The 144,179-nt window shown below is 33.9% G+C and overlaps 4 protein-coding genes and 1 non-coding gene across 7 annotated transcripts in view; 1 reads left to right on the top strand and 4 right to left on the bottom strand.

Moving 5' to 3' along the window:
• Positions 1-62,097: 62,097 nt before the first annotated feature.
• Trnas-gcu (transfer RNA serine (anticodon GCU)) lies at positions 62,098-62,179 on the bottom strand. Its single transcript has one exon. It is a non-coding gene; the product is annotated as a tRNA-Ser (tRNA).
• A 3,450-nt stretch (positions 62,180-65,629) lies between these two features.
• Positions 65,630-66,580, bottom strand: LOC126773402 (phosphate carrier protein, mitochondrial-like). The gene has a single exon (XM_050494344.1). It carries the CDS (start codon positions 66,578-66,580, stop codon positions 65,630-65,632), a length of 951 nt encoding a protein of 316 aa, XP_050350301.1.
• A 288-nt stretch (positions 66,581-66,868) lies between these two features.
• LOC126773321 (fibrillin-2-like) lies at positions 66,869-118,210 on the bottom strand. Of its 3 annotated transcripts, none has more exons than XM_050494149.1 (52): positions 118,058-118,210; positions 92,942-93,096; positions 90,395-90,477; positions 90,046-90,162; positions 89,592-89,696; positions 89,409-89,516; positions 89,087-89,265; positions 88,502-88,663; positions 88,190-88,277; positions 87,950-88,105; positions 87,627-87,804; positions 87,317-87,454; positions 87,013-87,129; positions 86,483-86,699; positions 86,047-86,257; positions 85,852-85,956; positions 85,496-85,755; positions 85,046-85,229; positions 84,291-84,398; positions 83,651-83,820; positions 83,422-83,554; positions 82,767-82,928; positions 82,294-82,622; positions 82,046-82,196; positions 81,811-81,963; positions 81,536-81,716; positions 81,048-81,240; positions 80,401-80,574; positions 80,052-80,218; positions 79,532-79,671; positions 79,041-79,157; positions 78,817-78,963; positions 78,561-78,677; positions 78,347-78,450; positions 78,003-78,264; positions 77,552-77,876; positions 77,038-77,271; positions 76,718-76,887; positions 76,304-76,505; positions 75,895-76,014; positions 75,469-75,626; positions 74,901-75,241; positions 74,476-74,695; positions 74,137-74,310; positions 73,902-74,010; positions 73,522-73,767; positions 70,105-70,391; positions 69,748-69,954; positions 69,426-69,580; positions 68,774-69,013; positions 68,562-68,652; positions 66,869-68,375 (listed from the first exon to the last, which is right to left on the bottom strand). In XM_050494149.1, exons 2-52 carry the CDS (start codon positions 93,079-93,081, stop codon positions 68,008-68,010), a joined length of 9,003 nt encoding a protein of 3,000 aa, XP_050350106.1. In that variant the 5' UTR covers positions 93,082-93,096; positions 118,058-118,210; the 3' UTR covers positions 66,869-68,007. The 3 variants fall into 3 exon arrangements, with proteins under 3 accessions (XP_050350106.1, XP_050350105.1, XP_050350107.1); XM_050494148.1 differs by having other exon boundaries at positions 118,136-118,153; XM_050494150.1 differs by having other exon boundaries at positions 85,115-85,229; positions 118,136-118,153.
• Positions 118,211-139,104: 20,894 nt separating this feature from the next.
• LOC126773368 (snRNA-activating protein complex subunit 3) lies at positions 139,105-143,643 on the bottom strand. The gene is made up of 6 exons (XM_050494288.1): positions 142,919-143,643; positions 141,894-142,113; positions 141,441-141,545; positions 140,954-141,106; positions 140,326-140,511; positions 139,105-139,792 (listed from the first exon to the last, which is right to left on the bottom strand). The coding sequence occupies exons 1-6, from the start codon at positions 143,368-143,370 to the stop codon at positions 139,478-139,480; spliced, it is 1,431 nt and encodes a 476-aa protein (XP_050350245.1). The 5' UTR covers positions 143,371-143,643; the 3' UTR covers positions 139,105-139,477.
• Positions 143,644-143,911: 268 nt separating this feature from the next.
• The window catches only part of LOC126773449 (immediate early response 3-interacting protein 1), an 838-nt gene continuing 570 nt past the window's right edge, over positions 143,912-144,179 (top strand). The window contains exon 1 of the mRNA XM_050494407.1: positions 143,912-144,121. Coding sequence (XP_050350364.1) covers positions 144,034-144,121 — 88 coding nt within the window. The 5' untranslated portion in view covers positions 143,912-144,033. The remainder of the gene's footprint in view (positions 144,122-144,179) is intronic.

Here is a 144,179-nt window from a genome sequence, read left to right as displayed (position 1 = left end):
TTCTTATAAACTTTTTTTAGAATTAAATTATAAGTTGCACTTAAATGCTATTCTACTAAAAATCGAAAGTCAGTGTAAATAGTGGCTATTTGAGTTTGGATTTCAATTAAAATATAAAAAATCAAATACTTCCAAATCAGGTTAATTATGAGAGATAGTTTCAGTAACTTGTTCAAAAGTAAATAAGGAAAATTGTTATTATAAAGTCAGCTTTAGTAACTTATTTTTAGGTAATTTTTTAGAAATTCCTTCAAAATTAAAGTTTTCCTTTCTTTGAATGATTTAAACTAATGAGAGAGAAAGATAGAAAACATTACGAGGATTTGTACTAAGAGCAGAGATACTGTATCCTTAAAAGTAGAATAAAAGTTTTATACTGTTATTTTATTGCATTATAAAGATACAAAAGTATGAACTTACAGGAAAAATTTAAGCAATTTGAATAAACTTTGAGGCAAAAGTTTTTAAAGACATGCTGTTTTGAACAATTTCACTGAAGTGAATTTTATTTTAGTACCAATTTTAGATGCGTGTGTTTTTTATTTATGTTTATAATTTCTCTAAAATGGCTAAAACGATTTATCGATTTACTAGACTATCATCATGTATATATGTTTTATTTCCCAAATTTTAATCACATAATAATGGTTTTGAATTGAAATAAATTATTATATTTAATTTTTTTGTACAAATATTTTTTCTAGCTATATGTAATTTATATGTTTAACAGAAAACAATTAATTAACAATGTTTGATTAATTGATGATTGAACAATTGTTTTCTGTTACTCTTATGTCATCTGTTATTTATTTGTTGTGCAATAAATTATTAAATAAATTAAATACTTTCTAGATTATACCATTTGGGATTTAAAAAAATATATATAATTTAAACCTATTTTTAAACCCTTCTGTCTTTTTTTCTGTTGGTAGATTATTTTTATATGCCTCAAAGTAAGTTGTATCAAAACATCAGTCTGTTAATTTCAAATTTCTAGTTAAATTCTTGTTTCAATGGACCTCTAGTAAGAACAAAGCAGATCTAATTTGACTTAACACCACAAATTCCTCCAATATATTATTGGCTGTCGGTAGTTAGCCAAAAGTATGATGAGAGTTTTGCACTATAAATACCGACGCAGGCAGCTGAGAAGACATTTGTGTTTTTCATTCTTTTTTTTTAAATGCAGAATGAATTGTTTCTGTTATTATTGTTTTCAATGCTAGTGTAGTCAAGGCTTTGTGTGTGCCCGTCTGGGTGGGTACCACCCAATCATCAGCCATTCTGCAGCAATACTTAGTATTGTTGCGTTCCTGTTTGAAAGTGAGCCAGTGTAACTACAGACATAACATCTCAGTTCCCAAGGTTGGTGACGCATTGGCAATGTAACGAAAGGTTATTATTTCTTACATCGCCAATATCTATAGGCGGTGGAGACCACTTACCATCAGCTGTCCCATTTGTTCGTCCGCCTGCCTATAACATAAAAAAATAGTAGAATTAAATAAAATGTGATAATTAAATGTTTCTCGATAATGTTTTTTTTTTAATTGAAATTTCACTTCTGAACTAACAATATACATATTTACCCTAACTTTGCGATATCGTTCTCCTTGATAGAAAAGTATTTGTTGACAAACTTACAAACTTAGTTATAGTTTATATGATTGCCAAATACGAACCAGCGACCATGTAAAGATACTTTATTTATACACTAGGCCATCTAACCTCAATGTCGTATTTATTCTTAGAATTTCAACGTAACATAAATTACTTTGCATCTTGAACACAGCATGTCGGAGCAAAACTGCTAACTCCTGTTTTATAACTTGTAGTTTGTATCTTACCTCGCCACAACTTGAACCATGTTACAAGCTTACAGTTTTTAACAACGCGGTAGAGAATTACAATTTTTTAACTTCAAACTGCACTCTACTCCTGTTTTAAATCAAACTAGCAGATTGATTGTTTTGTGACGTTTATACAATATAATTATAAGTTTATTTCATAATTTAAAACGATATCTTATAAATAAACAAAATAGTCCTCGACTCGTACAATGATCACATAACGATGGTGTCAAGTACATGACAATACATACAACATCAATGATACACACGATACAACTTGAATGAAGTGAAACTTCAAATTGCTAGTTAATGAAATGTCTTTTAATAAAGAAAATATCTAGTTATTATTATAATTAGAAAGCAACGCAGCACGAACGGTATTATATATCGCGTATATTATATGCTTCGTTGCTTTCGCACACACAAGGGAGTAGAGATATTATTTTGTCATTGCGAGATCTAATAAGAATAACATCATATGACATCCATATCGAAATCAATATCATTGTCATATCGAGAAATTTCGTAACAAAATTTTTAATTTAAATTATATTTATAAAAAAACCCCTCACTAAAAAGATAAAGGTATAAAAACGTATTAATAAACATATTAGTTTCATTTGAATTATTTATATTAATGACTAAATACACACAGATTAAAAAAAGATACTGTACAAATCATAATCGCGTCGAATTGTAGCAAGAATGTTAGTAGCATTTCCTCGTTAAAACGCAATTTCAATTATTAAAATGAAAAATGACCCATCCCCACTGTCACTAGCCGAAGTTATAAGAGGCTTGATGTTTGTTTTACTTTGTGACTTTTTCGCACTGTTAACTGCGATGACCAGTGATTGGAACACGTGAATCTTATATGATGATTGCGGTTTCGAATCGAGGCAAGCTCAACTGAATATTCATGTGCTTAATTTGCGTTGACAATTCATCTAAAGCTTAGCGTGTTTGACGATAATCTGCCATATTTGGCACAAAACGCATTGGAAAAACGTGGTGGAATAAACTCCAAACCTATTGCTCAAAAAAAGAGGAGGCCTTAAGCCTAGCATTTTACTTTTACTTGTACTATTAGTAAGACCTCAAAATTTTTGTTTTGTTTTTTATTTACCAGCACAATGTTATCATATCAATTATTTAATTAACTTTTATAAAATAAATGAGATGTCTACACTATACTCTACATTACAATCACCTTTTAAGAAAATATTACAATTTAAAAAAAGTGAAACGTCTTTATTTAAAAGTGAATTGTTCGGTTGAACAGGTAAAGAGATTTAATTTCCTGTTTTGAAACGAGTAAGGTGAAGAGAATTCAATTTATTTTTTTTTCATTTTAACGAGCCAACTTTATTACGGATTTCTTATTTTCGTTTTATATTTTATTGTTACATAATCTCGGGTTTAACTATGGCTTTTAAATTAACAAACAATTGTTTAAATTAAGTGGTTTGAACATTATTTAAAAATTTAATTAAATGAATAAAGAATTTTATTCCATTCGAAATAAATGTAAATAGATAATTTGTACAGATTTCCCATATTCCCACAAGTAATTTAACCGGACGTACTACACGGCAACTGTGATCTTAATCAGTTGAATATAACGATGGACATTTACTAAGACACATCCGATATTAGAATCTTGAAATGTATAGAAGCTATGAAATTGAAATGTTGTATTGCATGTTAATTATATATATAATTGTACAACACGTGACCAACACATCAATTATCGGAATTGCATTATCGGAAATTAATGTATCATCAGTGGCAATTTGACTATAAAAAAACATTGTTAAATAAATCTAATAACGTATTTACTTCACAATATACTATTATGAATGAAATTAGTCACGTGTCGTATATCGTAGTTGCTAAACAAGAAATATTTAACAGTCAAAACACGCGAATAAATACTAATATCCATGTTAATATGTATATATGCTACTATTGGTAAAAGACGTCCCCCCACGAAATGCATCCCCTCTTAAAGAGAGTTGATGCTGATTCCGCTTCACTGCGGGTAGCAGATATACATGTGACAAAAGTACAACACGTCGCGGCTTTCTTCACTACCAAATAATAGTTGAATTATAAACATATGTACATATTTAACAAAAAGCCGAGATAGTCCAGTGGTAAGAACGTGTGAAACTTAACCGATGATCGTGGGTTCAAGCCCGGGCAATGCTTAATTTGTGATTATAATTCATCTCGTGCTTAACGGTGAAGGAAAACATCGTGAGGAAACCTACATTTGTCTAATTTCATTGAAATTCTGTCACATGTATATTCCACGAACCCGCAATGGAGCAGCGTGGTGGAATAAGCTCCAAAAACCTTCTCCTCAAAAAGGGAGAGGAGGTCTTAGCCCAGCAGTGCAACATTTACAGGCTGTTATTGTTATATATTTAACATGTCAACAACACAGTGGCACTTGAACAAAATTAAACCCATGACATTGAATATAAATTTACATGTTCTCTCTACAGATCTATATCAGCTCACTGAACGTAAACATTAGTATTTCTTCATAAACCCTTCCCTAAAATAAGAAAGTGCCATCGTCAGAAAAGACATATAATTCTTTTATAACGCGTCATCTACTATTTCCTTTGGTTCCATCGTCAAATCAGCTCCACAATACATATATTTTTTAATATTTACATTCAAATTACGTATTCAAAGCGATGATGAGGTTAACTCGGTTCGCACAGAGCTTTTCTAGGAACGTTCTAAGGCGTTGTGTTTCTCTAGCACGTTGAGTGCGAGATCAGCAATCCATATATTAAACACTTTTGCGACTTGCATGCATTAATTAAGGTATGCAATTCATTAATTATATATTTTTTTATGTTTTAATGTATATAGATTACATTTAATAATGATGTAAAATTAGTTGTAGATATTTTATTTGATTGCATTTATTTTATGATCCAAAAACAGTTTATCCTATAGTGACATATCAAGGAGAGTTCTTGAAGTCACTTGAAGTATACAAAATAAATAAAAATACTCATTTAAGTGATCGATACGACTATTAATTGGTTTCCTAGATTTGTGTACAAACTGACTTTGTTAGTTACATACAACGTCAGGTAATATGAAGGGTTTAAAAAATATGACAATGTATATTACTCTTTTTCATGTGAAATATTTACTGGTATGCCTTGGATAAGACCGACCCTTATCCCATGACGGCAGACAACCTGATACTCTTGTACACCGCCTACTACTCTCTTATACGTTTGGTATACGCGCCACACATACAAGGGAGTTGTATGTGTGGCGCGTATACCAAACATTCCGTTACTTTTCCATGTGAGTTTGTGTAGTGCACACGCAGCAACAATAATAATTATTTTACTACCGAAAATCCATGTTTTTATTTATTTTACTACATATTCATTTTCTATAATTATAACTTTATTCATTTTTATTAATTTTTAAAAAAAAAATCTTCAATAATCCTTAATTTCTATGTTTCCATTCTGCCAGATGTACTTTGACGGCAACATTTTATTAAATATATATATATATATATGTTAAGTAAAACACTGGAGTGTAAAATAAATGCCCTAAGGAAGAACAAGAAACTAATTGTGTGTATATATTACGTAGTAATTCCAGTTACTCGCATTTAAATGAATGTTTCGCGTTGTTTCTAATGAGAATCTTTCGACGGAAACATTTAAGTATTTCTTAATAAATAGGTTACGGAATATTATTATTTTGTGAAAAACGTAAAGAAAAATAAAAAATGTATAAGTTACTGTTATTCTTATAAAGTTAAAGTGAATTTGTGTCAATATTTGTTAATCAATCAAACTCTTATGAAAATCGTTATGTAAATAAAGAATGTCGGTCAGACGATACGTTCATTTAATTAATTTTAATTGAATAAAATATGGCCGAAAAATATAACTTAAATTAAACTTTGAAAAGCACATGAATTACAACTAAAGTATACTTATAAAAATAGGCTGTGGCAGATAGAGAGGGAAGTAGTATGTCACATGACAGCAAGTGCAAGACGAAAAATGTTTATTATTACCTGGCTTTCTGTAATAATTTATTTCTAGAAAATTTTAAAATTAAAACATACGCTTACGTATATACAAAATATACATATGTATCAAAACCAAACTCATTCCAGGTTGTCAAAAACAAAGACAGATAGACAACATTTCCCATAATCCCGGTATATCTTTACAAGAGCGTCCACCGTCACGCAGGACGCGGGAGATGGCTATTCATCAGCGTACCAGACCCGCGCGTGACTCGAATAATCATACCACTAAGATGGGATGATAGATATGACAGTTTAGCAACTACAAGCCAACAATGTTTAGGCAAAAGAATCAACATTTATAAGCATAAAGGTTTTTATAAGTTTCAACTCATGAAACTATGTTATACTATAGCTCAGAACGCTTATTCACCTAAGAACAAAATTAACAATTACAACGTTTGTACAAATGATTATCCGAAGCTTTTCTATAAGAATAAACTCGAAACTTAGCAAAGAATATGACCATGAAATATCAGAAATTTATAATAAATTTTACATTAAGATTATAACATTTAGATACGCTATTTTGATGCGTATATCTTACATTTCACGAGTAGATACAAAGTGAGTACTTGCCGAATAGCTTTGCCGATAATTATTGTTGATTCTTCATGGTACTGATGACCTCTGGTACTGATTTCGGCCACGGCGGTTAATCTCAAAACACTTAAGCCAACTGCGCAGGACATACTATAGTCTCACTGTTATATTATATTATAGTATCACTCTCTAAATCCAATAGGACGGCAATTTGACACGACCGGAAAGAGTTCAGGCGCAGGACAGTGTACACGTCCAACTTCCAGGCTCCGGGATGCTACTAAGAACCTTCGACAGAAAAACCCAATAAAGTTTTATTGGCCCGATCTGGGGTTTGAACCAAGGATTTGCGGGTTTATACCTAGCCACTAGATCAACGAAGCAGTCCCTTATTTATCAATTCTGTATCATTCGCCCATCTGCATTTACAAAATACAAGCCAAATAACTAGTCTTTTCCAAGATACACATCATACATATCACAAGTTTCATTATTGATATTTAAATTAAAAAAATAAGATATTTATTTTCGAAAACAATTTTAATTATTACATAGTTACATAAGTACCACTTTTTAAAGAAGTTCTTATTATCAAACAAAAGGCAATTGTAATATGGAACAAAGCTTTGAAATAATAAAAAAACATACAGTTTTAAATATAACAGAACTATTTAAATTCGTCTGTCTATAAAACGACTTAATAACAAAATATAAAGACGTATCGTCACAAGAAACAAAGCCACAGAACCTTTATCTCTGAACAATATAAGTGTATCTTCGGGAAATAAAACTCATATTTGAACATCTGGCGCTGCCTCAATATCTTAGGGAGCGGGTTCTGTACCGAATACTGCATGTTTTTTCCCTTTTTCCAATTTGTTGGGGCGTGCTCGGAGCTCTACGTATTTATTATTATTTGTTTTCAATTGCAAAGTAATCTACGGCCTGCGCAGCTGCCTCAATGAGACTTGGTTTTTGTCGAGAGTGGAAAATATTAAAAAGTTACAGAACGCCAATCTATTGGTTGCGTCTTTGTTCGTCGCCTCCGAAAACTGTATCGGCAGGATTGTCGCTAGCGCTGTCAGTGACGCTTATTTTTAATGGCTATTCTTTAGAGCTTCTTATATAAAACTTGACATAAATATTGTGATCGTTTTCTTTAAAGTCTATGTCTATATTTATTTTTGTTTTCGTATCGTGTCGAAATTGGACTTAGCATTTCGCTTTACGTAATTAATCTCTCCATGGAAGTTGTTTTAGAGTTTGAAATGAAATTATTACGTGATGGGAAATTTTTAAAAGCGAATTTTTAGTCGAAAGTTCCTGTATATAAAAGCTTAAAAAAAACTGTAACAAAAAGACACTGGATCACTGACCCTTCAAATTGGAACACGACAATAATAAGTATTGCTATTTTTGCTGCTTAATGGTAGAATGTCTGACGTACCTACCCAGGTGGGCTTGCACAAAGCCCTACCACTAAGAGTTTTGACCATCGACACCATCATCACCCAAATAGTTGTAATAAAACGCTCATCAAAACAAATAATAATGAAGACGTTCTAAGTGTAACTTTAGAAGTAAAAAAAAACAAACAGTAAAGATAGTCTAAAAATATTTTGGAGTTTAAATAAACGTTTTATTACTGTAAGAGTGGATTCGCAGGCGCCAGTTAGTGCAGTATTAACATAAAATATCTTAGTAGTAAATAGTTTAAGGTGCTTTTAACTTTTCTGAACTGTAGGGAGTCTAACGTTCAAACAGGACGGTAATTCAAAAGTTATCACAGCCTTACAAGTTTCCGCTCCCTACTTGAAACTTGTGTAGAATAAAATTGTATGAAAATCTTTGACAGAATCTGTACGAGATAAAGCTTTAGTGCGGGATTGGTGAGAGAATATTAATTCAAATATTTGCAGTTTTCCTTAAAGCCGTAGATGAATCAAAAACTAAGTAATAGAAAATAAATTCCCTCACACGGGTTACACTTCACAATCATTACGTAATTACGGCGGCAAGTTTTTACCAAGTATAAGTAAATAGTTTGTCATTTATCATATGACTTAATAAATTCTACGAAAACAACTAATTTCCAAAATTTTACGAAAGCTTTACGAATCAGTTATTGTACAATGACAAATATATAAGCTATAAAATACTCATAAAAATATAATTTTAATATGAAGTCGTTTTACTTCCAAGTAATTCTCCGATAGTTTCTTGTTGAAGTGACATCGAAGTGAGTGGTGGGATTTATAGCGGTCGTAAAACTGAAAACTGACGCAGAAAATAGACGAGACAGTCTAAAGATAAACTAAGTATTATTAAACGTTTATTTAATAATTACAGGAAGTATGAGGTTAACAAAACAAATAAATTATTAAAATATTAATTTTTTTTTAGGAATAGTAAATGATTATAACGAAATATTATACACCATTGTTGCCCGGTAGATATTGTAGAGTCCAATAACTCCACCTGATGGTAAGTGGTAGTAGAGTCCAAACGCGACGACGGCCAGTACAGACGGGAAAAACGTTCTGCACTAGCCGCCTTCGCCTTGCCGGCCCGCAAGATGCCTCTTCACGCCTCGTTTGAAGGAACCCGGGTTGTAAGAGGAGGGGAACACGTGATGTAATTTAATGTGATTTAATCTAATTTTATTTTATATATTTGATTTAGTCTAATTTAATATAATTTAATATGATTGATTGTTTTGATTAGTGTGAATTTGAATTGATTTGATTTAATTCAGATTTGTATTATTGTAATTTTTGTCTTTTTACTATTTATTTGTATTTATGATCCCTGTTTGGTCGAAATAAATTATTTTATTATTATTATTATTATTATTAAGAGGTATATATGTAAAACTTTTATCATAGCTTACAGTTACAGGCCAAACGTTATACTGTATAACTATATATGTATACAGATTTTATATTGTTTTATATATTTTATTGCGTCACGTTGATTAGAGTGAAAAAAATCTTTCACTCTTATCAAGGCATACAGGTTATCTGTATTTGTGTGTGGTTGACTAAATTTAATTTGGAAATCGACCTATCGATATGGTTTAAAAAACAGTACCCCGCTGTGTCAGTGTATGTAAATGCCTTAATTTCAAGCACCACTGTATGGATTTTCATTCCGTTATTACAAACAGACCGACTGATTCTCAAGGAAAATGAATTATTTATGAATATTTTAACTAACTTTATTATAATAAGTTGATAACATTAACGTGCTTGAGACCTCCCATGGCGTTTTTTTAAGGCAATATCGGATACCCATATACATCGGCGATGTAAGAAATATTGACATCGCCAATGCGCCACCAACCTTGGGAACGAAGATGTTATATCCGTTTTGCCTGTGGTTACACTGGCTCACTCACCCTTCAAACCGGAACGCAACAATACTACTAGTAAATATTGCTGTTTAGCGGTAGAATATTTGATAAAGAAAAAAAACTATAAGAAAACAAAGTATTATGAAATCGTACATCGCAAACTATTTTAAAGAAAACCTCAAGACACTATCATTTTATCTCAACCCGTGCAAAGCGCGGGTCACTAGTTATTATATAAATTAATAATTATGCTGGATAAATATTATTAGTATTTCTCAGCGTGATGAATACTTTGACGATTAAACTGATTGTAGCTTTATATAGAACTAACTAAAAGTTTGAATGAATGACTGAAATGAATATTGTATAATAATTAAGATGAGAAATTAATATACTAAGTACAAATACACTGTAAGAACGATCGCTATTCTGAAAGCAATAAAGGAATTTTTTTTCACAGGCTTAAAATATATTTTTAATTTAAATGTTTTTAGATTTATTTTTATATTCTGCCTTAAGTGGTAATTTACTTTTATACAAATCCAAAGGACTTAAATAAAAATGAAGCTTTACCTTTAATTAAATTACGTAACACGACGGTTCAAAAGTGCTCGTTACTTGAATGAAGTATATTTTGATTTTATTTTATATTTAGTAAAATCGTTTGTAACTAATCCTAACTAATATTATAACTACGAATATGTTTGGAAATTTGTGATTATAATTCATCTCGTACTTGACGGTGAAGGAAAACATCGTGAGGAAACCTGCATGTGTCTAATGCTTATAATCATATGATATTTCATCAACAACATCTTAGTTCCCACGGTTGGGGACGCATTGGTGATGTAAGCGATGGCAACATTTCTTACAATGCCAATGTCAATGGGCGTGGCCCATATGTTCGTCCGACTTCCTATTATATATAAAAAAACACATTTCATTGACATGTTTGATTCTCTGACATGACATTTCATGACAATTTCATTTTACATACACGTTTTCAGGGATACATAATAAAGCATAGGCTACCTACCACTTGCTCACATGTGAGCGGAAACTACTTGTCACTGTACCTAATATTGTCGTAAATTAAAAAAAATATTTTTCCATGTCTAATGTTTGCAATGTCTGTCGTAACGAAGCATTCACTTCGTCAGCCGCCCATTGTTGCCTTCACTAAAATTCTCTTATTAATGCGTGTATTAAACTTAGGGGATCAGATGAAACAACAGTTTAATCAATTATATTCAGGTTAGCTGAGCTTTTGATAACATATAAGAACATAAAAATGAATCAAATAGGTAATAAAAGAAAAAATAGATCAAATTCTATGATTATTTTAAAATAATGACGTTTGCTTGATAAATTTAAACAAGACTTGCGACAAGAAATGCGCAGGACATATTTAGTAAGCGTGTACGCAAAGAAAAGTGCATATCTAACATGACTGAAAAATAATCAAGAACAGGGCGAACGACTTTGAGTGCTTAGAGAGGCTTCTGCTTGAAATTTCTCGATGGAAAACCCAATAATTATTTATTGGCCCGACCCGGGCTTAAACCCAGCATCAACGTCTTTAAAACCAGGATCAACAGCCTTATAAGTTAGACACCAGATTAACAGGGCAATCAGTTTCTGTATATACACTTGTTGGTTATCCTGGGGCATCTGGGGCCCCGGATCATTTAAATAAGACAGTATACTGCGGTGCTGTTGTTAACAATTCTACAATATATGTAGACTTAGTACCAAAAAAATTAATGTTTCTCTGACAAAAATAGAAAAAAACAATTTGGAAAGAATTTTAATTGAGCTTAAACTATAATTTGAAATAACGACTTGAAAATACTAAAATATCTAATAGTAAAAGTCCTCCAGACCGATTTCGGCCATGGCAGCCAATCTCAAGAGATATTAGCCAACTGCACAGGACATATTATAGTTCAGAAGTGTGTGTGCAAGCACTTTCTATTCCCCTACTCTCATAATCCGATGGGACGACAATCGAACCCGACCGGTAAGAGTTCAGGAGCGCAAGACCAACGGATTTACGTGCTTTTCGAGGCACAGGGGTGTTCACACTTCCAACTTCCAGACTCCAGGCTGCTACTTAGAATATTCGGCAGAAAATTTCAATAACATTTTATTGGCCCGACCTGGGATTTGAACCCAGGACCACCGGGTCTGCAGCCTTACATGTAGCCACTAGACCAACTTGGGAGTCATATCTAATAATAACACTTCTTAAACATAAATACAAGAATTAATTAAAATACAGCATCGCTGCTGCAACCAATGTTCAATACAACTGATGTCCTACAATATCAGTACACAATTTCTTTATACTCACGTACCGCATCGTAGATGTGTTGGTAGCTACGGTACAAAATTTGCACACCTGCTAAAAACAATTTTCCGGTACGCGGGCACACTCCTATACGCACTGTATATATTTTTATTTCTGACAACAGCTTACGAGTGAAATAAAACAGTGAAACTCGAATCGGAGGTGAATTAATGGAATTTCGTTTATGAATACACAAATTTATGTAAGAAGAACATTTTTTCGTAATAGAAGATTTTGTTGAAATTACTTATGCCTTCGGGCTGAGTAACACAAGAAACGGTGGCTGCTTTTTATTATATTCAGACTAAATTGGGGAGAAAAGGTTTCTGAAGAGATTATTGTAACAGGCGGTATATAAATATTTATATATGAGTATATGAATCAACTTAATGCGGTATCCACACCAGCGAAACGGCGCGAACGCGAATATGGATGATTGCCTGTTTTTTCACCGTGTTTTCCAATCCGAATTAGTATTTGTGCCCATGTCTTAAGGTTTGAACGTAGCGTTAATGGGCAAAGTGCTTATTTTTATATATTTTTTTATAATAACGCTGTTATAGTAATTAAAGACTCATAGCATCAATATTTATCGGCCCATATTAGTTGAGTGCATGAAGTAAGATGGACGAAAGCCATTAATAGTTGCCAGTGAGGAAGGACCAAGAAACCAATAACATAGTATAACTTTAATTCTAGTACTTTTTAGTCATAACAGAAGTAATTTGTAAGTAAAATAATAACAATGAAAGTAATTACTAATAATAATACTATATTCTTCTTAATTAAATTGTAAATTTTATGTTAGGGGGACAATAGTAATAGTCCAATGGTAAGCCCTAAGACCCTTAAAGATTGAATCTGTGATTTTCACTTTGTATACCACTGAGCTATTGATTATAAATGTAATGTAAAAAAACACTGCTTTAAATTCGTAAAAGTAATACAGCAGTGACGTCACTGATTGTATTAATATCATCATCGTTCCTTTGGTCTGACTGTTATGAGAGTGATATTAGCGATTGGGCGAAATTCCAAATTGGCTTCTCTGTTTTATCGCTCTGCAATCGACGCCATTTTGAATTTTCGGTTACTACTTGGCTTTATTATAATTGCTGATCTATTTTAGATATTGCTACGGTTAAACCATAAAGAGTTTTTTTTACTAATTTAGAAGTGCGTTCTAAATTTGACATACTTTAACAATCAATTTATGAATGAATGTCCCACTGCTGGGCTAAAGGCCTCTTCTCCTCTTTTTGAGAAGAAGGTTTGGAGCTTATTCTATCACGCTGCTCCAATGTGGGTGGGTGGAATACACATGTGGCAGAATTTCCTTCACCGTGAAGCACGAGATGAATTATAAACACAAATTAAGCACATGAAAATTCAGTGGTGCTTGCCCAGGTTTGAACCCACAATCATCGGTTAAGATTCACGCGTTCTTACCATTGGGCCATCTCAGCTTGTTTTAGATAATATATGTTAACATATTTTATTTTACATATAAGCAATATATTCAGTTTATGTATTGTAATAACTGTACAATTACATGGATAGAATGTAGATTCTGAAGAATAATTAAAATAAGCTGTTTGGTTCTGGAAATATATAATACATGATATATGTATATATATATGATATATCATTTCAAGGTGCGGTTGTCGTAAAAGTCAATTAAGTATTTTTTCTCAACCGCAACCATCAATCGAGCACGTCAGTGCCTTAACCAGCCATAAGGTATATCATTTCATTAATTCCATTCCAAAAACGTTCCTAAAAAGAGTTAGTAGTAAAATGCTCCACTACGCTAATCCAGTCATTCCACCCTCCAATCTGGCAAAATTTTCTTCTGATCTAGAAGTTGCCTCACGATATTTTTCTTCTCCGCCAAGCACAAGGTGAACTATAAACATTAAAAGTCAGTACTTCCTCGGATTCGAACCTGCAATCGGTGGTTAATATATATGTGTTTGAGCCACTCGGTCATCTCTGCTCGGTAGGGTTGGCCGCTTGCCGTCGGATTCTGCCAAATCCTTTTCTCACAGCTTATACATTGATATCCACATGAATAGGAAAAAGGTAATAAAGTCTTACTTTATCGACGAGTATATTAAACCGTAATTTTTTTAATTGAATAATTCATGGTGTTTGCCTAAAAACCCGCAATTTTATAATTAGATCTATTGTACTTTAGTTTAGTTATTTTTGACAAATATTGAATTGTTGTTGAGTAATTTTTACAAATTGTGTTAAATTATATATATTTTACTAAATATATTCTCGATTAATTGTACGAAATAATGTATTAAAGTGTAGGTAAAATCAATATAAACGTAGGCAGAAAGAACTATACTTGAAGTTAAGCTTTAAGCCATAATACAGAGCAACAGTCGATAGCTTACGAGCTGTCTTTGTCATTACAAATTTTTAAACATTTGTTAACTGAAGCACACGGTTGAATCGTATCAACAAAATATTATGCTAAATGACAGTACAGTACATGAACAAGATAGTGAATTTATGAAAAATACTATTAGAGTGCTAAGATGTATTATTTATAGAAGACAAGTTATCGACCGTCTTCGCCCGCGTGTAAGGAGTTGCTATTAGGTTTCACGATGACCAGTTGAAAGTTGACGTAAACGCGTAACAAACACTAAATTAAACTTACTTGCTTTCGCTCTTATAATAATTACTTAGGGAATTAAATTAATAAGGACATACAAAGCCAGTAGGCAAAAAATTAACAAGGGTTTCTTACTGCTTACATTGTATAAGATATTAGCTATTATTTACATTATCTTTTATCATACATATTAGGAATTGTTAATATTTCTTACAGCCGTAACACCCCATGAATGTCCCACTGCTGGGCTAAAGGCCTCCTCTCAATTTTTTGAGGAGAATTTTAGAGCTTATTGGTGAAAATATATGTGGCAGAATTCAGTGAAATTATACACATGCAGGTTTCCTCATGATGTTTTCCTTCACCGTAAAGCACGAGATGAATTATAATTACAAATTAAGTACATGAAAATTCAGTGGCGCTTGCCCGGGTTTGAACCCACGATCATCGGTTAAGATTCACGCCTTCTTACCACTGGGCGCGCTCTTACATCATTAATGTCTAAAGACCCAATTGCACGTCCGCCCACCTATCTCACAAAAATAAAATATTTTAAGATATGAAAACTCAATCCAAAAGAATCTAATCAGGTATTGTATCCTGTAGCTGCCTTCTTTCTAACTTTTAGTCGCGGCGATAAGTTCGTTCCGTGTAAACATATAGACTAAAAAGGTCTTGTAACTTGTACGTTTTTCACTATAAAATCGACTAACTTTCTAATAAACTCTCATTTAACAATTCCTTCTTAAAACTTACTACTTTAAGGCTCCCCGTGCAAAATTATATGCTTCGTCTAGAAGCTCTGCTATCCGTTGTATGTCGGTCTGTAAAGTTAGCGTTTCATTAAAGATTATATTTACTGAGTGCAATAGAGTTGTGCCGTATGCACATTCCTTTATGTAATTGATACCCTTCCATATTGTTAGAAATATGTCAAAACTATAAAAAGTACGTAAAATTATCTATGACCTCATTTTGATATCTTTCATAAGTTAGCAGTCATACAATCGGCCTAAGGTGTGAGAATAGTATATAGGTGTATGAACAAAGACTAAAGATTAATATAAAAATAATATACATATTTGAAACAACATTAAACTCAATATGTTTTAATAGTCTTAAAATTGTGATCATTCGTTCAGAAGCACAGCCAGTAAATATACGCATTATGCTATTGATCTGCAGTTTATTTTATTACCCCAAGTAAGATATAGAGTTATTTGTAAATTGATAAATGTAGCAGTATACAGATAAGTGTAGTAAGTAATGTAATGATGAAGGAACTCAAAACAGAACACGATTGTGAAATGTCAGAAAGCTGTAAGGCATTGACTATACTAATTATAACATTTACAAGCCACACAAATTAAAGAAGTGACATCATAATTCCGTTATTAACATCACAACAACGAGTTCTTACAGAATAGCACTACTCTATGAAATACTAAATTTACTTGTGAAAAGCGATACATACCCCTACTCGTTAATTAGGGTTAAATTATTTTTAACCCCATACATAAGAAAGAGGTAACAATATTTAACCTCCTTTTGAATTACTTAAATATTGGACTCGTGTACAGTAGATTCAGGGCCAATCGAATTTAATGCCATGTCTTTTCTATTTTCATAATTTTAATAATAATAATAATGTCCTCCAGACCGATATCAGCCACGGCGGCCAATCTCTAGAGGGATTAGCCAACTACGCAGGAGATATTATAGTGCACAAGTGTGTGCGTGAACACAAGTGCACTCTATATTCCCTTACTCTCATAATCCGATGTGACGGCAATCCGGCACAACCGGAAAGAGTTCAGGCGCAGGACCAACGGCTTTACGTGCATTCCGTGGTACGGGAGTGTATACACTTTTACCTGCCAGACTCCGGGCTGCTACTCAGAATTTTCTGACAGAAAAACCCAAAAACTTTTTATTGGCCCGACCTGGGAATTGAACCCAGAACCTCCAGGTCTGCGGCCTTACATCAAGCCACTAGACCAACGAGACAAATTAATAATATATTATATAGATAAATTCCAATAACTTACCTATATTTATTACAAATATTGTAAATTGAATACTAATCAAAGTAAAAAATAATTAAATCGAATCTAACTACAAGCATAAGGGACGTATTGACGAGGTAAGAGATGGTTATTATTTCTTACTTCGCCAATGTCTATGGGCGATAATGACGACTTACCATTAGGTGGCTCATTTACTCGTCCACTTGCCTATATCCTAAAAAAAATCCAACCTTTGCTTTAAATATCGTATATTTCACAACGGGAAGTAACTAAAGTAGTATGTACCTTATGTATTAAGTCAGTTTATAAGATATTACAAATTTCGTCCATATTAGCCCAGATTTCGTTGCGTGATTGAGTACCAAACTTCCAAAAATACAAACTTTCACATTTGTAATATTAGTAGAATTATAACACTTAATTATCAATAATAATTAAGAACTGATTCAAATAAATACGTAAGAATTAGAGCCAGTGTTAGTAATTTAGTCGTTAAATGTCCAACAGCTACAATTTTCTTGCCATTTGTTTATTTATTTTATTTCTTCAAAAATATACTAAGGTTATCTTAAAAAGCCGATATTAATTTAATCAAAATATATAGTTACATGCTATTAAAATATAAGCCTACCCGCTTCAGTTTAATTCAGTTTGTGAGCATTTATTAATCAAGTCAAGAATTCTCAGGTAATCTTTTATTTAAAAAATAATGATTTTGTATCATATCTCATTTCTTGTATTCTTTGTCAATATAAACTTAATGTACAGCCATTCTCAATAGAAACTATCCAACTGCACAGGAACTATTAAAGTGCACAAGTGTGGGTGCAAACACAAGTGTGCTGTATCAAACAGAGAGAGGAGTTGTGTTGCACTCATTTGGATTGTCTAATGGCTGCCGTGGCCGGAATTGGAACATCATCCATCATAACATAATTTTAAATGAACATGACCTTAAATGAATTAAATTGAAAGAGTTTCAAAAAAAATTAAACTCCATATATTTATATATATATAAACCAAGGATTAACCCAGAACGTCCAGGAAATATAGACGAATAACTCTAATATGTTTAAAACAAAGGTAATACAAAACGTGCCAGTTAAAACCACAATTAAACGCAACAAATATATAAGAAGATAGCGTGGTCTAATCAAGGAGTTAGAGCTATTTTTCAGCTCGTGCAAGGATTCAGCGCAGAATTAGAGCTGGGAGAAGCTTAGTGTCGCGTATTGCTTTTAGTGTTTCTAACTAGTTTCCTTGGATTTTCGACGAGAATTTAAGGCGTAAATGTAAAGTATTTGTCGTTTCCTTTTAAAAAGTAAACATCCATTTAAATAAATAAACATATGAATTTCCCAGTTTTTAATATTTATACTAACGTGTTTTATGATTATAAAGAAAAAAAAAGTTCTGATAAAGATGGCGACACGTTTTTTTAGATCAAATTATTGCAATATATCAAAAAGTTTTACAATAAATAAGTACCGTAACAGCCTGTGAATGTCCCACTGCTGGGCTAAAGGCCTCCTCTCCTCTTTTTGAGGAGAAGGTATTGGAGCTTATTCCACCACGCTGCTCCAATGCGGGTTGGTGGAATACACATGTGGCAGATTTCAGTGAAATTAGACAAATGCAGGTTTCCTCACGATGTTTTCCTTCACCGTAAAGCACGAGATGAATTATTATCACAAAAAATAAATAAGTAATAATATGAAAATAATTAAAACATTATTCTAAAGAATAAAATACTCCAATTAAGTCATATTCAAGCGAACTCCTCTGTGAAATGTAACAAATCTAAGTGGTTGGATTTCACAAAATTTTCCCCTTTCTGAGGCCTCCTTGAAACCGCTTCTAATTCTGTTATAATGAGAGAACTTTTTCCATTCCTTTTTGGTTACTTTACGCAGAAACTTCTTTTGTGAATTTTTCTGAGTTTTATTTTTGCGTTCGCTAGTCGACAGCCCGAGGCCAGCAGGATGGCTTTATACCGTTGCAATTTAAACGAATCCATATTTTCTGGTAACAGCATAACAGGATGTAACAACAACATGTTCCACGGAACGTTAGTAACAGAATACCTATATACCTACCATCAGCTTACATTTTATTCACATGAAACCTAGCAATATATTCTCTATTGTTGATATTTCAAGAAACATCATCAAAATATTTATATTAAGCTACAATACTGTTTGTATTGTATAATTAGATTCAGATCCGACAACGAAATGTAAAACTTGCTGCAAATAAGTTTTTAACAATTATTATTACAAAAAAGCGTTTAAATCTGTATCACAACAAATACAATTTAATGTTCTTATTTTACTGCCACGAACACCATAAGTATGCATGTATATTGAAGTGTTTTAAATATCAGTCACAATAACTGACCCACATATACTAACAAATGAAGTTAAATAAAAGCTTGTTAAATACAGAACATTAATTCAATGTTACATATTGGTGTGACACGAGGCCATTAACAAAATCCACGATAATCTATTATTTGTTAGTACGACTTGTTTGGCCGGAATTATTACCATCAATCATTTTAACGCGCAGTCGGTTAACTTATTCAATCATTTATAATTACCAAACGAAATAACTTCGAAATCGACGTTCCGCAGTTAACTAACAATGACAATCAGAGTTTTAATATTTAAAATATTTCCTCTAATAAATACATATTTTTATTAAAGTTAAATCACATTTATGGAGTACGTACATAGTAGTAGGCAACTCCATATTGCGTTTGTACAAACGCAATATGGAGTTGCCTTGATAGCATAGATAGTGCTGTTGTCACGAGTATGTTAATCGGATAACCTCTTTAGTCCACTAACATTCCTATCAGACTGCAGAACCAGAGGTCCATTAACTAATAAAATTTTATTGAGTTTCTTTTTTACCAGATCTCACAGGCAACCCGGAGTTAAGGAATCGTCTAAAATATCACGCAAGGCCGTTGTTAATCTTGCTCCCAGTCTCGCTCAGGTCGAATAGGTTTGCTCTCCGATCGGAAAATGATTGTGAAGAAGCAGAATGTTTGTATCCACACTTGTGTACTACAATATCTCCAGTGCTAACGCTTAGATTTAATTGGCAATCCTGACTCTTCTAAATTCGGTCAGGATGACTTCCATTTAATGATAATTTGTCTATTACTTTACCAATTGGCACCATAAAATACTTTATGCTATAAATTAAAATTTTAATAAAATTTAATAAGTCACCATTACTTATATCATATATATTATTATCAGCGGGTTTTTTTATATCATAGAGAAAGGTCACTAAGAGCAACAAATATTCAAAGAAATAAAAGAATAATAGGAAAAATGCTAAGTCATGGTAAAAGCCATCAATGGTCCAATGATCATAGATATTATAAAAGGAAGCAGTCATTCCTTAAACAAGCAATGCGCTACCAATTGTAATTGTGACCTGGGTTTTAATTACAGCAACTCAACTCGTTCATTCGCCATACGGAAACAAAACAATACAAAGAGCTGTCGGTTTGTATCACAATATCTAGTAGCACGAACTATGCTCGATTACCAGTAAGCGACCGTACCACGAATGTACGTTCTAAATAAAATTTAAAAAAACGACAACGTTATATACTGTTATGCTTTGTACCGTGTATTTTTTGTATAATAAAAATCCGCAGACATTTTACATTCGCGAATTAATTATGAAAACAAGTTTATGGTAAAAAAATATTGAAACATACAAGATTTTTAATTTAATTTTTCAAGAACAGTTTTAATAATTATAAATAAATATTATATCAATATTTTTTATTAGCAATCAATGTAAATAATAAGTTTTTTTTTTTTTCGGGGTATCTCGGTAAAATATTTAAAACTGGCGATAGTATCACGTTTACGAAAGTTCTACTTGACGTGAATTAATATTGATTTTTTAATCTTACAAGAATATATTTACGCTCCATTTTTAGAATAGAGGTTGTGATCCGAACACGTTGCAAATTGTATTACTTTAAATAAATAAAAAATATGGAAATAGGTATTTTGTATCGTGTGCAGTCATGGAGTGTATTAAATTGAAATTGTCATTCACACGAGTGACGTGTCTGCCGTGGATTTTCATTGACAAGAACTTTAAGTGCTGTGTGAATCAATGCTCCGTAGGGTTGAACTTCAATACACTCTCATAGAATTTCTGAAGTTTTTTAGATTATTCAAATTCGGTTATTGGCTACTATAAGTTTAAATAAATATTTAAATACGTTTGTTGAAGTGGTCGAGGTTGTTACATTTCATATATAATTAGATACTAAAGTAAGAAGTTTACAAGTTACATGTTTTTTGATTCAGTCATTTAAAATGAAATGTTTTGTCAGGTCTTTTATTTTCCTAAAACATCCTAAAGTGCATCGTATTCACGTCCTTGTCAAAAGAATATAAATAAATAATAAACTTACAACTAAAATCTACCTCTTTAAAAAATATAAAAAATATCCACAATTAGATGAAATTAATCGACAAAATAATAAAATTGACCTGACGACTTACTTTTTTTGATAAAAAATATTACTTATTTTCAAAGTAATAGCAAACGTTTACAGCCGAAGTATTCGGAGGATCTTATGATTAATTGAGCTAAAGAAGTTTCTCCACTATTATTTTGTTTCCCGATTCATACATATAATAAAATCTTACAACTTTATATCGACAGTCCGCGTAGCCTCGTTTTATTATATGCACAATTGACAACCCTGTGATTATCATTCGTATGCTTTTAAGACTGTTTTACATGTTTTCACGCTTGCTTTAGAATTACAACATGACGTCTAGATTCGTCTTTTTCATTGTATCTTTACACTAACCAACATTCATTTTATTATTTTTCAGTAAGATATAAAAAAAAATATGGAACAATAATTATAAAGTAAGAGCTTGTAAACGTTCCACAACTGGACAAAGGTACCTTTATTTTTTTTTCTCACAGTGGAAACCTTCAGAAAGGTACTCCAGGTCCCATAGGGATGGAACCGGGTTATGTAGGATTCAGACAAAGGTACCTTATCCTATAAAGGAGAAGGTTCGGAATTTATTCCACCATGCTGTCGGATTGGTTGTTGCGGTAAAATTTCACGTGCGGGTTTCCTCACATTGTTGCCACCGAGTTCGACATGAACTATAAATACAAATGTGCTTTCTTGGATTGAAACCAAAACGGAAAACGATTACGACTCTAAAACTACTTCCAAATCTTCATACAGTAAGACAAAATCCTAAACATGCATAATTTTAAGTTTTTTTTAATTAAAAACGTAATATTGACCAAAAAATAGTGTAACACAGAGGGCGAGCGCCTGATTAAGGGATGTCCCAAGACAATTCAAGTTTCGGTGCTCGTCTCTCCTTTTCAACTTTTGTAACAACTTTTTTTGTACTTTTTGTTAATTTTGTTCATGTTCCCACCGGTAATGTTGTCGCATAACATTTGTAATATGATAAATATATGGTACGAGATTTGTTATCATAAAATGAAGAAGAACATAATATGTATGTATTTAATCGTAATAAATCCTTTCCTGGATAATTTTATTCCGGAGAATTAAAATGGTCCCAAAGTAAAAAGTAATTAGCTGTACTAAGCCACGTATAAATAACTTTAATTCCAACTCTTATTACTTCTTATTTCTTATTATTTAACTTAGGTACATTATTTACCTCACAATGACCTTTCACACAGGACGATTGAGCGGAGTTCACACAACTTAGTTTTTCAGGAACTTTTGCTGTAACGTGACGTACTTTAAGATGTATCGCCAATGAAATTCAAGCTATACGTTTGAGGTTATAAAAGTCTATTTCTTTTGTATTTACCTTAAGGGGCTTATTGTTTGAGCCGGTCCCAAAGGACGCGTAGGATCAGCCCGTCACGTAATACGAAGCGAATATAATATTCATATCTCTTCGAAATAACCTTTGATATGCTATTTTCCTTTATCTAAACATGTTTGGAAATTAGTTACATTTATGTATTATTTATCACTTTAATAATTACACTACAGGAATAGTAACTATTCGGAAAAAATATTCGACACCAATATATATATATTCGAATATAAATTAAATTGATCATACTAATAATAATATTATACTATTAATTCTATTTTCGTCACTGTTTGATAATTATATATTAAGCATGTGGCGTTAATTATAAATTACAATATATACATATATTAAGGATATTTATGTATGTATTATTTGTTACGTACATATATACCAAACTTTAATGAACATATTATAAGCTATCCACAAGTGAGTTTACACCAACATTGTTAAATATTACTAAAATATTATGTTCAGTGTTATATTTATTTTATCATTAAAATCACAACGAATGCTCTTGACGGAGATTAAAAGTTATATCTTAGACCTAGAGTTATAAATGAAATCCTCTACGGCGAAACTTTCTCTAGACAAGATGATGAGCGCTTGGACGTAATTCAAAATGTCTTACACTCTTTCTTTAAACCAATTTTCTGTTTTTAATAAGATAATAATTTAACGAATTATGATTGTAAATTATAAACACGCGCGGATTTCGAACAAAAGACATTAATCTTCATTATATTTTTCGCATAAAAGTCTCGTTAGCTTATTTGTTTAAAAATACAATTAAATTTATGCTTATTTGTTTAAAAATACAATCAAAATTTTTGTGTCAACCATAAATTACAATTTAAAGATTAGTGTTCCTGTATATTAAAAGATGAAAATATTAATTTAATTTTTGTAACAAGTTTGAGCCTGATCGAACCTGTGACCGTTTTCAAGCCTTCAATTTCAAGGCCTTACCAATAATAGTCGTCCTGTAAAACCTATTTTAACCACTAAAATTTTCCGTAACAGCCTGTGAATGTCCCACTGCTGAGCTGAAGGCCTCCTCTTCCTTTTTGACGAGAAGGTTTGGAGCTTATTCCACTACACTGCTCCAGTACGGGTTGGTGGAATACACATGTGGCAGAATTTCAGTAAAATTAGACACATACAGGTTTCCACACGACAAAGCACAAGCACGAGATGAATTATAATCACAAATTAACCACATGAAAATTCAGTCGTGCTTGCCCAGGTTTGAACCCACGATTATTATTATTATCATTCATTGGTTAAGATTCACGCATTCTTACCACTGGGCCATCTCGGCTTTCAATGAACCACTAAAAACTAAAATATACTAAATCACTAAAATCAATTTTTTTTTTCATTATATTGCAGTATTTGAACGTAAGCATTTTAATCTCATTTATGTGTTTACATAGCAGGTTATATTTGAAAATAGGCCATTCATTACCACCCAGAAATACATTAAGGGCTATAAAAACCATTGGGCCAATATTCCAAGGATATCGAAATTTCATTAAAGCGATAAAGGTCAGGGGCAAAGCCCGGCAAGTTTCAATGAAATAATTTGTCGACGTAAACAATGTGCACAGTATAAGTAAGTACTATAAATCTTGACAAATCATGAAAAAGACCGGTACTTATGTATGTGTTCTTAACTAGAAGGTTAGGAATTCATCACACCTCGCTGCTCGCGGGTTGGTGGTTATAGTTCTAGAAGATTTACTTCCGAAACCTGTAGGTTTCTTCATGATGTCTTCTTTCACCGCCGAGCAGGACATTAATTTGAACCTCATATTGAGCACATAACATAATACTTAATGCTATTAATAATACCATTAGCGCCATTTATATTTAATATGTTCCAACTCTTAATAATTATTAAAAGAAACGTTGAGCATTTTGTCCCTGCAAACATACTATACAGAAACACATATGTAGTATAATGATGTTAAAACTAATAATAATTGTACCTACCACGATGAATCTACGAGTATACTAGAACTGATTTTCGATCTTCGTTTCTGCTCGAAACAAAACAAATATTCTCTTTCATTATGGTAATTAAGTGATCCCTTTTACGCACGAAGAGACATAATTAGACTGTAAGCGAAGATCTATTTGATACATGTGTGTATACAATGAACAATATAGTTACTACATAGATACTAAAGCACATAAGCATTGAATACTCTATAATAGTTATTATATAATTATTAATTAATAATATATACTTTGACTCATTGAACTAATTTCGTACTATTTCGTGTACAACGAATTCGTATAAAACATAAATAATATAAATAAATATAGATTATTTTCTAAGAACATAATCACAAGATACAACAAGTTCTAAATAAAATATTGCAATTCATAATGATAAAATAACTCAGATAATTTCATAAAGAATTTAACACGAATATACAATTCTAACGAAAGCTACGTTCGTTTGAATTCAGCAAAGGCTTATTTTAAAATAAATTGCAATATTAAAGAAATAAACATCTGCGTAATATTAAAACCAATTAAAAATTCCATGCATGCACACTGACTGCGTGATGGGAGCGCCGAATATGTATGAGCGGTGAGCATTGAATATCTTTGTTTCAGCCGGATTTTTACATGTATGATAAAGAAGTCTATGTATTGCATATAAGTATTTCATGTAGTTTTTCTTTTGGATTTTTTGTAATATTTTATTACTACTTCGAAGTTATCAAACTGACTTCGGGTTCCAACTGATTTCTCGACAAAAAAAATCCAACACATTTTACTGGCCCGACCGAGTGCTCGAACCTATTCTCGCATGCATATCTGTTAGCCACTAAACCAACGAGACAGAAAATACTAATATTTATCTAATATTAGGATTTTTGAAAATTACATTTATAACTAACTAAATAAAATACTTAAAACAATTCAGTTTTAGTACGACCATTTTGACTGTTTTATATAAAACTTGGTTCTTACAATGAGCGTCCTTACAAGTTAAAAGTATAAGTATGAAGCAATTTTGCTTAAAACTTGATAAGTTTAGAGGTTTATTATTAAAGTTTTGCTGTTAAATGCTTAATTAATATTAAAATGGTTGCTATATCATAATTTAATAAATTGTATCTTACCGCGATAATTCCTAAGAGTTTTAGTTAATGAAAGAACGATAAATAAAAAATGGAATACAAATTATACTTATCTTAAAAATATTCGTATTAATAATCGTTGTGAGCGTTTATTTCTTCTTAAAGGCTTAGACTAACTTTGTCTAATGACTTTGTGTTTCGTGTCTATTTATAACACATACATAACACTCATATTACTAGTGTTAAGAGATACAATATGTTATTAATTCATATCAATAGATGGCGCTGATTAATTTGGTGATGTTTCTTAATCACTATGACTACATCATTTTTGATCAAAATGTATGCTTAAATTATTATCAATGTCCTTAAAAATATCGGTAAATTCGTTGCGTTTCTGAGGTCAAGTATTACCACACGGGAAAAAATATATTTATATTGATAAAATCTATAAGCCATGTTTAATTCAGTGGAAGTGCATTTCCACTTCCACTGAATTTTCATGTGCTTAATTTGTGATTATAATTCATCTCGTGCTTTACGGTGAAGGAAAACATCGTGAGGAAACCTGCATGTGTCTAATTTCACTGAAATTCTGCCACATGTGAATTCTACCAACCCGCATTGGAGCAGCGTGGTGGAATAAGCTCCAAACCTTCTCCTCAAAAAGAGGAGAGGAGGCCTTTAGCCCAGCAGTGGGACATTCACAGGCTGTTACGGATTACGGATAAGCCATGTGCTATTCACTCTAAAATATATCTAGATATGTCTAGCTAGTTTTTACAATTATGATAGTGCTAGTTTCTGCCCACGACATCGCTCGCGTTTGAGGGTCGACACTTCGACGGAGTTAGGTACCCTATATCCTTTTCTGTACCAAATTCTGTATCTGTATGCAAATTTAAAGTGTAACAAATAAAGAAAAACTCACTTTCACGTTTATTATTATTATTTAGGGTTATACCAAAATCCTTATATCCGACATATAACCCGTATTCACAGGGGTTGGTATAATTATCCCTTACGTAACATTAGACATTAAAATTGTTTAGTGAAGGTAACACGGTAAACTTCTATAAAGAATCCGTTCAAAATTCCTAATTAAAATTATATATAATTTAAATTAAGTCCTTAATGAAGTATTGTTATTACATTTTTTTTGGGTTTCGTACCTCCGGTGACAAATACGATTGTCTTAGTCAATTAACTCTGGTGTCCTATCTCCTTTTAGTAAGTGAACTGACGTACTTTAATTTGTTTACTTTACTTTATTTGATTTGCTCGTGTTTCATATTGATAACGCCTAAAGTTCAAACCGACACGAATGAATTTTGACTAAATTTATTAAAGTTAATTAAAGTCCTACGTCGTTGCGTTTTTAAGTTATATAGTTGTAAAAATAAAAAGAGTACTAAATTATTTGCATATAAGCCTTTAAAGCTGATAGTCAAAGTCATCCTGTAAACAAAGAAAATACGTGAGGCAGACATCTAGGACTACACATTGTCGCGGGACGTAGTTAAGAAAATGTAACAAAATAAGCTCTAATAAGAAATTTGCTCATGTTTCTAGTAGCGTTCGTTCGATTTCTCATGACTCCTGAAAATCGAAACAATATACTAATTTTGATTATATTCAAATCGATTCACCAAAAAAAATCGAAAAATGAAATTTTGAAATCGCTCTTATCGATCGCTTATGTAACATTAATTATTATTATTATCATTTTTAGATGTATGTACATCTACAATTTCAAAAATATATTCCATTGGTCTGCGTTTAAAATATCGGAGGACTTAATTTCATCGATTTTATTCGTTTTTATACGTAAGTAAAGTAAACATCTCTCAAAGGAGCAGACGTAAGCAAATTATGTAACATACCTTTTTTAACATATATAAAACGCTCTAAATTTAAAACACCGAGTTACCGTAGCAGCAGACGCGGGCATTGATTTTTCTTATGGTACTATAAATAACGCCTACCACATATGTAACACATAAAGTTTTTTTCACCAGCTTCTTAGTCATTTCATTTAATAATAATAACAATTATTTATTTATTCAAATAACAGAGACTCAATTATCAAATTACAGAAATAAAACGGTTTTATGTTAACAAAAATAATAAAAGAAATGTAAATAGTGAAATAAACATTACCTAATATCTACTACTACATTACGATCCAGCCAAAACTTTACAGCAGCGATTTATAACAGTACAATCTAGTCTGCTTGCGATCATGTGTAGTTTTGTTATTTTGTTGGAGATGGCCCGCACCCTGTATACCAAGGATCCACTCCTTTTTTACATTAATGCATTAATTGTAACAATTCTATCCAAACTATCTGCAATTATTGATTAAGGGGATTGATTAATATTTCATATAAATAGCATATATTTTATTTATTTTATTTTTTCCCCATATTTCATCGATTCTGTTACAATTTATAAATAAGTATGACGTTCTGTTAAGTGGTAACTGTCTTTTTTATATTTTTACCTACCATAATACTATATTCCTAACATCGTGCTCACGGCATACATCGGTCTCACCCGAGTCAAATCAAATACCTTTATTCAACTTTGAGCCATTATACTTACTTATATTACAAGAGCCCAGATGGCCTAGTGGTTAGAACGCGTGAATCTTAACCGATGATCGTGGGTCAAGCACTACTGAATATTCACGTGCTTAATTTGTGTTTATAATTCATCTCGTGCTTGGCGGTGAAGAAAAAACATCGTGAGGAAACCTGCATGTGTCAAATTTCATTGAAATTCTGCCACATGTGTCTTCTACCAACCCGCGTTGGAGCAGCGTGGTAGAATAAGCTCAAAACCTTCTCCTCAAAATGGAAAGGAAGCCTTAGCCCAGCAGTGGGACATTAACAGGCTGTTACTGTACTTACTTATTGATTGTCAAAAGAAACTACCACCGGTTCCGGAAAGAAATACCCTGACCTGAGAAGAACCGGCGAAGGAACTCAACTCAAGGAACTAAGGCGTGTTAATATGTATTTCTCATCACATTACTTACATCAAGATGTTAGAATACGAATTTCACTTAACGAACGACTTTATTGTATACGAAGATTAATTATCAAATAAATGTATTGATGGATTGTTACCATTAACTTAATGAGTAATATATTGAACCTGAATAAGTCTAGACTATAGATTGATGAGAAAAACAGATTTCAGACCTGATAATGTATTTTCTTCGGAGGTCCATCAAGGTACAGATTTCAATACAAAAAATACCTTTTCAACATTTATAAATAAATGTGACGTAAATTATTTTTATTTTATATTATAAACAATAAACACGATATAAAAATATTAAAATTAAAATTTTAAGGTGTAAATATTTTTTTTTTTTAAAACGAGTTTTTTCTTCTTCTTATTTTTTAAAACCCGCAATAACTGTTCAATCATTACACACATACACATATATACATTTTAATTTTGACAAAGGACTCTCTTTGAATTTAATTTCCTCATCAAAAATTTAACAACTGTAAAGTAACAGACCTACCAACAAAACGATAACTATAATGAAAGTATTTTTATTCTATTCATTTTCACTACATTGAAGTCGAAACTTTGAGACCCTTTAATATATTTATAATAAAAACAAATTTATACCTTATGTCTGAGTATATAAAGTTTATTTTAAACAAATCAATTAGTTTCGTCAATGTACGATTTTCGTAGCGTCGTGAACAAGACAATTTGAACTAATACCGAGACTTAGGTTTAGATTTATAGTGTCAGAAGTGTATCTAGAGCCGGGACGGTTAATTGTGATGCAACCAAGAAGTATGGTGGCACGAAAGCTGGAACCAACACTTAAAATCCAGTTGCGAGCGAAGATACCATTTAGCTTGAAATAATTGCTTCTTAAGACAGTTAAATATTGCCTCGAATTTACTTGCTCTTTGTCAGTAAAAGTCAGTTCCTATGTTATCACCGCTTATTTATTTGCATTTTATGTTTACTGTTTTTTCATTTCAAAAACACAAATCATTTTTAAAATGTTATTTATTTTTATAAAGAAAAACAACCACTTATACACGGTATACTCGGATAACGCGCCTGAGGCGTTCTGCCAATTAAACATTTGGATCCAAGAGGCTTATAGCAACGAAATTCTAAATACACGACGTATTCTCGTATATTCAATTTTAACTGTAGGTGTCGTGATCTCACAAAAAACGATACAAGTTAAGGTATAAATCTTATTAATGATTGATGGATTATAACTAATAAATAATGATTAGAAGTACAAGCCCATTCCCGCGAATATAACGACGAATATACTCAAGCAGTGTTAACACTAATATTAGTTAACTATTCCAATGCTAATACAATATGCTTATAAACCGTTGATCACGGGTTCAAATACCGTTTGGAATATGTTATCATCACATGGTATATGGTATGTTATCATATTATATCATTCTTTACTAAAAGCCTACATACCAAGTGTCATTAAACTCCACTCAAAAAATCTCAGTCCAATAATTTGATAAATCTTTTCAACAATTATTCGTACTAACGCGGCTCCTTGGCGATTTTATTAGAGCTGTGAAATAAATTTCATTGAAGCTAATTTAGGCTCTAAATCGGCCATGTTAAGGACTCACGTAGTGAAACATTTGTTGGGACGTCCGACCATATCTCCTCGACCGCAGGTATTCTGCATTAAACCTTGGCTGGCAGGTAGGACCGCTTAGATTAAACATTGGATGCGTCCTCGTCTCACACCGAATGCTGCCGTTACTTTAAACTAAAACCACATTAATGCAAGCTGTGTACGCTTGTTATAGATATGCATGTCATATGATGGCTTATTCTAATTATTACAATGTTTTAATATGCATATTGTAAAAATACGTTACATATAAATAAATAAAATAATCAGCAATCAAATACCAAATCATTAATTCGATTATAACTAAAAATATATTGCAATATTTTTTTACATACATCGTGGCTGTCATTTTTAAGCAATTTCGGCATGGTTTCATGTACAAAACGTACACTACTCGGACGTTTACTTGATTTAACCATACTAGGATGCTTATGACACTTTCGAACAATACACTAATACACATACAAACATTAATCACTTAAATTGTTACAAGTCCTGGATCTACATTATGCATATTGACGTTAGCCCTAACGAAATTAAGGTAACAAAAACATAGCGAATAATAAAAAATAGCTATACATTTTAAGAATTTCAAGCATTTCTGCTTCACATTAAAGCTATTATCAGCTTTATAGACTTTATTATTTATTAGAAGTTCCTTCTACCAATCTTATGTGGTTTGTTAAAATCAATAATTGAGTAGCTGAGTTCTTAGGTCTATAGTATGTTTTTTTTTTCTTTATTTAATTTAGGGACTTTTGTCCTACACAGGCACGTCAGTCCCATTGTTCTTTCTATATTTTGTAACATCACTTATTATTTATTGCTATTAAATAAAATTCCAAGGGCATCCTAGCAAATTCTGATAAAGGATCTGATAGAATGCTCTGAACTAATCCGACATCGAACAAACATACTTTTAAATTATTTAAGAGTAACTTCCTCTGATTCTGTGTCTTGACACATTCCACACTTCAATACGTCCACACCTATCACAATTAGGAGAATCAATTTTTTTCATAAAGAAAAACCAAAGCTTTTTGATGGGATGGCCAGATCTCAGACGATGAGCTGTAATAATATAAAACCTCTTTATTTTATATCTGTTAAACCAAGGTATGTGAGGAGGCTCACTTTGAATTGTAGGTCTATATTATGTTGCATATACAAATTGTGTATTTATATAATCTCGATACTCAAATCTCCGAAGTAAAGTCTTAGCAGCGGTGTAATAGAGTGACTTCACAAATCTCAACTTTAAGCACGGGTCATTCCTCCTCGTCACTTGAAATTTAATCAGACCTCTCTCTAACCTCTTTGCTTAACCTCTCCCGTTATGTTGCTGTCCGAATTGAATATTCTTGATAGCACTCAATTATAGATAGTATGGAATGCATATCGCTTGCTATGTATCTTCTGCTATCTCGAGCTGTGTCCAATTTCCGCCCGACATGCTCGGGATTACGACTCGAGATGTTGACTTTAAATGGCATGTGGCTTGCATTGTTGTCTTAAATCTAACAGGCATACATTAATTCTTAATATCTTTAAGAATAGATGTGAAAATGCATTTGAAGCGAATATTGCTATAGAGAGAATATTCGTATCAAAATATTTAAGTAAAATATTTTACTTATTTTTAAACATTAATAAACGCCTTTTGTTTCACGCTTTATATCTAAATAGATGATTTATGAAGTAAGAATATAAATTACGGTTATTTTGGCACACAGGGAGAAATAGTATAGTGTGGTCTTCTTCTTGCCATTGCACCTCTCCACTATTAAAAGTTGGCCGTCATATCGACACATAATGAACTGTCCTTTGTCAAACGAAAAAGTTGGACAACGCCCCAGTCCATTCCCAGATGTCTCTAAGCCATGACATTTTTCTTCTAAGCTACAGTATGATAACTGTGTACGTTTAACTGATTGGACTCAGTCGAGGCCTCTTATGCTTTTGTAATGTAGTCGACATTACTCCAATGCGAGTTAATGGATATCAATATTTATTTTGGCACGTACAAACTCCAGTATTGCTACATATACTTTAATAGCATATACACCGAGCTTTCAAGTTTAGAAAATCATTTCGTCCGTTTTCTTCAAGAATTAAATAAGAATAACCTAATCAAATAATTTTAAATCCACCAAATATAACCCGAATAAGTCGCTTATCATATAACTACATTAAGCAATCAAAACTCAAGTGGAGGTCGAATCAGTAAGGCTGATAGGCAACAACTTTTGCCACTTTAATTTTTCTATCGCCAAATTAAGCTAATTTAGCTATCCTCATCAGACATATTATTCTTCCAATGAAATTGTAGGCGTAGTTCTTCTAGTTCTTAAGACTTTGTAAATGTTTTTGTATCAAATATTATACTTGTTTGTATATTGCAATATACAAACAAGTTAATAAAAATTAAGAAAAGGTAAATAATATTCGCACTATTGCACTATTTAACAGATTGTTGTTAACATATAAGCTATAAGTAATAAGAAAATTCATTCCATTTTGAACCAGTCCTTAATATAATTTCACACTTGAGACGGTTCTACAAATATTAGCCATGTCAAATTATCTTTACCGTCTGCCTTTAATCTGATAATATTAAAAAATAGTATTCATTACAATAAAGCGTTCATAATATTATATTTTTAAATGAATAGCTTTTAATATTTTTTCATACAAAATTATTAGGTACGAAATGTATATTCATCTTTAATAAATGAAATAGAATTACCTACCCTTATAAATTGTACGAACTACTTGACCGATTTACTACGAAAAATGGAACATCAAAGTCAAACACCGTAATGAAAAATGTATTAAATATTTCAATTTAGTCTGAAGAAAATTTATTTTGGTACATCTAATATATCAGTAAAGCATCATTCTGTAAATCGTATATTTTATGAAGTAGATATCATTATTACATATTATCGATACGGAAACAGTCCCAAAGAGTATTTAAATACTTACCTCAATGTGCAAATTTCTCGCAAAATTTATATCAATTCTCGACCCTAACAATTCAAAAAAAACGATTCCTTTAGCCCTTATTCGTATGCCTGACAATCTAATTACTTGTCTCACCTGACTCTTGAATCTTTAGCTTTAAATGGCAAAGTGATAAAGTCTCCGCACAATTGACAATTGACCTGAAAGCAACTTATTGGCTTTCACAGCTGTACTTTTTTTATTTTGCTTTAACACCGAAGATCCTTTGTCTCAAAAAAGCACCGTCTCACTCTTACCGTATCGAAAAGAAAAGGATATGTGTAAGACATTTATCGCCGGGAAAGAAATTAAAGTCGCGCCGAATCGAACGGTTTTATCTACGTGTCGATAGCGGTCACAAATTATGTGCTTCCTTCCAAGTTAAGCTACAGCTTTTCTAAAGAGAAACTATGCGTTAATTTCAACGTTCATATTACCATTATTAATATTAGTGAATTAATGTTACTGGTGAATACTATAATAATAGAGAGACAATAATAGTTAAAACGATACAATTATAAGGTATTTTAATTTTTTTAGTTGAATGGCTTTGTGCATATTCGTCTAGGTTCCAATCGCAAAAAAATAAAGACCTATTTAAGCTTCAGTATCATAAAATAAATGATTTGGTCTGGATTAAAAAATGGCTGAATCATAATGATTGTCAAACTCCTAAAGTGAAAGCAGTTCCAAGAAATTAATTGCATTAAATAATTTAATAAGTGAACTCAGACGAATATACATATATGCGAAATCAGTGACTTTAGAAACGGTTTAGCCAACGTTTTAGAAAACTTTCTATGTAATAATACAGTCCGATAAACTTACAAATTTGCAATGTTAACCATTTAGACGAACTGAAGCTTAAACTTGATAATATACAATCAAAAATCAATCTAATACTTCAGTAAATAGGATTGTTTTTTCGTCGATTGATTATGTTTCTTTAGATAAATGAATTTCTACTCATTGACGATCAATCGAGCCAACGTTATCTCTGTTTTGCCGCCTTATCTAAGGGCGTAACAATGTCTATGGGGGATTTATGGCGGCCTGCTCGATAGCCGTGAGTTAGGTTTCTTACTTGTGTGGAATAGAACTGCACGCTTAGCGAGTTTCTATTACTGTTTTTGTTCTTACAATAATACATTTTATGAACTTTTGTTATGGAAACCATTTAGAATATAACTTCTTTATTTCATAACCATTATTACAAAAATATAATAATAAAAAAGTTGATATGGCGCTCCGATTCTGTATGGAGATAGTAAAGATGTTAAGATTATTGCTTTGAAATGATAGCGAAAAATTATATATGGTTTAACATAAAAAAGACCCACAGAGCTTCTTTCGACAGTTTTTCTCAGATTGGGTATTTGTTTTCTAGTTTTTACTTTGACTATCAACAAGTAAGATTGATACATCTATATTTAATACATTTTGAGTTTGAATATGACTCTTTATTTAAAAACCACGTCCAATTTAATTTAAGTTTAAATAGTTTTAAAGCAAACTATAAAGTAATAAAAACAGGATACATCAATATAATTTACTTTACTATGTAAAGTTGTGATTTAGGCAATTAATCACATTCTTATGACAGGACAGTTCATATTAAATTTTTCATGGAAGCTAGTTATATCCCCGAAAAAAGAGGTACTAGCCTAATTAATAATTTTCCCATTTTTTAAAAAACAATATTTTTTTTATTTTTTATATTATACGTAGTCGGACGAGCATATGGGCCACATGATGGCAAGTGGTCACCAACGCCCACGCAACGCATAGACATTGGCATTGTAAGAAATGTTAACCATCTCTTACATCACCAATCCGCCACCAACCTGGGAACTAAGATGTTAAGTCCCTTGCGCCTGTAATTACACTGGCTTACTCACCCTTTAAACCGGAACACAACAATACCAAGTACTGCTGTTTTGCGGTAGAATATCTGATGAATGGGTGGTACCTACCCAGACGAGCTTGCACAAAGCTTTACCACCAGTAAAACAGACGCGAAATTTCAATTAACTGTTCCATAGAGAAGTGATGAAATCTTACAAAATATATATTTGAAAATTAATCATCTCCAAATTAAGGTTTCGTTTAGTTAACAATGGCAATTAATTAGAACCGATAGATACATAATCCCATTACTACGGGATCTTTTCACTGCAATAACGCTGCTGGTGCTATTGTTGGCGTTTTTATTTGTCGGATGAAACTACAAAATCATTTTTTACCGTTGGATATCAATTTGCATTTTACCTTTGATTACCTTACTTATTTTACCTTTTAGATATTTTTTATCGTTACGACATTATCTGCAGTTTTATAGTCAATATAAAACTTATATATATGATTGTATTTACCTAGGGTAAATACAATTATATATATAAGTATATATATATATATAGGTAAGCCCTACTGCACTTATATATCCTACTGGTGGTAGGGCTTTGTGTAAGCTCGTCTGGGTAGGTACCACCCACTCATCAGATATTCTACCGCAAAACTGCAATACTTGATATTGTTGTGTTCCGGTTTGAAGGGTGAGTGAGCCAGTGTAATTACAGGCACAAGGGACATAAAATCTTAGTTCCCAAGGTGCGAAGACCACTTACCATCAGGTGACCCATATGCTCGTCCACCTTCCTATTCTATAAAAAAAAAAAACCTAAATACATCCAGTATTTTTCATGCAAATGTTAACATCAATTCAATGATTATATTATTAATCAACTATCTGACCGATACACATTAATCCCTCAAGCTAAATGGTTTTTATATGTCCTATAAAAAATGTTGTTCGTCCGCTGAACAACATAGCATGAGTCCCATGACTTTACTTACTGAAGTTCCACGACTTTTAGCTCATACATAAACGAATACAATCCCAACAATAGATAATGGAAAATCATATCACATAGCCTATCACTTCGTCTATTCAAGTATGTCATTTATTTTCATGTTTATACTCCATATTTTTTTAAACAAAGTTAGTTATTTAATTCGCAAATAATTATTGTATTTGTACAAAGCATCCTTACAACTTTGAATGTTAAAACCTACCATAAACTCATACAGTAGCTTAGTGAAGTTATTATAAATATCGATCGTTCTTCTCTTAATTCGGAAATATACTTTTTAATGCCTTTAAAAATACGGCATATATAAGGCATTGCATCGTAAAATTGACTACTACTCTATCGTCAATCCTCTTCGGCTACCATCCCGATTCTACGCGACGTCATTATTAATACAGTACTATCCTTTGACTTATTTTGGTAGTGAATACCGTCAACTCCTTTCGTCGCCACTGTTTGTAGTAATAAGCTCTATTCTACTCTGCGGGACCCGCAATTGTTGTTATTTAAATGAATATATTATATCAGATATTTTATAAATATTTTTTTAATAATATAAAAAACCGTGGGTAGTTGAAAAAATAAAAACTCGTAATTTGTATTGTAATTGAGGTAGTAACAATCGCTATCACTCGAGACACACGGCATTGTATAAATTAATTTACTACTCGCTCGTCTTTGTCGCGTTGCAGTGCGGAGCCATTACCAGCAAGGCTCGTGTTAGCAATAAATTATTCCGAATTACGGAGATGCTGTTTTAAAATTTATGCCTCAATAACGTTGGCTAAAATTCGAAATATGTTTTATGGACGTATTCAGTAGCACTTTTGAATTGTCCGGGCCCTGATTGGATAACTTTTATTTTAAGGGTTCTGTACAATCATGTAAAACTTCAGTTCTAACTAGTTTTATGATCATTTCAAGTTCGATATTGCAAAAAAAATAGCCCATACTTTCTAATCAAAAATTTAATATAATTTATAGTCAAATTACTGAATGTTAGATATGAGAGTAAGTTTTTAAAATTAGAATATCATGTTCTCGCTCGCGTTCATCAAAGAAATAAAAAAGTGTAAGGTTATAACTTTAAGAAGATTTAAAACATAGCATAATAATATCTTTGTACGGAACACGTGCAACTCCCACTCGCACTTGGTGCTTATATTCACCACAGCGTCGTTACATTCATAGCAGTCTTCCAAGAGTTATAGACTTTATGACGTCAACATAATCTAATGTAACGACGGAATGTCAAGGCAATGTAATAGACGGAAGTTGGTAAACTATATAAAACTCGGTCTTAACATTTTAGGTTCGCGAATTTATTTAATATGGTGCTATATTGACTTAAATATGCTCAGGCCGTCGTCGTCATCTTTAGCCTAAAATAATGATAGTACGGTTCAAATTTATTATTATCAATATAAATTTATGATTAAATTAAAAAGGTGGTTTTTACTTTATATTGTTCATATTATTTCCCATATAGTTAACATGAAATATTTCAACTTTTGATCAATCAATAGCCAATCGTTGTCCACTGCTGAACATAGGCCTCTCCCAAGGTGCGCCAAAGCTCCCTGTCCTCCGCCTTCCGCATCCAGTTGGTGCCCGCCACCTTCTTAAGGTCGTCGGTCCACCTGGCTGGAGGGCGCCCTACGCTGCGCTTGCCGATTCGCGGTCTCCACTCTAGGACTCGTCTGCTCCAACGGCCATCGGTCCTACGACATACGTGACCAGCCCACTGCCACTTCAGCCTGCTAATTTTGCAAGCTATGTCGGTGACTCCGGTTCTTTTCCGGATAATCTCATTTCTGATCTTATCCTTCAAAGATACTCCGAGCATAGCTCGCTCCATAGCACGCTAAGCGACTTTGAATTTGTGGACTAGTCCCGCAGTTAGTGTCCACGTTTCGGCACCGTATGTTATGGCAGGTAAGACGCATTGGTTGAAGACTTTCGTCTTCAAACATTGCGGTATAGACGACTTGAGGACTTGACGAAGGTTGCCAAATGCTGCCCATCCCAAGCGAATTCTTCGATCGGCTTCCTTCTCGAAGTTGTTCCTACCGACTTGTATTATCTGTCCTAGGTAGGTATATTCACTAACAACTTCGAGAGGTTTCCCCTCGACGTATATCGGTCCCGGCACGACATGCCTATTGAACATGACCTTGGTCTTGTCCAAGTTTATACCGAGACCGACACACCGGGAAGACTCGCCTAGGCTACGCAGCATTCCGGTGAGTTGTTCCAGCGAATCTGCTATGATGACGATATCGTCGGCAAATCGAAGGTGTGAGATGTACTCGCCGTTTACATTGACTCCATACCTAGTCCAATCCAGCGTTTTGAAAACGTCTTCCAACGCGTTGGTGAACAGTTTCGGGGATATTACGTCCCCCTGTCTCACCCCTCTGCGCAGTTGGATCGCCTTCGTCTTACAGTCCTGGATGTGGACAGTCATTGTAGTGGCGTTGTACAGACATCTCAGTACCTCGATATATCTCCAATCGATATGACATCTCTGCAATGAGTCGAGCACTGCCCAGGTTTCGATGGAGTCGAAGGCTTTCTCGTAGTCCACAAATGCCATACACAGCGGCTGATTGTACTCTTCGATCTTCTGCACAATCTGCCGAACAGTATGGATGTGGTCCACGGTGCTGTAGCCTGATCGAAAGCCGGCTTGCTCTGGGGGCTGGAACTCGTCAAGTCGTCTGGCGAGACGGTTCGTGACGACTCTTGAGAACAGCTTATACACGTGACTCAGGAGGGAGATTGGTCTGTAGTTTTTCAAGAGGGTTTTATCACCTTTCTTGAAAAACAGTACCACCTCACTCCCGCTCCACGTTTCCGGGGTCTTGCCATGTTGGATGACGGAATTAAAGAGGCTTGCTAGCTCTTTCAGGACCGGAGTCCCGCCTGCCTTAAGCAACTCTGTTGTGATTCCGTCATCTCCCGGAGCTTTGTTGTTTTTAAGCTGTTCTAGAGCCGCCCTAATCTCTCCTTGGTCAACGACCGGGAGCTCCTCGGAGTAATGGCGCATAAGAGGGGCGCGCTGGTCATCAATACTGATTCCCACGGGTTTATCCGATCTTGAAGAGAACAACTGCCCATAAAACCTCTCTACTTCTCCGACAATCTCAGGTCTAGAGGTAACGACCCCACCATTTTCAGTTTTAAGTTTTGTCAGACGCGGCCTCCCAAACTTGCGAGCGAACACTTTCGATCCCCGATTTTGCTCAATCGCAGCCTTGATGGCACGGGTATTGGAGCGTCGTCGATCGCGTCGCGTCAGCGTTTTTATTGTTCGGTTTAAGGCCTTATCTGACAAAAACGATGGTAGTTCTCGTCGTTTTCTCATGAGCTCGAGTGTCTCAGCAGAGAATTTTGGTGCGTTGTCTCTTCTCTGTGGCGGAAAACATTTGCGGGATGTGTTTTGCAGTATTTTGACCAGCGTGTCGTTTCTCTCATCGATACTGCTTATGGTTTCCAACGCGGTGAATTGAGTTTTGAAGTTCCATTTGGAACTTTTCGGAGCCTTGAGCAGCTTGGAGCATGGTAGGTCGGAGAGTAGACCTCATCATTCTCGATCTTTCGGCTTTTAAGTTGATTTTTAGAGTGCCTCGAACCAAGCGGTGATCACTTCCGGTATTAAACCTGTTGATCACTGAAACATCTCTAAATATGTGCCTTTTATTCGAAATGATAAAGTCTATCTCGTTCCTTGTCACGTTATCGGGGCTTCGCCAGGTCCACCTCCTCTGAGGCTTCTTTTGAAAGAAAGAATTCATCAAAAAAAGCCCCTGCGCTTCGAGAAAGTTTACCAGCATTTGACCCCTGTGATTTCTGCAGCCCAAGCCGTAAGGTCGGACTTTCGATTCACCGCTATCTTGTACTCCCACTTTAGCATTAAAGTCTCCCATAACAACATTGTAGTGGGCCTTCGAGGTGTCGTTGAGGGCCTTTGCGATGTCCTCGTACATCGCTTCGACCACATCATCAGAGTATATCGAAGGTGGCGCATATACCTGTACGACCTTCAGGGAGTACCTGTCGGAAAGTTTTAGGACGAAGGTACGCTACCCGGTTCGACACACTACTGATTTCCACAATGCTGCTAATGAGATCCTTTTTGACTAGAAAACCGACACCACCCTGGGAGAGGTTATCACCTTCGCGGAAGTAGAGTAAGTTACCGGACTCTAAAGTTATCGTGTCCTCCCCCTGTCTTCGGACTTCAGATAACCCCAGTATATGCCAGTTTATATGACTTAACTCTACTTCTAATTCGGCGAGGTGATGGTCCAGCCTCATCGAGCGTCCATTATACGTTGTCATGTGCAGTCGTTTTATACGGTAGCCTGCCGTGAACCGGTGATTCTTAGCACCCCCTGCCCTGCCGATACCGCGACAGCTACCGCTACTTTGATCGGGCCTAGCGGGCTTGCCGGTAACTGGGGGCCTTTTTTTTGGGCGCATCTGCCATTAAGGGAGGGGTTTGCCCATACTCGCCGCGCTGGGCAGGCGTGTTAGCGAGCGCAGTAGGGGGGTAAGATGTTTATGGGAGAGGGGACGCTGCTGCCCATCCCCCCTCTTCCCCGTCCCTCAGTCGCCTCTTACGACACCCACGGGATGAGATTGGGGGAGTACTATTCTAAGCCGGTACTCCACGGCAAACTTTTGATCAAACATCTATAATTGACGCGCCTTCATAGGAAGACCAACTCGTATGCGGTGATGGCAAACGGCATAACTCTTATGATGTCATGCCCACTCACCGCTATTATTATTTTTTATAATAAGAAAAATATAAATATTTTAAAGACACGTATTGGAAATATGCAAGAAATTATAATATTTTTACAACTACTACTGTTACTTTCTATCAATAAAAAGTATGTTATTAAATAACGTATAGTTAAAATTACCCCACTATACATTCCTCGTGGTTTGTTTTTCATAATATAATGGCAGCGATACAAGTTTTTGTTTGTTTTATGGCTCGATTAGACCAGCATATTTTTGAAACAAATTCAAACGTTATATGTTCGAACATTTTTGTTCAATGCAAAATAGAAGATACAAGTTTTAATTTGAGAATCAAATCTGTAATGTAAAATAAATCCGTAAAATTAACATTTACGTTTTATTTTTGTAATTATATGTGTATTTTTAGAAGAAATACAGAGACCGCCTGTTAATTTTCTATAATTAGGAAAAACTTAAATTTCGTAAAATTTTTGTTTTTACGATTACTACGAATTTGTAATTTAAAAACTTTTCTAAGTCTGATATTAGTAATGCCAATAACTAAGCACAAACTTTTTCTTTTATCTCGTGCGTCCCCTTCCCGTTTATCCTACATCCATAAAGTCATGTCTGTACTCGTTCAGGTCAAGTTTTTTTTTATGACGAGACGAGCCTCCTGATGGTAAGTGGTTACCAACACCTATAGACATTGGCATTGTAATACCACCAACCTTGGGAATTAAGATGTTATGTCCTTTGTGCCTGTAATTACACTAGCTCACTTACCCTCAAACGAGAACACCCCAATACCAAGTACTGCTGTTTAAATAATATGATAAGATAATAAATATGATAATAATCCGTTTTTTTAGTACCAATGGTCATTTATTGAGGTAATTATTAAGCACTTGTTAGAGGAAACTCGTTCATATTAAGAGCAACTAAATAATAGATTTGTGTGCTGAAAGAAAGAAATTCTGAAATTTTATGGGGAAAGTAGAATTATTTTTTAGGAAAGAAATTATATGAACTGGTATACTATAGTATAGTTTAGATCGAAGACGCTCCAATTATTGAACGAGTCATCAGACACGCAGATTGCTATTGGTAATATTTTACGGTTAACAGTACATTACAGTAAATACAGCTTCAATCAACAGCCAATCGTTGTCCACTGCTGAACATAGGCCTCTCCCAAGGTGCGCCAAAGCTCCCTGTCCTCCGCCTTCCGCATCCAGATGGTGCCCGCCATCTTCTTAAGGTCGTCGGTCCACCTGGCTGGAGGGTGCCCTACGCTGCGCTTGCCGATTCGCGGTCTCCACTCTAGGACTCGTCTGCTCCAACGGCTATCGGTCCTACGACATACGTGACCAGCCCACTGCCACTTCAGCCTGCTAATTTTGCAAGCTATGTCGATGACTCCGGTTCTTTTCCGGATAATCTCATTTCTGATCTTATCCTTCAAAGATACTCCAAGCATAGCTCGCTCCATAGTACGCTGTGCGACTTTGAATTTGTGGACTAATCCCGCAGTTAGTGTCCAAGTTTCGGCACCGTATCTCATGGCAGGTAAGACGCATTGGTTGAAGAATTTCGTCTCCAAACATTGCGGTATAGACGACTTGAGGACTTGACGAAGGTTGCCAAATGCTGCCCATCCCAAGCGAATTCTTCGATCGGCTTCCTTCTCGAAGTTGTTCCTACCGACTTGTATTATCTGTCCTAGGTAGGTATATTTACTAACAACTTCGAGAGGTTTTCCCTCGACGTATATCGGTCCCGGCACGACATGCCTATTGAACATGACTTTGGTCTTGTCCAAGTTTATACCGAGACCGACACATCGGGAAGACTCGCCTAGGCTACGCAGCATTTCGGTGAATTGTTCCAGCGACTCTGCTATGATGACGATATCGTCGGCAAATCGAAGGTGTGAGATGTACTCGCCGTTTACATTGACTCCATAAATAGTCCAATCCAGCGTCTTGAAAACGTCTTCCAACGCGTTGGTGAACAGTTTCGGGGATATTACATCCCCCTGTCTCAACCCTCTGCGCAGTTGGATCGCCTTCATCTTACAGTCCTGGATGTGGACAGTCATTGTAGCGGCGTTGTACAGACATCTCAATACCTCAATATATATCCAGTAGTGAACAGTTTCGGGGATATTACATCCCCCTGTCTCACCCCTATGCGCAGTTGGATCACCTTCGTCTTACAGTCCTGGATGTGGACAGTCATTGTAGCGGCGTTGTACCTCAGTACCTCGATTTATCCCCAGTCGATATGACATCTCTGCAATGAGTCGAGCACTGCCCAGGTTTCGATGGAGTCGAAGGCTTTCTCGTAGTCCACAAATGCCATACACAGCGGCTGATTGTACTCTTCGGTCTTCTGCGCAATCTGCCAAACAGTATGGATGTGGTCCACGGTGTTGTAGCCTGATCGAAAGCCGGCTTGCTCTGGGGGCTGGAACTCGTCAAGTCGTCTGGCGAGACGGTTCGTGACGTCTCTTGAGAACAGCTTATACACGTGACTCAGGAGGGAGATTGGCCTGTAGTTTTTCAAGAGGGTTTCATTATCACCTTTCTTGAAAAACAGTACCACCTCACTCCCGCTCCACGTTTCCGGGGTCTTACCATGTTGGATGACGGAATTAAAGAGGCTTGCTAGCTACATACAGCTTAGTAAGTAAAAATTCATATTTAATATTGCTTTTACATAGAGTAAAATTTTACCGAGCCGTTGTCCATGTGAAAACACAATTGTAAAAAAAATATATTTTTATACAAAAATAATAGGAATTTTTATCTAGATTTTTTTTATGAATTTATAAATTATATTATATACCTACAAACGTGTCCATAAAATCAACAAAGCCAATATAATCTGTTTTAAACTCGCTACAGCGGCACGTACTCAGTAACTTACGTAAAAGTTTAGAATAAAAAATGTACAAAATCTAAAATATTTTTACAATAAAAATTTCACAGCCTATGAAAATATTAAGTTATGAAAATAAAATAAAGTAAACATTTTGAGAAGTTATACGACTCAAATGAAAATCGAGCTCTTAACACATTTGTTATGTGAACTGAAAAAAAAAAATAAGAAGTATATTTGAATTATACTTTAGGAATTTTTTTTTAAAATATTTTAAATTTGTTATATAATAATATCTTTGCACTGATAATATTTGTATAGTATCGATATATTATATAATATCGATAATGAGAATTGAGCCCTAAAACAAAAAAAATTTAATACCTATTTCGCTTAAAAAAAAGATTTCACAAGCCACAAAGTATGTAATATAACTTTACTTTTTATTGAACTTTTAATGTGAATTCGGCATAATTAAGCTGGGAATAGAAAGTAGTAGTAGTTGTAAAAATATTATTATTTCTTGCATATTTTCAATTAACTGATAAAACACAATTAAATTTAAAACTCGAAACTCATTTCAGTCAAAACTTTCCATTCGTTAACGCGGCGAGTTTGAAAACTTTCAGATTTATTCATACAACTCGATTTGAATTAACGCTAATTTCTGTGCATATAATTGGGGAAATTAATGTTTTATCATAAAGTAAAAATTTTGAGTAACTGCTATCCAGTAAATATATTTGTGAAGAATTGTTGGTTGAAATTGATAATTGGTGTTTTGTGGTTGTAAAAATAAGCTTCTGAATGTTTGAGAGAAAGAGAAAGAGACGGTACCGTAACAGCCTGTGAATGTCCTACTGCTGGGCTAAAGGCCTCCTCTCCCTTTATTTGAGGAGAAGGTTAAGGTTTGGAGCTTATTCCACCACGCTGCTCCAATGCGGGTTGGTGGAATACACATGTGGCAGAATTTCAATGAAATTAGACACATGCAGGTTTCCTCACGATGTTTTGCTTCACCGTAAAGCAAGAGATGAATTATAATCACAAATTAAGCACATGAAAATTTCGTGGTGCTTGCCCGGGTTTAAACCCACGATCATCGGTTAAGAGTCACGCGTTCTTACCACTGGGCCATCTCGGCTTATTCGTTACTAATAAATGATAATAATAATTTTATCGTACTTACACCGTTAATTTTATCACGGAACTGTCATACTTATTAAATTCAGAACATACATCTTAAATTTCAGAATAATTTACCATGAAAATAAACCATATAAGTTATATATATATTTTTTTTTTTTTTTTTTTTAATGTTATAGGCGGACGAGCAAATGGGACCCCTGGTGGTGGTAGAATTGCTCCTTAATAAACAGATCAGATTTTAAAGCAAATTATTATCAACATATCTTTAACAAATTATATACTTTAATAAAATCCTTTTTTTTCATATTCTTTCTCGTGTGTATATATAAAAACATTAATATCGAGAGTATTTTTAACAAACCTAAATACACAGGTAACTCCTGTATACAAAATATCTTTTAAGTATCGACAAGTTGAAACTCTTTTCGAGTTCTATTGCGAAACGTTCAAAAACCTCCATTCATTTCGAAAGTAGTTATTTCATTAATCTTTTTCCGGACGAAAAACCAATTTAGGTCTTAAGTTTTACAACGGAAAGTTTGAAGAGAGCGGAATAAAATTGGGTAGCCATTTTTAATTACTTTACTACACGATTGATGTTTAAAGAAACCTCAAGTTTTAAAGTAAATATATGTATAATGTTCTCCAATGTTTATTACTTTTTTCACGCTGGAAAAACGCATTACGTGTTACCCCCACGGGAACGGTGGGAGGTATGTGGGGCACGTAGGTGTCCAGTGCGTTGAATGCGCCCCGAACATCGGAATACCCACTAAAAAACCAGCGGTACCCTTCCGTTTTAATGAGGAACGCAAGGGGATCGCTTCCACCTGCTACCGTGACGCTAATGTTTAGTACTTGGTGTGCGAAAAATCTTGTTGTGCGAAAAATAACTGGCTAGATCCATTCCATCCATTTTGCTACGTATTACTTCAACTTCAAACTAAGTAACTTGCGCTGAAAAAAATAAAAATCATGTTTAAGACATAATCATACGCACTATTTACGTATTTACAACTAAATATTTAAAAGATAATTAACACGATGTCCCGGATACGTTTTACCAACACCTAGGTAGCTTGTCGAGCCAATAAAATGTTTTTTAGTTTATATGTCAAAATATACTTAGTTACAACCCGCAGTTTCTAATTTGGTAGAGTTTACATTTGCGTACAAAAAGTACATTGCTGTTGGTCCTGCACCGATGCTCTCTTAAGCTCGCCTGAAACTGCGCCTAATAGACCGAAACCTTTCGGTCTATTAGGCGCAGTTTCAGGCGTTTCAGATTTGCCGTCCTATCAGATTATTAGAGTGAGGAAATAGACACTATACTTGTGATCCCACACTTTATTCTATAATAAATGTATAATGAGGAGATGGCTAGTCTCCTTTATGAATACCCCTGGTCGAAATTAGCCAATAAGACATCGTTGATGTAAATAAGATTTTTAACATTTTATCAAATGCGCATTAATTTCACAACACAAATAAACACATTCTGATTTAAATCTTGTTTTCTGTCAGCAGTACCATATTACACTACAGCAGCCATACTGATATAGAAGACAACTGTTTCCGTAAAATATTGATTTATATAAAATATCCTATTGCGATTTAAATTAAATTAAATTTTTATAGTGTGAGAGGAATAATAATAAATATGTTAAATCATAATGTTAGGCTATATTTTAAGGTTATAAATAAATAATCCTTAGAGTTCATTTAAAAAGATAAAGTCAAACGTCTCAAAATAAAATTATGATGTAATATAATCTGCCTACATTAAAAAACCGTTTCGTTTCATACTTTTAAATATAATATAAGCCTCTGCAAGCTAGCAAGACCTCAACCTCTTGCTCCTGACTTCCATCCGCTCTTATTGGATTGCTATAATATCGGGCTATTTGATTGAAAGAATAGAGAGCACACACTAGTGCACTTTAATGTCTTCCATGCAGTAGTTCCATTAGACTTCGTCGCCGTCTCGTCATCGACGACTTGTTCTTAAGACATACAAGATTTAAAAAAACGTTTAAGGATATGCATTCATACATTAAAACGGAAATCACTCTAACGAAACAAGTTTTCAAAGAAGAAATTTCTCACAACTTTCACATCCGAAAAATGTAGTTATTATTTTTTATTACGAGTATATCACAATATTTTTCAAAAGAAATAAGTTAATATATTATGTAACATCCTTTCTTCAATAATATCATAACTCATATTTTCCTTCCCTAACATAACATCATCTAATAAAATTGATTTACATAACATATATTATTTTTGAGCCGAGATGGCCCAGTGGTAAGAACGCGGGAATCTTAACCGATGATCGTGGGTTCAAACCCGGGCAAGCACCAATGAATTTTCATGTGCTTAATTTGTGATTATAATTCATCTCGTGCTATACGGTGAAGGAAAACATCGTGAGGAAATCTGCATGTGTCTAATTTCACTGAAATTCTCACACACATGTGTATTCCACCAACCCGCATTGGAGCAGCGTGGGGGAATAAGCTCCATACCTTCTTCTCAACAAGGCCCAGCAGTGGAACATTCATAGGCTGTTACAGTATATTATTTTTAATATAAAATTTGCCTATGACAAGCAATGCATTATTCACTTAACGAAATCTTCAGAACTTTTTTTGTCCACAAGAATGTTTGCAGCTTTTCTAGCCACGATCGATCAACCACCATAATAAAATTAAAGCTGTTCCCAAATTAAGTAAAGACTCGATTGATTGATGGTGACGTTGCGTTATTTATTATTTTACGTAACAAAACATAGACAATTTACGTAAAAAATCTACCTACGCAAGTCATTTCTGCTGAAAAGTCAGTCACATTGTTTCGGATCAATAATAGCTGGCTAAAAAGGTTTATTTTTATGTTTTTTAAATGATTGGTATATATTACGGAAAAATGGTTACATATTTTAAAAATATCTTTTGCTGTTCCTGTTTATTTTTAGATTGACTTTTTCAATCATGAATATATAATAATAGTACCAACTACAACTAGTAGTCTAAACTTTTGCGAGTATATAAGTATATATGTATATGTGGTGTGGTGTCGTAAGTATATAACTGGTGGTAGGGCTTTGTGCAAGCTCGTCTGGGTAGGTACCACCCACTCATCAGATATTCTACCGCAAAACAGCAATACTTGATATTGTTGTGTTCCGGTTTGAAGGGTGAGTGAGCCAGTGTAATTACAGGCACAAGGGACATAAAATCTTAGTTCCCAAGGTTGGTGGCGCATTGGATATGTAAGCGATGGTTGACATTTCTTACAATGCCAATGTCTAAGAGCGTTGGTGACCACTTACCATCAGGTGGCCCATATGCTCGTCCGCCTTCCTTTACTATAAAAAAAAAAAAAAATATATGTATATGTTTTCTGGTGGTAGGGTTTTGTGCTAGGTCGTCCGAGTAGGTACCACCCACTCATCAGATATTCTACCGCAAAACAGAAATACTTTGTATTGTTGTGTTCTGGTTTGAAGGGTGAGTGAGGCAGTGTAATTACAGGTACAAGATACATAACATCTTAGTTCCCAAGGCTGGTGGCGCATTGGCGATGTAAGCGATGGTTAACATTTCTTACATTGCCAATGTCTATGAGCGTTGGTGACCACTAACGGTCAGGTGACCTATTTGCTCGTCCGCCTACCTATAATATAAAAAAAAATGTAGATACATGGACACATAAGCGGCTTTTTCGTTTATTCAAAATATTTACGGTAAATTACTTATATTGTTAGTATTTGTAATTTTATTATGTTCCCAACATTGCAGAAAGTTTCTGTACCATCAAAGTAATAGAGTGGTGGTGCGAGAATCATATCGGATAATTGTTTACAAAATATTTAAAAAGGTGTCACAACGAATTATGATATTCTATATGAAAATTAATGAAGGTAGTATTAATAAAACTACCCTTTACATCTGCGTAATTTAAGGCTTTTTTTCATTAATAAAAAAATGACCGATTTTTTTTATTAATAAAGACAGTCTTAATGTTTTATCATCAACATTTACATTAAATTTTTTATTGTATTTTATAATAATATCACCGGAAAAAACAATTCAAACCAAGATTTTCTAAAGTTTTTCTTAGTCTTTTTTATTTTATTTTTTATATGGCAGAAATTAACTTGATCAATAAATTTAAATCGTTACTTCAAATTAATTCTCTTTAAATATATGTAAACAACTCCATTAGGGGTTCATCTTAAACCAAAACCAGATAACATTATCATTGTTTGTTTATCATATCGGTCATTAACAGTTCTCTTGACTAATGAAGTCAAACTAATCACGTGTTAAATCGTTCCCGCATCCTATACTTCTCTATTTCTCAATATTTATAACCAAACATAATCTTAAAACGACAACAATAAGAGCGATAATCGCTAATCATACGACGATCCAACGCACCACTGTGAAATTGCGTCACACATACCTTGTTTAAGGGAAAATAGATTGTAATATGGAGTAATAAATATAAGAATTGCTTGCACGTTTTCGCCTTTAGTGGTCTACCAGAGACATAAAGGGTAGGTGTGATATCGAAACCAATATTAAGGTTTGACGAGGGTCCGATATTAAAGTACTTATCCACGGGCGTGATCTATTGATTTTCACTAAAACATTAGATTATATTGTAAAACCAAGGACTGGCCAACATATATTTAAAAACTCTATTGACTTCTATGATGGTTGGAAATTCATAATAAATTAACTTAATGTAAAAGAAAAACTAATAATTAAATGTTATATGTTTTCAATTGCGAATAAATAATTACGTATTTTTAATTTTATCTAGAATATTTTATTATGACAATAAATATATATTTCATATATTCTATTGTAGTCCATACTTCAAAAGACAATAATAATAATAATAATATCCTGGGACATTTTTCACACACGGCCATCTGATCCCAAATTAAGCTTGTACAAAGCTTGTGCTATGGAAACCAGACAACTGATATACTACATATACTACTTTTTTTTTGTAAATACATACTCAGGACTCAGGACAAACAGACATGTTCATGCACACAAATGTCTGTCCTGGGTGGGAATCGAACCCAAAACCTTCGGCGTGAAAACCAACCACGCCAACCAGCTCGTCAAACAACACAAACAAGACAATAGTTTTGAACGTTTTTATAATTGTCTTAATTAATTACATATGCAATGGATTTGGTATAGTGAAAGGAAATCAAAAACATTGCTTAGTACAATTGTTGTCATGATTTTATTATATAACATTGAAATATCTATGTAACACTACTAGTAACAATATAAAAATAATATTTTCCAATGTGAATCGCCAATGCGCTACCAACCTTGGGAACTAAGATGTTATGTCCCTTGTGCCTGCAATTTTGTGGTGCACAATAAAGTTTATTCTATTGTATTTCATACCATTCAAAAAGTATTTAAGATGTCGACCGAACGATTAACGTCAATGACAATTAAATGTTAACGTTTTTTATTTCTCTGTACTCATCCTGTGATTGCAAATCAAATATAGTCGTCGATGTCTGCTGGCCTGAGCAGTCTTTAATGTCCGGGCATACAATTGTAAGAAAATCAGATCATACATATTATAATACGTAACTGATGCATTGATAAATAGCTTATTTGATAATAATTGTTATATAATATTCACAAATATTTTATTATAAAAAAAAACCACTGCAAAATTGAGCCTATGTCGGACGGATAACTAATGTTTATATATTTTGTGGTAGTATAATTAATTTATTCATTTGCACTATATACGCTACTTATTTGCCTTACAATATGCAAAGAAAGTTAATTAATATTTGATTAATTTTGTTTGTAACGTAATAATTAAGGAACACTGAGACGTTATCTTACCGGTATCAAATAATGAACTAATTATGATCATAGATCATACCTTCAGATAGCACATTAGCTTGTCTGATAAAAAAAAAAATATTCAACAACTAAAGTGCATGAGAAATCTCATCAGTTTCTGTGAGAAAATGACATTTTCAATCATCGCTTTTTCATTTTGCCAACAAAGCAGTCTTTGAGCGACCCTCTACCATTCACGCTGCACTCTCTATAGAAACAATAGACAAATTTCTCGGATGAGAGGCGTTCCAAAGAATCGTACTGTTATGATTGTCTCGCGTTAAAAAAATAGTTCTTTGTAATAATATTATGAAGAACTTTGTTTATATTATATTGAGGTTTTTTTTTAATAATAAAGCTTTTTAGAAAGTGAAAAATTTAACATTAACGAAATCAAATTTTAGTATATTCATTCACAGATAGAAAGGCTCAAAGGGTTACATGAAGATATTGGTCACTAATGGCAGTACATTCTACAGTACAACAAATAAGTTTCAACTAACAAAAACGCCAATACTATTGATTGTTTAAAGAAAGCGACGTGACCGTGTTTGGATTCTTAAATTTACAAAGCAGGAAATATATAAACATATAGACGTATATTATTCATGTTTCATTTAATGAAAGCTTATGCACGCGGCCTCGCCCGTGTATATTTACATTATTACCGAGAATTCTTTGAATCGAGCGATCAACACTACAAGGCAGGTACCTGACGATAAAACATTCAAGTAACATAAGAAAACCAATGTGGTCAAACTGTTTGTTTTGGTTTAAAAATATTTAACTAATGCAGTGATTACGTTACATATTCCAATGCAATACAAATATTTTTGGTCGATTTTACCTTTTTACATAAAAGGTTTTTGTACGTTTATATAAAGTGATTGCGGCATGAACAGTATGAAACGTCAAAAGGTATTTCTTAGATAAGTTGGAATAAAAGTATTGGCAATACGACGCAAACTATAGAAAAAGTTTACATAGAGACAGACTAAGATGGTACTCACACTGTTTGTGCTAGTTGAAGCATTAGCATCAATATCATTTTTACTTTTTTATTCTGTTTCTACATATTTTTAAAATATTTTTTTAACTGCTTAGCTATCATTAAAACTAATTTTCGTCCGCGGCTTCGCCCGCGCACTACGTGGGCGCTTGTATTAGGTATATTATGTCCTTTTCTGTACCCCCAAAAACATATATGCTAAAACATGAGAAAGCGTAAAACAAACACACTTTCGCATTTATAATATTAGTAAGTATTACACCATATTATATTAATAACTAGTTAATTAATCATAGACAGAGCAGCTGAAGACAGTGAGTTCTAATATAGGAATGGTTGGCGTCAGCTATAGAATAAGATATATACATACTATAATTAATGAAGGTTATAAATTATCGTGAAAAAATTATGTACAATTGATTTATAGTTTCCTATATAAAATATATTCTTAATGTGGAACTACTCATATTCTTCAAACAAGTAATAAATAATCCATTTCATGTATCATAACTCTATGATCTACTAATTACACCACTCCGGATAATTTTTTATGCAAAGCGATAAGTTTTCGACCTCGACAGTCGCATTGAATTAAATTTTCCTAAAAAAATAAATATTTGGGATGAGAACTGAGATTGACATCTTGAATGACAAAATCAATTTAAAGTATCTGCTATCGGTGCTTAGGGCAGACATCGCCACGAAGCCCGACAACTGTCATACTACTCTTCACAATACGCTAGCCTCTTAACTTTACGCAAGTATATTTAAAGTTAAACCTTGAGATATACTTCAAATTCTTATTAAATAACATTTTGAGGTAATAGACTTTAATTTATAAAATATGTTAAGAGCAAAAAGTCATTATATTGTTTATATTTTATGAATTTTGATGGAGTTTTCCCAATTACTTTGATCATACTTCAGGGAGTTTTAATAACACATGTTCATATTTATTTTTGTAGAAGAGAAAATTGATGTTTGATGAATTAAAAACTAATGTGTGATTTTAGTATGTTTCTTAAATCAAAAAAGTAGGCAGACTTGCAAAATTGGCCTCCTGATAATCGGTCAGCACAGGTACTAGACATAGGCACTGTAAGAAATTTTAAGCAACCCTTGCATCATCAATGCTCCACCAACCTCGAGAACTATGATCGTACATCACGCATCTTTGAAACCAGAACACAATAATATAAAGTGTACCTGTTTTGCGGTTAAATATTAAGTGGCTGGTACCTACCCAGACAAGTTTGAACAAAAGCTCTACCTAGCTAACATAGCTTACACTGACTAACCTAGAAAATGTATTTGAAATAAATGTACCAATGATCCTAAAAATGTTTACAGGGTACGTTAATGCTAAATTTAATTCAATCTGTATGTTGCAAAGTAGTTATCCTTATCTAAATTAATTACATCGCTAGCTCTATATTGATTATCTCTTATCTTACACCTCATTATTTAAAAGACCTAGGATTCTTAATTATTCCCGGAACCGGATAGCTAATTAATAACAATGTTGCTTTACTATTTTAAAGCGCTTTTATCATAATGATGCAATGAAAAAACGCAACGGCTCATACTAAATACAACTTTAACAGTATGGCTTTACCTTCGGTCGGTAAAACTTTGGTTCCAAACTACCCGCATCAGTTAAAACTGTTAGAAAAGTTACAGCAGTTCCACAAACAAATGGCCACTATGCTGATTATGAGTGACTTATTTATTTAGAAAATTTCAAATCAGTTCTTTTATAACTTTTAAATAAAAAAGCGATCATTTAAAATGTAATTTATATTAAGCCTTAAAACTATTTAAGTAAAATGTAACTGCAATTAGGTTTTATACCTGTACAAAATATTATATCCGACGATCATGATACCAAATAAACATTTTTAACAACAATACCATTTCACACGTGGGTTCCTTTGAAAGAGGCAATTTCTCGAGTAATTTTCAAACTTCCTTAAAGTGTTTATCAGGAGTGTCGGTCATCTTCCATTATATTGTATTCTAAATAAATTGTGCAATCAATTCGAGCTTCAAACTCTTGCGTTTTCTCGCTAGCATAAATCGGTACAAAAGTGGGCGTGCATTGGTGCATATGTGGACAACTTTATTTCACATATTTTTCATATAAATTTATTCAATTTCTAGTCTAAGTATATATAAAGGTTTATAGATTATAATTATGCTTAAAACTTATACACGTAAAATAAATACAACTAAAATCCATAAAAGGTTTTTGCGAAAACGAAACAAATGCAACAATTATTATATCTAATTCTAAAGTAATTAAATAAATAATTAATATTAATCTAAAATACTTTGTACGATTACCATATACGATGCTAATTTATTTACAATTTCTGAACTATACTAATAATCTCACTTTGGTAAACTGTGGTTAATAAGTTTTTATAAAAATCGATTTTAACGTAAATATTTATATTTAGTATAAATAACGATTTGCGCCTTTGCCTTTGCATTTTTTTTATTATTATATACACATATTCGGTCAATTTTATTTTTACTTAGCTTGATTTAGTAATGGTTTTTAAATATTTACGTTAAAATATATTTTTTGAAATACATAATTATCAAACTAAGTACATCTATTACAAATGATGAATCTAAATCATAACTGGCATAAGGAGGTCAGCTACAACAGTCAAACAATTAAAACACATGCAAACACACTCACAAAATGACTATTTACATTATTAATACTTATTTTTATAAATTACTTAATATATTCACACTGGCAGTAACACACTGTACACGGTATTAAAGTGAAACCTCTTTTTTCCTTCCAACAACGTTTTATTTTGTAACGTTATATAATAAGAATTTTTGTCGCCGGATATTCAAGTCTGGGTGTTTTTTTTAATCTGTTATTATTTAATAAGGAAATTTGAATTCGAATTCAATAATTTTTAGATAAATTTCTCCTTAAATATAAACTGATCTATCGTCTTCTTCTAATATAGACGAGAAGAAGACAAGACATCACTTCAAAATAGACAATAGTTAGTATAAATTCAATTTGCGTAATGCAAAAAACTTATAAACGTATATAACAAGCTATAATCATTAAATAGGAAATGGATGTAACATGACATTTGATTTGTATTTATTTTAATATTTTTTGAAGGACCACCCCTCCAAATAGATATCCAAAAAGCAATTGTGTATTGTATGAAAATATAGTATCAAAAATGTTACATCGAACTAACATTATACTATTTTTTTTTCTCTGATTATATACATAAACTAATAATTAGCTAAAGGGTTATTACATTAAATAAACAATCAATCTGACATAATTTAGTACAGTAACAGTAACAGCCTGTAAATGTCCCACTGCTGGGCTAAGGCCTCCTCTCCCTTTTTTGAGGAGAAGGTTTGGAGCTTATTCCACCACGCTGCTCCAGTGCGGGTTGGTAGAATACACATGTGGCAGAATTTCGATGAAATTAGACACATGCAGGTTTCCTCACGATGTTTTCCTTCACCGAAAAGCACGAGATGAATTATAAACAGAAATTAAGCACATGTAAATTCAGAGGTGCTCGCCCGGGTTTGAACCCACGTTCATCGGTTAAGATTCACGCGTTCTTACCACTGGGCCATCTCGACATAATTTAGACCAGGAGCCATTTTCAATGAAGTATCTTATTTAAAATAGTAGAAAAAATAATAGAACATAATACTTATGTTAAAGTATCAATCACATGTAAAGAAGAATCAAATCAAAAAAGGAATCACCCTCATGCAAAGTATACTAAGTTTTTGTGGGAAACTACACAAATTTAGTTAAAATAAAAGTATTTCATAGAAGTCGAAAGCAATTTACAAGTTCGAATTATGATATTTTTTTTTTTTTATAGAATAGGAAGGCGGACGAGCATATGGGCCACCTGATGGTAAGTGATCACCAACGCTCTTAGACATTGGCATTGTAAGAAATGTCAACCATCGCTTACATATCCAATGCGCCACCAACCTTGGGAACTAAGATTTTATGTCCCTTGTGCCTGTAATTACACTGGCTCACTCACCCTTCAAACCGGAACACAACAATATCAAGTATTGCTGTTTTGCGGTAGAATATCTGATGAGTGGGTGGAACCTACCCAGACGAGCTTGCACAAAGCCCTACCACCAGTAAATGATATAAAGTATGGACAAATGTAGCAATAAAATGTAGCAAAAATGGAGTAATAAAAATCATTTAACATCTGTAAGTAGTTGACCGACTGCAACAACAAGCAATTTTAGTAATTGTTAAATATAGAAAAGTATTATTTGTGTGTGCCAGCTCTCTAGATTCAAACGTAAAACCCAGTAAGTATAATTCGGTCTCATTACTCACAGTTTTACCCAGTTTTACTGGGTTTCAGTTGGTAACCACTTTATTTGAAATTAACTTCACCAGGAACCCTCAGAAGTTGAAAACGTGCTGAAAATATAACTGAAATATTCCACTGTATAATGTTGCTTTTATATAAGTAGCTAGTTGTTGCGATTTTGCTTGTTTAGAATTAACAAGTTCACTTCCTAGTGGAGTATAAGTACAGTTCACTTATTCCACTCCCAAACAACTAAATATCAGGCTTACATTAAGCAGGTTTCAGCGTTAAGTTGAATGTGCTGTACCAACTGGCAATCAATATTATGCTATATCTAGATTTTTATTCAAATCTATAATTATTAATCCTAATGTATGAATGATAGAAAGGCGTTTCGTTAATATTTGTTTTTTTTTCATATAGGATGTAAAGTTAATTATACAGTAAACATTGTAGAGATACAATACGAGAAATTTTTGAAACCGATGGTAGATTTACATTCTATTAAATCTTTTATCATGGCGAAACAAGTGTTTGTAAGAGCAGTTGTTTTATATTGCTTGGTGATTTTTGATTTGATTTTATTCAAAGTTATAGATATCAATGTTTATGGACTAAAGGTGTGAAAGTGCTATTAACATATTTACTTGAAACAATTTGACAAAAAATATTAATAAAACTCAACGTTTCAAGTTTTACAGGCACTCAGGGTAAGTTCAGTCCGAGTTATTTCTTAATTAAAAATAGTTTTTTTTTTTATATTATCTTAAAATAATGAAATAACATAAGAACTCAATTATAAGTTTATGATTTGAGAAATATAAAATAATCTTAGTCCATTAAAACTCAGTCTCAGAAGCTCATCCGAGGCTTTATAATTAATTAGATTTTTATGTGCCATTATGAACATATTATTATATTGAAGTCATTTACTTATTATCCACTTATACCTGCTTGCAGTGTCTGCCATGAAGTATAGAAGATGATATAAACATTAAACTCATAGGGATGGAGAAGGATTGGAGCTTATTCCACCTAGCTCCTCTAAGGGGGGTCGGATATACATCTGGCACATTTTCAATTGACAAGTACAGGTTTCCTAACGATGTTTCACCGGCGATCACAAGGTGAATCATAAGCGAATATTAAGCATATAAAAATTTTGTTTTTTGTGCATGACCGGGCTTGCACCCGCAACCTAAGATTAAGATAAACGAGTTCTAAAACCCTGAGCCACACGGCTCAAGGTTTGGGATATTATCTCTCTTACCTGCTGATAATTTTTTTTTTATATTATACTGGGGTTACTGACGCTAAGTAGGTTTTCACAAGCACTTTTAAATCGAAATTTTTATATAAAGCTACCACTGGAATATGAATTCTACCGAGAAGAACCGGGAAAAAACACAGTAGTTACTCTTTTTAACAAACAAAAAATTACATCCGTAACAGCCTGTAAATGTCCCACTGCTGGGCTAAAGGCCTCCTCTCCTCTTTTTGAGGAGAAGGTTTGGAGCTTATTCCCATAATCATATAGAAATACATAATGTATTTATTATTATAACCTTGTATTTACCTTGTATGAACATCAACGAATACTAATTCCAAGCTCTTCTATCATTTATGTAATTCTCTAAAGTATAATGAGCCTTATTTATTAAAAAAGTTTTAACATTCGTTTGAAATTTAGTTATTGCTAAATGTAACGAGTAACTGTGTGAGTCATATTACCTTTTAACGTATTGATATTAAATGCGCTTTAAAATATGTTTTGCAACGATGGCCCAGAGATCAAAGTTGTCATATTAGGAAACCAGAAATAAATTTTAGGTCATTTAATGCTATGCCGTAATGTCAATTATGCTTTAGTTGATTCGTCTATTATTATTTTAAAAATACTGTATAACCTTCGGAATCGATTTATAAAATAATATACTTAATTTGTAAAATATTCTTTATTTATTCCTAAATAATGTAAAATAAAAAATATTAATGAACGTATTCTCTTAAAAGTAATTTGAACAGTCATTTTTCAAATATTCTTGTTATCGACTGACTAATTTATTGACTGTCTCGTTGGTTTAGTGGCTTGATGTAAGGTCATAGACCCGGAGGTCCTGGGCTTAAATCCCAGGTCGGGCCAATACAAAGTTATTGGGTGTTTCTGTCAGAAAATTCTCAGAAGCAGCCCGGAGTCTGGAAGTTGGAAGTGTGTATACTCCCGTGCCTCGGAAAGCACGTAAAGCCGTTGGTCCTACGCCTAAACTGTGTTGGATTGCCGTCCCATCGGATTATGAGAGTGAGGGAAGAGAGAGTGCATCTGTGTTTGCGCACACACTTGTGCACTATAATATCTCATGCGTAGTTATTAGTAGCCGTCGTGGCCGCAATCGGTCTGGAAGACATTATTATTCTTATTATCAAACGTAAAACTTGTATTAATTTTATTTGTCCATTTTCACGTTTAGTGGCGTTACGCTGAAATAAAAAACCAATGAAACATACGTGGGATTGAGGCTGGATGGCAATTTGACGTGTAAAACTCACTTAGCACAAACCAAAACAAAACCTTCATGCATTGGTCCCATAATGTTCTTCGTTGTATTCCACGATCACTGCGCTATAACATCTAACACTATACTCCCTTGTTAAACCACATATTTATAGGCAGATTATCCAAAACGAAATTATCTAACTTCTTTTTCGACACCCATATTTAACAAACATTTATACAGACACTAAAATCATGAATATTAAACATCTACATCTATACAATATTTGCATATGAATACACAACTATTAAAAAGTTCTCTTCACATTCACATTTAAACACGAAGTGACAAAGCGAAGTTGTCGCCGAGCTGGTTGGTCAGTCCTGAAGACGCGAACAAACTACGATAAAAAAATGATTATTGAAGGTTTGCAGATTTTTAATAAATGATAACCGTGAACCGTCGCGAGACGCCTGCAAATGTGAAACATTTAAATTATTTTGTGAAGATAAAACGCATAAATAATAGTTTATGAAAGGAGTATAAATAAAACATAATCTATTTTTTTTTTAAGAAAAAGTCATACTATCTTAAAGCGAGGCGACGCATCACAGTAACTCTGACATAGCATAGCATTAGATGTTTAACATCAATATTTTTCCTATATACATAAATGAGGCAATATGAGATCCACAATAACGCGATTTTTAAGGCATTTCCTGGCTCGCACAACCACGTTTTTCTGAACCGATATGTCTAAGGAAACTTCAAGAATAGAGCCTATTCCTTAAAGGACAGCAATACACTCCGATGTTGCAAATATCGATGGGCGGTAGTAATTTTCCATCAGTACTCCAACACTACATAAAAAAACGAAAAAAAAGTTAAATAATAAATAGAAGCAAGGGTGACTGTGGGTACTCACATGTAGTAGGTGGGTAGGTCTATATCAACTTAATCGCATTAGTTATAGATAACATCTTAGTTCCCAAGGTTGGTGGCGCATGGCGATGTAAGCGATGGTTAACATTTCTAACAATGCCAATGTCTATGGGCGTTGGCATTTACTTACCATCAGGTGGCCCATATGTTCATCCGCCAACCTATACTATAACAAAAAATAGACAAAGCGACAATGTTCACTTAGTATGCATACTAGTATGGATATCGTACATTCTTATAATATAAATGGCACATTTAAATAAGTTTAACGTAATTCCTAAATATTGAGTTTTAGATTAATCTTTCTCGTTTGTTTAATATTTTTAATAATATAGGTGAGAAGTCAGGTAAATGGGCTACTTATATGTTTTTACACTGCCCATAGATATCAGCAGTGTCAAAAATGTAATTGTTGATTTTAGAAGCAAAAAAAAAACAAAATCAATACTAAAAAACATGTGAAAAGATATTTTCACGTCTAAATAAAATTTTCAATAAAACTACATGAATTTTTATTTGTAAGTATTATATACATACATTATACAGTTTACATAGATACATTTCGTTAGTATCATGTTGTCTTGTATTTCTACAAATACCTGATCGCTATTTCATTCATTCGTATTTCCTGACTTGGTCGTATGCTGTTCCTAAACTTTGAATGCTCTACGCGAGTGGGAAAACAACCATGTTTTATTTGAATCAGCAACGAAAAATGAGCTTTATAGTAACAGAATAAGAATCAAGTTAAATGAATTTTATTACGCCAACCACATAACAAGCTAAACCAGTACATATCCTCAGAATTTGCAAATGTTTGACTGCAAAAATCTTAAGAACTGTTTTCTACATTTTTCATTCGATTTCAACATTTTCTTTTATTATTAAGCAAATATTTTTAAAAAAATATTGTAAGTCCATTTTTTTGATATAGAACTGAATAGGTAGAAAGAATAAAACTTTTATATCAATATTTTGCACTTAGTTTTGAATAGTCAGTTTATAGTTATGTCTATATTATTATCACTGGAGTAATGCTTATTTTGTGCTCGTAGACTGCAAAATATAAAAGAGTATCATCAGTCGGTTTTCTAGTGAAATATGACGACAGAATTAAGTAGAACAAAGATATGTAAATCTCAAAAATGCCTACAAGTAATTTAAAAATCTTATAAGATTATTAAATTTTAATAATTAAATTAAAAAAAAAAATTTAATAAGATTATTACGTACATTTTTTTTTGTTCTTTTTATTATTATTCTTTTTTCTTTTATATTGTTTGTTTTATTTTAATATATTATTAAATTGTTTCTTTTACTTGTAAAATCTTATCTATTATATAATATTTTCTTTTTATTATTTTATAAATTATTGGTTTTTTTGTACAATTATATTTTTTGCCTGTTAATCCTGTATACATTTTTATTTTATTATATCTTTTATTTATCTTTTAGTTCTAATATAATTATTAAGTTTTAATAAATCTAGCCTTACCATAACAAATAAAAAATATGTATAACTGCAATTTATTATACTTATGTCACAAAACTAATGTTAAAAACTAGTGGTGTCGAGGGACACACGGTTGGAACGAAGTTCCTTTCGCTAAATATTATGTATAAAATAAGTTGACAACGAATAATGAAATGAAAAACGATATGAAGGTATGATAGTAAAATTGTAATTAATGTATATTTTATATAGTTATTAAATAAATATGTAATAAAATATTATGAAGAAATAAAATAATCATAATAATCATATTTGAATAAATAAATAAACTACTTACACACAAAGACACTCACTACGCATATACGAAAACAGTTGTTGCGCAAGCTGCTCGCTTATACTGCATTAATACTCTTGTAAGCACATACAATATTCACGTTCTATAGAAATCGTCGTGCTGTAACGGTTGAAGTCTTATATTTATTTTGGCCTAGCTCTCATTCGCAGTCAGTAATGCTACTCTGTAAGAACTTATTTCATTACTACCCTGTGTAATATTGACATTGACCGACTTCTGGGATATACATTTTTTATACGTGTATTCTTGTTATAATTATTATGTCATTTGCTGACATTTCACGACCGTTTTTTGTAGTGAGTTTCGAGTTTGTTCTTATAGAATAGCCCTACTGGAGTGTAACATACGAAAAGGAACTTCGTTCTCATTTAAAATCATGATTATAAATATATATATATATATACATACTACATAGCTTAATTAGATTTATATGAATATCTAATATCGAAATACAAAGACAAAATAATACGACGAAGATGGGATTCGAACCCACGCGTGCAGAGCACATTGGATTAGCAGTCCAACGCCTTAACCACTCGGCCACCTCGTCTTGCTTAGGCGTGGGCAAATTTTATTATATCATAATAAGAATATAATAATAATTTCGTGCATATTTTAATGTACACAATAACTTGTAGATGGTAACTGATTGACCAAAACCTTTTATTACATTATTTTAGTAATCATATGACTCATAGAAAAAAGTTGAAAAATAATTCAACAAATTAAAATTTCGTAACACTAGAATATTTGGCTACATATATATATATAGAAACAATGTCCAGTACGCTTAAAATCTTAAAATACCGGACGGCATTTTTTTTAATGATACGAATTTTATACGCGTAATAAAATGTGAACTAGTGACTGTATTGACTTTTAACTACTCTAAAGTTACGTTGTGTTTATGTCATCTATCGCCTGCAGACGCGTAATGCAATAATATTATCTATTTACGCCAACGCATGGATATATACACAAACTTATGTACATGTATATAAACGTATATACGATTTGGAAAAATCACTCTGTACTTGTATATGTAGATTAACATTTTAGAAAATTAGATAGCATGTGGAGACCAATATGCTTTATCAAAATTCATTGAAAATCGGCTTATCTCACTTTAATTGTAAATTTACAAGCATTTAAATATCAAAATCTAGCATTTTGATTTTTAAATGCTTGTAAATTACTATAGTAAGGCATCCTATCCTCTACATGCGAATGGAATGGAGAGTACATCTGTGTTTGCACACATACTTATGCAGTATAATGTTTACAGCGCAGCTACCTAATATCTTTTGAAATTGTCTGTCGTGGCTGGGATCGGTCTGGAGGACATTAGATCTACTCTATATATGTATAGTCGATTAAATTATCTCTGGAACTATCCGGCCAATTCGACAAAAAATCTTCTTGCATATAGTAGAAACTTTATTGATCAGTGTTATATAACTTCATGACAAATATGACGCTATAAGGTGGCGCCAACAAGTACTCGTAATTTGTAGAAAAAGTATGTAATCCTTAACTTCTGCTTAATAGCAAACATATTATTATGAACGTAATACAGGATATTAAAAAATAATTATACTATCAATATTGTTAACATAAATTTTGCTTATTTATCAAGTATGTCTTGTATCAAGTATGCTAGATTAATGAACAAAATGTTAAACATTAACAAAGGTTATATTTAAACCGACAATATCAAAATACATATGCCTTTAAATGTATATTATGGAGTTAATATTATAGCTACTATGAAAACTAATTACTCTACAAAAATGTAGTCTACTGTTATTATGTCGCTTTCTATGCTTAAAACACAATAATTGCTTAAAATTTAAGCAATAATTTTTATTTACAAAAACGATTTAAATTATGGTTTAATTTATTTTCAATTTTTTTAACTAAACAATTAATTAATTAATTCCATCCGTAATTATCTTAATTACCATAATCATCGTAATATCAATCAAATAGTAATACGATATGTAAATGATAATAATTATGTTCCATTAGATACCAATAATATCCAAGCTATAACTGGTTATATTGTATACTCTTAAATACAACTAACAAATAAATCACTACGCAATAAATTTTACGGATTTACATAAAGCACATATACATAGAAATACATAGACTATACAAATTAAGGTAAGCCCTTTGTTATTACACACTTAGAAGATATCCTCCTAACAAAATGATGCTCAAGAGAAATCCAAGATTATGTTAAATGTGCGGGTTAGTGTTTGCGATCGGCCGGCCACTTATAAAACATTGCCGGTTCGGGGTGACCGGACCGTTTACTGAGTTCAGATGAATCCGGTAAGTAGGGCACGATGTACGTATAAATCCCTGCATTATTGTTATTGCTGCCCCGGATAGGGAAGAGTTAATGTCCTCACTTTCTTAAACGCTTCTGAAGGTATGAACGCGTTATTGGACGTCCCAGTCGAGAATTTATCACTTCGACTTCGTTTATGGGAACAAATAAATATTATTGGCAGTGTATTTTTCTCACAATTATTTTTACCAACTTATATAATATTATATAAGCGGCTTTGTAAATAATAGGCAATTTGCGTTTTATTTATGTACTGGTTTCGGCCTGCAGCTTCGTTCGCGTGGATGAAGAGGGCTTGCAGGTATTACCTTAAGTATATCTTTTTCTGCATCCCTGGCAACGTGCAGCAAAATTTGATAATGATCAGTTAAGTAGTTAAGACGTTAAAGTGTAACAAATGATTAAACAAAATCACTCACATTTATACGATAATATTAGTTAGGATTTTATAATTATACAATTTTTGCTGAGACAAAAACTATTATTATTTTAAATATCCTTTAAGGTGGTACTATAATCTGCTTTTTGTTGTTACTGTTTTGAAAAAAATAAGAGTGCGTCTCTTGAGTTACTAGTTCGATTCTGTAATCTTAGAAGTAAGTCTGTGCGTGTATTTATGTACATACGTATGTTTTACAACTTTTTTTCATCAAATGTGGATTAACTTTAAACTCAAATATTAACTTAGAATAAAAATAGAGTATTTTTTATTTCGATTTGTCTAAATGTACGTAAAATTTTTCTATAATTTATGTGAATTTTAACAATTTTACTTTGTTGACATTCCAAATATTCCAAGCTTGGACGCAAGCGTGCCACAAATATCCAACATCTGACATTTCTAGTCTACAAGAGAACACGTCTACAATGCCTATGTCTGAAATATTACAGTTATGTAACTGACATTAAATACCCTTAGTATGCACATAAATTGAAGCCAAGCACAAATACAAGCATATAAACAATATTGTACGATGCATATTTAAACAAATATTATTATTAATACAACAGAACAAAAACATTTACACATTCATGATGTGTAAATGTTCACCTTTACTGGACCTGTATTTAATTTACGATAATAGCATGCATTTTATCCATTGTTTTCTTTTTTTAGCATGATATGTGTTTTTCGTTCTGACTGATTTCGGCCCAGACGTACATTCTCAAGGAAGATTTTACTGTAAATCCGATATTAGAGTAAAGGAATTGTACTCATACACGTATGCACAACTTATATTCTCATCAAAGTTGGCTAGTCTTTCTTGAGAATAGCTATTAGTGGGTACATTATGTTTATGATTCAGGACAGCAGGCGGCTCTAGGCTAATAATATAGACCTATGTACATCATATTATCGTTCTAAATTTAAAAAGTACCCTGTCTAGTTTGAATACGATTTCTCATGCAATAATTGATAAAAATGCTTTAGCAATAAAGAATACTCATAAAATAATATCTCTCTTTATGTCTAAAGTAAGTAAAATCTCAAGCTTCAAAATGTAATTAATATCACAGCTCTTGATTAATTAATGTTTTTAATTCGATTTATAGATTTTGAAGATTGATTGAAATAAATAATGCAAATTATTATTATTTTATTTTATAGTAGTAAAACATTTACACAAGCAACACATTCTCATTTTACTTCTTGCCGGCTAATTTCTTTCTAAGAGATTCTGGCATTGCAGCTGGAGGAGGTCGCGGCATACCAGTATAAACTTTAAACGCATCGTATATGAACCACTGCAACCCGGTCAGTGTACCAATCATGATGATACGCGCCACTAACCCGCGCCAAATACCGAACATACCCACTTCAGAGAGAATACCGCCAATCGATGCGCTCGGGTCTTTGTTCAACTTAGACACGATGGTATCAGACGGATGTGATACGATGGCACAGAGAACTCCAGCTATGTATCCAGCGGTAAACGTAACCATTAACTGCTCGACCTTTGTGCACTGTTCCCTTGGCTTTGGCACAACATTATCATATAAATATTCTAACGTTTTTTCGAAAGATGAAAATTTCATCATGGTATATGGGACTTGACGACCCCAAAGTGGCGTTAAACCTTTATAAAAAACACCGAATCCTTCAGTAGCCATCATGTGAGGCATCGCTTTCCTCATTTGAGACGTATAGCCAGGCGTAGTTTGCATCCTAACTTTTGCCGCCTCGAATGGTGCTAAGAAAACATCGGCTACGAACTCCGCAGACGCAGCTGCCGCTAAATATAAATAGGTCCTATATAAATAAGCGCTTTCTTCGTCGACCATAGTGGAAAATTTGTATTTGAAGTATTCGTAACCTGCGAATTTTGCTGCTCCTTGTAATGTATAACCGATAAGTGTAGGCGCCCAGCCTTTTACCAAGTTTGGGGCACCACCTTCGCTCCAAGATATAGAAAAACCTTTGAATATGGATTTGTATTTCGCTGGGTCGACCTGTAACCTGCATTTTACCAAATCTAGAGGCGTTAATAAGGTATGTGTGCTACCGCAAGCTGTGGCGCCTCCTGCTGCGCACAACAAGAAAAACTTGTTACTAAACATCTCACATGAGAATTCGTCCTTTGATTTTTTCGACATTGTGCAGGCTTACAAATCACGTGTAAATGGATTATGCCTTGTTTCGGTAAATTTTTTATATTGAATATTAACGTATGAGTTAAAAATCATTACATTTTGACATCTTATGACAGAAGGAAAAAAGAAATTATGTTCTACGAAGTCATAACAACTAAATAGTTTCCAATGGAAATCTAAAATCTCATGACTTGTCAATATGTGCCGAAATTTCAATTTCACTTCAAATTCAAATTTTACTTAAAGATGAAAGTTAGAAACAGTTTATTGAAGAAAAATATCATTCATTCAAAATTTCTTTATTTTTCTTTTTAATTAAAAATTTACCACTTCAACTTACACCCTAAGTTAAAACATTGTTATATAACGAACAATATATTTTTCATTACTCATATCCATTTGTATGCACATATTTACAAAATAAAACACTTTATCTATTGCATTTTAAACCATATACGTTGATGAAGCATAATATAACAAAAGTACCATTAAAAAAAAAAACAATTTATAATTTCTCCATTAAATATTGAAAAAAAATTGTGAAATAAATAATTTTCTTAAATATTTGCTATTTCAAACTTAATTCTAGACACTTGGCACTGGCACTGGCACTTAAAATGGCGGAATATTAAAAAAAGTTTAAAATCAAAACAGCCACAGTCGCTAATGTTTTCGATAAATATAAAAAAACAATCAATCGTTTAATGAAACCGCCAATAGAATCGACAACAAATGATATAATCGATAGTATACATATATTAGATCTAGGTATTATGCATTTAATCACCTCACATAACTAATACTGCCGACGAGATCGTCCCGGACTTGAATAATTGAATGACGATCCAAAACCTATTAATATGCGAACATAATAAGAAACCGATTATTATTTATTTATTTCATTATAGTAAATATGAAAACAAAATGTGTTTAATTAATGTACTGTAGTATTAAAGTGAAAAAAAAAGTTTATTAGTAATTATAGTAACAACAAAATATCAACCATTGAAACAATGAATTAATTATTTCTCAATACATTAAAATAATCGAGATTAGTAAGATTAAATTGATTGTTATAACATTAAAACAGTGTAAATTACATTATGTAATCGCATATTTAATGGTGTGAACTAAACTTCACGTATACCTTTTTATATGCAGTGAGACAAACCTTATTAAAAACCAAAATCGTTGATACATTAAAAAGTAATTTTATAATTAAAAAATACGTTAAAATAATAATACATAAATAAAATGGCAGTGCTTCACAAATTGACTCGCATTTATATGGCAGTGCTTTATTAATCCACCTAATATTTTATTTACATCTATTTCACTCGTACAGCATGCCAATCTCATCACTAAAACAGTGAAATAAAATTTATTATTCTCTACACGCTGATAGGTTGGTCTCACTACACGTTTCTAAATCAGCGCTTCGGTGGCGCGATACGAACCGATACGTATAGTCTTAATGGAGCTGGAATATTCTCGTCGATCTCTCGTTTATTTCTCTTCCTACCCATGTCTGGAGGTGCTACGAACCTAGCCTCTAATTCTAATTGCTTCTCAAGAATCTCCTTCGATTTCAAGTGTTTCCTAAGTCGTAAAGCCCATGTGCCATCTCGTTTTGAGAGGACAAAGTTTCTTTCAGAATCACCGTAAGCGATGCGATAGTGAGGATGGCCGTCATCTTCAGCTGGTACTAGTCGGAGTAAGGGCGCCCGTCCCCAAGTTTGTTTTGGAGTGGCGGTTACAACGATCAGTCTGGCTTCTGGCTCTAATACAGAACGACGACCTGCAAAATAAATGTTGTTTTTTTTTCTTATCATTCATTTCCGACCTAATATTAAGTTACATAGATGATTATGCTTAAGCAGATTGTCAAATGTTTTTTTTCTGACCGTTTCATAAAACACACTGCACTGACCCTAATAAAATGGGACACAAGCGAATGACAATAATCTTAGATTATTATACTAACGTCTACTTCGTCTTCTGCGTCGTCTTACAAGAGTAGTTCCATTAGCGAAAATAATGCCTTCCTCTGGGGCTCTACGTCTTCGTCCATTCATCTATAGAGCAAAAATTTAACTTTTAATAATTTGCAACTAAAATATAAAACTCACAAACATTGTACTATTTATATATGTACATATATAATAACGGAACCACAAAACAACATAAAAAAATTACCTTGCAGCTGAAACATCCTTCCGTCGATATAAGTTCATTCTTTCCACCAATTTTATACTGATCCCGTACTGGGAATACAGGAGCATCTCCTATATCATCAGGAGGCAGTGCTCCGTCCAGTGCAGTAAGACAGTGGCCAGCTCCTACCAGCTGGTAACCAGCAGGACAGCCACACTGATAGGAGTCTCCAAATGGCGTACATCCAAATAAGCAACTCGCCGTTGCACAACCACCCGCCAACTGTTAATAATAAATTTTCGTTATATAAGAAAACGATCACTATTTTACATTAACAATATCTGCATTTTATTTGCAGACTGTCTTGGTGCCACCCATGAAATACTTATCATCGAGGTGTTTCGGTGACCACCTGTGGTCTTCAAATAATTAAAAAATCCAAATCGGTTTATTAATTCAGTTATTATAAAGGTTTAAAGTAACAAACATAAACAAATATTAAATCAAATTAAATACGGATCGTCCTCCTCTTTTGAAGTCGGTTATAAAAATAATACAACTTATCAAATGTTTACAAACAAACATTAAGACATAGTGAACAGCTTTTTGAAAAATAATAATTAATTAGCGAAGGTAAAGGTACCACTATGGAGGTGAAGATGTTAAAGAGTAATTTCGGTTGCGTGCATATTACCTGCAAGCAGACCGCATGTCCCGCATCCCAGCCGTATCCAGCAGGACAGCCGCATCGGTAAGCGGAGGCGAGAGGGAAGCACGGCGAAGCGCCACATGGTGCGCTTGCGCACGCGTCCGTCGGCACGCACACGCCGCTCGACGAACGAGACGTACCTGACACAACATTATCTCGTACTTAAGATATAAGAAAATATATATCGACGTTTATGTTAACAAGTTTTTCACATTAAAAACGACTGTAATAAATAATTCAATACATACTCGTCAAAAAAAATTACACATACATAAAGCAATCGAGTCAAGCCCGGAAAGCTACTAACCTGCTGGACAATCACATCGGTACCCGCCCGCGTAGTTTCTGCATGGAGACTGACAGCGACCGTCCTCACATTCATCCCGGTCGAGACACCGCGTACCCGTGATATCAAGACGAAAACCTCGCGGGCACACACAACGATACGAACCCAACAGGTTCACACATTTACCAGGAGCTGAGCATAACCCTTCTTCATGACATTCGTTAATATCTGTAAAAAACAAGTTACGTAAAATAAATCGTTACACAAAACTATGTGTCTCTAATTGGCATTTTTAAAAAGCCTTTTCAATCGTCAAAAATCATACGAAAGAAACAAACATTACACAAAATATTCTAGTATGTTTGTATGTATACTCACCCACACAAGCATCACCACGTTTCTCGTAACCGTCTTGACAAGAGCATTCGAAGGATCCATCCGTATTGGTACAAGTTTGCTGGCAAGTGTGTGTTCCTCGTTCACATTCGTCTATATCCCTACAATTGGCACCATCTTCATCTACTTCATAACCTGGTCTGCAGAGACACTCGTATGAACCTTCAGTATTTTTGCAAAGATGATCGCACGGTCGTGATATACACTCGTCGATGTCGGCACAAATGTCACCAGCAGCTTTATAACCACGACCACAAACGCAACGGAAGCTGCAAAAAAAACATTAAGCTTTTAATGTATAGTTGTTTCTATTGTCCACTATCTAGAAAATTATTTATATTATTTAATATATCATAGTGATATGTAACTCGGGCTATTTATATGTAACTTATAAATAATTATAATTCGAAAAACAGCTGTTGTATTATTTTTATGTTTTTTTTTTTTTTTAAATTGGCCGGGAGGGCAAATGACTCTACTCCACCTGATGGTAAGTGGTAGTAGAGTCCAAGCGCGACGACAGCCAGTACAGACGGGAAAAGCGTTCTACACTAGCCGCCTTCGCCTTGTCGGCCCGCAAGATGCCTCTTCACGCCTCGTTTGTAGGAACCCGGGTTGTAAGAGGAGGGGAACACGTGAGCTGGTAAGGAATTCCATTTTTTGGAACTGCGACAAAGAAAGGAGTTGCCAAATTTCTTTGTTCGCGATGGAATTGATGTCACAGTTAGGCGGTGACATCGAGAACCAGCTCGCGTGGACTTAAGAAGGAAGGGGGAAGCAGGAATTAGAGAGAATAATTCCTCAGAGCACTCGCCGTGATACAGTCGATAGAAAGCGCTCAGTGCTGCTATCTTACGACGCAATTGTAAAGGTTCAAGGGTGTTTGTGACCTTTACGTCGCCAATAATGCGTACGGCACGTCGCTGCAACCGGTCCAAGGCCTCAAGTAGGTACTTAGCGGAGCCATCCCAAAGATGCGAGCAATATTCCACGCAAGACCGTACCTGTGTTTTGTACAGCATTCACAATTGTTGCGGCGTGAAAAACGCCGCACCTTGTTCAGAACTCCGAGTTTCCGTGAAGCTGTTTTTATAACAGCCTCGATGTAATCCCTTGGACTAAGGTCGCAGCGAACGTCAATCCCCAGCATGGTGATTTTGCTTTGCATCACCAGCGGAGTACCACAGAGGGAGGGAAGAGGGGAAAATGTTGACTTTTTGCATGCAATGCAACAAGATTATTAGAGCCCCATTTGGCGATGAGCTCTAACGTCCTATCGAGTTCAATGACAAGATCCTTCCGCCTCTCCTCAATTTCCGCTCGCCCAGCCACTGCGCGTCCGTGGTATCCACCATGCACTGTACTATCGTCTGCATAGCAATGTATGTTCCCAAGAGAGAGCATATCATTGATATGCAAAAGAAAGAGTGTGGGAGATAGCACAGATCCCTGGGGGACCCCAGCATTCACTACATAGAATTGTGAAGCGCAACTATCAACTAAAACACGAAGGCTACGCTTGTGTAGGAAGCTGGCAATCCAGGTGCATAGCTGAGCAGGCAGACCATATGCCGGCAGCTTGGAGAGAAGACTTCTGTGCCAGACCCTGTCGAAAGCCTTGGATATATCGAGGCTGACAACCAACGATTCTCCATGCTTGTCGATAGCTTCACCCCAGAGGTGTGTTACGGACGCTAGAAGATCACCTGTGGACCGTTTTGGTCGAAACCCGTACTGACGATCATTAATTAGACAGTGATCTTCTAGGTAATGGATCAGTTGGTTGTTTAAAATCCGTTCCATCACCTTACAAAGTACTGAGGTGATAGCTATTGGCCGATAATTTGCCGGGTCAGACCGATCCCCTTTTTTGGGAACCGCTTGCACATTAGCTCTTCTCCAAGCCTCCGGCACACATCCCGAAGAGAGAGAAAGTTGGAACAGGCGCGTTAACACAGGAGACAGCTCCGCTGCGCACTTCTTCAGCACTATGGCTGGTATTCCATCGGGACCGCTAGCTTTCCGTACATCAAGTGATTAAGCTCCGCACGCACATCACGTTGCCTGATTTTAATGTCAGGCATCGTATGGCCACATGAAGGTATTGTAGGTGGCAGCGCACTACAATCATCGATGACGGAATTGTCGGCAAAGAGTTTAGCCAGGAGATCAGCTTGCTCTTGCGGACTGTGAGCTAGCGATCCGTCCGGATTTCTGAGCGGTGGCAGCGAAGGTTGGCAGAAATTGTTTTGCACAGACTTGGTCAAACGCCAGAAGCTACGGGAGCCCCTAGGATGCGAAACAAGGTCATGACCAATCTGTACAATGCGCTGTGCATCCGCTCTCGCCCAAAAATTTTTTATTATAGTTTGCTTTCAGTGAGTCAATGTTAGATGCCCCGCTAATGCAGCCGTTGATCCACTTGCGATATGCCGCCTGCTTAGATGATACAGCATCGGCACATTCACGAGTGAACCAACGGTTACGCGTACTCCTACTGACGAGATCTGAGCTAGGAATGTAGTATTCCATTCCCAACATGATCTCGCCAGCAACAGCAGCGGCACTAGCTGTCGGGTCATTCCCACTGAAGCAACGTTCCTTCCAAGGGACCGACGCATAGTAATCGCGCATACCGTCCCAATCCGCCGACTTATAGCGCCAAACGCGACGTTTGCATACCGCTAGTGGCGGCAGCTTGGCCTGTGGCACTCTGGTAGATATAAGGCTGTGATCCGAAGAGCCAAGAGGAGCCTGAACCACAACCTGATATTCCACCGGGTGAGAAGTCAGCAGAAGGTCCAGTAGAGAAGGTGCTTGCCCATCAATGTCTGGGATCCTGGTGGGCTGATCAACCAGTTGGGTCAAGTCATGTGTGAGAGCAAAAGCATGAGCAGTCCTTCCAGCATGGTCAGTTCTGAGGGATTTCAACCATGATTCGTGGTGAGCATTAAAATCCCCCAAAAACACCAATTCCGCGTTAGGAAATTGCTCTTGCGCAGCATCTGCCACCCGACTAAGATGGTCAAATAATCGGCTTGTCTCCAAGTCACCATTGTGGGATCTGTAGAGGCACACGTAGAATCGGCTCTGACGAACCAGGTCCACACGTACCACCAACATGGAGAAGGAGGGGTCCAAGCAGCGCAGTCGGTGACAGCAAACATCCGTCCTGACGAACAAGCATACTCCGGCTTTCGCTTTGAAGGATTCTTCAAGCGTGTAGTCGGGATAATTAAGGTAGCTGGTATCGGCAGGACGGAGTATTTGTGTCTCCGTGAGAAACAACATTGCTGGCCATGTTTAAGTGCTTTCAAGTACAACATATTCCTTTGCTTAGAAATACTAATAGTTAAACGGAGTCTTATTTAATTAGACTAAATGTTACGTAGTACTAACCTCCCTATAGTGTTGACACACCGTCCTGGAGCACATAGACCTGGCATAGCCGCACATTCATCGACATCACCGTATATATCTGGTATCATTGTTTCACTTCCCCCGCCAATAACTCCACCACCGCCCATATTGCCTGGTATCAGATTAGTCCGCGAACAAAGCTCTAACCGCTCTGGACTACCAGGAACAGGACATAGTTCACATTCTGGTCCCCAAGCTACACCAAGAGTACAGCAACATTGCGCTCTGCAAGCAAAAGAAACATTTATAAATTAAGCAATTCAATACTATAATAGTCTAATTATTAGGTTATTTTATCAGTCTGTATAAAAAATAACCATGTCCATAATATTTAATAATTTAAAATTTATTTCTCTTACTTGGTAACTTGTGTTGGTGGGGTTGGTGTGGAAGCGAAAGACCGTGGCCAGGGCTCAGGAACGCAGCGACCTGATACCAGAGATCTGTGGCACATGCCGGTCCGACGATCTAAAAAAATATTCGATTTTTTATATACAGAAATTTTTACATTTCTTTTTCAGTTCGCTAATGTTACGTAACAGGAGATCAAGTTATGTTTTCACGGTTAAAATTAAATTTGTGATAAAATCTCACCGATACAAGACTGTCCATCTTCACTTGGCTCATAACCAGCGTCGCAGTCGCACGCGTATCCGCCATCCGTGTTGATGCACACACCGGGCGCGCAACGATCCGACCGCTCGGCACACTCGTCGATGTCTTCACATGCGTCCGGAGCATCGTGTGGAGACGATGTCCTTTTATATCCTGATGATAATTAAGTAATTATAACGATTTTGAAATTTAGTTTTTCGTCTTTTTTCAGCTTTTATTTAACTTCACACGATACTGCGTGTGCTCAATAATCAATACAATGTACACCTGTAAGATTATTTTATAGCATATATCATATAATAACATTATTTTACCCACCTTCGGGGCATTTGCATATGTAAGAGCCAACAACGTTCTCGCAGGCGTGCGGGCAGACAGCGTGGTCAGCGGCGCACTCGTCTACGTCACGGCAGTGCACGCCGTCGGGTGCCAGGCGATAGCCGAAGGGACACGTGCAACGGAACGAACCGGCAGTGTTGTGGCAGCGGAACGAGCAAGAAGCGCGACCCTCAGCGCATTCGTCTATGTCGACGCATGTCTATGGAACGAATTAGCAAAATATTGTGCTTGCATTGTTGGACTCGACACTTAAAATTATATATACACTACTGATTGTATCAATCACTAATAAAACTGTAAAAACCAAGCGCGAATTAAAATATTAATAGATGATATTTTACCTATAAATTGGGTAACTTGTTTTGAAAATCTTTTTTTAAGTTAGTTCAAAATAGTATTCTCACCTGCTCAGTGCCTTGCGTAAATCCATAATTACAACGACATTCGTATCCACCAGGAGTATTTGTGCAAGTCCCGTTTCCACATATCCTAGGATCAATTGCGCATTCGTCTGAATCAACACACACTAGTCCTGTGCCATCGAGAATGTAACCCGGCGGGCATTCACATCGGAAAGATCCATCCGTGTTTATACAATGACCACCTTTGCATACATCGGGACGAACTTTACACTCGTCAAGATCTTGTGTCAAATTTGGGCGACCCATTCCACCTTGACAAATGCGAAGGAATTCGGCCGAGTTCGGTACTGGACAGCGTTCACAGTATCTGCCCCATGCAGCGCCTAAAAATAAATTATAATTAAACACATTGAATTATTATTTCTGCAATATTCTAATCTACAATCCTATGAACTCAATTCAATGACGACAAATACCTCACATAACGTCTTTCCATCTCTTAGCCTAGCGTTCGGATCCTTGTCTTTCGATTTAGGTTTTTGCTATCCACTGACCCTTGTCGTTACAATGTCAATAGATAAATAAGGAAAGGTTTTTATAGTGTTTTTACCTTCGGAACAGCAGCAGTCAGGCCGACCTAACTGCAATGGACGTGCCTTGTGACATCGTCCGGCATCCCACTCGTCATAGCACAGCTCTTTACGTTCATCAACACAAATTGCTGCTGTTTTATCGAATCGCCAGCCAAGAGGACAGTCACAGCGATATCTATATAAGTACACATAGTTCATAAATATTTGAAAAACTTACTCATTTATTATTAACTAAAAAACATTAATAACTAATTTAACATTTATAACTAGCTTCACTCCATGACTTTGTTCATTTGTTCCGTGCAACTACGTATCTTTATGTCTTTCATAATCTGTATATCCAATTTAATAACGATCGGTTCGGCGTTAACATTTAGAAGAGTAATTTTAATGTTTTTTTTTTTTTAATATTGATTACATAAAAGCAAAATCGAATAACTTACCCTCCATTGAAGTTATGACATTCCCCACCAGCACAAACGTACTGCAACTCTTTACATTCATCGCGATCAACGCATCGTCTCCCTACCAACCGCCAACCGATACCACATGAGCATTCATAGCTGAAAATAAAAATAAAAACATTTAATAATTATTTGTTTATTTTTCCAAACTTAAACAACCTTAGCAAATACAACTAATTTGATGATTTAATAGAGAAATTTGTAGCATACAAATCATAGCCCCGATCTATAAACTTTGATCTAAGTATTCTCTATGTTTAATGTACATTACTATATAACATCTCTTTCTATGTATAGTACTCATTTGCATGCCACTGGCGTAATAATAAAATATATATAATAAGACAATATAGATACTTGTCAAACTTAATATACACATTGCTCTTACCCGCCATTAGTGTTCGTACAAGAGGGAGATCCATCTCGCCCACATGGCGAAGACAATTCCGTACACTCATCGACATCACGACAGTTACGTCCATCACCTGTCAGAGTGTAACCGGGCGCGCACTCACAGCGGAATGAACCGGCCGTGTTGCGACAGCGCCCGTTACGACACACCATACCACCTTCGCGGCATTCGTTGATGTCTGTACATCAATTATAAAACACTTAACTACTAAGACTTAATAATATATTATATATATATATATATATATATATATATATATATAATTTTACTATAGTTTCCGACCCTTTTCACTTTTAATTTAATTATGTTTATTAAAAATCGATTCATTAAATTCAGTTTACAGTCGCGTTTTTTTTTCTGATCTTATCAAGTAATAAAGAATGAACGTACCAATACAATCATTATTAGCGCCAGGTTTAAATCCTTCGTCACAGTGGCAGACATACGAGCCGGGAAGGTTCTCACAAGTGCCGTTCCGACAGAGCGGACGTGGACGACTGCACTCATCGACGTCACGACACGCGTTCTCACGCAGTGTGTAACCGGGCTTACATTCGCAACTGAAATAAAATTTATTTAATATAAGTTACATCAAAAAATTGCCAAATAAAAAGTTCAAAGTAATGAGTAAAAACCGCAATAAACCAATGATTGGCCCTTTAGCCGGTAACAGTTTACCTTAATTTAAGAAGATTTTGTACGCAACTTACCGATAAGATCCAATAGTATTTCTACACTCGCCGTGTTCACAGAGTCGCTCGTCCGCACACTCGTCTACATCCTCGCACTCGTCCAGCGAGGCGGTGAGGCGGTATCCAGCCGGACATTTGCACTCATACGCCCCGGGCAAATTCACGCACTGCGCTAAGCCGCGACACGGTGAACGATGTAACGTGCACTCATCGATATCTCGACATAAGTGGGAAGTGTTGTCGTGTTCGTATCTGAAAATGGAATGCTTTGTTAATGTGTTGTTTATATATTTTTTTAGTTATACGTCATAATAATTAATTTTTATATGCAGCAAATTTATATATATTTTTAAAAAAAGCTATTAACATCTAATAATATGACTAACTCGCCCGTCCCGACTCGGTATGGGTAAAATTCAATGTAACCCCTTTAATATTTTTATTTAGTTGAAAACTTAAGTTTCAAATTTCCAAACCTTTTATTAAAATTATATGTATAAGTATACTCTTCATTAATAATTACTAAGCTTACCCATGATCACAGCCACATTGGAACCCAGTTGCCGTGTCGTGACATGTTCCAGGCTTGCAAAGTTGTGGCATTATATCGCACTCATTAATCGGCTTCGTTTCGTTTGTCATAGGATTAATATATTCTCCTGGTTTTTCGCCACATAAGGCCATATGTTCCTGAGATCCCTTATCCGGACAAGACTCGCAAGGGGCTCCCCAAGCTTTACCAACGGAACAACAACACAGATATTTAGTCTGGGGAACTCCGACGGCAGCAGAACAATGACCCGTATCCGGATCCCAGTCCATGTAGCATTGTCGTTGACGAACATCGACACATTCCTCTGAAATTGTAAATGCACATTTTGTCATAAAATGTAATTATATATTTAAATAATATCTTCACAATACCTCTTAATAATACACGTAAATATAGTGACTAATAACAATGATAGGATCATCACACTCACTTCCATTGGGCATGGCTACATATCCCTCCGGACAGAGGCATACATAGGAGCCGGGCATGTTGCGGCACACACCGGGCCCGCACACGTCAGGTCGCGCGCACTCGTCCACATCCTCGCAGCGCTGTTCATCTTCCGTAAGCTGCCAACCCTCACCGCACGTGCATACGAATGAACCGAACGTATTGGTGCACGTGCCGTGCTCACACAATGCCGGGTGCTGGAGGCACTCGTCGATATCGGCCAACGTCACTACATATGAAGGCTGAAATATGTTTAAAAAAAAAGATTATTTTAGGTAACAGATAACATATAATTTGAAAGGTCTTGTGATACTTGAAACTGACCGGCTCTAAAACTGGTTGATAACCGGGTCCACCTGGACATAGTTGTCTATAAGCTTCCGAGCCCGGTTCTGGGCAGAGGTCACAATAGTTACCCCAAGCGGCACCTGATAAATATATTTTTAATCATATAGTTTCTAAAATAGTATAGTTAGCAACAGTCTAAAGTATATCATACAAATCATCGTAGTATTTATGATAAAATATGATAACGAACCGACAGAACAGCAACATGCTGCCATGGTGCCATCTTCAGACAGTTCATCACTGTCGCGACACTGTTCAGTTCCAGAGCGCAAATCAACTTTTCCGTAACAACGAGCTTTTCTGGAATCTAAAATAAAAATTTCAATTATGTTTATATATTTAACATTCCAGTTATATTTTTTCATTCAAGTACTCTACTACATATACAAGTTCTGTAATATTTTTAGTATGAGTAGATAAAGCTATGTATATATACTCTATATTACCGTAACAAGCAGTTCCGTCGGAGACCAGCTCGTAATTCGGTGGACAGCGACAAATGTAGGATCCTTGCGTATTTATACACGTGCCGTATTGACAAGATTGAGGCGATTTACATTCATCTACATCAGTACAGTTAAAACCAGGCATCACTGAAATGGAAAGAAACATTAAGAAAAGGTTTTTGTTACCAGTTTTCCAAACGAAATTAAAATAATGAAATACTTACAGTCATCAATACTGTCTGACTGGTAACCCTTGTCACAGATGCACTTGAACATGCCGTACGTATTTACGCAGCGACCGAACACACACACGTTGTCAAAAGTCGCGCACTCATCCATATCTGCGAAAACATGAATGTAAATAAAAATATGAACTTTAGAAAACTTTTTTATTTCAAAATTAAAAAACTGTATTGAAATTAATAAATTATTCTAAGCAGAGATGGCTCGTTGGATAGAATACATAGACTTTAACCGAAAATCGTGGGTTCAAATCCGGTCAAGCATTTTATGTGCCTAGTTTGCGGTTATCTCGTCTCAGCGAAGAAGGAAAACATCATAAGGAAATTGCATGTCTCAGATGAAATTCTGTCATATGTATATATATAAGACGATGTAATGTAGTGAGATAGAATAAGCTACAAGCCTTCTATGTGTAAGAAGGCGAGGTATTTGATATCACGAAAATTTTTATATTTAAAGGAATTAATCTAACCAAGGCAAGATTTCCCATCAGGTGATTTGGTGAATCCGACGTCACAGTCACATTCGTATCCACCCGGAATATTCGTGCAATGCCCGTTTTCACAAAGCGTCGGGTCGTTTGCACATTCATCAATATCTACGCAGGAATATCTAAAACAAAAAATGATAATCTATTAAAAAACACTGGCACTTTGGAATTAATCGTTAAACTTTAACGGAAACTATTTTACATTCATGGAAGCGACGTTGAAGTACTCTATTATTTTACCAAAATAAAAATCGCGATTTACTCAGCTTTAATTATTTCTAAAAATGTTAGATACATATATGTGATAAAAACATAGTAATGGCAAAAGTGGAATGGCATTTTTCGTAAAATTATAAATACCTCTTAATATTTTCAGTCATTTTAAACAAATTTTATAACAGCAACTTGTAAATGTCCAAACTTACGATCATATATTTTTCTTAAAATATCGTGTGTCGATAACTCGACAAAATATTATTATTTACATTACAATAGTACTAACCCATCGCCCTTGTATCCTGTGTCACACAAACACATGAATGATCCGTCAGTATTCCTGCAAGTAGCGCGCGGATGACAGCCACCATTATTGGTGAGACATTCATCGACGTCCTCGCACTCGGTGCCATCTCCTCTCCAGCCGTCACGACAACGGCATTGAAATGAACCCTGAAATCGTTATATGAATATATTTTTGATTATTCCAGTTTCATAATTTTTTCGCTTGTGCAATCAACTTGAGTCTCATCTTTATAGGCAGATAGTCGGATTCAAAATCACAATAAAAAAAGGCATCTTTATTAGATCTAGCAGACTACAAGATTAAACATTTTTAAAATAATTGTACGTACCGGTAAGTTGATACAATCGGATGATGGGTGACAGTCACAGGTACCGAGTTCGCATTCATCGTCATCTGTACACGCAGGACCTTGTTCTGGCTTGACACTGTAACCGTCCGGGCAGCGGCAAACGAAACTACCGATAGTATTACGACACTCGCCTGCACCGCATAGTTCGGGAATCTACATATAATTATACAAAAAAAAGTTAAGATTTATATAGTACAGTAGAAGCCTGTGAATTTCCCACTGCCAGCAGTCTAAGGTTATCTCCCCTTTTTTGAGAAGGTTTGGAGCTTATTCCACCGCGCTGCTCCAATGCGGGTTGGTGGAATACATTTGTGGCAGAATTTTAGTGAAATTAGACACATGCAGGTCTCTCACGATGTTTTCCATCACCGTTAAGCATGAGAGAAATTATAAACACAAATTAAGTATATGAAAAATCAGTGGTGCTTGCCCTGGTTTAAGCCCACTAACCACTGGGCCATTATGGCTTTATGGCCTGGCTTATTAAGATTTATATAGAGCAATATTTTTAATAATAAAATCTCAATTTTTTACAAAATAACAAACAAAAAACAAGATCTTATACTATGTATAATTCAAGTTTTCGGCTTCGTATGTAAAAACATCAAATAAAAATATTAACTCACATCAGTACACTCGTCAATATCTAAGCATGTGGGCTTGGTGTCCTCCGGCGATGGCAATAATCCTTCTCCGCAGGTACAGATATAAGAACCGGGCGTATTGCGACAACTTCCTCCGCCACAGACACGCGCTCCTCCACTGCACTCGTCGATATCGCGACAGGTTCTGCCGTCCGCTCGAAGATGCCAACCATCCCTGAATAATATTAAGTTTGTAAAACAGGTTATAAAACATTATTTTTCAGCACGTATTCTGAATAACATGAAGCAATGAAAATGCAAAAGAGGGAACTGCTGAAACCAGATGGAAACATAAATTGATATAAAAAAAGATCTTCAAGATATACATTTTATTTGTTTAATAACGTTAAATATTAACAATTAAAGCTTAGACTACTTAAATGAAATTACAGTATTTTCAAATATATAATAGTAATTTTAATATACACAAATCAAAATAGTTCAACAATCGTCAGAAGAATTGTACTCACTTGCAAGTACAATGGTAGGACCCAGGTGTATTAATGCAGTCGTGCTGGCAACGAGTGGGGTCTTCAGTACACTCATCAATATCTTCGCAATGGGATTTGACGGTAGATTGTGCGTAACCCTCATCACAAACACATTGATATGTTCCCATTAAATTTTCACAAGCACCGTTGCTGCAAATTCCTAGGAAAATTCACACATTTATTATACAAATACCAGTTTATTTAAGGTCCACCAGCATAGTAACTTTTTTGCTTAATAAGTATAATCCACATACCCGATGTTATAGAGCACTCGTCAACATCCTTGCAAGACAGGCGATCAGGTGCGAGCTCCATACCCGGCGCGCACTCGCAGCGGAATGAGCCGGGAGTGTTTACACAGCGACCGCCGCGACACAATGCACGGTTCTCTGTACATTCGTCGATATCTACAACAAAAAAATAAAGTATTGAATTTGGAACATGAACAAATTAAGTGATTTTTTATATTTTGTATAATTTAAAACTCACCAACGCAAACCTTAGACAGCTCGTCGGTTGTGTACCCTGGACGGCAATGACACGTGAAGCTACCCTCGGTGTTGCGACACTCACCCGCACCGCATACGTCGTCTACAATTTCACACTCATTCACATCGACGCAGGTGTGGTTCTTTGAATCCTAGTAAGAACAATTAAAATATTCATCAATTCATACTTTATTTTTAAAGAATAATTAACTGCACTCTTCTAAATATTCAATAACGAAGTTTAATTACCTTCTCGTAACCAGGAAAACAATCGCAAGTAAATGTACCGAGCATATTTCTACACCTGCCGTGCCCACAGAGGCCAGGAAATGCAGCACACTCATTTACTTCCATTTGACCGGGAATTAATCCCGTTCCAGTACCAGTTCCCCAGTTATCCAAAGATCCATTTCCCCATGTACCCCCAGTGTCAACGTCCCAACCACTGCCAATAGTATCACCGTCACCTGTGTGGCTCCATATATCTGTCCTATTCGGACCACCAGGAACAGGTCGGTCCCAGATAGTAGGTGGTCCACTGACGTCAGAAATACAAAGGTTGCGATAAGCATCAGTGCCTGAAAATATAATAACGTTTTAATTTAAAAGAGTTTGCCATAACACAGAACCCGTTACTTTTTGAGTAAGAAAAAATCGGACGAATATTCAGTATAAATAAATAATAAAGAAAACATTTTTATAAATGTACAATGCTTGTGTACCTTTTTTAGGGCAAGGTTCACAACGTCCGTCGCCCCAGGCTTTGCCCAGTGATGAGCAACAGCAAATAGCACGGTAGACAACAACTTGTAGTGGATTAGAGCAGCGACCACCGACGTAGTCAGTGTAGCAATACTCGCGGCGAGTGTCCACACAACGGTTACCTAAAATTTTCAATGAAAATATTTTTTTCAAAACAAGGGGTTCAAGTTTTATCAAGTCAAGTTTTTCAATAACTTATCGTTAAAACATTTTCTTTTATATTTTATCTTGAATAAATTCTACTGTTGATGATAGATAATAAAACGAAGTTTTCATTTATTTATTTTTCGGAATTATCATATAAATAATCTTTAAGATTTGAAGTTGATTCCTATCTTTTTACTATACATATCAATTGTTACGAGATTTAACAGATTTGCCTTATGTGTCAAATAAGACATTTCTTTAACCGAGCATCGAATTCGATCTTTTTGATTTATTTATTATAAACATTACGACATTAACGATATGCTATACTCCACAATAAATTAGACAGGTGACACCCGCGCTTAATAATAGTAGTCTAAATAAACCTACACAATTTATAGTAATTACATAAATTAAAAAGAGCAGACGATCTCAAATGGAACTTAACGGAATATAGTATCTATTTACCTGAAGCATCAAGTGTCAATCCAGAGGGACAGTCACAGCGGTATGAACCATCAGTATTTACACACTCTCCACCAATGCAGAGATCAGGATCCAACATACACTCATCCACATCGCGGCATGTTGCACCATCCAACTATAAAATGCAGATTAAAATAAATGATAATGAAGTTTTATAGAAAACAGTTTTAATCATAATTAAAAAAGTAAAGATTGTAAAAAAAGTATTTGCCTTGGCAAATCCTTTAGGACAAGGACAATCATCAGGCTCACAAGGCTCGCAAGGAGATCCCCAGGCTAAGCCCACACTGCAGCAGCACTCCTGTCTTAACAGTGTATTAGGAGCAGCCGCCTCGCATTGCCCGTCGACAACTCTACGCCAGCATGATCCGCGACGATTATCTAATGAGATAAAATGTATCTTCTATTAGGTACATATTTCTTTGATATTCACTTTATTCTAACAACCCTTATGATCCTTAGGAGGTTTCACCCCGGCCACATAACTATATTAATATTATCTTGACCGTATATCGGACACGGCACCTAACCTCAAAGACAAGGATCAAATGCGTATGGCACAAGTTTGCACAATTGCAATAAATATACAGATCAATGTATTGCCTATAATAATTATTTTATAATATTATAGGAATTCGAAATTTAAAGGTATGCAGGCTTTCAATACGATGAAGATAACGAATAATTGAAATGAAAATTTTCTTTTCGATACGATTTGCGTAAAATCCTTTACAAGTGACCTCGTCTCGAAAGGAGTATGTTAAATTTCAAACTAATCAAATCCGTTGTTTCGGAAATCCCACATAACATAAATTGATTGTTATTGTTAAAAATAATGTTTGTAAGGTTACCGAGACAGTGCTGAGCAGTTGCATCTAAAACGAATCCGTGCTCGCACTCGCACTCGTAACTTCCATGAGTGTTGATGCACCGTCCGTTGTCACAGGGATTGGATTGTTCTGTAATTTCACCAAAATATTTAGTGCTCCTATAAAAATATAACAAATATGGAACTAGACGTACACTAAACTATATTTTAACATATTTTGAATAGATACACTGTTGAGCAAATAATTGCACTGAATATCCTTCCATAGTTATTAGATAATATTTTAACAATAACATATATTACCGTAATTGTAAAACAATGTATAAATATTACTGAAAACGTTATTTTTAATGTAAGTTTTTTTCTTTAATATTTACTGTCAATTGTTATATAGGTAATATGATATTGCTTAAGCTGTGCAATGATATCGATTGCATGGGTTATGAGTTAAACGAGAATGTTAGGACTCATTAATTATTAAAGATTATTTTACATTTGCGCTTATGAACTGAAATGAAATTTAACATTTTAAAATATTGTAGAAATACAATAATTTCAGAACCTATTTGAATTTGGAAACGAATGTGTAGCCTCTCAATTGCTCATCATATGATTTCATAAAATATTAAAAATGAATAAAATAAATAATAATAACAGCAAGTGAAAGGCTAAAGTTATCATCATCATCGATCAATGGAGTCACGTGACACTTGGCCTTATGTTAAAAAGCCAATGCGTATGAGACAGTGTGATGATACGTTCACACAAAGTTGTAACCTGTTGCGACTGGGAACATGGGAGGTATGTCCCCCCTGTCATAATCCTTGACGATGAAAATAACCTCACCCTCGCATTCGTCTATGTCTCTGCATATTTGTTCGTCGGGCTCGTATCTAGTGCCAGGTGGGCATACGCATGTGAAGCTGCCCATTGAGTTCCGGCACTGTCCACCAGTACAATACTAAAACACAATAATAAGAAAAAATAGCTTCAATTACAGCGTCTGAGAGAAACTTTCTGTACATACTTTTCTATACATCTCGATACTCTTATGATATATCAAGTTAGCGTTAAGTCAAGTTAGTATCGAGTTGGTATATTATAATAATCAATAGTTTTTATAAACCAATAGACAAAGAGACTGATTTTTATATATCATAAATATTAAGAAAAGTTTTAAAATTATTTAAAATATGTGTTAAGCAAATCTTTTTTTGAACCACTTACCGACTGATGCATATCACACTCATCGATATCCCTGCAAATACCATCAGCATCGGGATGGTATCCAGGGTCGCAAATACATTTGTAACCAGGTTCGAGATTTTCACACGTGCCGTGAGGACAGATGCCAGGAATCATTGTGCACTCATTGATGTCTGCACCTCCGTTATCTTTACTCGCACCCTCAGGGCAGAGAATCTCGTAATCCTTACTACCCTGTACTGGACATGACTTACAAGAAACGCCCCAGCCCAGATGTAATCCTAAACAAAAAGCAAAATTAACGATGTATCCAAAAAACTACAAAAATGATGTCACTTCTATTAAATTTGTACGTAAAATTTACAAGAATTATTTACCTTTACTAGAACTACAGCAGCACTGAGATCTGGTAACAGGCGTTGTGCCAGGTCCTGTGCAATGACCTTCTTCATATTTTTCATAACATAAATCTTGAACTTCATCTGGTATAATATAAAGTCTCATATTAAAAACCCATGTTACTATTATTCTTAGTAATAATGTATTTTTATGTTGACCAATCACTATCTTACCAAGACACGTTCTTCCATCATTGCTGAGAGTAAATCCTGGGAGACACTCGCAACGGAATGAGCCCGGCGTATTGTGACATCGACCGTTTCGGCAAACCTTCAGTTCGGAACACTCGTCTACATCGACACACGCGCTGCGATCTGGAGTGGGCCGGTAACCCGCTTCGCAAACACATTGAAAGGAGCCTTCGCCGTTAACACATCGTCCGCCCTAAAAATACCGAGATTTATACTATCTTTAAATTTAAATGCTATAGTAATTTTTAATTTCAAAATTACCTGTTAATGCCTTCAAGACAAATAAAAATGTTTTGAGATAATTTTGACAGAAAATAATTTAATTTTTTTTTAGAAGTGATATTTTTTATTTTTTTAGTTGTACTTTAATAAACGTTTAAATTTAGAAATAAAGCGCTCAAAATAATGTAAATATAACCTGGCACAAACTCTTATCGATGCACTCGTCCACGTCCGCGCAGTAGCCCGCAGCGGAGCGCGCGAAGCCCGGCTCGCATACGCACTCGTACCCGCCGGGCGTGTTGCGGCATCGCCCGCGACGACAAACACGCGGGTTGTCCGCACACTCGTCTACATCACGACACGCGTGACCAGTCTCCGTTGATTCGTATCCCGGGTTGCATGTGCACTCAAAGCTGTACGTATTATTTTATTTATATTATATATTTTACTTTTGTAATAGGTCTAATTATTCAGTTGTTATATATAAGCATCAAACATACGCGTGTTATATAATGTAAATCTTAAATAAGCTCGACGCTTATTACTTAGTAGGTAAATGCAACAAATAAAATTATATTTTCAATCCCCAAAATATCCCAGGATAATAATAATATCCTGTGACATGATTCACACACGGCCATCTGATCCCTATTATAAATTTATTTTTAAAAGATTATTAAACACGCTAATCAATAGGATTTGTAACTGTTAAAATGTAATAGTTACCCTCCACCGATATTGGTGCAAACTCCATTCGTACACATGCCTCCATTCGTCATTTCACATTCGTTTTTGTCACTGCATCTAAGCCCGTTCTCTACAGGGTCGAATCCAGGAGGACATCTATAAATACATAAAAAACATTAGTATCTATTTTTAAAGCGCTTGTTTATTTTCTTACTCATATATTAGTTTCTTATCAAGTTTTCAAAGTAGATCAAAATTAAGGGAAAAGAGAACAAAGGCTGTATAGCCCTTAATTTAGACCTAGGTATTCTTCATTCAAGTCCCTATTAAAGTCTTAATTTACCTGCATTCAAATCCACCAGGCTTATTGACACATGTCCCACCCTTACAGTACTCGAGCGCACACTCGTCAATATCAATACATGTCGGGTTACCATCTTGTTCCGCCGACTCAGCGCCGTCCCAACATTGACATTGGTACCTATAAAAACATAAGGTTTGTATTATGAGCAATTACTTTATAAAATTATTTTATTAAAAACTATGCCATATTCGATATGTATCGTAACAAAAATAATAGTTTTCACTGTGAACAATAAAAAAAATTCAAGTACGTTTCTTGATCAAAATTCTTGTCTAGGTCTTTTTCTTACCCAATATCTTTATCTATGCACGTTCCTAAACCACAAATGCCGTTTCGCAGCATACATTCGTTAATCTTTGCAATCGGCTGTGCGGTATCAATTCCTCCACCTGAGATTATCCCACTGGTGTCGTTGCGTCGCCAGTCTGGTGGAATCATACCACCACCACAGAGATGTGTCCATTCAGCTGAAATAGCGAAAGTAAAAGTTTTAATAGGGTTTGCTTAATTGTATTATTTATAAAATATAATATATAATAGGATATAGGTATGTATAGTTACTAAGGTAACTGAGCTTAGTAATGCTCTAAAACAAGCATTAACAATACTCACTAGATCCTCTCGGTGGACAAGGAGTGCAGAGATCACCCCAAGCTCGGCCCATGTTATATCCACAACAACAATCTCTATTTGAAAGGGGCATCGGAAGTCGGTCTGCACACTCGCCCGTTTCGCCTAAGTACGTGAAACAGCTGCCAACTCGACCGTCTGTAATTGATTTTTTTAGAATGAATTATCATAATAACACTTTAAACTTTTTGTACGTCGAACAATATAATCAAATATATTTACCAATACAAAACTTCTTATCAGGACTGGGTATGAAGTGAGGGTTACAAAGACAATAATAATCGCCTTCAGTATTCACACATTTTCCATTCTGCAACAGAATAATTAAAACAAAATTCGTCACTATAATTTCAAATTATTATTTTTATACAAAATTCGTGTAATAACTGTATTACTATCGCATTAAGTCCTTAGTCTTATATCTCGTAATACTTGTTTGTATCAAAAGCATTAAGATTATTCCAAAGATAATAACAACTTTCGTTAACTTGTTACTAATATTCATAACAAAATCTTATTGCTGTATTAACTGACCGGACAGATGTCAGGATCTTCACATTCATCGATGTCTTCGCAGTTGTTCGTGACTCTATGCCTTCTCTGACCCGGGGGACACTCGCAAGAGAATGAACCGATCGAATTAATACATCGGCCTCCTTCACATAAACCTGGCACAGCTGCACATTCATCTATATCCTGAAAAAAAATGTTATTTTTAAATATGATGTCTGAATAAAAACAAAATAGACTTATTGTTATCCTATTATCCGGTCAATGAAATTTTACTTCATTTATTTATTAAGTAGATTCATTCGACAAGATAGACAAAATTGGAAATAGTGTAACAATTATTAAAAAATACAAATTATAATAATAAAGTGTTCATATTTAAATAATTAAATTAATAGATTTCATAAAATTTATTTAAAGTTGTGGACATAGACGTGAACTTGTAACCTCTGGTTATGCGACTTCGAGAGGTTAGTGACTTTTTTGTATTGCCATAAATTTATTCTTTTACAAAAAGATCTCAAGTATTAAATAAATTCAATTGTTATATCCGAAAAACTATTGTGGAAAGTTTGCTTTATTTCTTAAGATAACTATACTGGTTTTTACCTGACACTCCTTAGTAGCTAAATTCCTCAAATGCCCTGTTGGACAGTCTAGGTCACCACAACGCTCGCAAGGATGTCCCCAAGCAACACCGACCGTGGCACAACATAATTGTTTCGTGCAGACTACGCCTTCTAGCGCCCCAGTACATAGTGCACCTCTTGTGTCAGTGTAACAGGGCCCTTAAATGATCGTAATGGAGGTTGAGCTTGAGTGTTCCAACGAATAAAACTCGAGATTTTAATAAAAATGGTACTCACAAAAAGTATAAAAAAATAATTTATTTTAACTTCATCTTTGTAGTTATAAAGTACAAGATACTTACCCGTTCTACGATCGATTTCACATCGCGTACCGGATAAACCATGGAAACACACACATCTATCCGGAGCAATACATCTCCCACCATGTAAGCAAGGCTCCTTACAAATTGCTGTAACCAAAAATAATAATTTAACAAAACATATTAGGTAGTTGTTTATATCGTAAAACATTTATGTTGACTTACGTTCTGTACAAAATTCTCCGCTCCAACCCGGCGCGCATGCGCAAGTGCCATTAGTGCAAGTACCGCCGTTCATACAGATCCGTCTGCACCCACCACGAGTACGTGCTATTAAAAATATTAAATATAATATGTTAATAACTAATTGCTAAACTTAAATTAATCTTTACCAAAAAGGACACCACTTTTATCATGATTTTGATGTAATACAATTACTGTTCAGGTATAAGGAATATTTTATTATTAATATTACTCTATAATTATATAAAAAGTAAAAATAATTTATTGTTGAACCATGTGTTAATGTCAGATAGCAGTCAGGTATTTTTTTTATCTTACGACAAATAAATGCAATAAAGCGAATAGTGATTGTCACTCTTATCATTATATAAATTTGTTAGAACAAGTCGTATGTTAGGGCTCGTTTAATTTTAATAATTAAATATAATGTGCAGACCAGGGTAAGGATAAAAACCGCCACCGCCGCACGACGGCGCCTCCACGCCGCCTGGACATCGGCACATGTTTGGCGCAACGCATGAACCTGGCGACCCACAGTCGGGCCGGCAAATAGCTGAAAAAGGACCATATTATACATACCAACATTTATTTTAATACTTATTTCTTAGTAATATTTTTATATATTTTGTAAATATGGCATTTACAAAATATATAAAAACTGAGTAAATTTTAAATAAAATAATAATGTATATAAAAAACAAAACAGTGTTATGTCATACAACCTAGAAGACGATATTTATTATGTTGAACATTATGTATTATGTAATATGATATAATATACTTACGGACGACACATAGCAACGAATTAGGCCTGGACGTCCATCCGGGACAGCAATGCGTGCTGTTTCGACTCCGACACACGTGGGGGCTAAAACAAACATTTTACACGTATAATATTTTTTATTATTTATATTATAATATAAAAATATACACATTTGATTTTTGTTTTTAGGACCAGAGCCCTTCACAACCAAAGTTTCATCACAATCGCATTAATACTTTTGGAACGCACAAACAAACATTGATTTTAATTTATTAAAAATAAAGATGATAGTAAATTATAAAATATAGTCATTATATCACATCATATTGTTTATACTTCATTCAGTAGCGGATGATAATAATTTAATTATTAGTTGATAGGGTTTTGTAAGCAAGCAATAAGATGACATTAGATATTACGTATTCTGTACTCAGTTTTAGTTTGTTTGTTGGCTTAACTCAAAATCTACTGCCACCTACTATAACACATACTACTGCACTTCTGTTTATGCAAAAGTTCAATCAAATATAAATAAAAGCAACATCAATACAAAATATTATAAATGCGAAAGTAACCCTGTCTATTTGTTACCCTACAACCTAACCACTGAAGTAATTGCAATTGTATTTAACATTGAGGTATTGACGGACTTTAATAAGGGTAGAGGAATATATATTTTTAATCGAATGGAGATCCAACGAGACTAACAGTACAGAATGTAAAGTTGTTCGGGATTTTTGTATCCCTTGCCTAAAATCCCATTATGGATGTCTTGAAATTACCTATTGGCTGAGTAATTGTTTAACTAGCTCGTACACTGAAATGACACTAATCAAATATAATCCTATAATTAAATTAACTATAAATATCGCTACATTAAGTAAACACTACGATACTTGTATGAAAAAGACATTGAAATCATACAATATTCGAAATAAAATATGATAACACAGAACAATTTTCATCAACATGTGTAGTAAATGACCTTGTAATAAAATCGGCTGTCTAAATTAAAGCATCATGATCAATTTGCTACGGTTTTTGAAGGCAATTCCAAATGTAGGTCAAATGGAACGACATATTAAGAAATGAATGCATATCGAATAAAGGATAACACGATTCCTTTGCAATTTACATACAATTTTAAAACAAAACTAAATATATGTAAAAAACACAATAAAACATGTCAGATCTAAGAATAGAATGAAACGTTAGTTGTGTACACACTTTAAACCGAATATCGTAATAGTGTCGCTCGTGTCATCAAAGGTTACAGCCGAATTGTATACTCCGTAAGATAACACTGGGTGGTCACGCCTTGTTAATTTTCACGCTTACAAATTTCGGGTCCGAAGCGAAAAAGCGGAACAACCAAGGTTCACTGGGACATGTTATTTAGACAAGGTCGTGTAGGCAATCTTCCGAGGGATAATCGTAGAACTTTAGCCATTTCCACCTTTATTAGTACAGTTACGTAGACATATTAGTTGTTGAAATGACAGATTAGATACTAGTATGTTGAAGCTTATTAATTTTTTTATTTGCTTGCGATTTGTAATGAAAAAGTTCTAAGCAAGTTATGAAACTGAATTAACTATTTGTCAACCCAAACGTATTTTATTACTCATTACGATTAAAAATTAAAAAAATAAAAATTAAAAAAAGAACTTAAAAAGGGTAAACCCAAATAGAGGAAAAAAAACTAAATTAACAATAAATGTTAAGTCCAGGAATGCCTATTGTTGTCTACGATGCTAGATTTCAGTGCCAACAAAGTGATATGGAAATGTAATCCTTTCAACATTTGTTTGAAAAATAATATTAGTCCCTTTCAAATAAAAAAAGAGTTTCAAAAATCGGTCTACAATAGTCAGAAAAACCGGTAAATATACATTTAAAAAAAACATTAGTTGAACATGAACCTCCACCTTTTTTAAAGTCGCTTAAAAATATATTTCAATGATGATTTTAATTTCAAATAAAAAGTCTATGCTATACACATATATAAATATAATAGGCAAAATACAAGAAATTTTGTATAAAGAAATGGTAAACCTAGACCAATATTCTAAATATTCCCCGAACGTCCACGCGCTACAAGATCGATGCACCCACGATTAGCTGCGCCTGCGCCTTCGCCGCTGCATTCTCTCACTTATTGAACGTGACTCACGTTTCTCTGAATCAAGTGATCCCATTCGTAGATATTTGCGATGATTTCCATAAATGTAAACCAGATTTCATTTATACGTGAACTATTTTGTAATAATACTGATACGGCCCGCACGCGTCACTGAGCCTCGATTTGTTTATCTGTCTTAGAACTAAGTATTTAGCAAAGTAAGAAAGAACTTTAATAAATATATTCTTTGATCTGACTAACTGGGATAGCTTAGTGGCCAAAAAGTTTTATGTATCTTACTTAACATGCGCATTAAAGACCGCATTCGAACGAAGGTAGGTAAGTAATTGTCTTAATTAGACCAGCAGCGTGATATTTAACGATACCTTGCAAGTGTTACAATGTATTGAACATTGTAATTAATCGAAATATGGATATTAAACTTACCCGACAAATTGTGTAGGTACGCGATCAGCTAGCGTACGTGCGCCTCGCGACCAGTGTCGCGGTCTTGGCGTGCTCTGCGGGAGTCGCGGGTCCGCCGCGACGCCGAGGAGCAGCGCTAGTGTAACTAGCAGCAGCCTCATCACGCCACCATCACCCTGGAATAAAATGAACATGACTTATCATCACAAATATATATATATATAGAGTATCTAAATTTATAAGCAAAGATCTTATGATGGACAACTAATATAATGAATATATTATAAGGACTGTTGTTAAAAATTTTTATTTGCATAAATCCGTAATCATTTATATATTGCAATGATTAAGTTTTAAAAATTCCGATGGGTGATAGCAAAATTTCGGTAATGGTTGTTTATCATAATGAGTAGAATCACTACAGCATCACTCATAGTACAACGGAGATACGATAGGGCGCGGGCGGGCAGGGCGGGGGAAGGGATCCGTGCCGAAATGATAACACGGTGCGACGACCCGCACTATTGCACTACATCTCTCTCTCTACAATCACTCTCATTACAATTGTTTAAAACGTTCATTTTTTAATTGTTTTTTGTATAATAATACATATATTGGATGAACATAATATACCGTAACCGTACCGTTTAGTTTTATCAATGTAGATAAAACTTATAAATTGCTAGAAAAATTAATAGTGAAGCTTAATAGTAGAAGCTTAAGAGTTCTTGTTATTGGCCTTAGAATTGATTTATATGATTAACATAAATAAGATTTAAGAATAAACTATTGATTTTTACAGTGATTTTCCAATAGGGCATTGTTTATGGATTAATATTGATTTTGAGTTTCATCAAGAGCTTAACTTCTAAAAGCCTATTTACTTGGGTCGATTTTAATCCGCGCGGCAAGTCACTTATCAAATCGTCTCACAAAGCCGTATAGCCCATTTACTAAGTTTACTAAATCGCAAGCGACTAAATACTTTTCTTCGTAAATTTTTATCAAAACAGATTGCATCGTCAGCGACTGACCATTTTTACAGGCGATTTTAGTTACCAGCTGCATGAGGCCTGTCGCCGCATGTCGAACAGTTGAATCCTACTTTACTTGGCATTTACGATTTTAGTCTCCTAAGGTCTATTCGATTTATTATTTACGCGGTCGATCTTTGCAGTGCGATAAATTGTATAAAGTGCACCAATTCCGTGTAAAGGACACAAAACAAACTATCAAAGAATAAGAATTGGTAATTTCTTCAACTTTTCATATTTCTTTCTTCAACGTTTTATATTTTTTTTACTATTAACACTGAACATTTACAAAAAACCGTTTGAGATTACAATAAGATATTAAATTCAACTATTTTTATATGACACAAGAGCTTTTTAACTGAGTGTAATTTGTGATAATTAATTAATTTCGCGTAATATGAAATATGAAACAGAATATATGGGTAGTTACAAATATAAAAATATATATAATTACTAATATAAAGTAAGTTATAACCACATTAACATGACGTTCCAAAATTTGAAATAATTGTAATCCTTTAAATTAATTTATTAATTTTATATCAGAGAAAAAATATTTACAACGTTCTTGTTTCCGATTTTATCTGATGTGATTTTACCAAATTCTTCTTTCCTTAAACGATTAGAGTAAGACGACTATATCGTAAAGTGACTTATGTTTTTTTTTTAATAATTAGCTTTTATTAGTTTGTCTCGTATCCCAATTACGCGAAAATTTTCTAGGTGATTTCTAGGTAAGGCTTTGTGCAAGCCCATCTGGGAAAGTAACACCCACTCTTCAAATATTCTACCATCAAACACCTATACTTACTTTTGTTGTGTCACTATTTGAAGGGTGAGTGAGCCAGTAAAATAAAAGGCACAAAGGGTTAGTTCGTAAGGTTGAAGGGACTTTGACGATGTAAGAAATGGTTAATATTTCTAACGGCGTCAATGTCTATAAGCAGTGGTGACTACGTATTGTATATTTAAAAAAACGGGTTGAAACTTTGTACATTTGTAGTTCATTTTTAAGTAAAGGTTTTAACGTACTAAAGATGGCGCACGAGTCGTATCGAATAATTGTTTACAAAAAATACAAAGCACAGGATAGTCATGAAACAATCCTTACCCATATTTAATTTTAAGCGAGCGGGTAACGGCTAGTATTATTATAGATAAATGGTAAGAGTAGGTATGAACAAGTGTCGCTCGACTCTAACGCATCTGAGTCATTGGTCCATTGCCGCCCACCACCCATCTTCCGCACTGCCGACCGTTACCACTAGCTTTAGAAACATTATACTAAGCGACCTTGGCCCTCTGTAGCTGTAATATATATTAAAAATAGAAAAATCTAAATGAAGACTAATTTTTATTCGACTGCCCAAAAAAGAAGTGTACTTTTTTACTTTATTCCTCCATAACTTTTAAATGTCTGAATTTAAGATTTTTTTATTTCAAATTACACTATCTACTAATTATATAGATCAAATTATTATACCAGAAATATATTGGATATTTTATGTAACTCATCATTAAGTAAGAAAGGAACAAGATAGATAGAACAAATAAGAAAATTATTTAAATTTATTAACAACTTATCGATTTACTTAGAAGAAATATTCTGCAACGACAATAAGTCGCATATAAGTTATTCAAATGAATGATTTTAAACAAAAAGATCGCTTATTATAGACAGCTAGTGTATATTTCAGGGTAATAATAATAAAATTGCTCTTATGAATACATTATTGTCTTACAATATCAAACGTTAAAATTATAAAAAAAAACTTAGACACGCTACCGAAATACTGACAAAAATAATCGACAATCTCGTTTCGTTTATACCATTAGAATAAAAAAAGTTACGATAATGTTACGTAACGTTATCAATAAAATGCATATAAAAAGTATCCTTTGAATAAATAAACAAGAAATCTTGAAGAAATGAATAGTGTTAAACGAACTCTCCCTAAACACTTAAAGTATGAACATTTTGACGTTGTATAAACACATAGTTAAAAACAGAAATAAAAATATTATTTCATACTATTTTGGCCCTTATAAAAGAATATATAAAGTATATTTTTAGATGTAGCTGTTTTCGTTCAATTTCGATTATCTTCTATATCAGTGCAGTCTTGTAGGCGTTACTGGCAATGATTTAAAAGAATTCGTAATGCATGATGCAATATTCGATGTGTTATGAAATACCTTTGAAACACATTCCGACAAGTTAATTCCTATTTTATTATTGTTACTGTTGAAGAATAATTGATGAAGGAAGAATGAGCCCAATGGATCTAGGATTTTAACTCATACGATCATAAAATGGAAGCCATAAGGGTAACGAGATATTTCAAATATTTCGGTTGATATTTTATTGTGGAATCTTTATTGTATTTACCAAGCGTGTCATATATTCATTTTGACATTTGACATTCATTGTTTCAGAATGTTTTCACCATGCTAGACTTAGCATGGTAAGAAAAAAATATTTTATGAAAGTACTAGTTACCTTTTGCTCAAAGACCTAACAATTAAATGGCACTGCAAGATGCATAAAAAATTCCTACACCAATAGCATAGCGTCAAAGTTTTTATATTCCTTGTGCATTTAATTATACTAGCTCACTCACCCTTTAAACTGATACACAGCAATTCATTGATGTTTGGCAATAGAATAACTAATAAATTCGAGGTACCCACCCAAAGACATTCAGAAAGTCCAACGTGTAAAAACTAATTAATATTCTACATTTAAAAATTATTTAACAGCTAGTAATTATCTTACTTGGTCAAAGTGAATATAATGGTCGGCTTAGAATAGTACTCCCCCAATCTCATCCCGTGGGTGTCGTAAGAGGCGACTGAGGGACGGGGAAAAGGGGGGATGGGCAGCAGCGTCCCCCCTCCCATAAACATCTTACCCCCTACTGCGCTCGCCAACACGCCTGCCCAGCGCGGCGAGTATGGGCAAACCCCTCCCTAAATGGCAGATGCGCCCAAAAAAAGGCCCCCAGTTACCGGCAAGCCCGCTAGGCCCGACCAAGGTAGCGGTCGCGGTATCGGCAGGGCAGGGGGTGCTAAGAATCACCGGTTCACGGCAGGCTACCGTATAAAGCGACTGAAAATGGCAACGTATAATGGACGCTCGATGAGGCTGGACCATCACCTCGCCGAATTAGAAGCAGAGTTAAGTCATATAAACTGGCATATACTGGGGTTATCTGAAGTCCGAAGACAGGGGGAGGACACGATAACTCTAGAGTCCGGTAACTTACTCTACTTCCGCGAAGGTGATAACCTCTCCCAGGGTGGTGTCGGTTTTCTAGTCAAAAAGGATCTCATTAGCAGCATTGTGGAAATCAGTAGTGTGTCGAACCGGGTAGCGTACCTTGTCCTAAAACTTTCCGACAGGTACTCCCTGAAGGTCGTACAGGTATATGCGCCAACTTCGACATACTCTGATGATGTAGTCGAAGCGATGTACGAGGACATCGCAAAGGCCCTCAACGACACCTCGAAGGCCCACTACAATGTTGTTATGGGAGACTTTAATGCTAAAGTGGGAGTACAAGATAGCGGTGAATCGAAAGTCGGACCTTACGGCTTGGGCTGCAGAAATCACAGGGGGCAAATGCTGGTAAACTTTCTCGAAGCGCAGGGGCTTTTTTTTGATGAATTCTTTCTTTCAAAAGAAGCCTCAGAGGAGGTGGACCTGGCGAAGCCCCGATAACGTGACAAGGAACGAGATAGACTTTATCATTTCGAATAAAAGGCACATATTTAGAGATGTTTCAGTGATCAACAGGTTTAATACCGGAAGTGATCACCGCTTGGTTCGAGGCACTCTAAATATCAACTTAAAAGCCGAAAGATCGAGAATGATGAGGTCTACTCTCCGACCTACCATGCTCCAAGCTGCTCAAGGCTCCGAAAAGTTCCAAATGGAACTTCAAAATCAATTCACCGCGTTGGAAACCATAAGCAGCATTGATGAGAGAACCGACACGCTGGTCAAAATACTGCAAAACACATCCCGCAAGTGTTTTCCGCCACAGAGAAGAGACAACGCACCAAAACTCTCTGCTGAGACACTCGAGCTCATGAGAAAACGACGAGAACTACCATCGTTTTTGTCAGATAAGGCCTTAAACCGAACAATAAAAACGCTGACGCGACGCGATCTCCGACGCTCCAATACCCGTGCCATCAAGGCTGCGATTGAGCAAAATCGGGGATCGAAAGTGTTCGCTCGCAAGTTTGGGAGGCCGCGTCTGACAAAACTTAAAACTGAAAATGGTGGGGTCGTTACCTCTAGGCCTGAGATTATCGGAGAAGTAGAGAGGTTTTATGGGCAGTTGTTCTCTTCAAGATCGGATAAACCCGTGGGAATCAGTATTGATGACCAGCGCGCCCCTCTTATGCGCCAGTACTCCGAGGAGCTCCCGGTCGTTGACCAAGGAGAGATTAGGGCGGCTCTAGAACAGCTTAAAAACAACAAAGCTCCGGGAGATGACGGAATCACAACAGAGTTGCTTAAGGCAGGCGGGACTCCGGTCCTGAAAGAGCTAGCAAGCCTCTTTAATTCCGTCATCCAACATGGCAAGACCCCGGAAACGTGGAGCGGGAGTGAGGTGGTACTGTTTTTCAAGAAAGGTGATAAAACCCTCTTGAAAAACTACAGACCAATCTCCCTCCTGAGTCACGTGTATAAGCTGTTCTCAAGAGTCGTCACGAACCGTCTCGCCAGACGACTTGACGAGTTCCAGCCCCCAGAGCAAGCCGGCTTTCGATCAGGCTACAGCACCGTGGACCACATCCATACTGTTCGGCAGATTGTGCAGAAGACCGAAGAGTACAATCAGCCGCTGTGTATGGCATTTGTGGACTACGAGAAAGCCTTCGACTCCATCGAAACCTGGGCAGTGCTCGACTCATTGCAGAGATGTCATATCGATTGGAGATATATCGTGGTACTGAGATGTCTGTACAACGCCGCTACAATGACTGTCCACATCCAGGACTGTAAGACGAAGGCGATCCAACTGCGCAGAGGGGTGAGACAGGGGGATGTAATATCCCCGAAACTATTCACCAACGCGTTGGAAGACGTTTTCAAAACGCTGGATTGGACTAGGTATGGAGTCAATGTAAACGGCGAGTACATCTCACACCTTCGATTTGCCGACGATATCGTCATCATAGCAGAGTCGCTGGAACAACTCACCGGAATGCTGCGTAGCCGGCGAGTCTTCCCGGTGTGTCGGTCTCGGTATAAACTTGGACAAGACCAAGGTCATGTTCAATAGGCATGTCGTGCCGGGACCGATATCCGTCGAGGGGAAACCTCTCGAAGTTGTTAGTGAATATACCTACCTAGGACAGATAATACAAGTCGGTAGGAACAACTTCGAGAAGGAAGCCGATCGAAGAATTCGCTTGGGATGGGCAGCATTTGGCAACCTTCGTCAAGTCCTCAAGTCGTCTATACCGCAATGTTTGAAGACGAAAGTCTTCAACCAATGCGTCTTACCTGCCATGACATACGGTGCCGAAACGTGGACACTAACTGCGGGACTAGTCCACAAATTCAAAGTCGCTCAGCGTGCTATGGAGCGAGCTATGCTCGGAGTATCTTTGAAGGATAAGATCAGAAATGAGATTATCCGGAAAAGAACCGGAGTCACCGACATAGCTTGCAAAATTAGCAGGCTGAAGTGGCAGTGGGCTGGTCACGTATGTCGTAGGACCGATGGCCGTTGGAGCAGACGAGTCCTAGAGTGGAGACCGCGAATCGGCAAGCGCAGCGTAGGACGCCCTCCAGCCAGGTGGACCGACGACCTTAAGAAGGTGGCGGGCACCAACTGGATGCGGAAGGCGGAGGACAGGGAGCTTTGGCGCACCTTGGGAGAGGCCTATGTTCAGCAGTGGACAACGATTGGCTGTTGATTGATTGATTGAATTATCTTACAGTCCAGCTGCAATGGTTTTTCTTATTCCATCACTTTGTTCCACTGCGGTTTGGTGGATTCACATGTGTCAAAATTTCTTTTGCCATGTCATGCTGGTTTCATTTATAAAACATAGTCTGAGTTTAACTTGCAACCTCCGCTTATAACACTTATAATAGGCTTTTATAATTTATTAGTACAAAATTGTTTTACGGGGGTTTCCATAATCCAATCAAAATTTACCATGAATAGTAATTTCATTACAAAGTGTTTCCGACTATCTATACAATGTAGTAGGTACTAGCTTACCGACTGCGAATACGCCGCATGAGTGAAATTAATGATGAATATGTATTTTAAACAATTATTATCGAATATCCAGTCAAGTGATACATTTGACCGTCCTCTGATAATATATGTATATATCTTATCGTACGCTCACGTCTTTTCTTCTTATTCAAATCTTTGACAGTATCTCTAAAACTATCGTTCTGAATAGGCGAAATCAACGATCGTTTTTAATTTAAAAAACCGAATTTTAATTATTTTTAATTTTAAAAGTTTTATTTATTTTAATATGTTATTGTTAATACTTATAGCTTGTAATTTGGTTACAAAATATTTTATTAGAGATTCATATTTAATACTTTTTTAAAAGTTATTGTAAGCATAAAAAATCAAAGCTGAATGCAGAAAATTATATAAATAATATAACTTTACATATTTATAATTTATTATGTAAGTATGATCATATCAATTAAAAATATTTCGATACGATACTATATATCTAAATATAACTTAGTTTGATGTAAAAATGACTTTATTCCATATACGATATACGAGATATCAAAGCAGTCACGAACCTGCGTCCTCTTATCGAGCATATTGGATTGTTTGTAACTTCAGATTCATTCACAGTTACTTATTAAAATATACCTATTTCAGACAGTGGAGTTAAGATAACATTAGGAAGAGTATGTAAATTGCACAAATATTTTATATCTTTTACTGATGAGCATCAATTCAATTTATAAAATATAAAAGGAATACTTAATTAAAGTAAATGTAAAAAGTTCAATATAGTTTTTGGAGCTCTTTCAACCATGAAGCTGCGATGTGGGTTGGTGGTGAATACACTTACTTATTTATTGTCAATGTGAAACACTACACCAGTTTAAAAAGACCGAAGACAAACCGACGAAATTTGTCATTTTTTTCATTGTTATATTTCCAAAGTTTTTTTGCGTTGAACAGACCATTTTTTGAGAAATACAACAACTTTAGGGAGCGGAACAGTCACTAAATACATATAACTTTACGGCAAACTATAAGAAACAGGTATTTATAACCCAAATGAAACACGGTTGCAACCACGTAGCACTGGTAATCTTTATTCAAAAGATAATTTCCATTGTTAAACGTGCTAATTTGAGAAACTATCAGAACGATTTCAAAAAAATATTTTTGCGATAAGCCTATTTTTCCATTCATTGAATATCTTTTTCTACTTATAAATTAAAAATAATTGCATTACATATAAACATATTTGGCCTCCATGGATTCTTAAACTTATTATCATCCGATTCAGATTAAGCTTTTGTGAAAAGTTCTTCCAGGGCCAAAATAAACAAGAATTGTTCTTTATATGGTCATCCTTCAATATAAACACTTTATATCCATAGAATTGTTCTAGCAACGTAAAGCTGGCACGGGTAGCTAGAAGCTATATAACTTTAGACTAAAACCCTTAGGAATGAAGCAGGAATTGCTCCTGCTGAACCACCATATTTGTTTAATTCATCGGCGATGAAAACGCAGTATGCAGCTAGTTATAAAATAATTTGTGCAAATAAATATAATTATATGATATAGTAACAAATCTTATAATCGCTGTCCTATATACCGGGTTCAATAAAAACATTAATTATAAACGATAAATGCAGTATTATTATCTCAGAGGTCATTGTTACGGGTGTTGTTAGTTGTTACTCAATCATATGACATTTCTTTTCGTAACGTTTTAGGATTCCGCAATTTTTTGGACTCATGCAATAACTATTTATTCTGGGGGGTTTATGTGGTAATGCCGTACAATATATAGCATTATAAACATTATTTTATATTTAATTTTCAAATTGTTTACATTATGTAAAGCATGTTTGATATATTATGTTCATTTTATAGCTTATAATATAGGAACGACAACTTACTTAAGCGTATACCTAATACGACAGCAATTAATTTGGCAAATATTAATAACGTTTACAGGAAATTTAATGACAATACATTATTATATTATACGTTTCGAATAACTCATTTATTTCATTTAGATAAAAAATTAGGAAAAATTAAAACATTTTTTTAGCTCGTGTACCACAATCAAAATATAATTTAACCAAATATATATCATACTAATTTCAACAATTATTCGATAATCAATATTCGTCTTGCGAGGAGAACAGGCCTTTGCTCACTTGTGGGATACTAACAAACTGCTACAACATATTCAAAATTAAATACTACAAAAAGGGCCGAAAATAATTGAAGATTCTATTTTAGCTTTATAGATCGGATAAATTATTTATAACAATTATTTATAAATGTGCAAGAAACACACATACTTATAAAATCGTTTATCGATAATGATTATTATCAACACACAGAAAACTACCGAGATGAGACAGCTGACATTTGGAAAGTATTTTTATTTTATAAGGTAAGCATCTGCTAATAAGCGCTTTTTTCAGAAATATCAACTTTAAACACACGAATGGGCCATTAGTTATGTATAAATTTAAAAATCATTTGGATGCTTGTAATTCAAACCGTCGCCTACTTCGTTGTGTTAAATATTACTTGAAAAGCATTATATAAATAAAAATTTAGGTAGAACCAATCACTAAATATACAAGTATTAAATTACTCAAAAGTAATATTCACAATTGATAACTCTTAATGTGATAACAATGTTAAATGCATCGTGATAAGTAAATATAATATTTTTATATTAAAAGAACACTTGTTATATAAATGTATAAACATCGTTATAGCGGCCATGTTTAATGGCCTCCAAAATGGTATTTAACTCTTTATATATACTAAGAATAATTGAATTTAAATTAAAATTATCAATAACAAATAAATTAAAAAAAAATAATGTTGCGGCAAATTTTAACAATATACGGATAAGTTGTATTTTGCTAATATTTGCATTGTTCATATTTGGATTTCAATATTGATACACGTCGATTATATTATGTAATCACAAAAAACATTCTCATATCAAACATAACGATTTTGTTCTAATTTTATTTATGTAGCTTACATACTATGCAAACTGATTTACGGTTAGCTAAAGGCAAGTCGTTAGTTTTCAACGTCGTAATGGATGTATGCAACCAACTCATTTCTGGATTCGAGGAGTTTTATGTGAAACAGAGTTATAACTTAACCTACAAAAAATAAATAGGTATTTGTCATAATAAAATTTGCCTAGTAGCGTAAGATACAATAGCCACAATATGTTTGAATTGTTGGCTGATTAAGAAAGAGCCATGCAGCATCCGACAAGACGAGTTGTCCTGACATTGGCAAAAGGTTCCTTTATGTTCATATCCCAAAAAATATCTCAAGGTAAAGAGCAATCCGTGAAGTCATGACTGGTCAAAGAAGATCTTAAGACGGCGTTAACAATACAAATACTTCTCGTCTCATTAGAATTCCTGTCCTGAATTTCCTGAGTGTCACATACTCGAGTCGATCATCGATGTGCGTCAAGAGTGCGTGCGCGTGCGTGCCGTTATTACACGATGCGACTGCAGGATGCGTCGGCGCTTTAGATCAATTTCTAGATGTGAGGTCGTGTTACACACCGCTTGGCGATAATAAATGATGTATAAATGTATTGATTTATATAAATAATATTATTTCTAAAATTTATTGTAGTGATAAAACGATTGTGGTCATTTGTTTCCGTTTTTAAATTAATTGTTTATCACAGTAAAAAGAAGCGTTAACCAGTAAAAGCATAAAAAATCTCACGATTCATAATTGTAGTATTTATTTGTATATATTTTATTAATTTAAAAACCTTATTAACCGTAAAAGATACTTATACTCATTTACTGCCCAAAATAGCAACTTTTATTAATTGAGTATAAATTGTTACGTAAATGATATACATTTTTATAAAGGTAACATTTATTTTAAAATGAACTCTTATTAAGCAATATTATTATAATATATAAGAATATTCAACATAAATGAAATACTTTATTTTAGCAAAATAGATAAAAATTGTACTATGTTTTGTTAAAATTATTTATTTGTAGTAAAACTTGCTGTATAAATCCGCTACACGCTCCGCTTCCCAATGTGACTCAGAGTTTAAAATCGATCGTCCCCAATTGGCCGGTTATTAACGCACGCTACGCCCGCGCATCAGTTATACATACAAATAAACAAACTTATACGCGTTCATTATCCTATCTGTTCCCTACAACTGGATTCCGATCCTATTTTTTTTTAATATCATAGTGATGTACTATTTTAAGGGCTAGCAATGAATATATAAATTAGTATAACAGTGGATATTTTTTATATTCTGGACACGTATGTTCTAATCGATATTTAAATATTAATAACTAAACTTCATAGACACTGAAATAGAAATAATGCTAAGTAATATTTTATAATATGCATAATTACAAATAGGCAAATTATATGTAGTATTATTGATATCTTTTAATAAGACTAACTTACAAACTTACATGTTTAGGTAACCAAGATTTCATTTTGAATATGATAATTAACAATAAAAAAGACCTCAATATTTAAAAGCTAAGTCAGCTTACAGAATTTACATACAATGCAATTACATAACAAATATTTTATTATATATATTTGACGAGCCGGTTGGCGTGGTTGGTGGATGCTTGTCTTTCACGCCGAAGGTTGTGAGTTCGATTTCCACCCAGCACAGATATTTGTGTGCATGAACATGTCTGTTTGTCCCGAGTCTGGGTGTAATTATCTATATAAGTATGTATTTACAAAAGAAAAATAGTATATGTAGTATATCAGTTGTCTGGTTTCCATAGTACAAGCTCTGTACAAGCTTAATTTGGGGTCAGATGGCCGTATGTGAAAAATGTCCCATGATAATATTATTGTTAAATATACTGAACTTATTCTAAATTCAAACAATGTTACCCCTTAACACCAAGCAATGGTTCATTTTTATAACGCTATACATTAATTAAGATTCAAGCTACACGTGTAATTAATAATACTCTTTTCAAAACACGCCGGTGTATCATTTATGTTAATTCCTTAGATTAATTGTTGTTCGAGATTTATTGGTTACAACTTTAGTGGAATTCGATTCGAATGTTCAATTCATAATTAGATATGGACGTTTAATACTTTGTACATTTTAAAAAGTATTAAATACATATATAGAAACGGTGAGTTTTAACAATAGTTACTGTATTTATTAAAATTAGAAATACTGTCGGACTTTTTCGTATTAAACCAAACTAATACTTTTTCGTTTAATAATCATTAAAGAGAAGAAATCCACTGTTTATAAAATCAAAATAAATTTTTTTCAAACAGACTTTTTGACAAGTAATTATAAATCGTCAAGCGCTACCACCGGTTCCGAATGTCAGTAGTAAAACTCAGTAGTTTTTTTTTACAAAAATACAAATTTGTATCAATTATATACACTTAGTTCCTGCACGAGATCCAGCAATCATTCAATCCACGCATTTTTGTCAGACATATATTCAGTAATAGGCTTTACTAATAAGATTATTTTTATAACTAATTGAAGCCTGCTTTGTGGCAACTCAAGTTTACTTCCTTACACCATCATCAGGTCAGTTTGATACTACAAATAGAGAAGTTATTGTAATGTTCGAAGGTATACTTGCGAAGTTTTAAATCGATTATTGAAAGTACGTTAAAGTTTCCTTCCTAGATTTAGTTACACTAACTTGCTAGTTACATATAAGTCAAGAATGGAAAGCGAGGAACGATATTTCGTTTTATTACTACATCATAAAATATCAGTGTAATAAAATCTTTCAATAACTTCATCAGCATTTATCATTTGTAAATTTTCTAATTTGTTAAATGTAACAAACAATCCGACCAAATTAAAGAGGTCACCTATTTGAAAGAATTCACTTCTTATGTTAACTGTGTCTGTAATTCGGGTTCTGATAATTTAGTTTGTATACTTAACCTAAAAAAATCAATACATTCAAACAAATTCCACTGATATAGTGCGCTGCAAAACAATCAAATCTGTAAATCTTAAATTGAATTTTTAAACAAATTTGTTAATAAAAAAAAAAAGTTTTAATTTCTAAATATTTGCAGTACCTACTAAAAGCATATTATTTACGTGTCTGCTTATAAGACATAATAGTAAAAGCCATTATTTCAAAGGTCCAACCTTAATAAGTTATATTAATAAGTTCATTTGGATTTCGATTATATTCAGATACGCTGGTCTAGGTGTCATTTTTCTTTTGAATAACTTTTACTAAATACAATATGGAAACTAATTTAGTAACGAAATTTAATTCGCTTGCTCGTATCACATCGTTTTGAGTTCGGCGCAGTGTACAGTCTGCATGAAAAATGATTTGACAAACTTTTAATTCTATCGTAACCAAACTTACATACTTGTTGTGCATCTATCGATCGAGTGACCCATGAGTTGAGATGGGGTGACTCTATTCTACTCAGCTGGAACCATACGGCACATATTACAAATTTGAAACACGGCTCCTTATTTAAAAGTGATTTGAAATTGAAAAACCCCTTGAAATATTATGTGTATCCAAACGCACTCCCACGTGCTGCTTAATTTATTTTATCGCATAATTTTACCTATAATAACACTAACTCAGTTACACTTATAAAAACCAATATTAACTTGACTATAAATAGAAATGTATACATGTAAAATGCTAACAATTAATTTTATAAAATAATAATAATTCTAAATTAACTGTCAATTAAAATAAACAAAAATTTTTTAGGTCATCGAACTCTGACAAGTAGACAGCGAGGCGCCTGGCGTCCGACATTGATGTTAAATGATTGATGAATGATGATCCGATGATGCTTTATAAATTTAACCAGCTACAAGCATTATGCGAATAACTGTACAAGTCTTAATAAGCTTATCTGTGCCGTCAAAAAAACGTCTACTAATGTTATTACAACACAATTTTCAATTATGCCCAATTATAACATTTTTACTATGAAGAATGCAATTAAAAAATTAAGGTCTTAACAGTAAGATATCGATATGATATATATAATACATGGTAATGTAACTGTTAAATAATTTGGAAAACATCCTTATATTACCAAAGTATGTAACATCGTTGCTCCTTCGCCTGGTTTCTCCTGTCGTTTCGGATTGCTATCACCTTGTTTTATGAGATGAGGAAATAAAGGACACTTGATTGTGATTACTCAAATATTTGACCACTATAATATATTTTATACCGTTGCCATCATATTCTACGGTTTTTATATAACAACTTGAGAAGAAAACCGACACAAGAAACATAGCAGTATAATATGTGTTCTTTGTTCCAATGTGGTTATACATAGTAACTCTATGTATAACCACATTAATTTACCAGTTAATTAGAATTAAACAAACGATATATCTATACGATTATTACAATATATAGTATCAGTTATGAACAGGAATCGATATTGCGAACATCGATTTTAATAAAATCTATTACGCACTGAGGAATGTCATAAATCATTGTATTAATCAAATGTGGCCGTCACAGAACGCCTGGCAAATTTGAAATATCGATCAGTAAATAAAATATATACAAACTTCTAAGCCAATGTAATTAACTGAACAATAATGTATGTTAACGAAAATCTATAGAATATGTGACATTCAACAACAAGGTAGATAGTAGAAAGCCGGGGCGGCGAGGGGGCATAAGTCATAGTGTCACGCTGTTTGCCGTCGCGGCATACGAGTCGTACCCCCGAGGCTAGGCAATAGATACTTTGCACCGAATATCTCTAGACTGGAGATTTATTGAATTTATATTTTATTGAAGCGTACTTTTAAATTATATACAAATCTTCCATTATTGACACAGCCCCGACCTCATAAATTTACAAAATAAACGGTATGTATCAAAATCATCAATCAACATGATAGATTATCATCTTAAACTAAAGAAAGTAAACAAACGCACGTACGACGACCCCGATTCTTGTATTATTAGATTTTTAAACAGTACACTAATCTAAAGTGGAGCGCGGGGTTAATTACGTAAGTATTTCAAGTTGGTATAATATTATTCTCGGAAAAAATATATTTTTGTTAGCATTTGTAACAAACTTAGGTAGATAGACATTTAGAGGTTTTGGGAATACATTATTTCATCATATATTATTTCGATAAAACTTCATCGATTACATTTACACGTTATTATACTCGTATTACACAACACACGCCATAGAGATTCTCAGGCAGATTAGCGCTGACAGATATGGGGGTTTTCATTTTTAACGTACTTTATCCCTATAGTAGTCATAATTATGAATGAAATGTCCAAAATAATAATAAGAATGATAAATTATTTTAATTTAAAAACTAGATATTGGTGGTAGAATGCAGTTCAAGCGCATCTGGATACCACCCACTCACAAGTCACTACAAATCTGGGGCATCTTGTATAATATTGAATTTGTTTTGTATAATATTGAACTAAATGAACATGATTTGCTTTGACTTTATATATGATGATGATTCCTGGTCGATTTCGGTCACGGTGGCCGTTCTTGACGGAGAATCACAGATGCACTCTCTATTCCCGAATTTAATATCTTCATATGTAATTGTATGACTAATGCATCTTATCATAGAAGCTTCTAATCAATGGAAATTACCAACTATCAGACGATCTGACTTTTTAACATAAAAAAACATAAACCATACTACATAAAAATATCATTAGATTATAGATTAACACAAAGATTCACAAGCTCATCTCGGCAGTCAGGACAATTATTTATTTAAAATTATATACAATACCAATCCGAGGTGTTATTTTGTTTCAGAACATAAGCAGACTATATATCATTTGTATTTTGAAGAGAACTTATATGGGAGTGATGACGTTAGAATTTTAGTTTAACGTTAAGTTTTCTGAAGCATTTTTTAATATCTGATCTGTGTGTAATCTATTTGTGATACGCGCTTTTTATTACTAGATATTTGTATAACACACCAGTGGAAATTGCATAAATGCAATTCGACTAGTCTGTCAAAATTGCATGCGTTATTCTAAACTAAATTAACAAAATGCAAGTACATCAGTTAACTATAATCTTAACAAAGTAGGTTATCTCTATGACCCTAGAGTAATTAACTCCTAAATTTGGTCCAGATTCATTATCTAGAACTAGGCGATCTATCGCTTATTTATGCCACGGTCATTCCTAAATTATTATAATAATATGTAATCATTAATTAATAATAGGAAAGAGAAGAAATCTATTGTCACGATTTTATGCCGTTGGAAATATGCATGTGTTTTAAGGTATTTATGTATGCATGTGTGTAATAGTTTATTGAGAATGATTATAGAGGATATAACATAACGCTACAACCCACAGCTGAGCAGCAAACGTTTGATGGTAAACTCCGCACGGAGTAACTATACATAAATAAATTGAATAAAATGTAATGTATTTAAATATATAAAAAAACTTTTAACTTATTATAAAGATCAGAAAATTTGAAAAAAAAAATGTTTGTCCTATTTCTTTCTTAAAAATAACCGCAACATAATGGTCTGTGAGACAATTCAAAACAACAGATTTTATCTTAGCCGATTGATATTTAAAATAAAACAAGTTTATTCACAATTATAAAACCATTTACAACTTGCTCACACAAGTATTTTTATGTATCTCGAAATGCAAAATTTGGTATAACCTATAATCTTTAATATATAAAATAACATGTAAACCAATTTAGAATAAAATACAACTACTTACAAAGCGAAAACAGGAATAATTTATCACAAAACACAACACGAAATGAGAGAGACTATATTATTTAACGTGTTTCACATTCGGGACACGAAACGACTTAGAGGACTATGCTCTGATTTCAGTTGTAAGGTTTCGGCGACGGTTGATTCCAAAAGAGAGGTAACCTGCCTTTCGCCCAATGTAGCTCGTACGATATGTCGAATTTAAGGTCGTTATAGATATACCTAATTAACTATTCGCTAATTAAATAAAACGAAGTCGCAAAATATAAATACAGAATAAGGCACTTCCCGACATATATATATATATATATATATATATATATATATATATATATATATATATATATATATATATATATGTATGTTAAAATTACTATATTGAAAATTCTCATTAGCAGCCCGGAATCTGAAAGTTGGAAGTGTGTACACTCCTATGCCTTGGTAAGCACGTAAAGCCATTGGTCCTGCGCCTGACCTCTTTCCGATCGTATCGTGCTGTCCCATCGGTTTATGAGAGTTACGGAATAAAGAGTGCACCTATGTTTGCGCACACACTTGTGCATTATAATATATCCTGCGTAGTTAGCTAATCTCTCTTGAGATTGGCCGCCGTGGCCGAAATCTGTCTGGAGGACATTAATAAGATACGGCTTTACTTATAAATGCTATTTGGCGAGTATTTAGTTAAACAATGTTAAATATATCTTCTTCTTTCGAATGTCAAATCAATAATAAAAGAAAGAAAGATATCAGTCTTTAGCTAAATAGCCGCTACACAGCGTTTATAAGTAAGGCCGTTAAAATTTTAACTCGTATAAGCATTATTGAAGTGTTTTTAAATACAGTCAAAAACATTTTTAAAAAAATCATAATTAAAAAAAATGAATAGAATGTGTCAAAGACAAATCGTATAGGACATAGTAGTGGACTGGCTTTAAGCTTAAACAAGTAACGTCTAAAATGTTAAACTATCGATTGTACATTTATGGGTTGTCGTACCAGCGTTAATTGGTGACTTGTTAGAATATAGATTACATGTAAGAAGTTATTTTAACTTGTTTGAACTTCAGTAAACAGCCTCTTCAAAGTATGGTCAAAGGTAATTAAAAGGCCAGTAAATTTCCAACTCCTAAGCAAAGGTTTTCCTTCCTCATGTCAAAAAGGATTGGAACTTATTTCATATGTGGCAGAATTTCATCCGACAAATAATGTTTCCTCACGATGTTTTCCTAAACCGCTGAACAAGAGATACATCAATAAACTATAAACACAAATTAAGCACACAATAACGGTGTTAAAACTATTAAATAACTATAAAAATAAAAAATAAAATTTCAAATACAAGTACAATTATCATTAAAGTATAATCCAACTAAACTTGGCTTGTATCATATATCATAACGTTAACGGAGGACAGAGGGCTGTTCATAGTCGAAGAAAGGGTACGCGGAAGCAGTCGGCTATCAGATCAAAGATATGTTATGGAGAACATCTTGGGATATTATTATCTTAACTAATGCATAAACATTCATACAATTTCCTTGATCTCGGTGAACAAAGATCTGTACATGGTGATCAGCTGGTATCTCTTAGCTCAGGAATAATTGAAAGTGCAATAACAAGACTACCTCTGCTGTAATGATTTACATACGAATTATTTACATTGAGAATTTAAACAAGTGTAAACAAATCAAGTTGTGGAATAGTTGCTAAAATGCTACCAGATTTTTTCCATTGTATCGTTATTCCGATTCTCTGAAAAAATAACCAGCGCTATTTTCATCGGTGGAAGCAATAAAACGGGATGTATATGTTTTGTAAAAGATTTTTGGAGTACTAATACTTCAGAAAATTATACATTTATTTGAAATGAGTGAGGCTTCGGCTGTTGAGATATTAATAATGACCGTTTTTAAAAAATGTATAATAATTCCTATTTTTGTTTCTAGTCAAGCATAAAGAATTTGTTAGGAATGGGTACGATAATCGTCCAAGGGTTCGCAATCAAAGCTATCATCATCGAAGTACATCATTTATATTCCTATAAAATTTATTACTATTTTAAATTGTCTTATTTATGTCTTTTGTCTTATACGCATCAAAATTAAAAATACCTACTTTACAAATCATACTAATGTGGAATACTGGGTTGGAGCATTTTAACGGTGCATCGCGATTCAGATTAGGAATTAAATAAAATGTTATCTTTACAAATGATTCCCTTATTATATCAGAGATCAAGTTTCTAAGAACAATCCATCAGTTTATCGCAGTTATAAGATTATCTCAAAAACTGCACCACTAATGCTCCTCTAACAGACCTAAATAGACAAATAATGACATTGCAACCTTGGTTACATCTCACTGAACGATTACGAGGAAACCGCATTCATTTTTTAATATTAACATTGAAGTTGACAGATTATGTGTATAATCTTTATTTTTTAGCTTAGTAACAAAAAATAAGCATTTAGTTATTTATATTTATTTACTCGTTTATTATAGTAGAAAGACGCCAATTTTATATTACTGACTACAAATAGTTTCTGAATTTCCGCTGAGTTTCGGTCACCGTTTCTTCTCAAGTCTGATATATTTATTTCTGATCTGGTGGTAGGTTATTGACAATTAATAATAAAATATAATACTTCTTATATTGAAAGGAAAATTGACCTTGATAGTTTTTGAAATACATTGTACTAAAAACAATCTATTACTAATTATGTTTCTACCCGTTTGAAAGTCCCATTTTTCCAATTGTTGTTGATAAGATATGTTTTCTAATACATGGCGATTTTTTTGTTTTCTAATAGCAATAGCAAATGATATTGACATCAAACAAGTTTCCTTCGGACTTAATAGTATATTTAATTATTCTATATTACATTTTTAAATCATAATATCAATCATTTGATGCCACGCCATCATTATTTGACAGCAATTTTAAACGAATTACAATATTTGATTGAATTGTTACTAGTAAAAAGATGTGCAAAACAATCCAATCGATTTAATTTAAACAGTTGCAAAATTTGACCCATGCATATGTAATCGATGTTAGGCAAAAATACCATTATTTTACTTGGTCGAATTCACAGATAAAAATGCGATATCGTTATGAATATTATATTTTATTAATAAAATAATTTAACAAAAATTAAAAAATAACTATTCCTTAATAGAATTTAGTTAATTGTTTGCGTCTTTATTAAGTTTTTACATTTTATATCTCGCGAGATGTAGATTAGAATGTAAATATAATTAAAATAGCAGAAATTCCAAGCAGATATGTGAGTGTAAACACTGATAGCGCAATTATTTTGCGGTACACATCTAACCGGCTTAACTCGTCATAAAACGAGAAAAACAGACGCTAAAATAAATAACTTACAAGAGAATCTCGACAAAAGCCGTTGCCCAGCGGTGGGACATTCATTTACTTGACTATGGAGATATTAAATGCATAATGATGAGAGTTTCTCAACTCTGAACTAACTGTGACTTTATCTGTAATATCTTGAGGCAAAAACCAAGGTACCTAGTACTACACCTTACAAATATTCGATATTATATAGCTAACTTACTAAATTCAAAATCAATGGAGAAGTTCCTTTTAGTAGGTATATTTTCTGTATATGAAACCTCTATTATTTTTATCCTATATCATGTTAAAAATAATAGTTACTTTGGTGACGTGATGATAAACTCCAAACCGATGTCGGTCACATTGGCATTCTCAAAGGAGAATAGCCAACTTGCCTGAAGATATTATAGTGCACAGAAGTGTGCGCAAAATATACTTATTCTCATAATTCTATGGGATAACAATCCAACGTGACTCTAAAAGATCAACGCAGGACCAACGTTACGTGGTTTCCGAAAAACAATAGCTTCCCAACTTCAGGCTGCTTTGATATATGAAACAAACACAATCTAATTACTCGTGTTACTTGACTGCATAGAGTCAGTAACTCTTTTTTGGGGCATCGTATGTGTTTTTACAAAAGGATCCTAGAAAGTGTTCAAACTGCCTCTTTCAAACAAACTTAAAAAATATATAAAGGACCTCTTGTGTACAAAAGGTACCTAACACAATTAGTGAGTTCATGGCTGATACCTTTGCATACCTTGGGGGCGAAACGATCATTTATTTGTTATATTTAAAATTTGTAAATAATTTCAAAATTTTACAATAAAAAACCGGAGAATAAAGCTCAGCGGTTTTTTTCTCAGTTCAGGGTATTTTTTTGCCAAACCAGAGGTAGATTTTAATTTGACAATCAAGAAGTCAGTGTAAAACATTTTTATTAAATAAAGGATTTTGATTTGATGTTAATGAGAACTTATTGACAGAAACACTCAAAAATTTTAATTAGCTCGACGGGAATCTCGATCGGATTTGAAATCGCACGCATTTTCCGAGTAGATATTTTTTTTTTTCAAAAAAACATTGTAGAAGCTGTCGGAATATAACTAGTACTAACCCTTCTGGTAAGCAAACGAAGTACTCTTAAATCTTAAAAACAATAGCAGTAAATTATTTAACAATAATAATTTATTTATTGTCAACAGCTTAATGAAATACAAGCGGTGTGACAATGTGAAGACGTTTGATCCTGACCCCATGTACATATGCTTAAAGATTAGATGGAGCAGACACCAGAATATATAAATATATGTCATTTATTATTTAGCAACCACAATTTACTTTTAAATTAAAAAAATCATAACTCTATATATATTCTGATACCGACTGAGTGATCTTTGTTACTTTACCTTATTTTTAATATTCAAACCACTTCAACAATAGTTTTGGTTATCACATAAACAAATGACAGTCTTAACAACTGGGAATTATTCATAATTCATTCGAACACTTTATTTTCCTATACGAAACCAAAAGAAAATAAGCCTTAATGTGACGTAGTAAGTGTCAATTTTGACAGCAACTATTATATTTATGAGGTCCCATTGTATTTGTGTTTGAGCTAGTAAAATCGCGAATACAATGACAAATTAACCCATACAGGCCAATGACAACAGTTGTATTAATCTTAGACCTAGACATAGGGCTGGCAGTGATCTAATATTCCCAGAATGAAGAGAATATTTTTACACGACTACCGAAAACTTTATTGTGATAATGAAGAAAGTTAACGAATATTTATGATAAAAATAAGTGCAATAATATTAAAAAAAAGAAAATCTATGATAATAAATTGCAAAATATTAGTTAAATTGGATATTTTATGTTTGTATGTAAGAGTAATTTTGGTAAAATATTGATTCATTATTTTCACGTTCTAAGTTTTAACACACTTAAAACCAATTTTTGAAAATTGGTATACCCACAACGTCAAACGTTTAGTTTTAAAATGTACTGTTTATTTTATAACACTAAATGATTTATGTTACAATAAATAAAATTAATTTTTAATATTAAGCGTTGCAATAAAGAATTAAATTTTAACAACATAATGTAAATCTTAGCCAAGCGTAAGACAAACACACACCTCTCAAACTAAATGGTAGATTGGAACGCTATAAGGCTCTAGGACTCTGAGTAATAAATAATTAGACGAGCTTTTGTAAGCTTCGACATGATATGATTCATCCGGAATGAGCTGTAACTTATGCCGGAAACAGATATTAAATAATACATATATTTCATGTAATATATTTTTAATATGCCTAGATAATGTAGGAATATATTGGTTAAGTAATTATGGCTAAAATTAACAAATTGATGGATAACCGCGAAAAACTATATCAGATCAGATTACATAACCTGCTTACCATTACTAGACCATAGCTTAAAAAAATCTTTAATAGACCGAACGTTGAAAATAATTTTTACCGGTAGGGTTTTGTACAGACCCATCTTGGTGGGTGCTACTTACTCACTAGTTTATTTACTCCAAAAGAACAAGTTATCTTTTCCTTGTTTTAATGTGAATGGTAAGTATGCTAGTTTAATTACAGGGATAATTAGCGTTAATGCAAATAACTTACTCCATAGATTCTCTGTATGGTGGCGCAGTAACGATAATATACATTATATCTGTTATATCTTACCACCAGGTGGCATTATTTGCATGTATGCCATCTTAAAATAAATAAACAAATAATTATGGTTACATAGCGCCTGTTGGTAGATTTACAGCATTTGAAAAATAAGACCAAATAACTGCCTGAAATCAATCGTAGACAATACTTCTATGACATATGAAATTCTTCTAGATCAAAAGTCTTGAAGTCTATCGAATTAGTAGTTAAAGTTAAAAATTAAATACTCACAATCTTATACATTTTTTTATTTACTCAATGTCGTACTTGCATATTTCTCATTTTCATGACAAACTCGCAGCGATCCTAGGCTATAAATAAAAAGTGAAACAAAGCCGCAGAAGTCTAGGTATCAGGACAAGACAGTGGACAGCATAGACTAGAAACAATTATGAACATAGAAAAAAACGTAAATGTAAAATAAACAGCATCTATGCTAAATATTCTCTCATATATCGCTTCTGTCATAATATGCTTTTGTACCTATAAACACAATATCAAATCTTTCACTTGTCTTTATCGCAGTTATTCGGGATCAGTACAAAGTTATTTTATGACACTACATGAATAAGGATTTGCCAGATTTTCACGACTGACCTGCCTGACTGCTTGCCTGACTGCTTGCCTGACGCCAACTCTCCTTAAAATGCTTTTGCTAGCGGATTTATTTCCTACAGAAATTGATAATTGTACTAATGATTGTGTTTTATAAAAGAAAAAAACTTTAATCGGCTGTTACAGGTGGGATAATAGATTGAGAAAGTGTCTCTATCGAACTCTTCCAGAATCCACTAGGCATACAAAACAGAACTATCTGAATTACATTTAATCATACACGATTTTTTAAATCACAATAAATAAAACCATTAATACAATTGAAATTCCCACACTGGACTTAGTAACTGTTAACGGACGTGATTGCGATTGCGCAAATTAGCCTTCTGCTGTTCCTATACTGATAACAGTAGCATAACCCTGGCCCTATTTACTGAGGATGTACGCACACGCTAATTGTTGGATGATAGCAAATTTTAATTAGGACTACGAAATCTTTTATGTAGTTGAGTTTAATAAAACGCACTGCCTCATTGTTTAATCTTCAAAACGAATCATTAGCAAATCAGTGTGACAGAAGCTCTCTTAATTAATAGGCATTTTCAGTTTACAAGAAAGAAAAGATATTTCAAAATCCAATTTTCGTTTGCACTGTTTTTGTTCTTTGATAAAAAATGGAATAAGAAAATTGTCGTATTTCATTTTAATGAATCGCTTTGAGTAGTTGAAAAAGCTGTTTATTGAATTTCTTGTATAAAGATCGCTGACAAAGGCCTCTGAATAAAGGGACGGCGAGATTTTAAACAAATTCTCGTAAATAAAATTAATTTTACCAGTCGCGTTCTCGTATTTTGTTACGAATTGTGGGGGATCGGCATTCGCGTAAGTAGCGAATATATTCCACTTAGCACCTGGCTTTTCACAAATCAAAAACTGCACAAAAAAAAATTAATTTATATTATTACTAAATCCGGACATTTAAAATTTTAATTGAACAATTATGAAACACTTTCGCATTCAAATAAATTGCGAAATCATTTGTTAATTTTTATAGCAATTCTCAACTTTGTGAATGATATTAAATATCATTTTAATTGAAACATATGTATTTACTTCAGAAATAAATGAATTTTTATACAACTACCCTAACTGAAATTTTGGTTTCATATTCATTTCTTAAATTTATTATATTATAAATTATTATCGTTTCACTAAAAATATAGATTTATATGGTCTCTAGATATTAATCGATCAATAGGACATAAAATGCGCAGGGTTATTTTATTATAAAACTTTACGATACAAAACAGAACCGCTAGTAAGATTAACGACAACAAAAACATCCCTAGATGCGATTTACGTAAATAGAAGTTTTTAATAAATTTACTTTAATTTACAACTTACAAAAAATTAAGACAACCTTAAAAGTATTTATTATTAAAATATATATTTTTTTTTAAACATTATGTAATACGATACCTATTCGTAGCTGTAATGGGCGGTCGAGCGCCCGGGGTCCGCTTATTTATTATCCTTTTATTATTTTATCACAATTACCATGCCACTGGTCTCTGATAGGACACGCGACAGCTACGGACTGAGAACAACAAGACACGTGCGTCCGGGACGGCGGCGCACTGCCAACTGACTGAAATCGCGAGCTTTATCAATGGGCGCATGTTATGCGCACGCGCACGTATGCTCTACCACTTAGATCTATGCTTCCGTTACGTTATTAGTGCTCTTTACCTAATGTTTGTTTATTGCCTCGATCAAGTGGGTGCTTGTTTTTCTATCAATATCAACCCAATGATATCAGATCTGTACCACATCCGTATCACATCTTCAGCATGCAAAATTTGGAGCCAATTAACTTATCAGTGATCTCCAATAAAGTTATATCGTTATTGTTAATGCAATAGATCGTATGTAAGAATGTTGTATTTTACATATTAGTATGATATTCAGCTTTTTCGTGTCTGCTATTTCCTGGGTAATTCATGTATATACACTTAAATTCATAAAATAATAAAGTAACATATAATTTTACAATAACAGTATCGATAACATATCGATTTAGTTCATTTAAAATTCTACCAGATTCTACTTTAAAATTTATTAAAACAAATATATGGTTTTAAATTCCAATTACATTGTAACAGCATTATCGTCAATATACATATAGGTATCAGAAAATTAAAAAAAAAAACATTACAATTCTCCTTGATTTCTTATAATTGATAAGTTTTAAATCGCCAAGTTAATTCAAATAATTTATATAAAAGACATATTACAAAATAGTATATTGTATAGATAATAAAAAAAAACATTGAGTAACCATTCGTTGATTTTCATGCAAGATTTACATATTAATGTACAACTGTACTTACTTATACTGATTGTAGGACTTTGTGCAAGCTCGTCTGGGTAGGTACCACCCACTCATCAGATATTCTACCGCAAAACAGCAGTACTGAGTACTGTTGTGTTCCAGTTTAAAGGGTGAGTGAAACAGTGTAATTACAGGCACAAGGAACATAACATCTTAGTTCCCAAGGTTGGTGGCGCATTGGCGATGTAAGCGATGGTTAACATTTCTTACAATGCCAATGTCTATGAGCGTTGGTAACCATCAAGTGGCCCATATGCTCGTCCACCTACCTATATTATAAAAAAAAACTTATATAATTGCATTAATTACCTTTATCTTCTAATTTATTTTCTAACCTATTTATTTTCAGTAGATTCTACATTCCGAATTTGTATTAGCTTTATATTAAATCTTGTTAATTATCGAATTAAAAGTGCTTATAAAAATCTCCTTGTAGTTTTCATTTTGCTTTTGATTAAGTGATTTAATATCATATGTAAAGGATAATATATTATATAGAAATACAACCTGCAGTTGAAAATATGACGATCTATACCGGTTTTGCTATCAAGATCAACAGCGTAATAATTTCCAAACAACATAGAACGTTCAATAAAAACTGTATGAGACGGTGGACTCATTACGAGTAATATGTTCATTTTTTATTCCTTTACACAATCTTACCTCACAATCAGGCGAGTTCCTTTAACTAGTTAAATGTAAAAAAGTATTTATCCTTTATTATAATCTAAAGCCGACTACGACGATACACGATATTTTATGTTTTTTATAACTTCAGACAGATATTTAACTACTCTTTATTTATTCATTTTAATGTTTAAGTTAATACTTCAAAGGATCGAAAATCTTTCCATTTTTTTTCAAATCAATTTAACGACCGTATTTTTATAGCAAATGTTAATAAACTGTATATAGGTTTACATGGTAACAATTAGACTCAATAATATCCCAACCTTGTATTAAAAAATATTGAAATATTCAAAAAACAGAACAGTTATATTGATAATAATTTCCAAAAATGTTTCTGTATTATTTAGGGAGTAACCTAACGGTGTACGGGCCGTCTAGCAATGTGAAAGTTCAACTGGATCCAGTCCTGGAACAATAGGCCTGGCCTATAGTCGTACTCTTAATACAAGTTTAAGGCATTTTTGAAGAGGAAGATACGATGCATAGGTCAATTTAAGTTGTCTTGAAAACATTTTCCCCTAAATCGATTGAACTAAATAAAAACAATTCAGTTGGAAGGATCACATCTATATATCTCCCAAAATATATTACATATATTTCCAATGAAGTTATTGGCCTTAAAGGAAAACAGATACTTAAAATTCAAAAGCCATACTCGCTTACTTATATTATGTAACTATTTATTGTAATATACATTTTTTATTTGTCACTATCTAACTTCACTTTTGTATTTTCTTTTATGTTAATGTAATTATTTTTTATAAGAACATATATTTTTTTAATTTATTTTGAATTAGCTAATTATTAAGAAATTATAATAGTGAAATATTTTCTCAATACTGTCCTTTTACCTCCTAAAGCCCTAACTTTTCACCCTAAACAGTTTTTTCCGATTCTATATTTAAATCAGCCGTTAAGAAACACAATTAAAATTGTCTATCCGGGCTTCCACTGTATGTAAGTCGTACTTTTGAAATTTGTGTATTACTGATGGAAACATTAGCTACTTCAGGCATCCGTGATAGAAGAAATTATCTTAGCTTATAAACATGACTGAAGAAGAAACAAAATTTAAAATTTTGAACACGTATATACGTGTACGTATATTATGAAATTGTATGAAACTACTTGAAATAACAATAATATTATTGTTATTTCAAGTAGTTTCATACAATTTCATAATCGTTCTTTTACAGGTTAAAATATATAATATACCAAAAATATAAAACTTTTATATTCTGTGTTTATATATGTATAAATAAGGTTAAGCGCCGCAAAGTCTAAGCTCAATAATAGGAATGTTATAGATATTAAATTTCGTTGTATATGGATACTGATAAATGAATCATATGTTACCGGCTTCAGATACGGTTACGGACATAAAATCATTTCGTAATATCCAATTGTTTTGGATAGTTTCAGTTACGGATATTAGATTATTTAGGAATTGTAAAAGGGAAATATAAATAATAACAAGGTAACAATTTGACTTTATTTGTAGGTTATTATTTAGTATTGCAATTTAAAATGAAAACAATTAGTTTTAAAAGTCATTAATAGCATCTCTCTTTAAAAGTTAAATCAGTTAAATTAAAAAAAAACATTAATAGCATCTCTCTTTAAAAGTTAAAGAGAGATGCTATTAATGTTTTTTTTTAATTTAAGTTTTAAAGTCTTTAAACACTACAAAAATAATTGTAATAAACATATTTTTATTATTGGATTTATTTCGTTTTTATAGATTTTTATTTGGGATATCGGATAATTTTGGTTATGGGTACGGAGCTCCAATAAATGTATTTTAAGAATATGAAAAACAAAGTACACGTTGTGTAAAGAAGGTTACACTTCATTAAACTGTTTTGCGGCTTACGAACCGCAGATCACGGAATTTGTCTTCGCAGAACAACCACATATCGTGAATACTGGTGGTGGGGCTTTGTGCAAGCTCGTCTGGGTAGGTACCACCCACTCATCAGATATTCTACCGCAAAACAGCAATACTTGATATTGTTGTGTTCCGGTTTGAAGGGTGAGTGAGCCAGTGTAATTACAGGCACAAGGGACATAAAATCTTAGTTCCCAAGGTTGGTGGCGCATTGGCTATAAGCGATGGTTGACATTTCTTACAATGCCAATGTCTAAGGGCGTTTGGTTACCACTTACCATCAGGTGGCCCATATGCTCGTCCACCTTCCTATTCTATAAAAAAAAAAAAATACATATAACTTGAATGATTACAATTCTATTTAATGATGTCACTATACTGACACAAACCCACCACAGTTGTAACCATGGTTTGTTATTTATAAGTTAGTGTTTTGTTCACTTATTTATATGTTTTGATAATAGTGTCTTTTATACACAAGTGAACACAAATATAAATTTCAAGTATGCAGATTCCAACTCTGATTACAGAAGTATCAATTATCTGATACTTCTGTAATCAGGGTTGGAATCTGTATAATCCAACATTATAAGTATCAGAAAGGCAAACATATGTCAAAATAAGAACTCGTTTATTAATTCATTGACTAATTTTGTCTTAGTGTTTCTATTCAATGAAAATGAAATGAAATGAAAATCAAATACAATGTACACTTGTAATTGACATGCATATTAGATACACTATTATTGTTTTATACATTCATTTTTTCAATGTTTTATATGTATGTTGTAAGTATGCTCTTACAATAATTAAATAAATAAAAAAAAACGTGTACACATACAAAATTTTTTATGTTTGATTTAATTTTCATATTTAGGAATTATTCTAGCTTAAAACTGTATAAGACCGTCATTTTAATGTATGTTGTATGTAGTAATTATGTTATTTTTGTGTACCTATATAAATAAATAAATAAAAGTTCGAAATCTACAACACTTACTACATATACTTTATTTGAATAAAATCGATACTTTTGAATCGTCATATTGCAGGATTATATAACGATTTAAATACCGTCTTAGAATGTAGACTCCATTAGGAAGTACTAGCAAGAAGCTCTGCAGTCATCTTTTTAAAAAATAAAAATCATTTTATAGATAATAATTGAAATATATTATTACCAGAGCTCTTTCAAAATCATTTCAAACATTATCGATTGAATGTGTTTTACGTGAATTCTGTAATAACCCTGAAACGACCTTCATTAAATTCTTCAGCAGTGTGTAATCGAAGCACATGCGTCACTTATGACCATTGTTTTGCTTATAAAATGTGTTTCTGGGGCAATTAGCCAAAGAACAGCTTACAAAATATAGGCAGAAGTGTTACATCTTTATCAATTTGCATTTGTACTTTAAGGCTTATTGAATACTCCATGGATAAGATTTTAGTGTATTTCTATTTTTATATTTCAAAAACTATTTCAAAATTTAAGCAATCCAATACCCATTTTACATAAAACGACGTTTTCAAGCTGAACTGGAACAATACCAGTAGGTACTGTATTAAAACAGAGTTATAATCCTTTATAATTATTTACTATTTTCCTGATTACATCATTTAATATATTTATTACATCATTTAATAATTCACATATTTTTTATGTTGCGTACGTAGAAAAAATAGAGAGTAAGTAAAATTAAAGTGACATCATCAAACATCCCTTAAATGTCAAATTTTAAATGTTCATATATGAAGGTTTCCTGATAAACTTGCCTTTTACAACCAAATAGTAAGCACAATTGTAGCACTTTAATTAACTTAGTAAAGCTTACCCAGATTTAAATTACATGCACAATCTTCACTCGCCATCGCCATCTCGGCCTGGAAACTGGCAATAAGTAAAGTTATAATTCAATTCATTTCAATCACTAATATTGATTAAATTATGGCTTATTTTACACTCAAATAAAGTGAAGCCTGATTAAAGTATTAATCTTAATTTAAACACACACTTTAGCAATAAAGTTAACAGCTCTATTTAAAAGCGGTTTACACAAACTATTTATTTATGGAAAATGTGGTCACTAGTTCCATAACAATGAGCTGACTATAATAAATGACTATGAATACCAAACAATATCAACAATAATTATATATAATTTAAATCGTCCGGTGTTTGCCTAACATATTTTTATTCCTTTATTTGTATCGTAGAGCACATTTAACCAATAGTAAATATTATATCTTAGCATATAAAATACGCGATTTTACTCAGCTAAATTTAAAATAATTGACGTATTTTTTTACTTACATAAAGTGTATTTACTAATGACAAAGATTCAACTAAATTTATGCAAAATAATATTTAAAGATGTTGTATACGAGTGAACAATATTTATGTTGTAGAATCAACGTTGTATTCTATTGAAATAATAATAATAAACACGTACACGACTGATGAGCTTCGATTAATAATTAAATATCATTTTTTCTGATAAATAAATATCTAATGCATAAAACTAATGTATAAATAAGATACACTGAATATTTAAAAAAAATCAGGAACCATTATCTGATAAAAAAAAACTGTTGTAATCCTCTAGAGTTGTTACTTGGTAATGATACCAAAAGTTTCGAAAATCTCTCCTTACATACATAGTACTTTTATACACAAATATATTTTCTTTACTATTTTCAACTACAATGTTCAAATAAAAAAACAACATATGTCAGTTCAAAAAACGGTTTTGTCGAGGTAGCGTTTGAAACATTCTCATCATAATTTTATATCAATAGTATCATTTATAAAACATAAATAACCACTAAATTTCCATACTCTGTGTAAGCAGACTGTGCGTTGTCCTATATATTTAATATTGATCGTTTGTCTCACGGACGCTCGCGCAGGTGTTACGAATTTTTACCTTTTATATTTACAAATATGGTATTGAATTTATTGAATTGTTTTTAAGATTTCTTCTGAGTTTCAAGTAAACTAAGAATTTCAATAATCCAGTTTTGTCAATCAATAAAAATGTATTTTTTTCAACTTCGTCAATCAGATTTGTATAGCAATTTTAAATAATTTTATTTAAATTATAAAGAAATATTAAAGTATAACGACGACGGTTTGCAGAAGAGCCGACCAAAACTTGGTAGTTATTCTTATATAAAATTAACGGTTTGTACAGCAAATTTGAACAGAAATAATTAATATAATATAGGTTATCATTATTTCCTAAGAACTCCACCACTCTACCACTAGTTAGTAAATTATCATTATTATGCTGTCTCGAGAAAAAAGTCTCGATATTTCATATAATAATTACTTTTTTAAAGAATAATTGAGTCGAGATCTGATAGATATATAAAAAACCTTATTGGAGTCAATTACAAAAATAACAAGTTTTACGGAATAAAATTGCATGCGTTTGACGGTCTTATCATTAACAACGATCGCTTACACGCAGCCTCGGAGAAAACTTTGAAAAAACGATAGATCAGTAAATGTAATTAATATTTGTATATTTTACAATTTAATTTTATTGTTGTAAAGCTTGAAACGAAGAAAAAAAGTGTTGATAAAAATATATAGCCTGGAGATAGAAAAGAGAGTGCGCGTTAACTACGTTGCCTTATTCTAAACCTATTACTCAGGTTCAGATTTACCACGTTTGTACATACCGAAAATATACCTAACCGAGAAATTTAAAAACCTTTCTATCTCGTCGATCAATTCTTCTGATATACCGAAACCTGTCTTCATCGCCAAGGAGTGTATATAAAGCGACATTTTAGTTTTGACAAAAAAGTTTTCTCTCGATCTCGAACCGCTCGTGAATTGCAAATGATTTGCGACTTAAGCTAAGCATATAAAGAAACCTAAATTTAAAATTACTTAGATTTACATGTTTTACTAGCCACACTGCAAAGTTCCGTATTCTGCTGAGAATTTAATTTGAAACACATAAGTTAAATCGTTTTTGATATAAATGCGATTGCCATTGGGGGATTTTTCTAAAAATTCTGGCTTGTCTGTTGAGGCGACACAGCCAGATTTTTTTAAGAGTTTCTTAAGATATAAAACAAAATATTTGCAAACATCAATTGTTTTTTCAAACATTGCGTTAATTAAAATACAGTGTTTACTTTGTTATCGTACACTGACATCTTAAATATGATTATTGTACATTCTTTGCGCGACGGAGTTCACAAAACTCACGCATTTCTTTTATTCAAAATATTGTGGTATAAAAAAGTTTATTTGCTCTCTCTATTATTATTTTTGTATTATGCTTCTCATTCGCCGTGGACGAAGACGAGTACTTTTTAAGTTTTATTTTCTTTGGCTGACGTTAGCTTGGATTGAAACATTATTAGAGATATATCCGTGTATTCTTATGCATTTGGTGCATTATTTTCTTAAATATATAGAACAAATAGTTACGTTATTATAGTTTTTGGGTTTTATAATAAAATACAGTTTTGGTAAGTGCTATTCCGTAATCGTATTAGTGTCATAATTTCAGCTCACTTTTTAACACTGGTCTCGATCCTCAGAACGCTTATCGATTTGTTTCTGTATATTTTAAAATTAAACCCTGAATAGGTCTCCTCTACTCCTGGTTACTCTTCCAAAAATACAACTGTACTACCTTCCGTCGCTAACCCTTCTACCAGGAAAATAAGTACCAGGAAAAATAATACATTTCCATACATCCCTTCCCGTTAATTCTACGTTTGAAAGTTTTATCTACATTTTAACAAAGCAACGTCTTAATATGCACAAGCCGAGTACATAATATAAAGAAAACGTATTTAAATTTTCAAATTACACTAAGCGAGAAAAATTTATTGAGAAGATTAATATAAGAATGTTGATAAGAGTGTGTTGCTAAGAGAAGGCACTACTAAATCCTAACTAATATTATAAATGCGAAAGTGACATAACAACTCAACCGATCATCATGAAAATTTGCACACTGTACCGTGTGAAAAGGATATAGGGTACCTAACACCTGCGACGGAAAAGTAGATCCCTACAAAAAGTATAGGTAAGTAAAACAACTACAAATTTCTAAAATTAAACACAGCACTATTAATACTTCAAGTTTGCTAAACACTTTACTGGTGGTAGGGCTTTGTGCAAGCTCGTCTGGGTAGGTACCACCCACTCATCAGATATTCTACCGCAAAACAGCAATACTTGATATTGTTGTGTTCCGGTTTGAAGGGTGAGTGAGCCAGTGTAATTACAGGCACAAGGGACATAAAATCTTAGTTCCCAAGGTTGGTGGCGCATTGGATATGTAAGCGATGGTTGACATTTCTTACAATGCCAATGTCTAAGAGCGTTGGTGACCACTTACCATCAGGTGGCCCATATGCTCGTCCGCCTTCCTTTTCTATAAAAAAAAAAAAAAAAACATTACTAAACAGCCCTTGACACCACAATAAACTGCTATTGCTACATTTGTATAAAAAACTATTAAGCTTATAAGCTCATTATTCTATTTTATCTATTTAGTTTAAACACTAAGCATTCACAAAAGTTTAATTTTCGAAATGGTGTAATTACTTTCAGTTATCGCTGGCTGTGCCAACATTATCGTGGAGATGTTTGCGAACGATATCTAATCTGTGTTTGCAGCCTCTTTAGCTGCAACGTGACCCAGTTGTTGGCTATAATTAATTTTAAGAAACATTAAAAATTTATTAATCACTAGATGGCGTTAGTGAATTATCAAAAGTTATTAGAATAACGAATAACACTGTAATAAATGCATTTGTCTATATTTATACTTAAGAAAATTTAAGCACTTCTTACAGAACTTCAAATATCAACGAATCAATTAATATTTATATAAAAGCCGAGATGGCCTAGTGGTAAGAACGCGTGAATCTTAACCGATGATCGTAGGTTCAAGCCCGGGCAAGCACCACTGAATTTTCATGTGCTTAATTTGTGATTATAATTCATCTCGTGCTTGACGGTGAAGGAAAACATCGTGAGGAAACCTGCATGTGTCTAATTTCACTGAAATTCTGCCACATGTGTATTCCACCAACCCGCATTGGAGCAGCGTGGTGGAATAAGCTCCAAACCTTCTCCTCAAAAAAAAAAAAAGAGGTGCGGGAGGCCTTTAGCCCAGCAGTGGGACATTCACAGGCTGTTACGGTAATTAATATTTGTAAAATCATTAATGCATTTAAGTAATAGTACAAGTATAACATCAATAGCTATAGATTATAATTATATGATAAAACATCGAAAAGTGTCATTGTTTCGCTTTAAGTGTAAAACTGTGTCATCGATGTTTTGGCTAGATCTAAACATTTACCGCAAAATACACCATAACAACAAAGGATTTGTAGCATCGTCATAGTGATCGACGGTGTTGATAACTCGACGGAAGGAAGGAAAAAAAATGCAGGATCAGAGAGAATTAATAATTGCCCAGCTAATGGTCGATATAACGACACAGTAAATGTGCATATACATTTGAGCTAGCGGTCAAATAAATATTCATCTACCATTTTAAAGTTATTTAAATACCGAGCAACTACCAGGTTTAATGAATAACAACAATTACTGTATTTCCTAGCGCTTCCGTGTAACATATATCACATGCAAAGTTACTAATACCTAATACTTCTTTAATTATTTAAGATTTAATATAGTAAGCGTCTTACGTAATCAGAATGCTATCATCCCAGTTACGTAATTCATAGATTATCCCGTTAATTGATTGAACAAATTGCCTTTATCTCTACTATCCCATTGTTCTAAGCCGCATTGTAAATTTTATAGCTCTATCAATCACTTGGAAACCTTTTAACTATCTATGGTTAATGCAATGTAATAAACTAACCTAGATGCTTAGTTAATAACTAATGAATTGTTTGGACAATATTTTAAGTAGAAAATGAAAAAGTAGGCATAATTGTATAATTACAGTATATAATTTTAAAGTATATGCATAAGTGCACCTCTTGGTACTGAACTGATGAGAGGAGATGGTGTGAGAAGAACACTTACACACTTAATTCTACTCCTGATCAGCGATAAAAGAAAACGTCTAGAGGAAACACGAATGGGTCGAATACAATATCAAATACATTCTCATTAGTCTATAAAACGTAAGAATTTTCAAATAAAATTAGGATGAAGTAATTTATTAATTTTTTTTTTATCGAGATGCACTAATTTATAACATCACCTTGTTTGCTTATTTGTTCCGGTTTAGTTTATAAATCACCTAACTTTAGCCTAATTTTTAATCGTTTATCTAGTAAATTTATTTTTAATTCAACCAAAATGTGTTCATCAGAAAAATAGAATACATTTCTTATAAATGTTATTTTAAAATTATATTTGTAAATGAGTAACGGGACCATTGTTATTAAAAATGTTTAAGGAGAATTTGTAGGATAAACGCGAATACGTTCTCCTGATCGAATTTCGGTCACCGCGACCTAACTCAAAGAATACCTGCGCAGCAGACAATATAGCGCACAAATGAGTACGTAAACTGGTACGCACATTGCGTACTTCTGAAGGTACACCGATTGTCAATGATAAATTCTTGAAACTGAAAGCTATTAACTTTTTACTCTCATAATCTCGGGATTTAAAGCTAAAACCTCGGGAAATGCGGGCTTATAATTAACAAATATAACAACGAGACATTTAATAATATGTTATTATTATAATATAAAATGACTGTCTTGTTGTCCTATTGGCTATATAAGGCCGTAGATCGCGAGATCTTGATAAAAGCGAGGTTTAAATCAAAGGTCGGGCAAACAAAAAATGATTGGATTTTTCTTTTGAAAATTCTCAGGAACAGCCCGGAGTCTTGAAGTTGGAAGTGAGTACACGCTCGTGCCTCGAAAACCACCGAAAGCAGGTCCTGCGTCTGAACTTTTTCCGTGCCTGTCGAATTGCCGTCCCATTGATTGAGATTGAGGGAATAGAAAGTGCATCTGTGTTTGCGCATACACTTGAGTACTATAATATGTTCTGTGCAATTGACTTATCTCTCCGTGGCTGAAATCGGCCAAGTGAACAACATTACTTTAAAACGTACTTTTTTTTCAATAAACGTGCAGTAAAGAAAATATACCAAAGCATATTGTTTATTTAAATAGGTAGACTTAAATGCCCATACACAGTGCAGAATAGCAATTTAATGTCTTTAAAGACTAATGTCGTATTAGCTAATTTATAATCGGTTTCTTTAATTGCAGCATTATTTTAATAATTAGTTACGTTATACACATCATATATTACAAACGTTTTAATGTAATTAAATAATCAAAGTACATTTTTTGTAAGTCTTATAAAAAATTATATACGTACCTATTAAACGAGGTTGATGTTTTTACCATGTTTTATTTATACCTCTGAAAATACAAAAAAATCCTGTTAAATATTTACCGATGTTTAAAATACCATATCTAGTTGCGCGTGTAATATTCATATGTCATCTTTGTAACCGTAACCGTAACCGTAACTGCCTGTGAATGTCCTACTGCTGGGCTAAAGGCCTCCTCTCCTCTTTTTGAGGAGAAGGTTTGGAGCTTATTCCACCACGCTGCTCCAATGCGGGTTGGTAGAATTCACATGTGGCAGAATTTCAGTGAAATTAGACACATGCAGGTTTCCTCACGATGTTTTCCTTCACCGTAAAGCACGAGATGAATTATAATCGCAAATTAAGCACATGAAAATTCAGTGGTGCTTGCCCGGGTTTGAACCCACGATCATCGGTTAAGACTCACGCGTTCTTACCACAGTGCCATCTCGGCTATTCATCTTTGTACCTATAATAAATGTTTTTAAACTATAAAAATTATTAACGACATAGTAGAAGGCGGGAGCTGTTAGTTCAAATAAGAGGCGATGAGGTAATATTGACATAATAATCGCGAGAACATGTGTATGCATGCGGTGATATCATTCTCGAAGTTATACATAGTTATTTAATCTTATATAATGTTTATATCGTATTATTTAACTATAGTGTAATTTTTGCTCTATCATTCTATAAAATATATTTATTTATAGTATATACCTACTTGTTTAAATTACTAAAACAGTTTAAAATAAATTAAATATAACAATATTTTAATTAGTAGACTTAAAAGAAAATATAAATTATCAGTTTCCGCGCGAAATATTTTGGACAAACAGGCCACAGATTTTGGTCTCATTTTCTCGCAATGCCAAAGTTTATTAGCAGAGGTGAACAGTAACCGTCAGACATTTAGACATCTGAAAGGCTTAGGTCATATAGACATCTGAAATTCCTAGTCTTATCAGTGGAGGCTCTTTTACAGAATATCTAAGAGATAAATTTTGATACCAAATATTCATCCCATCGTTATGTGACTTAATTATAATGTCATCGTACATGTTGAAAATTATAATAAAATATGTTTTTTTTATATTTTCTTGCATACTTGTTTGAATATACCCTAAGCATCCTTATCATCCAAGTATGCTTATTCTTATTGACAAATGAATAGCATCTTCGCACGCGTTACAATTACAGTTTAAGCCTCTGATGCATTTATTTAATCTTCTTCTTCTTCTTCTTCTGCCTAGCGTTTTCCCGGCCTAGTAACGCCAGAGTCCGCTTTCCTGCATCTATGCCTCCACTTTGCCCGATCTAAAGCGTCCACCTTAGTGAGATCGTGCTCTCTCATATCGTCCCTCACAACATCGATTCAGCGCTTCTTGGGCCTGCCGCGGGAACTAGGGCCTTCGACTACAAAGTTCAGGCATCGGTTCCCGACATAGTCTGGTGGTCTGCGGCTAATGTGGCCAAACCAACGCAGACGGCTTTCCTCCAACTTATCCGCTACATCTCAAACTCCAAGGCTACCACGGATGTGCTCGTTACGAATGCGATCTAGTCTCGTAACGCCACACATCCACCGCAGCATCTTCATTTCCGCGACGTGAAGTTGCTGAACGTGTCTCGCGAGAGCTGGCCACGTCTCGCTGCCGTACATTAAGACTGGTCGGTTGATGCACTTGTACACAAGGCCCTTTAATTTCACCGGTATCCTGCGATCACAGATTACCCCGGTGACTTCCCGCCATTTGGCCCAGGCTGCGTTTATTCGAGCTCTGACGTCGTGGTCGACTGTACCAGACTCGTGCAGTACGGACCCGAGGTATTTAAACTTTTCCGTCTTGATAACGGATTCTCCGACTATCTTTATGGGTTCGGGGTCCGTACTGCCACAGGCCATATACTCGGTCTTCGCAACATTTAGCATCAGACCTCCCCTCTCTAGCACACCCTTCCACTAGTTCACCTTTTGCTCCAATACCTGTTTGTCCTCATCTACCAGTACAATGTCATCAGCATACATCATGAGCCAGGAAGACGGCTTATGGGCTTTCACTGTGACAACGTCAAGCACTACACTGAACAGAAAAGGACTCAGGGCCGAGCCTTGGTGGACACCAACTGTGATCGGGAAAGGGTGTGTGTCGCCAACGGCGGTCCTTACTATTGATTCCAAATTATGGTACATGTCTCGGATAACGTCAATATAGATTTGTGGCACGTTCTTCATCTTCAAAGTCAAATGCCTTCTGCAGGTCTAGAAACGCCATGTACAGCGGCTTCTTCTTTTCCCTGTGGGCCTCGGCCAGTATTCTTAGGGCGAAGATGGGGTCTATGGTTCCACAGCCTGAGCGAAACCCATGTTGACATTCCGAGACAGTACATTCTTGCTGGAGCCTTGAATCGATTACGCGTTCGAGGAGTTTCATGGTGTGGCACATAACCTTAATACCGCGGTAGCTTTCGCAGTCCTGTACACTACCTTTGCCTTTATGTACTGGAGTAATGATACTCAATCTCCAAGAGTTGAGCATCTTCCGGCTAGTAAGTATTTGGTTAAAAAGGTCAGTAAGTAGGTTCACACCATGAGAACCCATCGCTTTCCACGCTTCAATCCGCAAGTCGTCAGGGCCTACGGCTATTCGGTTTTTCATTGTACGAAGACATTTGAGTACCTCGTCAGGTGTCACCGGTGCAACAAGTCCGAGATTAAGAGGCAGTTCTGGAGGAGAGACATTACCGTGTTATGTGTTAAGCAACACATTAAAGTAGTCGCGCCACCTCTCCTTCACCTTAACTGCGTCGCAAACCAAAGTGCCATTTGAGTCCTTTACACAAAGACATTTTGTAATGTCTTGTGTCGCTTTCTCCCGAGCTTTTGCCAAACGGAAGATAGTCTTTTGGCCCTCGTTTGTCTCAAGCCTGTCATAAAGAGGTGACAACGTCTGGTAGCGGGCTTTGGCAACTGCTCGTTTGTTGGCACATTTAACTGAGTCGATTGACTATCGACTGATTCATCTGTGTCTGTGCTTAAGTTGGAGCTAGCTACGACTTTACAGAAGTCATGCTGTTTTGGTCCATTCAACAGCCACCATTTAGTTTTAGGTCTGCGTCGTTCAGGCACTTTTTTGCTTGGTACTACCAGCATGTCCATGACAAGGATGCGGTGTTGTGTTGTGAGGCATTCCCCAGGAATTACTTTGCAGTTGGTCACTCTTCCAATTTGGCTTCTTCTTATGAGCGAGTAGTTGATCTGGGTGGAGTGCGGCCCACTTTTATAGGTGATGAGGTGCTCGGGTTTCTTTTGGAAGAAAGTGTTAACAATGGCAAGGTCTGATAATAAGCAGGTGCTGAGAACTGAATCTCCCTCTGCATTCTCACGAACATAGCCGTAGCCGCCATGTACACGTCCATATTCACGTGACTCCTCACCAACATGGCCGTTCAAATCTCCACCTATCACGATGCTCTCGGTGTTCGGAATGTAGCGGAGCATGTCTTCCAAGTCATTCCAGAAGGATTCCTTCTCCGATTCAGAGCCGCCGACCTGTGGAGTGTAGGCGCTGATAAGATGAGTAATTACTCCTTCTATCAGTTGCTTCACCCGAAAAAGTCGGTCGCTCAGTCTATCGACTTCTAGAATACTGTTCTGGAATTCCTCGGACAGTACGACGGCCACACCGTTCTTTCCTGAGGGGGAGCCGGAGTAGATCAACTTGTAACCCAGTCCAATATCACGGGACTTGTTGCCCTTCCAACGAGTTTCTTGCAAGAATGCCGCATGAACCCTGTGCCTCGTCAGTACGTCAGCCAGTTCAAGGGAGCGACCTGTGAGAGAGCCGATGTTCCAGGTGGCAAAGCGGAGCTTCTTTTTAGGTACTTGCTTCTTTAGCCATACCCGTACTTGACACGGTAGCCCTTTCCTACTTGTCGCAGGTTTAGGGCGATGTGCCTGCGCGTCGTTTTGCGGCGACGCCCTAGCTATTGTACCTAAAATTCTTTTCTTCTTTTCCATGTTAAATGGCGGGTACTGGTTTTACAAGGAGCGACTGCTGTCTGACCTCCCCAACCTAGAGTAGGAAACCAGTTCAGGATAGAGGGATGTTGAGGAAATTTGGTGGAAATTCAAGGTATAGGGATACTTATGCCACGGAAGACATAGGGTGTAGCATAAGTAGCTCGGGGAAGGCGGGGTCGCGTACGCATGTTTATATCTCTTATACCGGACAGGTACAAAATACAAACACCCCTGCCTGTTATTTAATACATTAATGATGAACTGATGCATTTATTTAATACATTAATTTATTATGCCAACGTTTAAGACAAGACAAATATAAACAAAAAAAAGCAAAAAAGTTTTTAAAAATTAAAAAACACGACTGCCCCGAATTTATAACCAATGTCATTAGGAATTATGTACATAAGGATTCTAACGATATCCCATAAATCCAAATCTGATCAGGCATTTAAATGTAATGGTGCTATAAAGAAACTCACATACATACCTATTATCATACATACATACATACATACATAAAAAATTACACTCCTTTTTTGGACAGTTGTGTAAAAATAGTATGTGTGATCTTACCGCCTTCACCCAACCAAAGCCAACCAACAAATTTAATATTTTTTTAGTTATATATATATATATATATATATATATATATATATATATATATATATATATATATATAAAGATATGTGTTAACATTAAGTCGATCATATTTCCTATGATTATTTTCACACCTTAAAAATGATAACTTTGTACAAAAGTAAAAAGACGATGTGTTTTATTTTATTATTAACGTAGATTCTTACAATTAATGACCACACTGAAAAATGTATTACAAAGAAAAGTTTATCTCTATAAAAGATGTCTACCAGCCACCCTTGAGTGTAAATAAGTTGGTTATTATTAGTAGACACTATTTTTGAAGATGCGTAATAATATATTCCAATTCTTATGTCCATTAGTAAAGATAACGAGTAGAAATCACAAAAAAGTTTATATTTCATTGATCGTTTTCGGACATAAATTTTCAAAGTTTTCAACGCGATCGTACCACATGTTAACTATTAAGGTATTGTTCTAACTTAACCCGGTTAAATAATTTATAAGTAGGTATCTTAGATGGCGTAACATCTGAGATAACACAATTTAAATAATTGTGCAGCGAGAGTATGCATCAAGTTTTTAGCTAGATATTCTCACAATTAATACACATACTAACCTTATAAGAAAAAATAACATAAAAGAGATAATCCTTGTGTCCTGATCGTAATATTATATTTAAAATTCTCATTTAATTACAATAGCACGACGAAACCAATTGTTGACCAGGAACTTAACTCCAAAGAGTAAACAGAAAAAAATCCATTATTAGATCACCTCTACTATATTTTTCCACATTTAACGATCTCCCTTAACTAGTAACTCACGTGTTGCAGTTCACGTGCGAGCCGCCCCCGCGGAAGAACATCGACCACCTGGACTCGACACTATCTTAATTCAGCAATTGACATAGGTATTCATAAAGTACGCCCACCAAATGCATTAGAGGTATAAATATAACCAGGTATGATCACTGATCACGATCTAATCTTCTAGAATGATAATCATCATATCAAATTGTTATAATAGACCTTCAGGAGAAAAAAATTAAAATACAAATAGCTTTTACTTGCAACTGTAGTATATACGCAGTATTAAATGTCTAAAAATGTTCGAACTCTTATTCCATTTATTTTGTGCCCGCGCATTATGTAACCTATGTGATACACGCATATTTAAAGGCCGCCTGCCTGACCAGCAGCCCTCTTTCTGAATGCTTTTAATGGAACACCATCATTCGAAAATTTTAATTTAACTGATTAATACTTACGTAAGTATTGAAATCTGCTCATAACTATTACGATGTCAAAATTTAAAAAAAAACGACTTGGTTTTTTTATTTTATTTATAGACATTGTCACTCAGGATGATATATGGATTCCAACGATACCTCTTATACCCAAATCTGTACAGGCATTTAAAAGTTATGCTGGAATAAACTCATACAGGTACAAGAAGCCTGAAAACACAAAACTTATATTTTGGGCAGTCGAGTAAATAGAGTATAATCACAATAAAATCCACATTCATGATGGACCAAAGAAAAATCATTAACAATTTATTAAACTAAACATATTTAGAAAATATAATTTGTAACTACTTTACACTAGTAGATTTTTTAAATAAATTGGAAATTTAGTTATGTGAACAAAACTAGTATTCAAATTTTTTTGTCAAAATTTAGTAGAAGTAAAGATTTCAACTGCGTGTGGTCTAATAAACATCAGTTTACGAATAGGCACAAATCTGCATGTCCTAGATATGCAAGTTGCACCTACGTTTTAATGAAGATGGAACGACCATCCAACATTCAGTGTTGTTGTTGTTTATAAGCTAAATTGTAAAGAACAGATTTGATAAAAAGATTGAATTGTGAAATTTTCGATATAATTATAATAGCTTTATCTAGAAATAATTTATACTATAAACAATTCATTGATGACGTGCGACTTTAATACGATCATATTAAAAACAATTTTGTACTTCGCATAGTTGTAATAGAAATACTCTGTGACTTGTTATATAAATCTAAAAAGGTTTAAGTTTATGTCAACATGTACGTTATTCACTATTAACGCCATCAAAGATATATTTTCCTTTAATATTGTCATATAATAAATAATTTTAATTTGACTATATCAGCTATTACTTATTGGTATGGGGTGATTGATGTGGTAGTGATGGGACTTATAACTCGCATAATGTGTTTAAAGCTTGTCATGTGTATTCCTTGTTGGAGATCCTATTAAATTAAAAAATAAATAAAAAAATAAAATAATACGAGTAGCAACTACATATCAGTTACATTCACAAACGTTTATCCTGTACAATCAGAAGTCACACGCGATGCATCTGTTCCGTCCTGTGACATCATCTATTTACTAACAATATCAAACCATAATTCACTCTGGTATTAAATCAACCGTAGCAATTAATTACAAAAAACGCCCAATGTTTTTATTAAGTCTAAGCCGTTGAATTATTATTACTGCCAAATGTTTATAGTCAGATTAATAAAAATGATACAAGAAAATAAATTCGTTACATTTTTTAAATTCTAAAGAAAAATCAATTATGTAAAGCAATTTTAAATAAAACTCGTTGTTAAGACTCTAAAAGTCATTGGGCCAAAGTACTTGATCTATGCATTGAGCATACTGCCGATTTGCGTGTGGGTTTTTTGTAAACAGTTCAAATAATATAGGCGTTCTCCGCAACAGCATTCACACGTTGGCCTCTTCATTATTCAGTTCGCGTACTGGAGGCTTAAGAACATGTATTGGCATCGAACTCCTTCGTATCATCTCCAACCTACTCGACGCAGGCGTTACTATGGCACATTTAAATATATACAATTTTAAATTGATTTTGGGATTGATATAAATATTACTAAAATAACGATCAGGAAGAATGTATTTACTGGTGGTAGGGCTTTGTGCAAGCTCGTCTGGGTAGGTACCACCCACACATCAGATATTCTATCGCAAAACAGCAGTACTTGGTATTGTTGTGTTCCGGTTTGAAGGGTGAGTGAAACAGTGTAATTACAGGCACAAGGGACATATCTTAGTTCCCAAGGTTGGTGGCGCATTAGCGATGTAAGCGATGGTTAACATTTCTTACAATACCAATGTCTATGGACACTGGTGACCACTTACCATCAGGTGGCCCATTTGCTCCTCCACCTACGTATTCTATAAAAAATAAAAATAAAAAATACCAAACAGTATAACAATACTTCATACGTAAAATTGAAAAACTTATTTACTAAAAATGTGTTAAGGTGTTTTAACAACAGTAATGAGTACATTGGTGTTAAACATTTTGGAGATTATTAATGAAAAGAAGCATATGCCAAAGCAATTAGCAGAACTCTTAAAACGCCATAATTATAACCACAGACGCGCTCAGTACGACGTAATGACAGCAGATATGCCAGTTTGCAGATTTTTCAAGAATTAATGAGCATGAATTGTTTTCATTCGCTCTTGGTGTTGAGTTGAATTGAAGCAAGCAAGAAGTTATTGTGATAAATAAATCCTCAATAACGAATCATTTATAATTAAGTTCAGTAATGTTTTGCCAGGTGGACGCCTGCCAGAGTTACATAGAACAAATTTATGGATGGTTTGTGGACGACTGTAATCCCGGCATGTGATACATACCTTATCAGGAGGATAAGCAATCGCCCACTATATGAGCATGCGTCCCTGGCAAAAGAACCATTAGGTGCTGTTCTCATATTATGACCATAATATAGCTTAGGAGCTATGCCCGACATTTACGAGATATATCTCCTCAAGCATTTGGAATAGAGAATATTATTGTTGGTCCGATTAAGATATAATAGTTTAATCCACAATTTTCCACGCTGTAAACCTCATAAACAAACGATAAAAGAGTTTGAACGATAGCATTATATGAATAGATATGGGGATATGATAGGATATGCTAAATAAGCAAAATATTTCTAAATTAATACGTCTATATTAAAAATATAGAATAATATTTGCTTTAACAAATAACAAAAACTCCACAAAAGTAAATTTAAACTCTTAGAAATATTTTATCAATGACAGATTTTGAACTCAAATAAAACAACGCACGGCCAACGGTCCTCTTTGGTTTTATAATAAAAAAAATTGTAGGTAGAGAAGTTGTAACAGAACATGGCAATTTTTTCGGTCAATTCAGGATGATATCCTTTCTAAATAACAGTAAACATTATGAAATTCTATCAAGTAATATTGACAACCCTCCTCACGGGTGAGGTTATAGCCAGCGACCATTACACGATCATCGCGTCTATGGACTCGACTAACGAGTGTTATGTATATGCGTCAAAAATTTGCGGCACCTAGTTTCTTTTTAATAAACGAGCTTGTCTTTTCTTTTCTTATTAAAAAATATTCTGGTGCAACTGTGGTCGGTTTAGATAAAAATATTAATTTTGTTTATTAATTTATTCAGATCTGCAGAGAGAAATAGATCGCTAAATAAAATATTTATAAATTTGTTCAAATGAAATTTAACAGTTAACCCAACTGCGATCCACAATTTTTCAAAAAAAGATAAAATCAATTGCTTAATACTGTTCGAATAATTTTATTCGTATCACAGGATAATAAATGTAATTATTTTAGTGTTAACTAATTAAACTTAAATTCTAATAGTAACATGTAATACAATAACATGTCTTACATTATTTAAATTAGCTTATAACTATTACAATAAACTTACATGGCAACGAGCCAAATGTAAACACATGATCTTATCGAGATAACTAAAGAAAACCAAATACCCGGAGTATACTGATTACATAGATTGAAATTATACTTCTGATATTAAACTGTTGAGGCTCGAATGAATTTTACAATAACTAATGAGTTCATTAAAATAACTAGATCACAAATCGCACATCACAATAGCAGATACCACGAGACGCTCAGCCGTGCGGTTTGAGGATATTGAGCTCGTTTCCGCGGTAGGAGTAGGCGCGGAAGTCGCAGATCTTCTTGCCATCCCGGTAGAGGTAGAGCTTGAGGCACGTGTCGCAGAAGAAGGCGGGGTCGAAGGGCACGCGCTCGCAGCCCGTCACGATCCAGCGCGCGCCGAACTCCGCGCACGTGGCGCAGTACACGGTCTGGTTGTGCGACAGCGCGCTGTGCGCCGGCCAGCGCACGCGGCTCTCGTCGGCGCGCAGCAGGCGCACGCGCGACACGCTCAGCGGGTGCTCGCAGCGCCCTTGGTGCACGTACACCTGCCACCAACACCAATTACTTGTTAAGCCAGTTAACAATTAACACCAGTTACTGGTGGTAGAGCTTTGTTACTGGTGGTTGAGCTTTGTTACTGGTGGTAGAGCTTTGTCTTCTAGTGGTAGAGCTTTGTGCAAGGTCGTCTGTGTAGGTACCACCCACTCATCAGATATTCTACCGCAAAACAGCAGTACTTGGTATTGGTAAGCGATGGTTAATATTTCTTGCAATGCCAATGTCTATGGGCGTTGGTGACCACTTACCATCAGGTGGCCCATATGCTCGTCCGCCTTCCTATTCTATAAAAATAATAAGTCATATAATTTTGCCGCTTTGAAGCATAGGCAGCAATGGTTTGCATAGTAGTCAAAATTACCATACAATAACTTTTACAGTGTCTTTGTTGAACGATGACAGCATGGACTAATTTAAATCCAAAACGTTTTTCTCAGAGCAGAAATGTTACATGATGCTACATGTACCTCATTTCACTCTGTCTTTTATATTCTATCCCTAATAATCTAATTCTCCTTACATCAGGATGGCCGAGTTTTATGACGATTTGGTCTAATGTCACTTCGGTCATGTCTTTGTGGGGAAAGTCTCCTAATCCCTTCTTGATGGCCCATTCGCGAATAGGCTTGGAATAGTCCACGCATCCCTTCCGCGTGTCTACATAGAACACATTATTAATGAACAGGAAACCAGACGGGAACACTTCCTGAAACATAAATACAATAAGATACAAAACACATCTGACTAAGATATTCACCATTTCTAGAAATGAGTAGAGAAGTTGTATTGGTCCATTTATGGCAATACTTTGTCTACTCGTTGAGGAGTAGGCTTAGCGGCTCTCATCAGCCGAATATATTCACTAATATAAAGGCGAACGATTGGAAATTTTATTAAGTTTATACAAACATAATTTAAAAAATTATTAAAAATTATAAGAAAACAACTTTCATTATAATATTGTAAAAAATCTATTTTTTTTACTTTGCAATTTAAAAAATCGAAATAATGTCGGGAAGTACGAAATATCCCATAATAATTAGTAAACAAAAAAAATATTTAAATTAATGAGAAATTACACATTTCGTGTTTTAGCATATCCGGATTATTGTAAAAAGATAAATATTATTATTCAAATTCCGTCACACCTTGGCAGAGGTAGTGGGCAGATCGTCCGGGTTCTCGGAGACGTCCACGCGCATGCCCACGTCGTTGGCGCACACTATGTGGTCGCGCAGCACCGACAGCTTGTGTCTTCCCAGCAACATTAACTCGTTACTGAATATCGAATGGCGGGTGTTCTAAAATAACAATTGTATTCATTATTTTAAAATTTTTCTCATTATCCGCCTTGGTCTCAATCCTTGAACATCATGAAGCGATGGAAAATGTTAGTGATCAGCGCATACAACAATGTTATTCACACTAAGCACATCAATGGTGGCGGGAGACCCACTAGAAAAATGCTTGGTGTAACATAAGACATCAATTTTGAAAAAGACTTCTTTTTTTAACTGTATTAGTTTTGTAAAATTTCCGAAAGATGCAAGGCAAAAGTATATGGTAATTAAACATGCAACAATATAATAATGAAAGTAAATAATGCAGTAAAAAAGATACTCATAAAATACTCACATTTCTAAATTTACCATTGCAGTAGAAGGGCCGATATACCCTGATGTAAAATACTAGGTCCTTACCCGGCTCCAATGGTGTTAGAGGTATTTTGTAATCATCATCCTATAGAAAAAAATTTAGTTTTGAATAATTTCATTAATTTCTTTTATATTATTATGCTGCTGTTATTAAATTTGTAACCTGATTCGAATTATTCATACTATTTTCTATATTTATTTTGTATTATGTTATAATTTTCTATTAATTATGTTATACCTGACTGAACTTGTTCTCTGACTCATTTATATAGTGACTATTAACATTCCCAAATCTTTTTTAATTGTCAATAAAAAATTATACAATGCTGCATTATTGTTGGTGGTTTTTTTAAGAAATGCAAACAATTGCTAACAAATAAATTGAAAGAATTTTCATTAAAGAGTTTTAAAAATGAAATAAAAATAGTTTTACCGGTGACGGTGGTATAACTCGCACACCCCTGTACTTAAGCTTTCTTGTGTAATGGCCATTAATATCTTTTTCGAGTCTAAGCTTCAGCTTTTTTACAATACAAAGATTTTCACTAGCTTCATCTAATTCCAGGTTATCCACATTTTTATCTGGTAATGGTCCTTGTATTGGATAAGTGGTTGGCATTACCAATTCATTTCCAGTTTTTAAATGCATTGGACTGAAATAAAAGTGTTTTTTTATATATTTAAAACTAACATGTAAAATGACAATTCAAATATGCTGTGAAAGGCTGCATTATAAAAATTATTTTATTTAATAAAAATATAGTAGTGCTCGTTTTTAACAAATAGATTTAAATATAAATTTTGAATTATTTTCTTATTAAATTTTTATTGCAACAATTGGAAGATACAACCTCTACATCAGTTGTTTTAGTATTAAATAATATAATTTAGTATTTGTTTATAAACTGTTTAAATGGTCAACTAGCCACACTGGCTAGTAGGGAAAAAAGGGGTTGGCATTTTAAATTCGCAACTCGAAGGGTGGATTTTTATAGGGGTTAGTTGCCAGGAGCCGAGCGTGCGAAGTGACGGCGAGAGCGAGAACCAAATCGGCCCCTATTCACTAGCCTATCTATGTATCTAAAAAACAAAATAATTTTATTTTAAATCTTTAAAAATGCACAAGTGAATGCAAAAGGACTTGCCATTGCACATAACTTCAAACTCATATAAAAAAACTACACATCTTTTCGCAAGTTGAGGTGTCATTTTAAAGATGCAACAAACCCCTATGAAAAACAACCTTCACCCACCCCCAATTCGAGATGCGAATTTCAAATGCAATACCAGAAAACAGGCCATAGCACCTTATTAGCATGGTTTATGGTACATTTAATGTTGGTACAAGCAATGGTTAATATTTTACAAATATCATTTATCTGACTAGTGGCTCTATTAGCTCATTTTCCTATTTAAATAAAAATATAAAAATTATTAAGAATGAAATATATTTGTTACCTGCAGTAGGATGCAAGTTTGTTATATTCTTCATCACCTAAATCACATCCTACATATTCTCTAACTTTGTCATCCTGAAACTCTTGCAATTCATGTCTATTTTTAGGCGTTCCAAATACAGGCATAAACTTAAATGCTTCTGGAAGATTTTTTGTGATAATTGGTGGCGTAATTATATTACCCTTGACAGGGTACCATTTTGGACCTTTATCTTCCTCATATAATTTGACCTGACAGTTTTTGTATGACTCCGGCTCTATTGTCATTACAACATTACTGATTTGAGTAATTTCAGGATCAGTTATGATTTCATTTGGACTTGCAGATGTTGTTGACTCTTCTACGTTTGTATTATCAGCCAAATTATCCTCAGAATTCGCTTTAAATTGAAAAAAGGTAAGGTCCTTTGATACAGATTGATTTTCAGAAAGATCCATAGTTCGAAAGTCCATTTCTAAGGATTTAAGAGCAATCAATTCTATACATACTTTGCAAAATACCCTATTTCACTATGAAAGTAATATAGGGTTCATCAAAATTGATTATTAACATCCATAAATTAATATCAACATTCAATTTCAATTAACTTATATAAGTATAAAACCAAATATTATTAAAAATAACCGTAAATAATAGTCACTAAATTTTAGTAGGAACTAGGTTAATAAAAGAAATAATTTTAACGGAAGAGTTATAAAAGAGTTTATATTCACTATATACGTTTCTTCTAAATAATTTAAGGAAGGAAGAATATTACAGACTTCAAATTGAGAGATATTGTGTTATGAGTTTATGACGTTCTTTTTTTTAATTTTCCCATTCAGATATGAGCAAAAGCATATACATTGTATTATATGTATATATTTTTGAAATTGTCACAATCAATCAGAACACAATCCCTGTATTATTTATCTATACTCTCAAGTGTATGAGAATTATTATGGAAAATAAAATAATAATAACAAAAAAAAAATTAAATCCTGACAAGTATCCGACAAAAGACAACTTACAGAAATGTCGTGTACTGTCGTGACTGTCAAAAATCAAAACAATTGTCTCTTCTTATTTACATGTTAGTTTGATAGTTAAATGATCAATTAATTGTAATCTAAAAAATGCTGACGTTGTGGAACCTATTTGAAGCTTCTTTACTGTGCTTAAATGCTGTCTGCGTTCTCCATGAGGAAAGATTTATGCAAAAAAGTAAATTATAACCTTTTAACTATTGCACATACAATTTGAAAGTTTATCTAAATTGGCA

Source organism: Nymphalis io, chromosome 14, assembly GCF_905147045.1.
Source record: "Nymphalis io chromosome 14, ilAglIoxx1.1, whole genome shotgun sequence".
NCBI classification, from domain to species: Eukaryota; Metazoa; Arthropoda; class Insecta; order Lepidoptera; family Nymphalidae; genus Nymphalis; species Nymphalis io.
The sequence above is the reverse complement of the archived record's forward strand: the minus strand, read 5'-3'. Positions and strand labels throughout refer to the sequence as shown.

Excerpts from the sequence above, each read along its gene's own strand:
- LOC126773402 (XM_050494344.1), bottom strand. The coding sequence starts at position 66,580 with ATGTCGAAAAAATCAAAGGACGAATTCTCATGTGAGATGTTTAGTAAC.
- LOC126773321 (XM_050494148.1), bottom strand. Across the intron at positions 89,266-89,408 it reads TGAAATCGATCGTAGAACGG|GGCCCTGTTACACTGACACA; the intron begins GTAAGTATCTTG and ends CGATCATTTAAG. Across the intron at positions 70,392-73,521 it reads TGTGTCAACACTATAGGGAG|CTTCCGTTGCGTTTGTGGTC; the intron begins GTTAGTACTACG and ends TTTTTTTTGCAG.
- LOC126773368 (XM_050494288.1), bottom strand. The coding sequence starts at position 143,370 with ATGGACTTTCGAACTATGGATCTTTCTGAAAATCAATCTGTATCAAAG. Across the intron at positions 140,512-140,953 it reads TGCCCACTACCTCTGCCAAG|GAAGTGTTCCCGTCTGGTTT; the intron begins GTGTGACGGAAT and ends TTTATGTTTCAG. Across the intron at positions 139,793-140,325 it reads TAAAACTCGGCCATCCTGAT|GTGTACGTGCACCAAGGGCG; the intron begins GTAAGGAGAATT and ends TGTTGGTGGCAG.